This window comes from Patagioenas fasciata, unplaced genomic scaffold (assembly GCF_037038585.1).
Source record: "Patagioenas fasciata isolate bPatFas1 unplaced genomic scaffold, bPatFas1.hap1 Unplaced_5, whole genome shotgun sequence".
Taxonomy (NCBI): domain Eukaryota; kingdom Metazoa; phylum Chordata; class Aves; order Columbiformes; family Columbidae; genus Patagioenas; species Patagioenas fasciata.
Window position 1 is genome coordinate 419,779 of NW_027288767.1, and position 143,694 is coordinate 563,472.

The 143,694-nt window shown below is 53.4% G+C and overlaps 2 protein-coding genes and 1 pseudogene across 4 annotated transcripts; all 3 read right to left on the bottom strand.

Annotated features, from left to right (window-relative positions):
• Nucleotides 1–21,562: 21,562 nt before the first annotated feature.
• On the bottom strand, nucleotides 21,563–52,738 carry LOC139826866 (dynein axonemal heavy chain 9-like). Of its 3 annotated transcripts, none has more exons than XM_071803260.1 (5): nucleotides 52,496–52,738; nucleotides 49,367–49,540; nucleotides 47,776–47,983; nucleotides 42,988–43,153; nucleotides 21,563–21,964 (listed from the first exon to the last, which is right to left on the bottom strand). In XM_071803260.1, coding segments are annotated over exons 1-5 (690 nt in total). In that variant the 5' UTR covers nucleotides 52,637–52,738; the 3' UTR covers nucleotides 21,563–21,963. The 3 variants fall into 3 exon arrangements, with proteins under 3 accessions (XP_071659361.1, XP_071659360.1, XP_071659359.1); XM_071803259.1 differs by lacking the exon at nucleotides 21,563–21,964 and adding an exon at nucleotides 35,352–36,747; XM_071803258.1 differs by lacking the exon at nucleotides 21,563–21,964 and adding an exon at nucleotides 36,798–39,087.
• A 2,594-nt stretch (nucleotides 52,739–55,332) lies between these two features.
• LOC139826869 (dynein axonemal heavy chain 9-like) lies at nucleotides 55,333–102,252 on the bottom strand (annotated as a pseudogene).
• A 3,192-nt stretch (nucleotides 102,253–105,444) lies between these two features.
• On the bottom strand, nucleotides 105,445–111,002 carry LOC139826884 (dynein beta chain, ciliary-like). Its single transcript, XM_071803275.1, has 3 exons — nucleotides 110,771–111,002; nucleotides 106,320–106,516; nucleotides 105,445–105,666 (listed from the first exon to the last, which is right to left on the bottom strand). Exons 1-3 carry the CDS (start codon nucleotides 110,921–110,923, stop codon nucleotides 105,453–105,455), a joined length of 564 nt encoding a protein of 187 aa, XP_071659376.1. The 5' UTR covers nucleotides 110,924–111,002; the 3' UTR covers nucleotides 105,445–105,452.
• Nucleotides 111,003–143,694: the final 32,692 nt, after the last annotated feature.

Consider the following 143,694-nt stretch of genomic DNA (forward strand, 5'->3'; position numbering starts at 1 on the left):
GGAAGAAGCACAGAGGGGAGAGAGCTGGAAAAGTTCAAGATGTTTTACTGATGCTACTGATGAGAACAGAGAAAATGATACAAATATACAAAACCCATCTTGTAAGTCTCAGCAACTGCAGAGCCAGCACCCAAAGTCCTGGATCAGACTCTGCAGCCAACCGGAGCTGGATTCAGTCTCTCACTGGCCTCCGTTCACAGGGACGACCAGCAAGGTCCTCTCCTGATGTCGGCCATGAGGAAAAAAGGGAGAAAGGGAAAAGGGGCGAGATCCTCGTGATCTCCCACTTTTATATGAAGTATTCACGTGAATGGAATGTTATTCACCGTTGGTCAGTCTCTCGATCACCAGTTTCTCGTTGCCCCTCTCGCGAGATGTCCATCTGTGCTTGTCAATAAGTTTGCATTCCCTTGCTGGGTTTAACCAAAACATGTGTCGGGTTCTCCAGGAAAATGCAGCTGACATGAAGGCTTTGGCTGACAGGCAAATTCACTAAAAGAGAAACTTGTTTTTAACAAAACCAGGACATTCCACCCCTTATCATATGACATTCACTGAATACTTAAACCTTATCAATACAATCTATCAATACAATCTAATTAATCACTACTACTATATATATATACATATGTACATATATACACAGGAGTAATTAATCAGTGGACCATCCTTTGAAAAGTTCATTAAGTTCATTTTGTCACCACAGTCTCCCAGGGCAGGGAAAATGGTCCAAGTGCATCTCATGACCCCTGTTGGTGGGTTAAGGACACCAACTTCCAAGAAGGTGTCGGGCGCCACTCGAAGAAGCCAGCGCTGGTTTCATCACCATTGTCTTGATCTGAAAGACACTTATTAAACATTGTTAGTGCGGCAATTCACATCGTACAGTTCAGCATTGCACATTTTCACCTGAAATCAAATCCCCTTGAGGTGCACACCGAACTTCTCCATCCTTAAGCATCACCCACCAGGTGCTGCCAGGTCCCTGGGCAAAAACAATCCCACGAATAGGTTTGCCTGTGCCTGAGGCAGGAGGAACCCAGACTGCCTTCCCTAACATATTTTTCATGTGTACTACAGGGACTTTATCTCCTTCCACAGTCCATAGAATTTCTGATTGGGCAGGCCCGGCTCGATTGGTTGATCCCCTGGTGTTGCCCAACCAAGTGGCTTTTGCTAAATGTGAATCCCAGTTTTTAAAGGCTCCACCACCCAGTGCCTTTAGTGTAGTTTTTAACAAACCATTGTACCTTTCAATTTTCCCAGAGGCTGGTGCATGATATGGAATATGATATACCCACTCAATACCATGTTCTTTGGCCCAATTGTCTATAATACTGGTTTTGAAATGAGTACCATAGTCTGATTCAATTCTTTCTGGTGTACCGTGCCTCCAAAGGACTTGCTTCTCAAGGCCCAAGATGGTATTTCGGGCTGTAGCAGGAGGTACGGCAGATGTTTCCAACCATCCAGTGGTTGCTTCCACCATTGTAAGTACATAACGCTTACCTTGACGTGTTTGTGGAAGTGTAATATAATCAATCTGCCAAGCTTCTCCATACTTACACTTTAACCATCGCCCCCCATACCATACAGGCTTTAACCGTTTTGCTTGTTTGATTTCGGCGCAAGTTTCACATTCATGAATAACCTGTGAAACAGTGTCCATAGTTAAATCCACCCCTCGATCACGAGCCCATTTTCATGTTGCATCTCTACCTTGATGCCCTGAAGCACCATGGGCCCACCGAGCTAGGAAAAGTTCACCTTTATGTTGCCAGTCCAAGTCCACCTCAGCTACTTTAATCTTAGCAGCTTGATCTGCTTGTTGGTTGTTTCGATGTTCCTTGGTGGCTCGACTTTTAGGCACATGAGCATCTACATGACCAACTTCCCCAGGCAGGCTCTCCAGCCGAGCAGCAATGTCTTCCCACAGCGTGGTTCCCAATGGTTTCACCTCTGCGCTGCCAGTTGCTTTTCTTCCATTGCCGTAGCCACCCCCACAAGGCATTTGCTCCCATCCATGAGTCAGTATAGAGACAAAGCATTGGCCACTTCTCTCGTTCGGCAATGTCCAAAGCCAGCTGGATGGCTTTCACTGCTGCAAACTGACTGGATTCACCTTGTCCTTCAGTGGCTTCTGTAACTTGTCGTGTGGGACTCCACACAGCAGCTTTCACCGTCGATGTTTTCCTACAGACGACAGGATCCACCTGTGAACAGTGCACACTGCTTATCAGTCTCTGAAAGCGGATTATATGGTGGTGCTTCTTCAGCACGTTTTACTTCCTCCTCATCTGCAGACATCCCAAAGTCTTTGCTTTCTGGCCAGTCTGTAATCACTTCTAATATCCCTGGACGGTTGGGACTTCCAATCCGAGCTCATTGCGTGATCAGTGCAATCCATTTACTCCATGTAACTTCGGCTGCATGATGTGGAGAGGGAACCGTCCCTTTGCACACCCAGCTCAGCACCGGCAGTCGAGGTGCAGGAGGAGCTGTGCTTCAGTGCCCATCACTTCTGAAGCAGCTCCAACTCCTTCATATGCTGCCAGTCTCTCCTTTTCAGTTGCAGTACAGTTGGCCTCAGATCCTTTGTATCCTCGACTCCAAAAACCTAAGGTTCGACCTCGGGTTTCTCCTGGTGCTTTGTGCCAGAGGCTCCAGGTAAGTCCATTATCTCCGGCTGCGGTGTAGAGCACATTTTTAACACCTAGTCCAGTTCGGACTGGTCCCAGGGCCACCGCATGAGTTATCTCACGCTTCATTTGTTCAAAGGCTTGGCGTTGTTCAGGGCCCCACTCAAATTGGTTCTTTTTACGAGTCACTCGATAGAGAGGGCTCACAATGTGGCTGTGGTCAGGAATGTGCATTCTCCAAAAACCTACAACGCCCAAGAAAGTCTGTGTCTCCTTTTTATTAGTAGGTGGAGACATTGCTGCAGTTTTGTTGATCACATCCACTGGGATCTGACGACGGCCATCTTGCCATTTTATTCCTAAAAACTGGATCTCCCGTGCATGTCCCTTGACCTTGCTTCGTTTTATGGCAAAACCAGCATCCAAAAGAATAGGAATTATTCTCTCACCTTTTTTGAAGACTTCTTTCGCTGTGTCGCCCCATACGATGATGTCATCAATGTATTGCAAGTGTTCTGGAGCTTCACCTTGCTCCAGCGTGGTCTGGATCAGCCCATGGCAGATGGTAGCACTGTGGTCCCTGGGGTCATTGGTTGGGTCATGGAGTCACTGGTTGGGTGATGGGGTCATTAGTTGAATAATGGGGTCATTGGTTGAATGATGGGGTCATTGGTTGGGTCATGGGGTCACTGATTGGGTGATGGGGTCATTGGTTGAATGATGGGGTCATTGGTTGGGTTGTGGAGTCACTGATTGGGTGATGGGGTCATTGGTTGGGTTCAGGATTGGTTGGTTGGATGATGATGATGATGGTTGGATGATGATGGTGGTTGGATGATGATGGTGGTGGTTGGATGATGATGGTGGTGGTTGGATGATGATGATGGTGGTTGGATGATGATGGTGGTTGGATGATGATGGTGGTGGTTGGATGATGATGGTGGTGGTTGGATGATGATGGTGGTGGTTGGATGATGATGGTGCTCTATGCCAAGGATGCACGGAGCATCTGGGCCAGTCACAAGAGGATGCTTTTGGATATTGGGGTGCAGGGCTTTGGTGTGAAGGTTCGGGAGACAGACTTTTGGGTGCAGGGATTTGGGCACCAAGAGTTCTGGGTGCAGCATTTGGGTCTGCAGGGTTCAGGTGTTCAGGACCTGGGGGTGCAGGACTTGTGGGCTGGAGGATTTGAGGGTGCAGGGATTTGGGGTGAGGGATTTCAGGGTGCCAGTTATGGGGGGGAAGGATCTGGGGTACAGGTTTTGGGGGTGCAGGGTTAAGGGGTTTAGGATTTTGGGGTGCACAGTTTAGGGTGCACGTTCTGGGCATGTATGATTTGAGAGTGCAGGGCTTTGGGGTACAGGATTTGGGATGCAGGGTTTTGGGGTCAGGATCTGGGGGTGCAGGATGTTGGGGAGAAGGATTTGGGGGTGCAGCATTTTGAAGTGCAGGGTTTGGAGGAGGGAGGTTTTGGGGGTGAAGGATTTGGTGGTGCTGGTTTTGGGGGTGCAGTGTTAAGGGCGTGGAAGATTAGTGGTGCAGGATTTGTGGGGGTTCAGGATTTGGGGGTGCAGGGTATGGGAGGGAAGGATCTGGGGTTGCAGGATTTGGGGGTGCACTGTTGGGGGTGCAGGGTTTAGAAGTCAGGTCTCAGAGTGCAGCGTTTGGGGTGCAGGGGCTTGGGGGGAAATTTAAGGTTGCAGAGTGTGGGGTGCACAGGACTGGGGCACAGGATTTGGGGGTGCGGGGTTTCAGGGTTCAGGATTTGGAGGTGTGGAGTTTTGGGGTGCAGGGGATGGGGTGAAGGATTTGAGGCTGCAGGGTGGTGGGGGAAGGATTTGGGGGTGAGAGATTTGGGGTGCAGGATTTGGGGGTGCAGAGTTTTGGGAGGCAAGGATCTGGGGCTGCAGGACTTGGGGGTTCAGTGTTTAGGGCAGCACAATCTTGGGGTGCAGGGGTCTGCACTGAAGGGTTTGGTAGAGCAGGATACGCAGGTGCAGGACTTTTGGGTGAGGTTTGGGGGTGCAGGGTTCATGTGTTCAGGAACTGGGGGTGCAGGATTTGAGGGTGCAGGGCTCTGGGTGCAGAGTTTGGGAGTTCAGGGTTTGGGGTGCAGGGTTTTTGGCAGGAGGATCTGAGGGTGCAGGATCTGGGGGGCAGGATTTGGGGTTCAGCATTTTCAGTGCAGGTTTTGGGGGGACTTGATTTTAGGGTGCTCGCTTTGGGCTGCAGGATCTGGGTGCAGGATTTGGGGTTTCAGGGTTTAGGGTAACCGGAATTTGGGGTGCAGGGGCTTGGGGTGAAGAGGATGGTAGAGCAGGATTGGTGGGGGCAGGATCTAGGGTTCGGGGTTCAGGGATGCAGTGTTTTGAAGTGCGGGATCTGGGGTGCTTGATTTTGGGGTGCAGAGTCTTGCAGGAAGGATCTGGGGGTGCAGGGTTTAGGGTGCAGAATTTGGGTTTGTAGGGTTTTAGGGAGAAAGGCTTGGGGGTGCAGGTCTAGGGGGGTAAAATTTGGGGGCAAAGGGTTTGAAGGAGCAGGATTTGGGGTGCAGGATTTGGGGGTGCAGGGTTTGGGCGTGCAGTGTTAAGGTGGTGGAGGGTGCAGGGTTTGTGGTGAAGGTTTTGGGGTGCAGGATCTGGGGGTGCAGGATTTGGGAATGCGGCATCTGGGGTACCTGATTTGGGGTGCAGGATTTAGGGTGCAGGTTTTTGGGTTTCATGGTTTTGGGGCACAGGGCTGGGTGAGGCCAGATTTGGGGTGCAGGTCTGGGTGAGGGATCTGGGGGTGCAGGGTTTGGTAGTGCAGGAATTGAGGGTGCAGAGTTTGGGGGGCAGGGCTTGGGGGAGCAGGAGTTTGGGGTTCAGAACCTGTGGGTGCAGAGTTTGGGGTGCAGAACCCGTGGGTACCGGGTTTGGGGAGGCAGAATTGGGGGTGCAGGGTTTTGGGGTTCAGGACATGGGGTTGAGGATTTGGGGGTGCAAGGTTTGGAAGTGCATTGATTAGGGGGAAGGATTTAGGGTGGTGGGATTTGGGGGCACGGGGTTTGGGGGTCAGCATTTGGGGGTGCAAAGCTTAGGGGGCAGTGTTTTGAGTGCAAGTTGGGGGAGGACTTGATTTTGGGGTGCAGGGTTTGGGGTGCAAGTTTGGGGATGGCAGCATTTCGGGTATACAGTTTGGGGGTGCAGGGTTTTGGGGAGCAGTATCTGGGGGTACAGGATTATGGGATGTGCAGGGTTTGGGGGCGCAGGGTTCAGGGTTGCAGGGTTTGGTATCACAGGTTTGAGGGGTTCATGGCTTGGGAGGAAGGATTTGGGGGTGCAGAATTTAGGGGTGCACGTTTTAAGGGTGCAGAGCTTAGGGGGAAGAATCGGAGATGTAGGGGTTTTGGGGACATTATCTGGGGGTCAGGATTTGGGGTGCAGGGTTTTGAGGTGCAGGGTTCAGGTGTTCAGGGTTTGAGGGAAGGATCTGGAGGTGCAGGGCTTTGGAGTGGAGGATTTTGGGGTGCAGGGTTAGTTGGGATTTGGGGTTGCAGGGATTTGGGGTGCAGGGTTTGGTGGTGCATTGGTTTTGGGGGTGGAGGACTGGGGGACACAGGGTTTCAGGGTGCAGGATGTGGGGGTGCAGGATTTGGGAGTGCAGAGTTGGGGGGCAGAATTTTTGGTGCAGGGCTTTGGGGTACAGGACTTGGGGGTGCAGGGGTTTGGGTGGGGAATTTGGGGTGCAGGGTGTTGAGGAAGGATCTGGGGGTGCATTGTTTGGGGGGCTGGATGAGGAGGTGCACGATTTAGGGCTGCAGAGCCTGGGGGGCAGGGGTTTGTTGGCAGAATGTGGGGGTGCGGGGTTCTGGGGTGCAGAGTTTGGGAGATCAGGGGTTTGGGGTGCAGGGGTTTGGGGGGAAATTTAACGTTGCGCAGTGTGGGTTGCATTGGTTTTGGGGTGAAGGGTTTGGGGGTGCGGGGTTTGGGGGTCAGGATCTGGGGGTGAAAGGCAGTGGGGAAGGATCTGGGGGTGAGATATTTGGGGTGCAGGGTTTGGGATGCCAGGTTTGGGGGTGAAGGGTTTGGGGGCAAGGATCTGGGGTGCAGGATTAGGGCAATCAGGGCTGGGGGGATAAGTTTGTGTGGGGCAGAATTTCGGGGTGCAGGGTCTGGGTGGGCAGGATTTCGGGGGATCCGGGCTTGCGAGTGCAGGATTTTGGAGTACAGGGTTTGGGGGTGCAGGCTTGGGGAGGCAGAATTTGGGGGTGCAGGTTTGGAAGGGTCAGGACCTCGGGGGGCACAGTTTGGACAGCACAATGGGGGGTGCAGGATTTGGGAGAGAAGGATCTGGGGGGGCAGGGTTTGGGCTGAAGGGTTTGGTAGGGCAGGGGTTGGGGGGGCAGGATTTGCGGGTTCAGAACCTGAGGGTGCAGGGTATTGGGGAGCAGGATCTAGAAGGGCAGGGTTTGGGGGTGCAGGATTTTGGGGAGCAGAGTTTGGGGGTTCATGACGTGGGGATGGAGGAATTCGGGGCGCAGGGTTTGTGGGTGCAGGGTTCACATGTTTAGGACCTGGGGGTGCAGAATTTAGGTGTGCAGGGGTCTGGGGTGCTGGGTTTTGGGGTGCAGGATCAGGGGGTGCAAGGTTTGGAAGTGCAGGGTTTTGGGGTGCAGGGTTTGGGAAATCAAGGTTTGGGGTTCCAGGATTTGGGGGTGCAGTGTTAGGGGGTGAATGCTTTCGAGGGGCAGGGTTTGGGGGTGTATGATCTGGGGGTGAAGGGTTTCAGGGTGCAGGGTCAGGGGGAAGGATTTGGGGGGCAGGGTTAGGTGGGATGTGGGGCTGCAGGGTTTAAGCGTGCAGGATTTTGGGGTGTAGGGGTTTGTAGTGCAAGGTTCGGTAGGGCAGGATTTGGGGGTGCAGGGCTTTGGGGTGAGGGATTTCAGGGTGCCGGGTTTGGGAGGGAAGGATCTGGGGGTACAGGTTTTGGGGCTTCGGGCTTTTAGGGTGCAACTTGTGGAGCACGGGGTTTCAGGGTGCAAGGTTCCGTGGTGTGGGGTTTGAGGGTGAAGGGTTTGGGGAGACAGAATTGGGGGTGCAGGGTTTGGGATTGCAGGGTGTGGGGGAAGGATCTAGGGGTACAAGGTTTGGGGTAGCAGGGTTTTGGGGAGCAGGGTTTCGGGGTCAGGCTTTAGGGGACAGGGTTTGGGGGGCAGGGCTGGGAGGGATGATGTGGGGGTGCAGGGTTTAGGGCAGCAGGATCTTGGGGTGAAGGGGTTTGGGCTGAAGGGTTGGGTAGGACAGGATTTGGGGTGCAGGATTTTAGGGTGCAACTTGTGGGGGCAGGATTTGGGGTACAGGAGGTTGGGGGTGCAGGGTTTGGGGTGTAGGATTTGTGGAGCAGGGACTGGGGGTGAAGGTCTTGTGGAGGCAGAATTGGGGGTGCAGATTTTGGGTGTTCAGGACCTGGGCCTTCAGGATTTGGGGGTGCACTGTTTGGGGGTGCAGGGTTTAGAAGTCAGGTCTAAGAGTGCAGCGTTTGGGGTGCAGAGTGTGGGGTGCACAGGACTGGGGCACAGGATTTGGGGGTGCAGGGTTTCAGGGTTCAGGATTTGGAGGTGTGGAGTTTTGGGGTGCAGGGGATGGGGGTGAAGGATCTGAGGGTGTAGGGTGGTGGGGGAAGGATTTGGGGGTGAGAGATTTGGGGTGCAGGATTTGGGGGTGCAGAGTTTTGGGAGGCAAGGATCTGGGGCTGCAGGATTTGGGGGTTCAGTGTTTAGGGCAGCACAACCTCGGGGTGCAGGGGTTTGCAGTGAAAGGTTTGGTAGGCAGGATTTGGGGTGCAGGATTCTGGGGTGCTGGGTTTGGGGTACAGGATTTGGTGTTGCAGGGATGGGGTTGAAGGGCTTGGGTTTCCAGGCCTTTGAGGTGCAGGATTTGGAGGTGCAGGGTTTGGGAGGGAATTCTTTGGGGTGCAGGGTTTGGGGGCAGGGTTTGGGGCTGTAGGCAACGAGAAGAGAGGAGATGGAGAGAACAGTGGGGAGGTGGAGGAGCAGGAGTGGAGGTGAATACCAGAGAGAGCGAGTGTGTGCGGATCAGCAGTGATCACCCCAAACCTGCCCCGCAGACACGGCACCCAAAATCCTGCACCCCAAAATACTCTTCCCAAACCTGCACCCCAGATCCTGACCCCAAGCCCTGCACCAAAACCCTGCCCCTCAGTCCTGCACCCCCAAATCCTCCACCCCCGATCCTGACTTCCCAAACGCTGCACCCCAAATCCTGCACCCCCAAATTCGGCCCTACCAAACTCTGCACCCCTAAACCCTACAACTGAAACCTTGCACCCCCTAATCCTGCCCTCCCTACCTTCCTGAACCCCGAAACCTGCACCCCAAACCCTGCATTCCCAAATCTTTCCGTCCTATACCCTCCACCCCTAAACCTGCCCCCAAACCCTGCACCCCAAAGAATTCCCTCCCAAACCTTGCACCTCCAAATCCTGCACCTCAAAGGCCTGGCAACCCAAGCCCTTCAACCCCATCCCTGCAACACCAAATCCTGTACCCCAAACCCAGCACCCCAGAATCCTGCACCCCAAATCCTGCCTGCCAAACCTTTCACTGCAAACCCCTGCACCCCAAGATTGTGCTGCCCTAAACACTGAACCCCCAAATCCTGAAGACCCGGATCCTTGCCTCCCAAGACTCTGCACCCCCAAATCCTGCACCCAAATCTCTCACCCCCACCACCCTGCACTCCCAACCCCTGCACCCCAAAACTCCACACCTCCAAATCCTGAACCCTGAAACCCCGCACCCCCAAATCCTGTGCCCCAGTCCTGTGCACCCCACACTCTGCAACATTAAATTTCCCCCCAAGCCCCTGCACCCCAAACGCTGCACTCTGAGACCTGACTTCTAAACCCTGCACCCCCAAACAGTGCACCCCCAAATCCTGAAGCCCCAGATCCTTCCCTCCCATACCCTGCAGCCCCAAATCCTGAACCCCCAGATCCTGAATTCCAGGATCTTGCACCCCCAGACCCTGCACCCCCAAATCAGACACACGAACACCCTGCACCCCCAAATCTTGCACCTCTAAGCCTCCACCCCTTAACACTGCATCCCCAAATCTTTCACCCCAAAACCTCAACCCAGAACCCTTTACCCCAAAACCCTACACCTCCAAATCCTGAACCCTTAAACCCTGCACCCCCAGATCCTCCCCCCAAATGAATGAACCCCCAAAACCTACACCCCCAGATCCTGCTGCCCCATACCCAGCACCCCAAACTCTGCACCCAGAAATCCTGCACTCTCATAACCCTGCACCTCAAATAATTCCCTCGACCCTGCACCCCCAGAAACTGTAACCCCAATCGCTGCACCCCCAGGTCCTGTCCCCAAACTCTGCACTGCCAGATCCTGCCCCCCTAAACCCTTAAAGCCCAAATATTGTACCCTCAGATCCTTCCTCAACACCCTGCACCCCCAAATTCCCCACCGAAAACCTGCACCCCCAGATCCTGCACCACCAAGTTCTGTGCCCTGAAACCCTGCACTGAAAATCCTGCCCCCTAACTCTGCACCCCCGAATCCTGCACCCCCAAATCCTGCATCCCTAAACCCTGCACCCCCAAATCCTTCAACCCCCAAAGCCAATGCACTGCCAAACCCTGGACCCCCAGATACTGCACCCCAGAACCCTGCACGTTGAAATCCTGCACCCCCAAACCCTGCAGCCCAGAACCCTGTACCCGATATCCTGCCGCCCCACAACTTGCACCCCCCAAACCTGCAACCCCAAATACTGCACCCCAAATCCTACATCTTGAAACCCTGCACCCCTAAATCCTTCCTCCCAAGCCATGATTCCCCAAAACCTGTAATACCAAATCCTGCACCCCTAAATTCAGCCCTACCATACTTTGCACCCCTGTAATTCAGCCCTACCATACTTTGCACCCCTAAACCCTGAAATCTTACACCCCCTGATCCTGCCCTCCCAAATCCTGAGCCCTGCACCCCCAAAGCCTGCATTCCCAAACGCAGCAACCCCAGGTCCTGAACACCCAAACACTGCACCCCCAAATTAGGCAGCCCCAAACCCAGCACCCCAAAATCCTCCATTCACAAACTCTGCATCCCCCAAACCTGGACCCCCACATGTGCACCCCCAAAACCATGCCCCCCTGAAACGCTGCACTTCAAAACCCTGCACCCCTAAATCCTTCCCCCAAAACCCTGCCCCCCCAAACCCTACACCCCAAGGTCCTTCCCCCACCTCCTGGAACCCCAAACCCTGCACCCCAAAGAATTCCCTCCCAAACCTTGCACCTCCAAATCCTGCACCTCAAAGGCCTGGAAACCCAAGCCCTTCAACCCCATCCCTGCAACACCAAATCCTGTACCCCAAACCCAGCACCCCAGAATCCTGCACCCCAAATCCTGCCTACCAAACCTTTCACTGCAAACCCCTGCACCCCGAGGTTGTGCTGCCCTAAACACTGAACCCCCAAATCCTGCAGCCCCAGTCCTGTGCACCCCACACTCTGCAACCTTAAATTTCCCCCCAAGCCCCTGCACCCCAAACGCTGCACTCTGAGACCTGACTTCTAAACCCTGCACCCCCAAACAGTGCACCCCCAAATCCTGCACCCCTAATCCTCCACCCTTTTAACACTGCACCCCCAAAACCTGAACCACCAAATCTTTCACCCCCAAAACCTCCCTCCTCCAAACCCTGCACTTCAAAATGCTGCACCCCCAAATCCTTCTCCCCAACACCCTGCACCCCCAGATCCTGACCCCAAAACCCTGCACCCCAAATCCTGTACCCCAAAGCCCTGCACTCTCAAATCATACATGCCCAGAACGTGCACCCTAAACTGTGCACCCCAAAATCCTAAACCCCTTAACCCTGCACCCCCAAATCCTCCAGACCCATGTGCCGAACCCAGCACCCCAAAATCTACCCCCCAAAACCTACATCCCCAAATCCTGCACCCCCAGGTCCTGAACAGCCAAAATCTGCACCCCCAATTCTGCCTCCCCAAGATCTGCACCCCCAATTCTGCCTCCACAAGACCTTCACCCCCAGTCCCTGCTCCACTAAATCCTACACCCCAAACCCTGCACCCCCAACCTCCTGTACCCCAAATCCTGCCCCCACAAGTTGCACCCCAAAACCCTGCTAGCCCAAATCTTGTACCCCCAGATCCTTCCCCCAACACCCTGCAATCCCAAACCCTGCACCCCCAATTCTGGCGCTAAACCCTGCACCCCCAGAACCCTGCACCACTGAACCTTGCACCCTGAAACCCTGCTCCCCCAATCCCCCCCCCCAAAACTCTGCACCCCAAAATCCTATACCCAAAACTCTGCACCCCACAAGTTGCACCCCATATCCCTGCACCCCCAAATCCCTGCACCCCCAAATCCTCCAACCCTCAGGTCCTGCACCCCCAGGTGCTGAACACCTGAACCCCTCACCCCAGACCCCTCACCCCAAAGCCCTGCACCCCCAAATCCTGCCTCTAAACGCTGACCTACAAGGTTCTGTACCCCAACAGCCTGCTCACCCAGATCCTGCACCCCAGAACCCTGCACCCCCATATTCTGATCCCTACAGCCTGCACCCCCAGCTCCTGCACCCCCAAAACCTGTACCCCTAAATCCTGCACCCTTCAACCCTGCAGCCCACAACGCTGCACCCCCAACCTCTGCAGCCCCAGTTCCTTAACGTGTGAAACCTGCGCCCCCAAGTCCTGCACCCCAAAACCTTACACCCGGAATCCTGCCCCCCAAACCATGCACCCCAAAATCAAGGCCCCTCAAACTTGCACTCAAAAGTCCGCACCAAGAAACCCTCCCCGCCCAGTTCCTAAAGACATGGAACCTGCACCCCCAAATCCCGCACCCCAAAACCCTGCACCCCAGTACCCCAGACCACCAAATCTTGCACCTCCAAATCCTGCCCCCTTTAGCCCTGCACTTCAAACCCTGCACCCCAAATCCTGCAACCAAACCCTGCACCCCAAATCCTGCAGCCAGCCCTTGTACCCCTAAATCCTTGACCTCCGCATCCCGAATCTCCAAACGCAGCAACCCCAAAACCCTACACCCCCAATCCCTGCACCCCCAAATCATTGTCCTTCAAATCCCACACCCAACGCTCGTACACCCCAAGATCTTGCACCCCCACACACTGCACCCCAAATCCTGCACCCCCAAATCCTCCAGCCCCATGTCCCAAACCCCCAAACCCTGCACCCTCAAGTCTTGCACCCCTAAACCATTCTCCCCGAAATCCTGCAACCCCAAACCCCACACCTCCTGCACCCCAAAATTCGACACCTCCAATTCTAAACCTTAAACCCTGCATCTCGCAAATCCTTCCCCCCAAAACAGTGCCCCCCAAACCCTGCACCCCAGATCCTGCAGCCCCTACCTCTGCACCACTAAACCCTGCACCCCAAACCCTGTACCCCAAATCCTGACCCCCAGAAGTTGCACCCTAAAAACCTGCACCCCAAATCCTGTCCTACCCAACCCTTCACCCCAAACCCCTTCACCCCAAGATCCTGAACACCCAAAATCTGCACCCCCAAATCCCTTAACTCCAAAAACTTGAACCCTCAATTCTGCCTCCCCAAGACCTGCACCCCCAAACCCTGCACCACTAAACCCTGCACCCCAAACCCTGTACCCCAAATCCTGACCCCCACAAGTTGCACCCTAAAAACCTGCACCCCAAATCCTGTCCTACCCAACCCTTCACCCCAAACCCCTTCACCCCAAGATCCTGCTGACCTAAACCCTGCACCCCCACATCATCCCTCCCAGCCCTGCCCCCCAAACCCTGTCCCCCTAAAGCCTGACCCCTAAACCCTGCTCCCCAAAACCCTGCTACCCCCAATCTTGCACCCCCCAACTCTGCACCCTCAGATCCTGCTGCTCCAAACCCTGCACCCCCAAATCCTCCAGCCCCACGTCCCGATCTCCCAAACCCTGCACCCCACAACCCTGCACCCCACAACCCCTTCACCCCCAAATCCTGCACCCCCAGCCCTACCCAATAAAATTTCCACCCCCAAATCCTGCCCTACCAAGCCCTCCACCCCAAACCCCTGCACCCCAAGATCCTGCTCTCCTATACCCTGCACCCCCATATCCTCCTTCCCCAAACCCTGCACCCCAAAACACTTCACTCCAAACCACTGCACCCCTAAATCCTGCAACCCCAAATCCTGGCCCCCAAACCCGGCAACCCAAACTCCTGCACCCAAATATCCTACTGCCCTAAACCCTGAACCCCCAAATCCTGCACCCCTGGAACCTGCAACCCCAGACTCTGCAGCCACAAATCAGGCCCCGCAAAATCCTTGCACCCCCAAATCCTGCACCACCTAATCCTCCAACCCCCTAACACAAACACCTAACCCCTTCTCCCCAGGGTCCATTGTGACACCCTGGGGATCCCCCTTGTCCCCAGGGCCCATTGTGACACCATGGGGGACCCCCTTCTCACTGAGGACCGATTGTGACATCGCAGGACCCACCCTGGTCCCCAGGGCCCATTGTGACATCCTGGGCACCCCTTTTGTCCCCAGGGCCCATTGTGGCACCATGGGGACCCCCTTTGTCCCCAGGGCCCATTGTGACATCCCAGGACCCCCCTTTGACCCAGGGCCCATTGTGACAGGGTGGAGATCCCCCTTGTCCCCAGGCCTGTTGTGATGTCCCAGGACTCCCCATTGTCCCCAGGGCCCATTGTGACACCTTGGGGACCCCCCTTGTCCTAAGGGCCCATTGTGACATCCTGGGGACCCCCTTGTCCCCAGGGCCCATAGTGAAGTCCCAGGACCCCCTTTGTCCCAAGGGCCCATTGTGACGTCCCCGGATCCCCCATAGTCCCCAGAGCCCATTGTGACATCCTGGGGACCCCCATTGTCCACAGGGCCCATTGTGACATTCAGGGGACAGCCTTGGTCCCTAGGGCCCATTGTGACACCGTCGGGACCCCCGTTGTCCCCAGGGCCCATTGTGACATCCCAGGACCCCCCATTGTCTCCAGGGCCCATTGTGACATACTGGGGACTCCCCTTTGTCCCCAGAGCCCATTGTGACACCGTGGGGACCCCCTTTGTCCACAGGGCCCATTGTGGCATCTAAGGACCCCCCAATTGTGCCCAGGGTTCATTGTAACATATCAGGACGTCCCATTGTCCCCAGGGCTCATTGTGACGTCCCAGGACCCCCCGTCATCCCCAGGGCCCATTGTGTCATCCTGGGGACCTCCTTTGTCCCCAGAGCCCATTGTGACATCCTGGGGAACCCTTTGTCCCCAGGGCCCATTGTGACGTCCCAGGACCCCCCTTTGTCCCCAGGGTCCATTGTAAAATCCTGGGGACCCCTCTTTGTTCCCAGGGCCCATTTTGAAACCGTGGGTATCCCCCTTGTCCCCAGGACCCATTGTGACATCCTGAGGACCCCCTTTGTCCCCAGGGCCATTGTGACACCGTGGGGTCCTTTTGTCCCCAGGGCCCATTGTGACAACCTGGGGACCCCCTTTGTCCCCAGGGCGCATTGTGACATCCCAGGACACCCTTTGTCCCCAGCCCCATTGTGACATCCAAGGGACCCCCCTTTGTCCCTAGGGCCCATTGTGACATTCCAGGACCCCCCATTGTCCCCAGAGCCCATTGTGATATCCAGGGCACCATCCTTGATCCGCAGGGCCCATTGTGACGTCCCAGGACCCCCCTTTGTCCCCAGGGCCCATTGTGACATCCCAGGACCCCACTTTATACTGAAGGCCCATTGTGACATCCTGGGGACCCCCTTTGCCCCAGGGCCCATTGTGACATTCAGGGGACAGCCTTTGTCCCAAGGGCCCATTGTGACACCGTTGGGACCCCTGTTGTCCCCAGAGCCCATTGTGACATCCTGGAAACCCCCTTTGTGCCCAGGGCACATTGTGACCTCCCAGGACCCCACTTTGTCCCCAGGGCCCATTGTGACATCCTCGGGACGCCCCTGGTCCCCAGAGCCCGTTGTGACATCCTGGGGACTCCCCTCTGTCCCCTGGGCCCATTGTGACACCGTGGGGACCCCCTTTGTCCCCAGGGCCCATTGTGACATTTAGGGACCTCCCAGTTGTGCCCAGGGCTCATTGTGACATCCCAAGACCCCCCATTGTCCCCAGGGCCCATTGTGACGTCCCAGGACCCCCCGTCATCCCCAGGGCCCATTGTGACAGGGTGGGGACTCCCTTTGTCCTCAGGGGCCATTGTGATGTCCCAGGATCCCCCTTTGTCCCCAGGGCCCATTGTGACATCTCAGGACACCCGAATTGTTTCCAGGGCCCATTGTGACATCCTGGGGACCGCCCAGTTGTCCCCAGGGCCCATTGTGGCATCCTGGGTACCCCTTTTATCCCCAGGGCCCATTGTGACATCCTGGGGACTCCCCTTGTCACTGGGGACCCATTGTGACACCATGGGGACCACCCCTTTCTCCCCAGTGCCCATTGTGACATCCTGGGGACCCCTTTGTCCCCAGGGCCCATTGTGACATCCCAGGACCCCCCTTTGTCACCAGGGCCCATTGTGACGTCCCAGGACCCCTCTTTGTCCCCAGGGCCCATTGTGACATCCCCGGACCCCTCATTGTCCCCAGAACCCATTGTGACATCCTGGGGACCCCCCTTGTCACTGGGGACCCATTGTATACACCATGGGGACCCCCATTGTCCCCAGGGCCCATTGTGACATCCTGGGGACCCCCCCTTGTCACTGGTGACCCATTGTGACACCATGGGGACCCCCGTTTGTCCCCAGGGCTCATTGTGACATCCCAGGACCCCCCATTGTCCCAAGGACCCATTGTGACATATCAGGACCCCACTTGTCACTGGGGACCCATTGTGACACCATAGGGACCCCCGTTTGTCCCCAGGGCTCATTGTGACATCCCAGGACCTCCCATTGTCCCCAGGGCCCATTGTGACATCATGGGGACCGCCTTGTCCCTCTGGCCCGTTGTGGCAACGTGGGGACCTCCTTTGTCCCCAGGGCCCATTGTGACACCATGGGGACCCCTTTTGTCACTGTGGTCCAATGTGACATCCCAGGACCCCACTTTGTACCCAAGGCCCATTGTGACACCGTGGGGACCCCCCTTGTCTCCAGGGCCCATTGTGACATCCTGGGGACCCCCTTGTTCCCCAGGGCCCACTGTGATGTCCCAGGACCCCCCCTTGTCCCCAGAGCCCATTGTGACATCCTGGGGACCCCCTTGTTCCCCAGGGCCCACTGTGATGTCCCAGGACCCCCCCTTGTCGCCAGAGCCCATTGTGACATCCTGGGGACGCCCTTTTTCCCCAGGACCCATTGTGGCACCATTGGGACCCCCTTTGTCACTGGGGCCCATTGTGACTTCCCAGGACCTCACTTTGTCCCCAGGGCCCATTGTGACTTCCGGGGGACCCCCTTTGTCACCAGGGCCCATTGTGACGTCCCCGGACCCCCCATTGTCCCCAGACCCATTGTGACATCCTGGGGACCCCCTTTGTCCCCAGGGCCCATTGTGAAATTCAGGGGACAGCCTTTGTCCCAAGGGCCCATTGTGACATCACAGGACCCCCTTTGTCCCCACGACCCATTGTGACATCCTGGGCACCCCCTTTGTCCCCAGGGCCTATTGTGACAGTGTGGGGACTCCCTTTGTCCCCAGGGTCCATTGTGAAATTCTGGGGACCCCCTTTGTCCCCAGGGCCCATTGTGACATCTCAGGACCCCCCAATTGTTTCCAGGGCTTATTGTGACATCCTGGGGACCCCCCTTTGTCCCCAAGGCCCATTGTGATAGGGTGGGGAACCCCTTTGTCTCCAGGGCCCATTGTGCCATCCTGGGGACCCCACTTTGTTCCCAGGACCCATTGTGATGTCCACAATGGCCCCGTTGTCCCAAGGGGTCATTGTGACATCCTGGGGACCTCCTTTGTCCCCAGGGCCCATTGTGACGTCCCAGGACCCTCCATTTTTCCAAGAGCCCATTGTGACATCCTGGCGACCCCGCTTTTTCCTCAGGGCCCATTGTGGCACCATGGGGAGCCCCGCTGTCTCCAGGGCCCATTGTGACATTTAGGGGACTCCTCTTTGTCCCCAGGGCCCATTGTGACATCCCAGGATCCCCCAATTGTCCCCAGGGCCCATTGTGACATCCTCGGGACCCCCCTTTGTCCCCAGGGCCCATTGTGACACCGTGGGTACCCTGCTTGTCCCCAGGGCTCATTGTGACATCCTGGGGACCCCCCGTTGTCCCAGGTCCCATTGTGACATCCCAGGACCCCCCTTTTTCCCCAGGGCCTATTGTGACTTCCTGGGGACCCCCTTTGTCCCCAGGGCCCATTTTGGCACCATAGGGACGCCCTTTGTCACTGGGGCCCATTGTGACATCCCAGGACACCCCTTGTCTCCAGGGCCCATTGTGATATTCACGGAACTGCTATTTGTCCCCAGGGTCCATTGTGACATCCCAGGACACCCCCTTGTCCCCAGGGCCCTTTGTGACATTCAGGGGACCCCTCTTTGTCCCCAGGGCCCGTTGTTGCATCCTCGGGTCCCCCCTTGTCCCCAGGGCCCATTTTGACATTCAGGAGAGCCCTCTTTGTCCCCAGGGCCTGTTGTGACATCCTGGGGACCCCCTTTGTCACTGGGGCCCATTGTTACATCCCAGGACCCCCCTTTGTCTGCAGGTCCCATTGTGACATTCAGGGGACCCCACTTTGTCCCCAGGGCCCACTGTGACGTCCTAGGACCTCCCTTTGTCCCCAGGGCCCATTGTGACACCGTGGGGACCCCCTGTTTTCCCCAGGACCCATTGTGACATCTGGTGGACCCCCTTGTCCCCAGGGCCCATTGTGGAACCGTGGGGACCCTCCTTGTCACTAGGGCCCATTGTGACACCATGGGGACCACCCCTTTCTCCCCAGTGCCCATTGTGACATCCTGGGGACCCCACTTATCCCCAGAGCCCATTATCACATCCTTGGGACCCCTGTGTCCCCAGAGCCCATTGTGACATCCTGGGGAGCCCCCTTTGTCCCCAGAACCCATTATCACATCCTGGGGACCCCTGTGTCCCCAGGGCCCATTGTGACGTCCCAGGAACCCCCATTGTCCTCAGGGTGCATTGTGACATTTAGGGGACCCCCATTTGTCCCCAGGGCCTATTGTGACATCCTGGGGAGCCCCCTTTGTCCCCAGCGCCCATTGTGACATCCTGGGTACCCCTATGTCCCCAGGGCCCATTGTGACATCCCAGGACCCCCCCTTGTCCTCAGGACCCATTGTGACATCCTGGGGAGCCCCCTTTGTCCCCCGGGCCCATTGTGACACCATGGGGAACCCCCTTGTCACTGGGGACGCATTGTGACACAATGGGGACCCCCCCTTTGTCTCAGGTGCCCATTGTGACATCCTGGGGACCCCCTTTATCCCCAGGACCCATTGTGACGTCCCAGGACCCTCCATAGTCCCCAGAGCCCATTGTGACATCCTGGGGTCCCCCCTTTCCCCCAGGGCCCATTGTGACATCCTGGGGACTCCTCTGTGTCCCCTGGGCCCATTATGACATCCTGGGCACCCCGTTTGTCCCCAGGGCCCATTGTGACATCCCAGGGCCCCACTTTGTCCCCAGGGCCCATTGTTACAGGGTGGGACCCCCCTTGTCCCCAGGGCCCATTGTGACATCCTGGTGACTCCCTTTGTCCCCAGGGCCCATTGTGGCACCATGGGGACCCTCTTTTTCACTGGGGCCCATTGTGACATCCCAGGACCCCACTTTGTCTTAGAAGGTCACTGATCGGACTACTGGTACATCCTGACTCTGCTTTCTCAATAAACATTGAAGAACACCTGGGGTTTGTTTGCTCCAAGGGAAAACTTCCCTGCCACGGTTCCTGGTTCCCGGTCCTGTTTCCCGGTCCGGTTTGGCTTCGCTATCAGAACAGCTGCTGCCTCCACAGCCGCGCTCAAAGTCCCCGTTGTGACACCGGGATGGCGGGAGAAGGGGGGTGGCGGGGGCGGCAGCGGCGGCGATGGGGGGGGGGCAGTCGGGGCTGGGCGGACAAGCGGCGGCTGCTGCGGCTCCTCAGGCAGCGACAGCAGCAGCGATCGGGGGGACGTGGGGGGCGGACAAGCGGCGGCTGCTGCGGCTCCTCAGGCAGCGACAGCAGCAGCGATCGGGGGGACGTGGGGGGCGGACAAGCGGCGGCTCCTCCGGCCGCGGCCAGGACGTGGCTTCGCCGGCACCGGGGCCCGAGACCGCGCGCTGTGGGGCTGCGGGGCGGCTGTGGGGCCGGGGGGCTCCGGGGGTCCCGCAGCGGCCGCTGTGGGGCGGGATGGGGCGGCTGTGGAATTACCTGTGGGGCACTCATGGGGCTGCTGTAGGGGTCTTAAGAGGCATGTCTGGAGCACTTATGGGGCGACTATGGGGCAGGTGCTGGGCTGCTACAGCGGGACCTGTGGGGCAGCCATAGGGCTGCTATGGGGTTGGTTATGGGTCACAGATGGGAGGGGGCAGCTGGGTGTGGCCCCGCCTACATGGGGTGGGGTCAGTGCCGAGGGGCGGGTACTGAGAGGGCACGCCCACGGGGAGCCCCTCGGGGGGGGCGGAGCCTCTGTGTCACGCCCCATGGGAGGTGGTCTGGGGGCGGGCATTCTCTGGGGCACGCCCCCATGGGAGGAGCCTCTTGGGGTAGGGAGAGGGTGCGGTCAACATGGCACGGCCCCAAGGGGGCGTGGCTTAGCTCGGGAAGAGGTGGAGCCGAGAAGGGGCTGCCCGACCCGGCTCTCCAGGCGGCTCTGAGGCGGAGCGGAGCGGGCCGGGCGGGGCCGGGCCGGGCACTCCCCGGGGCCTCGCAGAAACAGCGGCGCAGCGAGTCCGCTCCGGGCTCCAACGGTGCGCGCACGTGGCCGCCGAGAGCGCCCCGTGCACCTCGCAGCGCCCATTTCTGCGCATGCGCATTGGGAAGCCCTCGAGACAACCCTTCCCCCGCGGCCCGCCCCTTCTCTTCCCTCTCCGCAATCTGATTGGCCAGCTAAGCACGTCAATTTCCATTCTCTCCGCCTATCATCACCCGTCCCCGTTTGCCCTGCGCTGCGCTCTGATCCAGTGTCTATTTACACTTAAATACATTTAAACTTCCATTTTAACACTCAGGTATCTTTTCAAATTTACAGATTTTGACATATTTACAATTATATATATTTAGACTGGGATATCGATTTACATTTATTAATAAATTAAAGGTATGTATACGGGTGTGAGTGGATATATATAGATGATATTTATTACCTATTTAGACTATGTAACACGTAGTAATTATACATAGCTCTGCCTACTCACACTTTTTTCTATTTTAAGTTCCTATCTAGATATTTTCTTCTTTTTCAAGTCCTTCACTTTTTAATCTACAAATAGATAAGATGTTTGTATTCTTAAAACCATCAACAGAAATTTTTTACATTCTAAAATCCTTTATATAACAGAGTAGAAAAGGGGTTTTATTTTAAAATCATTTTATATCTACATGAATACCATTCTGCAATATATAAATACAAACGACAGACTTCTCTCTGTTTGAAATTCTCACGCTCATATTTACAGGGTTTAATAAGTTTTATCCTCCCCCAGGAATTTTCAGGCATTTTTGGACTGTGACCCCCTCTTTTCAGGGGGACTCCCTTTTGAGCCCCACATTGTGGGGGATTTGAGGGATTTTCTTGCAGTCAGTGAACATTGTATGGAACTGAACTGAACTGAACAGGGCTCTGAGGCCTCTGTGTCCTGCAAGAGAGCAGGAGAGCAGGAGCGGAGCAGCCCCCGTGTCTACGTGACTGTACAGCCTTCTTCAGTGTCGGAACCGAGCTGCTTCGCCTTCTGTTTGTCCACGTGCACACACACCATTCCTCACTGGAAAACAGGCAGAAACCTTTCCACACGCACCCAGGTCTGTGCACCCAGGCCTTGTCTGTTCCTGTCGGGTTTGCTGGGCTCTGTCAGGCTCCTCTGGCTCTGTCGTGCTGTGACAGCCTCTGTCAGGCCCTGCCAGACTCCACTGTTCGCTGTCAGGCGCTGTCGGGATTTGTCGGCCCCTGTTGAGTTCTATCAGGCTCTGTCAAGCCCTGTTGGGCTCTGTCGCGCTTTGTCAGGCTCTGCCTGGCTTTATCATGTTCCGTAAGTGCTCCAAAAACTGGATGCTCTTGCGATGCTTGTATTCACACAATTATCGCATATTCATTACAATTTGGGGGAATTTTTAGCATCAAACGCATCTATAGTAAGAAAAAACGTCATAAACCTAGGGTTAGACTGAGGTTAATAATTTCATGGTCTTTGCTGCCATCTAGCGTCCCTTAAGAGAATGCACAGAACACACGTTCGGAGGGTGCCTGCAGGTATGTGCCTGTTCTTGGACGAACCTGTGCGCGAAAGCCTTAGTGCCTATAAACGTTGGTCTGTCCACATGTGAGTGCCTTGATGTCAGCTCCATTTATGCTAAAGCTGGAGCATCATCGTTCAGACGTGTGCGTGTGTGCAGTGTGCCAAACATCCACGCACGTGTTTACCCTCAAGCATGTCAGTGCATTTCACGTACGTCTTTCTGTCAATAGATGGGACTGGGCACGCTTGTGGAAGTGTGCGTGTGTGTGGCCACGTGTTTGCTTACACATCAGTGTGTAGCTGCGTGTGCGTGCACGCGGTGCTGGGTGCACATACCTGGGTGCCCCACAGGTCCCGCTGTAGCAGCCCAGCACCTGCCCCATAGTCGCCCCATAAGTGCTCCAGACATGCCTCTTAAGACCCCTACAGCAGCCCCATGAGTGCCCCACAGGTAATTCCACAGCCGCCCCATCCCGCCCCACAGCGGCCGCTGCGGGACCCCCGGAGACCCCCGGCCCCACACCCGCCCCGCAGCCCCACAGCGCGCGGTCTCGGGCCCCGGTGCCGGCGAAGCCACGTCCTGGCCGCGGCCGGAGGAGCCGCCGCTTGTCCGCCCCCCACGTCCCCCCGATCGCTGCTGCTGTCGCTGCCTGAGGAGCCGCAGCAGCCGCCGCTTGTCCGCCCCCCACGTCCCCCCGATCGCTGCTGCTGTCGCTGCCTGAGGAGCCGCAGCAGCCGCCGCTTGTCCGCCCCCCACGTCCCCCCGATCGCTGCTGCTGTCGCTGCCTGAGGAGCCGCAGCAGCCGCCGCTTGTCCGCCCCCCACGTCCCCCCGATCGCTGCTGCTGTCGCTGCCTGAGGAGCCGCAGCAGCCGCCGCTTGTCCGCCCCCCACGTCCCCCCGATCGCTGCTGCTGTCGCTGCCTGAGGAGCCGCAGCAGCCGCCGCTTGTCCGCCCCCCACGTCCCCCCGATCGCTGCTGCTGTCGCTGCCTGAGGAGCCGCAGCAGCCGCCGCTTGTCCGCCCCCCACGTCCCCCCGATCGCTGCTGCTGTCGCTGCCTGAGGAGCCGCAGCAGCCGCCGCTTGTCCGCCCCCCACGTCCCCCCGATCGCTGCTGCTGTCGCTGCCTGAGGAGCCGCAGCAGCCGCCGCTTGTCCGCCCCCCACGTCCCCCCGATCGCTGCTGCTGTCGCTGCCTGAGGAGCCGCAGCAGCCGCCGCTTGTCCGCCCCCCACGTCCCCCCGATCGCTGCTGCTGTCGCTGCCTGAGGAGCCGCAGCAGCCGCCGCTTGTCCGCCCCCCACGTCCCCCCGATCGCTGCTGCTGTCGCTGCCTGAGGAGCCGCAGCAGCCGCCGCTTGTCCGCCCCCCACGTCCCCCCGATCGCTGCTGCTGTCGCTGCCTGAGGAGCCGCAGCAGCCGCCGCTTGTCCGCCCCCCACGTCCCCCCGATCGCTGCTGCTGTCGCTGCCTGAGGAGCCGCAGCAGCCGCCGCTTGTCCGCCCCCCCACGTCCCCCCGATCGCTGCTGCTGTCGCTGCCTGAGGAGCCGCAGCAGCCGCCGCTTGTCCGCCCCCCACGTCCCCCCGATCGCTGCTGCTGTCGCTGCCTGAGGAGCCGCAGCAGCCGCCGCTTGTCCGCCCAGCCCCGACTGCCCCCCTCCAATCGCCGCCGCTGCCGCCCCCGCCACCCCCCTTCTCCCGCCATCCCGGTGTCACAACGGGGACTTTGAGCGCGGCTGTGGAGGCAGCAGCTGTTCTGATAGCGAAGCCAAACCGGACCGGGAAACAGGACCGGGAACCAGGAACCGTGGCAGGGAAGTTTTCCCTTGGAGCAAACAAACCCCAGGTGTTCTTCAATGTTTATTGAGAAAGCAGAGTCAGGATGCACCAGTAGTCCGATCAGTGACCTTCTAAGGCAAAGTGGGGTCCTGGGATGTCACAATGGGCCCCAGTGACAAAGAGGGTCCCCATGGTGCCACAATGGGCCCTGGGGACAAAGGGAGTCACCAGGATGTCACAATGGGCCCTGGGGACAAGGGGGGTCCCACCCTGTAACAATGGGCCCTGGGGACAAAGTGGGGCCCTGGGATGTCACAATGGGCCCTGGGGACAAATGGGGTCCTGGGACGTCACAATGGGTCCTGGGGATAAAGGGGGTCCCCAGGATGTCACAATGGGCACTTGAGACAAAGGTGGGGTCCCCATTGTGTCACAATGCATCCCCAGTGACAAGAGGGTTCCCCATGGTGTCACAATGGGCCCTGGGGACAATTGGGGGTCCTGGGATGTCACAATGGGCCCTGAGGACAACAGGGGGTGCCCACGGTGTCAAAATGGGCCCTGGTGACATACGGGGCAGCCCAGGATGTCACAATGGGCCCTGGGGACAAAGAGGGGTCCCCAGGATGTTCACAATGGGCCCTGGAGACAGTGGGGGGTCCAGAAATGTCACAATGGGCCCTGGGGACACAGGGGGTCCCCACGGTGTCACAATGCACCCTGGGGACAATGGGGGGTCCTGGGATGTCACAATGGGCCCTGGGGACAAAGGGGGTCCCCCGGAAGTCACAATGAGCCCTGGGGACAAAGTGAGGTCCTGGGAAGTCACAATGGGCCCCAGTGACAAAGGGGGTCCCAATGGTGCCACAATGGGTCCTGGGGAAAAAGGGCGTCCCCAGGATGTCACAATGGGCTCTGGGGACAAGGGGGGGTCCTGGGACATCACAGTGGGCCCTGGGGAACAAGGGGGTCCCCAGGATGTCACAATGGGCTCTGGGGACAAGGGGGGATCCCCATAGTGTTACAATGGGTCCCAGTGACAAGGGTGGTCCCCACGGTGCCACGGTGGGCCCTGGAGACAAGGGGGGTCCCCACGGTGTCACAATGGGCCTTGGGTACAAAGTGGGGTCCTGGGATGTCACATTGGACCACAGTGACAAAAGGGGTCCCCATGGTGTCACAATGGGCCCTGGGGACAAAGGAGGTCCCCACGGTGCCACAACGGGCCAGAGGGACAAGGCGGTCCCCATGATGTCACAATGGGCCCTGGGGACAATGGGAGGTCCTGGGATGTCACAATGAGCACTGGGGACAAACGGGGGTCCCCATGGTGTCACAATGGGTCACCAGTGACAAGGGGGGGTCCCCAGGATGTCACAATGGGCCCTGGGGACAATGGGGGTCCCCATGGTGTATACAATGGGTCCCCAGTGACAAGGGGGGTCCCCAGGATGTCACAATGGGCCCTGGGGACAAAGGGGGTCCTGGGACTTCACAATGGGCCCTGCGGACAAGAGCGGGTCCCCAGGATGTCACAATGGGCCCTGGGGACAATTGTGAGGTCCTGGGATGTGACAATGGGCCCTGGAGTCAAAGGGGTGTCCCCATGGTGTCACAATGGGCCCTGGGGACATAGGGGGGTCCTGGGATGTCACAATGGGCACTGGGAATAAAGAGGGGGTCCCCAGGGTGCAACTATGGGCCCTGGGGACAAGAGGGTCCCCAGGATGTCACAATGGGCCCTGAGGACAAGGGCAGGTCCCCATGGTGTCACAATGGGTCCGCAGTGACGAGGAGGGTCCCCATGGTGTCACAATTGGCCCTGGGGACAACGGGGGTCCTGATGGTGTCACAATGGGCCCTTGGGAAAAAGGCTGTCCCCTGAATGTCACAATGGGCCCTGGGGACAATGGGGGTCCCAAGGATGTCACAATGGGCTCTGGGGACAATGGGGGGTCCGGGGATGTCACAATGGGCCCTGGGGACAATGGGGGTCCCAAGGATGTCACAATGGGCTCTGGGGACAATGGGGGGTCCGGGGATGTCACAATGGGCCCTGGGGACAAAGGGGGGTCCTGGGATGTCACAATGGGCCCCTGGGACAAAGGGGGCTCACCAGGATGTCACAATGGGCTCTGGGGACAAAGGGGTCCCCAGGATGTCACAATGGCAACTGGGGAGAAAGGGGTGGTCCCCATGGTGTCACAATGGGTCCCCAGTGACAAGGGGAGTCCCCAGGATGTCACAATGGGCCCCGGGGATAAAAGGGGTACCCAGGATGCCACAATGGGTCCTGGGGACAACTGGGCGGTCCCCAGGATGTCACAATGGGCCCTGGAAACAATTGAGGTGTCCTGAGATGTCACAATGGGCCCTGGGGACAAAGGGGGATCCTGGGACATCACAATGGCCCCTGGGGACAAAGGGAGTCCCCACCCTGTCACAATGGGCCCTGGGGACAAAGGGGGGTCCTGGAACGTCACAATGGGCCCTGGGGACAAAGGAGGTCCCCAGGATTTCACAATGGGCCATGGGGACAAGGGGTGTCCTGGAATGTCACAATGGGCCCTGGGGACAAAGGGGGTGCCCAGGATTTCACAATAGGCACTGGGGACAAGGGGGTCCCCAGGATGTCACAATGGGCCCTGGGGATGACGGGGGGTCCTGGGACGTCACAATGGGCCCTGGGGACAATGGGGGGTCTTGGGATGTCACAATGAGCCCTGGGCACAACTGGGAGGTCCCTAAATGTCACAATGGGCCCTGGGGACAAAGGGGGTCCCCACGGTGTCACAATGGGCCCAGGGGACAGAGGGGAGTCCCCAGGATGTCACAACGGGCTCTGGGGACCAGGGGCGTCCCGAGGATGTCACAATGGGCCCTGGGGACAAAGTGGGGTCCTGGGAGGTCACAATGTGCCCTGGGCACAAAGGGGGTTTCCAGGATGTCACAATGGGCTCTGGGGACAACAGGGGTCCCGACGGTGTCACAATGGGCCCTTGGGACAAAGGCTGTCCCCTGAATGTCACAATGGGCCCTGGGGACAATGGGGGGTCCGGGGACGTCAAAATGGGCCCTGGGGACAAAGGGGGTCCCCAGGATGTCACAATGGGCCTTCAGTATAAAGTGGGGTCCTGGGATGTCACAATGGGCCCTGGGGACAAAGGGGGGTCCTGGGACGTCACAATGGGCCCTGCGGATCAAGGATGGTGCCCTGGATATCACAATGGGCTCTGGGGACAATGGGGGGTCCTGGAATGTCACAATGGTCCCTAGGGACAAAAGGGGGTCCCTTGGATGTCACAATGGGGCTGGGGACAAAGGGGTTCCTGGGATGTCACTATGGGCCCTGGGGACAAAGGGGGTCCCCAGGTTGTCACAATGGGCCCTGGGGACAAAGGGGGTCCCCACGGTGTCACAATGGGCCCTGAGGACAAAGGGGGTCCCCAGGTTGTTACAATGGGCCCTGGGGACAAAGGGGGTCCCGACGGTGTCACAATGGGCCCTGGGGACAAGGGGGTCCTCAGGATGTCACATTGGGCCGTGGGGACAAAGAGGGGTCCCCAGGATTTCACAATGGACACTGGGGACAAAGGGGGGTCCTGGGACGTCACAATGGGCCCTGGGGACAAAGGGTTCCCCAGGATGTCACAATGGGCTCTGGGGACAAAGGAGGTCCCCAGGATGACACAATGGGCCCTGGGGATGACGGGGTGTCCTGGGACGTCACAATGGGCCCTGGGGACAATGGGACGTCCTGATATGTTACAATGAACCCTGGGCACAATTGGGGGGTCCTTAGATACCACAATGGGCCCTGTGGACAAAGGGGGTCCCCATGGTGTCACAATGGGCTCTGGGGACAAAGGGGAGTCCCCAGTATGTCACAATGGGCCCTGGAGACAATGGGGGGTCCTGGGATGTCACAATGGGCCCTGGGGACAACGGGGGTCCCGACGGTGTCACAATGGGCCCTAGGGACAAAGGCTGTCCCCTGAATGTCACAATGGGCCCTGTGGACAATGGGGGTCCCCAGGATGTCACAATGGGCTCTGGTGACAATGGGGGATCCGGGGACGTCACAATGGGCCCTGGGGACAAAGGGGGTCCCCAGGATGTCACAATGGGCTCTGGGGACAAGGGGGGGTCCCCAGGATGTCACAATGGGCTCTGGGGACAAGGGGGGGTCCCCATAGTGTTACAATGGGTCCCCAGTGACAAGGGTGGTCCCCAGGATGTCACAATGGGCCCTGGGGACAAAGGGGGTCCTGGGACTTCACTATGGGCCCTGGGGACAAGGGGGTCCCCAGGATGTCACAATGGGCCCTTAGGACAAGGGGGGTCCCCAAGGTGTCACAATGGGCCCTGGGGACAATGGGGAGTCCTGGGACATCACAACAGGCCTGGGTACAAGGGGGATCTCCACCCTGTCACAATGGGCCCTGGGGACAAAGGGGGGTCCTGGGATGTCACAATTGGCCCTGGGGACAAAGGGGGTCCCCATGGTGCCACAATGGGCCCTGGGGACAAAGGGGAGTCCCCAGGATGTCACAATGGGCCCTGAGGACAAGGGGAGGTCCCCATGGTGTCACAATGGTCCTCAGTGAGAAGGGGGTCCCCCATGGTGTCACAATGGGCCCTGGGGACAAGGGGGATCCCCAGGGTGTCACAATGGACCCTGGGGAGAAGGGTTTAGGGGGTTGTGTTAGGGGGTTGGAGGATTAGGTGGTGCAGGATTTGGGGGTGCAAGGATTTTGCGGGGCCTGATTTGTGGCTGCAGAGTCTGGGGTTGCAGGTTCCAGGGGTGCAGGATTTGGGGGTTCAGGGTTTAGGGCAGTAGGATCTTTGGGTGCAGGAGTTTGGGGTGCCGGGTTTGGGGGCCACGATTTGGGGTTGCAGGATTTAGGGGTGCAGTGGTTTGGAGTGCAGTGTTTTGGGGTGCAGGGTTTGGGGAAGGAGGATATGGAGGTGCAGGGTTTAGGGTGCAGGATCTTGGGGTGCAGGGGTTTGGGGTGGGGGGCTTGGTAGGGCAGGATTTGGGGGTGGAAAGTTTATTGGGTAGGGCTGGGGGTGCAGGATTTGGGGGTGAAGGGGTTGTGGGGTGCAGGGTTGTGGGGTGCAGGGTTTGGGAGATCGGGACGTGGGGATGGAGGATTTGGGGGTGCAGGGTTTGGAGCAGCAGGATCTGGGGGTGCAGAGTTGGGGGGTGCAAGATTGGGGGTAGCAGGGTTTTGGGGAGCAGGGTTTCAGGGTCAGGCTTTAGGGGGACAGGGTTTGGGGGGCAGGGTTGGGAGGGATGATTTTGGGGTGCAGGGTTTAGGGCAGCAGGATCTTGGGGTGAAGGGGTTTGGGGTGAAGGGTTGGGTAGGACAGGATTTGGGGTGCAGGTTTTTAGGGTGCAACTTGTGGGGGTCAGGATTTGGGGTACAGGGTTTGGGGGTGCAGGGTTTAGTGGTGCAGGGTTTGGGGGTTCAGGTCTTGGGGAGGCAGAATTAGGGTGCAAGACTTGAGGGTGCAGGGTTTGGGGGTTTGGGACATGGGGCTGGAGGATTTGGGGGTGCAGGATTTGGGGTGCAGTGTGTGGGGGTGTGTCCTGGTTTTGGTAAAAACAAGTTTCTTTTTTAGTGAATTTGCCTGTCAGCCAAAGCCTTCATGTCAGCTGCATTTTCCTGGAGAACCAGACACATGTTTTGGTTAAACCCAGCAAGGGAATGGAAACTTATTGATAAGCACGGATGGACATCTCGCGAGAGGGGCAACGAGAAACTGGTGATCGAGAGACTGACCAACGGTGAATAACATTCCATTCACGTGAATACTTCATATAAAAGTGGGAGATCACGAGGATCTCGTCCCCTTTGCCTTTTCCCTTTTCTCCTCATGGCCGACATCAGGAGAGGACCTTGCTGGTCGTCCCTGCGAACGGAGGCCAGTGACAGACTGAATCCAGCTCCGGTTGGCTACAGAGTCCAGTCCAGGACTTTGGGTGCTGGCTCTGCAGTTGCTCAGACTTACAAGATGGGTTTTGTATATTTGTATTATTTTCTCTGTTCTCATCAGTAGCATCAGTAAAACATCTTGAACTTTTCCAGCTCTCTCCCCTCTGTGCTTCTTCCCCTCCCGATCGCCTGTGCTGAGTGGGAAGGGGGGAGAGGGAGGGGCAAAAGGGGGAAGTGGGGGGGAGAGGAGGTTGACAACACATCTGCCAGGGTTTGATTGTCACCCCGCAATCCTAACCCTCGACAGATAATTGGCGCCCAACGTGGGGCCAGAGAACGGGGTAAATTTGGAGATTTTTGGCTTTTCTACTGCTCTGACGTACCTTTCAATTTTCTTGGCACGGTGCTAGCTCATAGAGTTGTGATACTCGCGCGTCTGTTTGATTCGGATATTATTTAGTCGTGATGATGATCCTGTGTGGTATGGCACTGGTTTATTTCATTATACTGCAGCCGCTAATGAATTTCTACTCGCTTCTGCTTTACCTTGAAAAACCTCCAGGAGAGATGAAAGAGCAGAATGGCTCTATATTTGCTAATTGGTCAAGCGAATCTTTAGAAAGGCTGACTAACAATACTTTTGTGATTTCGCTGGGACAGTTTGCAAATGTTTTAGAGAACTTTGAATACCCTTGGAGCTTTGATAGAACTGTGATGGTGTTATCTGGTTTGCTGAATGTGTGTCAGTTTGCGTTACTGTTAAGAGAAATGAGGTTCAATAGGAGGTTTGCGTCTCTTTTTAGTCCTGAGATTTGCGGTGCGCCTTCGGAAGCTTTAGCAAAAAGCACTCCTGGCCGCTCGAGAAAAGGCAAAACAGCCAAAGCTGCTGCTGCAGCCACTGCCCCCCAACCGCGGCTTCGCAGGCTGAAGCTCCAGCTCCTCCGCATTGCTCCTCTGCCAAGGGCGCTGCAGATAACGTTACCTCTCCAGCCTCAAAGGCTGACAAGGCAGCCCCCCCGCCTTCACACACTGGGCACTGTTGCTGCTGTAACCACAGCAATCACTGTGACAGTCATTCAGACTCTGGAAATGAATCAGATGATGGTGAACCCATATCAGCATCAGTTGCTGGTTGTAAGAAAGTCACTAGAAAGACCACTCGTGCAGCAGGTGATGGCACAGGGCCAACATCAACCCAAGAGGCATCATCACTAGGACAGGGTGGAGATGAAGTGACCACCACTCGGTCCTTTTCTCCAGGTGAGCTGAGAGACCTGCGAAAAGACTTCAGTCGTCGTGAAGGCGAGAATATTTTAACCTGGCTGCTGCGATGCTGGGACAATGGGGCAGAAACAATTGAATTAGAAGGTGGTGAAGCCAGGCAGCTGGGATCTCTGTCAAAAGATTCCACCATTGATAGGGCAATTTCAAGAGAGTCTAATGCCGCTACTCTCTGGACCCGACTCCTGCAGCTATGAAAGTCAGATTTCCCTACAAGGAAGATTGTATATCCAAGTTAGGGAAATGGAATACTATGGAGAGAGGTATCCAGTTCCTGAGAGAATGAGCTGTGCGAGAGATCATCTATCTAGGACCAAACAGCCAAGAGGGGACAGACCCAGATAGAATCAATTGTACAAAATCTATGTGGCGCAGATTTGTACAAAGTGCACCACCTGCATATGCTAAGTCATTGGCAGGAATGGTCTGGTCAGCTAGAGGTATACAAGAAATTAATGAAGTGATTGAGCAGCTCCGGAACTTTGAGGACAGCCTTGCTGGTTCTCTACGGGCTTGTGTCTCCGCTGTGGAGAAACTGTGTGAAAAATCTGATGACCGGTTTGAAAAGCTGTTGCAAGAAATCCAAGAGCTCAGAGCAGACTCGTACCGTTCACGACCTGCACAAACCTATGTTTCAGCTGTTAGGAGAAGGCGTTTCCAATCTCGAGAGAGAGGGCAGAGACAGCCCACAAAAAGAGGTTCACTGTGGTTCTTCCTACATGAGCAGGGAGAAAACATGAACAAGTGGCATGGAAGGCCGACCTCAGAACTTCAGGAACGAGTACGTGAGATAAAAGGAAAAACTCCTAGGAAGGTGGCTGCTCCAGTTTACAAAAGGAGCAGAAGAGATTCTGATGCTCTTGAAGGAACCTCTAATTCACACCCAGAGACTGTGCAAAACAGGAATTAGAGGTGCCCTGCCTCCAACCAGGTGGAGGAAAGGGATAACAGAGTTTATTGGACTGTACAAATACTATGGCCTGGTACAACACAACCCCAGGAGTACAAAGCTTTAGTGGACACTGGTGCTCAGTGCACAATAATTCCTTCTGATTATAAAGGAACGCAATCCATCAATATTGTTGGAGTGACTGGGGGATCCCAGGAGCTGACTGTTGTAGAGGCTGAAATGAGCCTAACTGGAAAAAACTGGCAAAAGCATCCCATTGTGACTGGTCCAGATGCTCCGTGCATCCTTGGCATAGACTACCTCAGGAGAGGGTATTTTAAGGACCCAAAAGGGTATAGGTGGGCATTTGGTATAGCAGCTGTGGACACTGAGAAAATTGAACAACTGTCTCATTTACCGGGTCTTTCAGATGACCCCTCTGTTGTAGGACTGCTGATGGTTGACGATCAGCAGGTGCCAATTGCTACCACGACGGTGCATCGCCGGCAATATCGCACCAGTCGAGACTCTTTGATTCCTATCCAGAAGCCGATCCGTCAATTGGAAAGCCAGGGTGTGATCAGTAAGACCCGCTCACCTTTTAACAGCCCAATCTGGCCAGTGCGTTAGTCTGGTGATGAGTGGAGGCCAACTGTAGGCTATCGTGGCCTGAATGAAGTTACAGCACACTGAATGCTGCTGTGCCTGACATGCTAGAACTGCAATTTGAACTGGAGTCAAAGGCAGTGAAGTGCGATGCTACAATTGACATTGCTCATGCATTTTTCTCTATTCCTGCAGCAGCAGAGTGCAGGCCGCAGTTTGCTTTCACCTGGAGGGGCATCCAGTATACATGGAATCGCTTGCCCCAGGGGTGGAAACACAGTCCTACCATCTGCCATGGGCTGATCCAGACCACGCTGGAGCAAGGTGAAGCTCCAGAACACTTGCAATATATTGATGACATCATCGTATGGGGCGACACAGCGAAAGAAGTCTTCAAAAAAGGTGAGAGAATAATTCCTATTCTTTTCGATGCTGGTTTTGCCATAAAACGGAGCAAGGTCAAGGCACCTGCACGAGAGATCCATTTTTTAGGAGTAAAATGGCAAGATGGCCGTCGTCAGATCCCAATGGAGGTGATCAACAAAACTGCAGCAATGTCTCCACCTACTAATAAAAAGGAGACACAGACTTTCTTGGGCATTGTAGGTTTTTGGAGAATGCACATTCCTGACCACAGCCACATTGTGAGCCCTCTCTATCGAGTGACTCGTAAAAAGAACCAATTTGAGTGGGGCCCTGAACGCCAAGCCTTTGAACAAATGAAGCGTGAGATAACTCATGCGGTGGCCCTTGGACCAGTCCGAACTGGACTAGGTGTTAAAAATGTGCTCTACACCGCAGCCGGAGATAATGGACTTACCTGGAGCCTCTGGCAGAAAGCACCAGGAGAAACCCGAGGTCGACCCTTAGGTTTTTGGAGTCGAGGATACAAAGGATATGAGGCCAACTGTACTGCAACTGAAAAGGAGATACTGGCAGCATATGAAGGAGTTGGAGCTGCTTCAGAAGTGATGGGCACTGAAGCACAGCTCCTCCTGCACCTCGACTGCCGGTGCTGAGCTGGGTGTGCAAAGGGACGGTTCCCTCTCCACATCATGCAGCCGAAGTTACATGGAGTAAATGGATTGCACTGATCATGCAATGAGCTCGGATTGGAAGTCCCAACCGTCCAGGGATATTAGAAGTGATTACAGACTGGCCAGAAAGCAAAGACTTTGGGATGTCTGCAGATGAGGAGGAAGTAAAACGTGCTGAAGAAGCACCACCATATAATCCGCTTTCAGAGACTGATAAGCAGTGTGCACTGTTCACAGATGGATCCTGTCGTCTGTAGGAAAACATCGAAGGTGAAAGCTGCTGTGTGGAGTCCCACACGACAAGTTACAGAAGCCACTGAAGGACAAGGTGAATCCAGTCAGTTTGCAGCAGTGAAAGCCATCCAGCTGGCTTTGGACATTGCCGAACGAGAGAAGTGGCCAATGCTTTGTCTCTATACTGACTCATGGATGGGAGCAAATGCCTTGTGGGGGTGGCTACGGCAATGGAAGAAAAGCAACTGGCAGCGCAGAGGTGAAACCATTGGGAACCACGCTGTGGGAAGACATTGCTGCTCGGCTGGAGAGCCTGCCTGGGGAAGTTGGTCATGTAGATGCTCATGTGCCTAAAAGTCAAGCCACCGAGGAACATCGAAACAACCAACAAGCAGATCAAGCTGCTAAGATTAAAGTAGCTGAGGTGGACTTGGACTGGCAACATAAAGGTGAACTTTTCCTAGCTCGGTGGGCCCATGATGCTTCAGGGCATCAAGGTAGAGATGCAACATGAAAATGGGCTCGTGATCGAGGGGTGCATTTAACTATGGACACTGTTTCACAGGTTATTCATGAATGTGAAACTTGCGCCGAAATCAAACAAGCAAAACAGTTAAAACCTGTATGGTATGGGGGGCGATGGTTAAAGTGTAAGTATGGAGAAGCTTGGCAGATTGATTATATTACACTTCCACAAACACGTCAAGGTAGGCGTTATGTACTTACAGTGGTGGAAGCAACCACTGGATGGTTGGAAACATCTGCCGTACCTCCTGCTACAGCCCGAAATACCATCTTGGGCCTTGAGAAGCAAGTCCTTTGGTGGCCGGGTACGCCAGAAAGAATTGAATCAGACAATGGTACTCATTTCAAAACCAGTATTATAGACAATTGGGCCAAAGAACATGGTATTGAGTGGGTGTATCATATTCCATATCATGCACCAGCCTCTGGGAAAACTGAAAGGTGCAATGGTTTGTTAAAAACTACACTAAAGGCACTGGGTGGTGGAGCCTTTAAAAACTGGGATTCACATTTAGCAAAAGCCACTTGGTTGGGCAACACTAGGGGATCAACCAATCGAGCCGGGCCTGCCCAATCAGAAATTCTATGGACTGTAGAAGGAGATAAAGTCCCTGTAGTACACATGGAAAATATGTTAGGAAAGGCAGTCTGGGTTCCTCCTGCATCGGGCACAGGCAAACCTATTCGTGGGATTGTTTTTGCCCAGGGACCTGGCAGCACCTGGTGGGTGATGCTTAAGGATGGAGAAGTTCGGTGTGCACCTCAAGGGGATTGGATTTTAGGTGAAAATATGCAATGCTGAACTGTACGATGTGAATTGCCGCACTAACAATGTTTAATAAGTGTCTTTCAGATCAAGACAATGGTGATGAAACCAGCGCTGGCTTCTTCGAGTGGCGCCCGACACCTTCTTGGAAGTTGGTGTCCTTAACCCACCAACAGGGGTCATGAGATGCACTTGGACCATTTTCCCTGCCCTGGGAGACTGTGGTGACAAAATGAACTTAATGAACTTTTCAAAGGATGGTCCACTGATTAATTACTCCTGTGTATATATGTACATATGTATATATATATATATATATATATATATAGTAGTAGTGATTAATTAGATTGTATTGATAGATTGTATTGATAAGGTTTAAGTATTCAGTGAATGTCATATGATAAGGGGTGGAATGTCCTGGTTTTGTTAAAAACAAGTTTCTCTTTTAGTGAATTTGCCTGTCAGCCAAAGCCTTCATGTCAGCTGCATTTTCCTGGAGAACCCAACACACGTTTTGGTTAAACCCAGCAAGGGAATGCAAACTTATTGATAAGCACGGATGGACATCTCGCGAGGGGGGCAATGAGAAAACTGATGACTGAGAGACTGACCAACGGTGAATAACATTCCGTTCACGTGAATACTTCATATAAAAGTGGGAGATCACGAGGATCTCGCCCCTTTTCCCTTTTTTTCCTCATGGCCGACATTAGGAGAGGACCTTGCTGGTCGTCCCTGCGAACGGAGGCCAGTGAGAGACTGAATCCAGCTCCGGTTGGCTACAGAGTCTAATCCAGGACTTTGGGTGCCGGCTCTGCAGTTGCTGAGACTTAGAAGATTGGTTTTGTATATTTTGTATTATTTTCTCTATTCTTATTACTAGCATTAGTAAAACATCTTTAACTTTTCCAACTCTCTTCTCTCTGTCCTTCTTTCCCTCTTGATCGCCTGTCCTGAGTGGGAAGGGGGGAGAGGGAGGGGCAAAAGGGGGAAGTGGGGGGGAGAGGAGGTTGACAACACATCTGCCAGGGTTTGATTGTCACCCCGCAATCCTAACCCTCGACAGGCTGGGACATAGAAAAGGATGAGAAGGAAATAAGGCAACGCAAGGCAAGGCTAGGCCAAAGGACATTTCCTTGGTTACATATTTTGTACCAGATTCATCTGGAGACGAGGAGGAAAGCCATCTGACCTGATGGATTAGGCCCAATCAAAAACCCCGGCTACTTGAGACACTTAGACTAAGCCTAAAATGCAAAGATCTCTCCATAAGGATGGGTTTTATACTCTACTTCCACAATCTGCTGGCAGTACAAAAGAATAAGCGGCAGATCTCCTTAGGCTGAGTCACGGTGCTTTGCTCCTAAGACCATGCATACCATGGGAATATTTCAGCATTTCTGCTCTGGTTTTCAGTGTATTACACCAAAACACCCACCTGATGACATCATTTCAAGAGCAACAGCAGCAATTTGCAGAATTCAGCTTCTTTGGGGAACTGAGAAATTGCTGAGCTGACACCAAGTCCGGCTGTGTCCCTGTCACCCGCAGAGTGAGAAAAGGAGAGCTGGGTGTGGCAGCCGAGCACCCCATGCAGCCAGACGAGGGGTCAGTGAGAGAGGCTGGGACAGAGAACAGGATGAGAAAGAAATAAGGCAAGGCTGGGCCAAAGGACGTTTCCTTGCTTTATATTTTCTACCACATACATCTGGAGACGAGCAGGGAAGCCATCAGACCTGATGGATTAGGCCCAGTCAAAAACCCCGGCTACTTGAGACACTTAGACTAAGCCTAAAATGCAAAGATCTCTCCATAAGGATGGGTTTTATACTCTACTTCCACAATCTGCTGGCACTACAAAAGAATAAGCGGCAGATCTACTTAGGCTGAGTCACGGTGGTTTTGTGCAGAAGGATATGGAACAAAGGGAGAAAGCAAAGGGAGCAGGACAAAGGGAGGGAAGAGGAAAAACCAGTGCTGAGCTGCAGGACTGAAATGGAGGAGGTTTTGCATTTTCTTATGATACAGTTGTATAGGTGGCTTCAAGCCTAGACAACACGATTTCACGTTTTTCTTCTGGAGTTATGCATTTGCTGTTCTTTCTTTCTTCTTGTTCTTCTAGCAGGATCATTTTATCTGAGCATGGCAGTGGCCCTAAAGGCACTTGCTTTGATAGAGCTGTCCAATAAGGTGTTGAACAAGTCCTCGCAGACACGCAATGATGTAGCATGCTATAGAAATCAGTGCTTCTGTTACTTCGATTAAAGAAGTAATTTCTCTCAATATTCCAAACCAAGATTCTAACAATCCCATGAGTGGACTATCTACACCTGAATTCTCAGCCAATTCTTCTGCTGAAGCTGTGGTTAGACATATATCACCTTTTTCTGCCAACATCGTATCTGGGACCATGGTATTTTCCCATGCCATTCTACTAGTAGCATCTAATTGTTTGGTGATTCATTTAACTGCTTGTCTAGTATAACTTATAAATAAATGTTATTTATCCCGTCTACATTCTTGTTTGTAGTTACCTACCAAAACAAAAAGGACTCAGAACCCGCAGCTAACTTGACTTCTTGCTTTGTGTTCCTTGGGGACTCCTCTGGGGACCCCAATCTAATTGAAATAAACCCTGTCATCAGAGGAAAGCCCTCAACTCCTTTTTCTGTTGCCCTGATGGATCACAGTGTTCAAATGCCAGGGTAAAAGGAATTTCCAATTGTACGACGTCACAGGTACCTTCCCAGTGGGGGATAAAATGGAATGAAGTGTCATCTTCCCACAGTACCACCAAAGATCCACTCAAGAAGCATCTGAGGACATATGAGGACCAACTTCCCGTGTCTCTGCACACCTACTCATGTTCCTAGGAACTTGGTATCATTCCTGCCGCGTCGTGAGAGACAGGCAGTATGATTTTCAATTATTCCTGAAAATGCCAGGGGAATTTTGATATTTTTCCCTGCAAAGCTGGAAACAGTAGGGAGAGAGTATGACACGACTTATTTCTCCATGCCGTAGAGTCTTGGCATAAGGCTAAGACGCACTCCATCCCCTGTCAATCTTCGCTCCACCCCAGAGGGAAGGGTACCACTTGGGCCACAGGCCTTCCTGCTGCACAGGCACAGCAATTGCTCGTTTAGGCTTTGCACCATATATTTGATCCATTCTACCCAGGCATTTGTACCTCCATATATTTTGAACCTTCCCAGGGCATCTTTTCTACTAATGTCTATTTGTGATCCATAAACCCCACTTACTGAATCATCTGCTCTCTGTCTTGCAATTAGCAAAGGGTTGCACTGCAGAGACTCACATCCTGGGAGAGACTGTCCTGTAGATAGGGTCATTTTTCTTTTCAACTCTATAACCGTTCATTGCTCACGGTCCATCCCCTAAACTCTGTGCTCCAAATAACACTGTACCAGGAGGGGCAATGAGAGACAGTAACAAAAACTGTGCACTTCTTTAAATCATCCTTAGACTCAGGCCCCTTGGACACGTTTCTTTTCATAACTCCATTCTCTTTAGCTCTGTACATCCCCACAGTTAAGGATGTGGCAATCATCTACTCAAATTGTTAGGGAACCTTCAGTTTCAGTGACGTTTGTTAAGTAACCCATTTGTAAATTCTACATACACAGGATGAACAATCCCCAAAGGTTTCATTTCATTTTCATCTCTGTATCTTTAGTCGAAGGGGGTCATCAGTTGTCAATACTTGCCACTCGTCATTGTCCTTTGGAGGTTCGATTGGCTCTTTAACCCGTGTCTAATGAGTCCACCCTTTCTCAGCTGGTCGTACCACTGTCTCGGTGAGCAGCAGAACTTGAAATGCTCCTTCCCAATCTGGCTGAAGCTTCCGTTTTTTTCCAGGATTTGACCAGGACCCAGTTTTCAGGCTGAAACTTGTGAGCTGAAAACTCTAAAGGCAGAGTTTGTGCCAGACGGCCTTGTGCCTGAGAGAAGATAGGCAAGACAACCCGAGTATACAGTTTTTGAGAAATCAATCCTTAGTTTCAAACTGTGGAGGTCCACCTGTTATTAAACTTTTGCTACCACTGCTGCTGCGGCAGTGCTCAGGAGGAAAGCTTCTCCCCAGCTGGCAAGGTGATCAACCAACACTAGTATGTATTTAATTCCACCAGCTACAGGCAAATCACCTTGAATATTTTGAGAGAGTTGTAAACTTGGACCCTGCCCTCCTGCAGGCTGCTTTTTAAGTGCCTTTTTATTTCTTCTTTTACAAACCACCCATCTTTCACAAATTTGCTTGGCTATAGCATAAATTCCCGTATTACGTCACACATTGCTGGTGTTCCCCAATAACTCTCCTGATGTAGAATCGCTAATACCTCCCTCATGATTTGCTTATTTAACATTTCTCTACCATCTGGGAGTACCCATTTCCCACTCTGTTCCCTGGCTCCTAATTCTTGGAGGACTTCTTCTTATTTTTCATCAAAAACTGGAATTTCCTGTGAGGCCAGGACCTCAAGCGTGAGATAACTTACAGTTATCACTTCAGGTTTTAAGGCTGCTTCTCAGGCCATTTCATCTGATAACCAATCTCCCCTGACACAAAAGGAGTTTCCCCTCTGATGTCCCAATGGACATCATGTACTACAGCCACTTCTATTGGTGACATCAGATTATGTAACACTTGTCCAACTGGTTCTTCACAAACCAATTCTTTCCCTTTGCTATTAATTAGACCCCATTCTTCCCAGATTTTCCCAAAGGTGTGCACTACTCCAAATGCATATCTAGAACCGTTACAGATGGTACCTTCTTTTCCATCTAACATCTGCAGTGCCTGATTGACAGCGTATAGCTGGCATGTTTGAGCTGACCAGTTATTAGGTAACCTGCCCGTTTCTTATTTCACCACTCACACCTTCAACGATGGCACACCCATTGTGTCTTTTCCCCTGAATTATCCCTGAAGTCCCATCTATGAGGAGGTGCAGCCCATTGTCATCTCTCCTCAGGAAAGCAGCAGGGTTTAATTTCCTGCTTTCTTTCACCAGAAGAGCGGTGACTGCTGCAGTTTGCACACACTCAAGACACTGGCTCTAAGAGCTTAGATAAGTGTGCCACTGGCTGTCGCTTCCCCCCAGCCCACTTGCTGGTGGAGCAGTGTGGGAGGCAGAACAGGCCACCCTGTGCAAGCATTGCTCAACAGTACCAAAAACATCTCTGTATTATCAACACTGGTTTTAGCACGAATCAAAAAACATAGTCCCATACTAGGTACCACAAAGAACATTAACTCCACCCTGGCCAAAACCAACACAAACTTCCAGGTAATAGAATAGCTCTCAAATTTTCTCCTTATCACCCCCCCAGGCAGTAACTGTGCTTCCACACCCAGAGCCTGTAAAACGTTTGTCTCTAATAAATAAGCTGGGGAATCTTCCACTCATATATTCCTTCCCCATACACTTTTAATTCTTATTATCACAGATAGGGCTGGAGCGCCGCTCCCCGCGGCCGCCGTCCTGTCCGCGCCAGAGACCGCCCCGCCGCCATCTCTAGTGAGGGCACAGCGGCCGCGCTCTCCCCGCCCCGCCACAGACACCTCATCAGCCACCGCCCGAACGGCGCCGGTACCCGAGGAGGAGGACTCGAAGGACGTTAACTCCCCCTCCTCGGCGGGGTGCGCCGCCCGCTTCCCAAGAGCGGCTCCCAGAGCGACCAGCTCCCCTCCTCCCCGGCGGCACGAGGCACGGCCTCAGTGCGGCGGCTTCACTGCCCGCGCCGAAGATGGCGGCGCGACGGGAGCGGGAAAGCGTGAGGCGCTGCAGGCGTCAGGCCCGGCCCGGGAGCCCCCAGCCGCTCCTGCTCCCACGCACCCCCCCCGTTTGCTTTACATTTGTGTATCGTATATAAATGCGGGGACAAGGAGCAGCGGCACGGAGCAGGCTGCTGGGTACGAGGTGTTCCCTCAGCACACACACCCACACCCCCCGTCCCGGGCCGGGCCGGGCCGCTCCGCACGAAAGGGAAGGTGAGGGAAAAACAAAAACTAAAGGCACAGAGGCGTCCCGGCTGAAGCCGAGCTGTGCTCATGTACCCTTTGAATGACAATTCCAAAGGCACATCCCCACTCACGAAAGCTGGCGGCTCTGCAGGGTCCCCAGCAGACACAACCACCGGCCGGCGGGGCGGGGGGGGCTCTGCCCGGGCAGCTCCCGCAGGGTCCGCAGTCTGAGGACAACGCTCCGCCCGCAGCCCCGCACCGAAACCGCCGGAAGGCCCCACAGCCTCCTTGTCAAGCCCAAGGGAATCCGAGCTGGGCCCGTATACGGTCAGTGCTCCAGAAGCTTCTCCGCTCCCAGGCGTTTCACTAAACGAGGGCCCCATCTGCCAGCCGAGGGCTGTGGGCGTGACCAGAGCGCCCATCAACCGGAAGTGCCGGGCGCTTTCCTGCGGCTGCAAAGTGCTGCGAGATGGGGCTGTGGGTCCCCCGGGGCGGGGCGCGGAGCTGCTGCGTCCCCCCAGTTCTGGGTCCCCCGACCCAGAGCAAAGCGCTCCCCTCCTCCGGCTGCCGACAGTCAGCCCGGCTTCTTGCACAGCCCCCTGGTTACCCCCTCACCCCGTCCCCCCAGTTAGTCCCAGGGGGTGTTTCCCTGTACGTTGCTGCATCCGCCCGCACCTCGCTGCATCCCCTGTACGTTGCTGCATCCCCCCGCACCTCGCTGCATCCCCTGTACGTTGCTGCATCCGCCCGCACCTCGCTGCATCCCCTGTACGTTGCTGCATCCCCTGTACGTTGCTGCATCCGCCCGCACCTCGCTGCATCCCCTGTACGTTGCTGCATCCCACCACACCTCGCTGCATCCCCTGTACGTTGCTGCATCCCACCGCACCTCGCTGCATCCCCTGTACGTTGCTGCATCCCACCGCACCTCGCTGCATCCCCCTATGCCTCACTCCATCCCCCACACCTCGTTGCATCCCTCTGCGCCTCACTGCATCCCCCTACTCCTCGCTGCAGCCCCTTGTGCCTCCAACGCTCCCTCGCAGCTCCCTCACCCTCTATCTGCCTGACTTCCCTGACACCCACAGCCCAAGATTTCTGCCTCCGCTCCACTGTCTCTGTTCCTCGGAAGCTTTTGGCAGAGCTCAGGCATGCACACAGCTGAGGAGAGTGGAAATTGCAATGCGTCCCTGCCCTGTATTCCCTGTGGAGAGATGCAAATATTCATGTCCCACACAGAGCTGCTGGCTAAAGTGTAAAACACACCAATCTCCTTCCAAAACAGTCACTGCTTTTCCTTCAAATCACCTCTGCCTAGATAATGGTTGTTTGCTGCTGCCTGACAGAAGACAATGTTAGGTGCTCACAGCAGGGGGGTTCACCCCAGCTGAGGCCAAATCCACAGCCGCCTCTGCTCTCAGCGTCGCGGGGCAGCAAGGCCGAGCATCGCGCTCCCCTCGCAGGCTTTGCACTGGGACCACAGTCACAAGCCACAGCAAGAGCAGAGCAAAGCTCCTCTCAACCCAGCTATGAGTAAGCAATCAAGCGGTATTAAAGAAGCGATGGACAACGTCCTCGGACACACGGTGTGAACTGTGGGGTTGTCCTGTGCAGGGACAGGAGCTGGACTCGATGATCCTTGCGGGTCCCTTCCAGCTCAGGACGTTTTGTGATTCTAAGTGAATTTGTTTGCTGGGGACAGGGGAAGCCCTGAGGGTGCTCAACTCTCAGTTCACCCAGAGCCTCCCAACCAGCTCTAGCCCAGCAGTATGCAATGGGAAGAGGGACCCACGCTTTGAGATTCTCTCAAACCCACTCCCCAGCACTGGAGCTGAACAAAAAGGTCTCCGACAACCAAGCCCAAGCAGGCTCCTACCAGTGGCCGTAGTCCAGGTGCTGCCGGATCAGCGTATGGGGCTGCACTGTCCCGTAAGCGTCCACCTCGGGCATGTTGAGATCATCAATGAAGTACACGAGCTTCTTGGTACCTGGAGGGCCATAATTCCTACCAGCCTTTTTCTCCAGAGGTTTCTCAAGCATACCTGTAGGGAGGCAGAGGTGCAAAGCTCATCTACTGGGAGAGCAACTGCTGCAAAATAAAAATGATTTCTCAGCCCAGCTCAATGCTGTGCTGTGTGTAGCTACAGCGGCCCCTCAAGGAGCTGAGATGTCCCCCAGCTGCAGCTGTATGAGGAGCAGCTGAGGGGCCTGGGGGTTCAGCTGGAGAACAGGAGCTGAGGGGAGACCTTCTGATCTCTGAACTGCCTGAAAGGAGCTTGGAGCCAGGGGGGTCGGGCTCTGCTCCCCAGGAACAAGCGCCAGGAGCAGAGGAAATGGTCTCAAGTTGCACCAGGGGAGGCTGAGGCTGGATCTGGGGAACAATTTCTTCCCCAAAGGGCTGTGGGGCATTGGAACAGGCTGCCCAGGGCAGTGCTGGAGTCACCAGCCCTGGAGGGTTGGACAGACGTGGAGATGAGGTTCTCAGGGACTAGAGTGCTAGAGCTGGGTTACGGTTGGACTCGATGATCCTGAAGGTCTCTTCCAACCAAACTGATTCTATGATTCTACAGTGCAGCTGGGAGCCCTGCAGGGACCCTTGGTCAGCACTTTGGTTTGACTTAAATCAGAAAGCTCTCAACTCTTCCTTCCAAACAAAAATACAACAAACTTCGTCTGCTACAAAACATGTCTACCTCAGAGCAAACAAGAGCTTTTCATGCAAGATAAAGCCTTTTGAATCTCTTCTGCATAATTTTTTAAACGCAATCTTGCTTGCAGAGGTGGCTGTGCCAGAGCAGTGAGCATCCCCTGCTGCCTGCCCCGGCGATGCGGCAACTGCAGCGTGGCCAGGGCAGCAGGCACTGGGCGCTGCGATGGAGAAAGGGAGATGGATGCTGTGGGCACAGAAGCCCACGAGCAAAGCTGCTGGTTTTGTGAATATATGCATCTTTTACCCTGTTAGACAAAAATAGGCGATCTCAGGGCCAAATTCCTGGACATCTTCAGAACAACCAACATGACACTTTTATTTAAATGCATCAAATAATCATAAGTTCCCTGATCTTCTCACCAGCGTTACCCAACCCTCCAGATAATGTGACAAGACTTAATTCCAACACGAGCTGTCAAATTACCACCTAGTTTCAAGTAGGGTCACGCACACGCAAAGGAAAGCACGGAGAGAACAGTTTCGCATTTCAAAGCCTTGGAAGACTTTAATTTGTTTTAGCAGAAGGCTGGGGTCATATGTTGCTCTAGCTCATAAAACGTGGGGAATATTTATAATCCTGGGCTGATATTTAATAAAAATCACCCCACGTCGCTGCACATCATGTTCTATAGGTTATTGATTCCTCTGATTGCAGCCCAGGCAACCTTTACTGTCTCAGTAAGTGGAAAAGCAAACGGAAGCAACGCTCCTCTGCCCAGACCCCGGGTGGGTTTTCTGCCCTGTGCTTACTCGAAGAATTTGTTTCATTAGCAGTTTTGGGTTGGCAACAGACCTATAAGGTGCTATAAAGCAGCACACGGTAAGTAGCAATTCTTTGTAATTAGGGAAGACTGGCAAATGTAAACGGGACTGGGAGTTTTTTTAAGCCATTTATTATCACGTGCAAAAGTTGTTAAGGAAGATTTATATTCCGTTGGTTTGTTTCAGATCACAGACCTTTCAAAACGCTGGGTTCTTCCTGCTTGGGTGCACTGCAGACAGCTCGCCTTGCTCACCACTCAAAACGCAGCTGATTTCTTGTCACAGACAGTTGCTGCACAAAGGAACGGATTGTGCTACGAAAAATGATGAATCTTTCCTCAGCGGAGCCTCTCTCCCCGTTCAATAAAACCACAATATTTGAAATTTCTGGTAGCAAGTTAAATTAAGTGTTTCAAATAAGCATTTAATTTAAATTTAATTAGTCCCTAATTAACATATAAAATCAGCCCTTTTTGAGGTTAAACAAGTATGCAAGAGATTCATCACACTGAAATGCAATTACTGGGGATCAAGTGACATGTTCGTGGAAGTGGTATTTTAATTCAAAGCCGTATCTCACAATAATAATAAGGGGCGGTGTGTCTGTGTGAGATCCTGACACATACTCAAACCAGCACCTCAAAGAAACAGTCTGGACACCTCGTACCTTCTGGTTGGTGAGCAAGGGAGAGGGAAAAAAAGAACCCAAACAAAAAAAACCACAAGATTTATTGCAATTTCTCTGAATGACAGAAGTCAGGGCTACATCTGATGGAGGGGCAGAGGCCCAAGAGGGCACGAAGCAGAGCGAGGCCCAGGGCAAATGCCACAGAATGTGGTATTTAGTCACAATAAACTACAGAAAATCCCCAAACTGGCCCCAGGTTCAGGCAGAGAGAGTGTTGGGCTCCTTTTAACCCCTGTGCACACGGCGCTTCTGGAAGCCACAGGATGCAGGGATGGGTTGAACAACAACTCTGCTTCCCCTAAGGGCTGCATCTTATACATCTCTGCAGCAACAGGCACCTTGTCTAAGGAACTACTGGAACTCAGGTTAGGATCTTTTTTAAGTAAGAAAAAATCCAAAATTACTTTGTGCCCATGTTTTACAAATTTAAAGATGTGCCTGCTGGGGAAAAGAATAAAGCAGCCAAGTGACAAACTACACAAAAAGGGACAAATTAACTCTAAAAAATGAGCAGCAGGGATCCAGGCCAAGCAGTATAAATCATGCTTCTCAATGCAAATCTCACCACCACATCTTCATCCACACACAAGACAACTTGCTCCTCTGTGCAGGGGAAGAAAATCACTGACTCAGCCCACAGCTCATGACCAGGGACACGGTGCCAGGTCTGCCTGTACAAACAACACCTGCACACACTCGCCCATCCAGCTGGAGACAAACGGCTGCACATTCACAGAATCACAGGATCCCAGGCTGGTTGGGCTGAAGGGACCTCTGCAGATCCCCCAGTCCAAGCCCTGCTCACGCAGGGTCACAGAGCAGATCACACAGGTGGGTCCAGGCGGGTTTCAATGTCTCACAGAAGGAGACTCCACACCCGCTCTGGGCAGCCTGGGCCAGGCTCTGGCACCTCCCAGCAGAAAAGTTTCTGCTCATGTTCAGATGGAGCCTCCTGTGTTTCAGTCTGTGCCCGCTGCCCCTCACCCTGGCGTTGGGCACCACTGAACAGACTCTGGTCCATCCTCCGACAGCCACCCTGAGATATTGATCCCATTGATCAGATCCCTCTCAGCTTCTCTTCTCCAGCTCAACAGCCCCAGAGCTCTCAGTCTCTCCCCATAAGAAAGAATCTCTAGGTCCCTCAGCATCTTTGTCCCCCACCCAGGCAGCTGGACAGAGAGACAGACAGACAGACAGACAGACAGCCAGACAGCTCAGCCCATTTAGCAGCTCAAGGGCATTTTGCAGAGACCCCAACACAGGGAAAAAAGCAAAGGGGCACCTGGGAGGGAGGAGGGAGACTGCAGCCATCACACACTAGCAAGACCCAAAACCCTTCAGACCTGCCCCAGAAAGCTGCCGTGACTCCACGACACAGCCCCAGGTGACACAGCGTGGGCTGAGCCTGTGCTGTCACCTCTGCGAGTGGATCAGTCCCACAGGGCAACTTTAAACTCTGACACCTTCCTTAAAACATCTGCAGTGTCGGGAGCCCAGCAGAGCACAGACAGGGGCTGTGATGCTCATGGCCGTGAGCGTGTTCGCCCCAGGGCCACCTGGCCAGGAAAAACCCACATGGTGAAGGTTAAAACCTTGGTCTCACTGGTGCTGGTCCTGTAGAGGGAGTAAAGGGATTTCAGGACACTTGGGTCAGACCAAACTCCATAAAGGAAGTTATTTTGGTTTACAGTGACCCACAGCTGTTGTTCAACTCAAAACAAGCAAGGTTGTTTCATTCCTGATTAATAAATACATGTAGAAAATTATCCTCTCTCTTTAGGTCAACTGAAAGTGAAAATACCATTCCAAAATGAGTCACTTTTCAACAATTCCCTCTTTCTCTTCATCTGTGAAAAGACTACACAGCAGAACTGACCTTATCCTGGTCTCAAACTTCATCTTTCACTGATGTGCCAAAATCCTCATCAAAGATATTCTCATGGGCTTCCCCAGGTCAGAGCCTCCCAGGGTCAGCAGCCGTGTCCCCTGGGGCGGTGGGATGTGGCACCCGCTCCGTGGGAGCACACGGGGCTGCATCAGGATGCGGGGGACAGCCCAGGAACCAGCAGCACCTGCACATCCCCATTAGCACTGTCCTCACTGACAACTGGGATGCAATTCCCATCATTGCACTCTGAGGACAGCTTAGATCCCAGCCAAGCAACCCATTCTATTCAGCACGGGCTTAAATTCAAGCGTATTAAAGACACACCTCAAGTCAAGTACGAGCTGTGTGCTGTAGAGAACAGCAGCAGATTTAAGTGTGTGCTTTGCACAGCCCTGAACCAGAGTCGTGGTGTTCAGAATTCAATCCCTCATGTTGGGAAATGCCATTTTCCATAAAACCAGGAGTCTGCGGACCAGTGAGTTTCACAGTGGGATTTAAGAGTCAGTGGGTGCCAGTGCAGTGCCCACAGTGCACACCCAGCTCCAAACCCCGACGGACACCCCAGGAATTTGGTGACCTGCCAGGCAGAAGTCCCACATCTCAGCCATTGTCTTACCTTGCAGCATGGCAGAGGTGGCGTAGTAGTTAAACGGGACCTTCTTCACCACATAGGCGTCTGTATCCAGTGAGCAGAGCTTGTCCCCCACCAGCACAGACTTCCCCGTGCCGGCGTTGCCCACCAGCATCACGGGGCGCCGGCGCTCCAGGAGCCTGTCCATGAAGTACCGCACACGGACCGTCTCGGTGGTGGGCACCAGGCAAGCCTGAGAGGGGCAAAACGAGCAGGTGAGTGTACCCATCTGTGGCACCACCCCACTGCCATGTTCTGAGGAGACATCAAACTGGGAGAGCCAGGAATGAGTGCGGTGACCTGAGTTTCTAGATGGCGCTAGGAAGGGAACAATACACTGCTACCAACCATTCAAGTCAAACTATCTGTACAGACGAAACAATGACAGCGGGATGCTGAGAGCAACATCTGGATCTCGCCGCAAACACACATTTTGCTAAAATGGTAACAATTTTTACAAGTCATCTGCTCACTGTGGCACCTCTAAAAGGAAAGAAAGGCATAGCTGGCAAACGCAATTCACTACCTGCAGCAACTCTCATTTTTCGTCCAAATCATATAAACAACCCTATTTTCAGCCACGCAGAATGACGAGATGGTGTCTCAGGGACTTTGTCACTACGTTGTCCCACATCCTGCTTCTCTCTGCAGGCCAAACGCACCTCCATCCTGCACCCTGGGCACACCAGCCCTGGCTCATAGGTGTCTCTGAGCCTGCGCCTCATGTACATCACTCAGCTCTGGAAGATGGATGGAGGATGAGTCTTCACAGTCAAAGTACAGTAAAGAAAGATGGGTAATTGAGTTGTACTTCATAAAGAATGTGTCAAGGGTTTTGATTGTGGGGTGACAATACAACCATGGCAGATGTGTTGTTAGCCCCCTCTCCCCCACCTTCAGCCCCTCTCTCTCCCCCATTCCCACTCAGGACAGGTGATTGGGAGGGAAAGAAGGATAGATAGAAGAGAATTGGAAAAATTAAAGATGTTTTACTAATGCTACTAATAAGAATAGAGAAAATAATACAAAATATACAAAACCAATCTTGAAAGCCCCAGCAACTGCAGAGCTGGCACCTGAAGTCCTGGACTGGACTGTGCAGCCAACCGGAGCTGGATTCAGTCTGTCATGAGGCCTCAGTTCGCAGGGACGACCAGCAAGGTCCTCTCCTAATCTCGGCCATAAGCAAAATGGACGAGATCCTCGTGATCTCCCACTTTTATATGAAGTATTCACGTGAATGGGATGTTATACTCTGTTTGTCAGTTTCTTGGTCACCTGTTTCTCATTGCCCCTCTCGCGAGATGCGAATCTGTCCTTATCAATAACCTCACATTCCATTGCTATGTTTACCAAAACATGGATCTGGTTCTCCAGGAAAACGCAGCTGATATGAAGGTTTTACCTGACAGGCAAATTCACTAAAAGAGAAACTTGTTTTTAACAAAACCAGGACGGAATGCCATTCTTATTATGAAGTGCTTGACCTCGAATGAGACTTCAATTGAAATGCCTGCATACAGTCACTAAAATGCATGTGCTCTTCCCAGACAAAACACGTGCAAGGTTCACATACCTGTAAGGGCATTTCTGGATCAAATTCAAACTGAGGAATAAGTTTAGACCAAGGTTCAAACTTCTTCGTTTCTGGATCAATGTAGAAGTCAAAGACTGTGCCCTGAGAGGGAAACTTGATAGTCTTGAATTCTGCCACCCACCACTTGCTGAACTCCACTCTGTAGTCCACAAGCTATAAGACAAAAAGTGGAGAAAATACACTAATCTGGATCAATTAATTAGTAATGGAGAATGTTATCTATCCCAGTCCACCAGAGCGGGATTAGTCCTTAAAATATATTCCACAGCATAAAGTTCTTATCATTTTTCCTGCTATTAAGCCTAATTTTTCATTTTCTTCATTTCTGCTCATCAGTCCTATTTATTCATCTAAATAATTCATCCTCTGTGTTGATCACTCTTGGTATGTCTGAGACTAGATAGATGGATCAATTTGAAAAAGAGAAATACGTGCCTATGACTAAACAGACCACTTGATTGATTCTTGGTGCCTACTTCTTCCAACAGACAAGGACACAACATCCGTCTACATCTGTGCTCATGGTCAGTCACAGCATGCATACCAAAGCCTTTCCTCATCAATCACACCACTCTATTCAGAGTGAGTTGTTGTCTTCTGGCTTCTTTTCAAGCCACAACGTTTCAGACAAGCAGGACTGCAGACACCAGCGTACCAAAGCAGCAGCGAGGGTCTGCCCCTTTGACCCCGCCGTGATTCTGCGCTGCCACATTCCCCTCAAAGCACCCGTTTCCTTGCTTTTCCCCATTGTATCTTTCTACACATGGAGATTTTGGAGCATCTGAATTTTTTCAACTGGGGTGACAGTTTTGCTTTAGATGCTGGGTCAGGACTCACCAAATGTGCTTAGTCCCCTCCTCTGCCCTAGGTCTCCTGTATGACATTGGGCCAGCCATTCTGCCCAAACACCTTCCCATGTGGACAATGGGAACTGGAGAGAGGTGGAGGGGAGGAGGAGAGGAAAATTGCTGTGAGAAAGATGTTTGTGAAATACCGGACGCATCATTTAGCCCGTTTTAACAGCACAGTTTGTTCCTGGGGTGTCTGCGGGTCTCTCCTCCCCATAGCCATACAATGTGGGGTCACCAACACATTGTCCATAGGCTGCTCGGCCTCCATAAGGAAACCTGGGTTTGTTGCTGAACTGAACCAAGTGTCCTCCATAAAGCCTCCTGAGCCACAGTCCCTCAAAAGACCAGTGGATTTGAAAAACACATTAATAGTATCCACGATTTTGCAGACTCGTGCTATTCAGAGAGGCAGAATCCCTGTAATTCTCCATTCTCCTGTTGTTATAACTCCTCAGCAGCGGCAGCAGAGTCGCCCGCAGTGGAGCGGGACGTGCGTGCTGCTAAAAGCTTTCCCACAAGGGTGCCCTTACCCGCACAGCCAAACCGCCTGCAAGCGCGCTGTGCCGCGCTGCCCGCCCTCCCTGACCCCGCGGTTAAATGGAGCCACTCCAGCCCCAGCTCTATCGCCAGAACGGTGTGGAATTCAAACCACTTCCTTAATAAAAACCCCATATGGATTACCGCTAATTTCAGAGCCAGGAAATGGCAAATCTATCATCTGTTTTTATACAGGGGCCCCGCTACCCACCAACAAGCACCGAGTAGTGGGAAGCCTCCCAGACTGTTTCTCCTGACATTTCGGCCGCGAAAGGTCAGCGCGAAGGGCACCTTCGGTGGAAAGCAATAAACAGATTTTATATTGGATCATTTTTCATCAGGCTCCCCATTGCTCGGACTGCTGTATCCTCGCACTCTCAGCTCTGACATTTACAGAGCATCGCGGGCAGTAACGCACAGCCAGGCTCCCGGCGGAGCCTCCCGGAGGGTCGCTGTGCCTGCAGCTGCTCCTGCAGCCCACCCAGAGCCACTACCGCAGGCAGGAGCCCGGCCTGATGCACCCGAGACTGACTGTGCGGCATGGGGAACACAGCGGCCAGCTGCCACAGCACCGCACACCAGCATACTTGCGCTTGTACTGCTGAAGCAAAGACAAGTAGTGCTTCCCAGGCTTTATTGTGTTTTGTTTTGTTTCTTTAAGTCATCCTAGACTGGCAACACTAAGGCTGAGTATTTCCCAGCTGGCACATGGGAAATGGAGGCTCCACAAGGACCAAGGAAGCTGGTCTCGCACAGCTCATTCAATGGTCACAAGGTGTGATGGCACCAAGTGAGCACCCAGCTGAGCTTGAGCTGTGTTGTTCAGCACTTCCTGAAGCATCTGATCCTTGGCATGGAGCAAATCTGAAGAGACCAGCAGACACTCTAGGTCTGGCGTTAAGGTACATGAAAACACACAAAGAGACCCCTGGGAGCGCTTGAGCAGCCATCAAGAACGGCAGTGCCTCCACCCGAGCTGGGGAGGGGTGTCTGGTGTTACATTCGTGGAGAGACCTCCCGCATAGTCCAGACAACACAGAGTTTGACACAAGCCCAGCGGAGATCAGACGTGGATCTCCAAGCCCTTGACAGCAGTGCAGTGTGGGCAGACCCAGACATCAGGACTACACACTTTAGACCTGAGGATAAGGCGTCCTCTGACTAGGGGATGCAACCACCCAAGAGTAGGTGTGCCCCTGTGGCCACGAAAGTCAATGGCACCTGGGGTGCCTTAGGAAAAGTATGACCAGCAGGTCAAGGGAGGTTGTTCCTCCGGCTCTGCTCTGCCCTGGTGACAAAACACCGGCTGGTTTGTGTTATGTAGCACGTCTACCTGTGCAGTCAGAAGGCTGAAAGACTGCTCCACTGATACATCCATCTGATAAATCAGTCTTAATTTGATCACATTATGCACATCCACAGGCTTCCATAAGTTAACCTTATGTTTCTCCCCAGTGAAATGCATCTGCATAAGCAAACATCCCTCCACCTTTACCACTGACCCCTCAGCTGTTCTCCGGTGGTGTTACACCCTGGATAACGAGGCCTTTCGTAAAAGGAATTGTTGTGTTTCTAGTTTATTATCACCTATATGAGAGCCCCAGGAAAACAGCATTACTGGCATAGCACTATGTTTCAGAAAGTATGAAGAAATCAAAACAACACAAAACCACACAAACAAACTGTGTGAAAGATGCTGAAGAGGCATCTTCCGTCTTACCTGATCTCGAAACATTGATCCACCAAAGGCCCAGACGGCAGCAAAGACAAAGTAAAGTTCATAAAGCTCCTTGGGACAGTCAGGAGGTGTGTTCTCCTCTGCCAGGAGACATTCAAGGAGGTAGCACAACATCTGAACCATACTCTGTTCAGGAATGGGAATAATCTTCTTAAATCTAAGGGATGGAAATTAGAAAGCAATACGTCCATCACAACCCAGGAAGACTAGAAATGCTCTTTCAGAACACTGCCATTCTGCTTGTCAGCGGTACGTGTCCTATTCCCAGGTACAAGAAAGAGAACACCCATTCTCACACTCAGACCCGCTGGCACCGGCACATACACAAGTAATAACAATAATCAGAAGTTTCAAGCATTTTAAAACTTTGATCTTCTTGAAAGAAGCAGAATGGAAGACTTGCTAAAGGCAATGATTTCCTGCGAGCACGATGAGTTCAAAAGCGGTCAAATAGAGGAGTAATAAAATAAACCCTTTCATCTTGCCATTTTACATTCATTTAAGCTACACTTACAGAATTCCAAACTAATATTGTAGCTGCACTGAAGTCCTCCATAAAGTAATTATAGCTATTTGAAAGGTTGGTTCTACGATTTCTGAATTAAGCAAGCTACCAAAACACTCAGCTCAGGGTTGCCTGCAGCTAATCCCGTGGATTTCACGCTCTGAGACAATGTTCAGCAAACAGAATGGGAAACGTCCGATTGACTTTGCTACCAACAGTCAAAACCAACTCGGTCCCACAGAGAGAAGTTCCCTAGCACAATGTTTAAGTCCTGATTCCAGACCCTTCTGACACATCCCCCTTTTGGCTGACATCTCCCATGCTCACTGATTTTTCTTTTGTTTTTAAAGGAAAGTGCAACTATAGGAAGCAAGTAGAGGATGGGAGATGCTCCCTTAAGTTTTCTGGGACTCTACTTTGGCCAGTCCTCACCACAGTATGAGAAAGAGAATGGTTTCACATGATGATAAGCAAGAACCACATGACTTCCCTGTGGACACTGCTTTAAAGCCAAATCAAGCCAAGAAGCACTAGGACCCTTCCAAATACCCAAGTTCTTAATGAAAAATAACTTGTGGAGTGGGCTCAGGTCTAGCCTGACACATCAGGAGGCTGAAAAGCTTTCTCTTTGGGATCTGCCGGAATTATTTTCCAAGAGATAGAGAGTTGATACAGGAAATACAATAAAAATCAAATCAAAATCAGATGAAAACCAGATCTGACCAACACGATACAGGCAGGAGCGTCACTTTGCCCACCTCGCCCTGCTGGTTCTCTGAGCTTAAGCCAATGATGCTCAGGGCTTCCAGGGGCAAGGAGGATCATGTGCAGCACAACCCAGCGCAGCACAGCTGGGCTGGACAGTGGCAGGTGTCCCCATGCCCTCACCACGGGTGACACAATCACTCATCAGATGGTACCTTGTTCTGAGGGTGTCCAGGCAAATGGGCAGGTACTTATCAAACAAAATGGTCAGGTTGGCTCTTTCGGACTGGATCTCTCGCCTGTCGATCCAGCTGCTCACTGGAGGATTCCAGCCCAGATCCGACGGGTTGATGTACAGGATCCCTTTAGGCCCAGGGTAAGAGAGAACATATAGTAAAGACATAGCAGAAACTGTTCCTTTCTTCCAGCAGAGTTTACCAGGTACTTTCATACAACTAAAACCCTATCAAATATGACGGGACGTCCCATTACCTGCCCCCTTTTCCTGCCCCACTGCAGAGTAGAAACATGAACAGTGAAGAAACTTCACCCTTGAAACCACGGCGCTTTTCATGACCTTGCCCTAAATTCAGAACATTGTCTTGTCTGAGCAGTTTCATTGCTCTGGGCCCCATTTCCCCATGTGTAAAACTAGGGGACACCTCCATTCCCTTCTCCCATACTTCATGCACTTCTTCAGAAGATCAAGAACTCTTTGAGACAGATACTGTCCTTCTCCTCATAAAGTCCATCCAAAGGGCTTTGCACAACAGGAGCACTCAGCAACACTGAAGCCATGATCACCCACCAACAGTCAGAATGCTCTGGGTAAATCTCCAGGATGATGACAGCTCCACATGTGCATTTGGGGTCAGGATCCTCAGTTTGTCTGTCAGAAACCTGCCCTGTCCACCCACGGCCGCTGCGATCTCAGGTTGGGTACTTGCAACAGGAGTCAAGTTGGCCAACAGAAGACTGGTTAATGGCACTAGATCCTCCTGGGTTCACGGCAAATCCCAGTGCGGAGCTCAGGCCAGGACTCACCCGCTCGGGACACGGTTGCTGGGGTGGCTGTGCGCAGGTGGCTGATCTCAAACACCAACCGCATCGTTGGGTTCAGAGGGATTCTCTCATTGCTCGCCAGGGTCAGCACCTGCATTGGGCAGACAGACAGACAGAATGACATCTTCCCCAGGAACAGGAATGAAAAGCATTCAGCACTTTGCACTAAAAAGCTTGGTTGCTGCCAGCACAGTTCCTTGAGGGAATGCAGCTGATTTCCAGCAGGTAGTAGAACTGTCTTCCATGACTCAAAGGAACCGCACTCCCTTCGAGCGGCGGAAAAAGGTGTGGAATTATGACCCCACCCTATTTTTGAAGGGCCTGGAGTTACAATCAGGACATCTGTGATTATCCATGAGCCCAGTTCCAGGAAGGGAAATTACAATGAAACCATGATTTGAGCTATTTCCCCTCATGCACCATTTTCTATATGTGATATTGTTTGGTGTATCTGAAGAAACACAACCGCATTATTCTAGGAGGTGTTATTTCAGCATCTGCATTTTTAGGCTGAACCATGCCATGCAGTCAAAGAATATCTCCTTCTTTAACTTATATTCATTACCTTATTATCATCCATCACAGTATTAAGAGACTCAATCCACACTGGATCAATATCTCCATCTAGTACCATCCACTTGGGACCGTCATGCGTGATGTTGGCCAGCTCTCGCATGATTGATGAAAACAGGCCTGGGAGGGTGACAGGAAGATGGTGATGAACACTGAACTTGACACCTGCTCTAACGGTTTTCTCCAGCAACACAGTAAAAATTACTCTAATTAATGCTTTCCTCTCAAACATGCAAAACTCTATGTGCCTATACGTAAATATTACTATATCACAATACGGTTCTAGTTTGCTTTAAAGTGAAAAAAGGGTTATCAGTTATCACTACTGAAAATGATTGCAGACCTACGCACGAGCTTCATTCCCACCGAGAATCATAAGGGATAAGAAAAATGTAGAGTAGCTACTCAAAGGCAAAAGGCGGCATGAGTTATACAATGCAGAGAAAACCACCTGAATATGCCTAGGAAATCCTTATAAATATTTTTTTGTGGCTCAAAGTATACCAGGGCAATCAAGATGCATTAAACGCTGGGTCATGGCTTTAGTGAGACTGAGGGGAGAACAAGCACAGAATGACATTGAATGACAGAACAAAATGTTGGTAAAATCAAGGAGAGAGAGGATACAGAGTCTCAAGGGGAGTAAATAATGAATGTTAAGAAGACCACGAAGGCTGGGAATAGAGCAGCAGCACTGCAGAGCAAATGAAAACTCCACAAAACTATTGCTCTCCTCTACATGTGAAAATACCTCGGGAGATGCTGGTCTTCATGAGAAAACATCAGGCAAACATTAAAAAAAAGCCTCTCTTCCAGTGAATTGTGACAAGGACTCTTTTTTTTTTTCTTTTTTTCTCCAGGACAAGCTATTTCTTTGTGATCCAGATCAGGAACAGCTGGTGGCACCATCTGACTGAAGACAAAGCTTGTGCTCAGCAAATGCAGAACGGCTCACCTGGAACAGGTGTGTGATCCCGAGACCGGGTCAACAAAAATAACGCTTCAGCGCCTCTGCCTCCAGCCAGTTCCTTACGTGTTGGACACACGCCTTGGGAACCACTCCGGCATTATTAGCATCAGAAACAGTTGCTGTCTCAGGGCACCAGGGCTTCCCTCGGATACACCGCGGCAGCGGGGAGAGGAAAGCGCCTCTGTCCTGACCTTGTGCATCCACAGCACACGGCTCTCTTGGGGTTTAAAAGAAGAGTTTTGTTCTGCAAAGAACACTTTTGGGATTCCCATATGGGACCTTTTACCACCTAACATGTAGGACCTTTTCAACTTCTGATAATGTGACAGGATAAAACTGGGGAGCGGAAAAGCAGGGGCTGATCTGTAAGGGAACAGGTCACCTCTTGCTAGGCTGTGGTGAAGATTGCCTTGCTGGTCTTTGACAACATGAAACAACATTTTCAGGAATGGTTACTGCAGAAAATATCTGCCTTGAAAGCTCAGGGAGGAGTGCCACTATTTCATTTAAACCATCGCAGGCCAGAAACCACCGGACAGTCACCTGTAAAATGTCCCTCCTGCTGTTCGGTGTCACCGCTGCCCTCGATCTGCAGCCACTGCTGCAGCCAGTCTGCACAGTTCAGGCTGTACCCTGCACGTCCCTCTGCCACTTTGATTTAGGCTCCCTAATTACAATTAGAAAGAAATTAACCTGGCATTGGAGCAAAGCAGGGGGTCGGGAAGGGTCCATGGCGGGGCCAGGGGAGGTGGGTGGCAGCTCATCTGCTGCTGTGGATGATTCATGGTAATGTCTTCCCTCACCTCCCCCGCACCTCCCAAACCCGCCGCACACGTAAATCGAAGCTGCCTTTATGTATCAGTCACAACCCAACATTTCCACTCCAGATTTTCTGTAATCTTCCAGCAAGTTTGAAATGTTCCTCAGGAGTAAGCAGGATCAACAGCTTGGCAAACGCTGGTGTGCTACAGAGATCGGGCAGCCATACTGAGTGGAAAAACTGACGTTAAGGCTGCTGTGCGTGCTATCAGCAATGAAAACCTGGGGATGGGACATTTTTTGGGGTCCCAGTGCACACCACAGTGCAGGAGGGACATCTCTTCCATCACTGGTCCAGCCAACTCCCAAAAACTGCCTGCCCCACTTAGGAACTGGTAAGTGTTGGTATTAATGGGCATTAAAATTATTCTTAGGGCAATAGGATCAAGTAGGCTTATGCTATATTTCCCATTTGAAGATCAAAGAGCTAAAACATCCTGTGTATCCTTTCAACAACAAACTGTCATGTGGCTGTAGGCAGCAGACAAGCACCTGGGCTCTCAGACCTGCACATGAAGAACCAGTCACCCTGCTGCTGCTCGGGAAATTCATTAAAAACACCCGTCTTTATCTACATATTTCAGACATGAAATGACATTTACCGTCTTTCCATTCTCTTGTTGCTGGGTTAATGATGCCAAAGAGCTCATCATTGGTGACTGCCTTGGGGTTGAGGTCTGTCCAGACAGGACGTCGCTTCATTATCTGGTAAGTCCTGTTCAGGGATCTCATCACCTGAGACTTGCCCGTGCCCGCGTTACCCACCACGCAGACAGAGTGCCGGACCGTCAGCAACTCCTCCAGCTGCACCACCTGAGAAAAACACTCCCAAATTTTAGACAAAGATGCCAAACTGAAGTTCAGGTCTATAAAATAGGTCCCACTGGGCCACCTCTTTAGAAAGACGTGACCCTAAGACACAAGCAGATTTGACAATTGAGTTTGGTCCAGCCACTCTAATCACAATGGGTGAAATCCTCAGCCTGCAGATAAACTTTCAGCGCTGTTTATACTTGACAACCACCACCTGATGAGGCCCTGCTCTCCAGGGGCTACACTTCCATGAGCCTACAAAAGTTGGCCCCTTTGGAAGCCCAGAGACTGATCCAGTGCTGACTTCAGGAGCAGGTGCCACTGCCTCAGACCCAGCACAGCTGACTGCCCTCCAGCGAGATCTGCCTGCAAGGACAATGCTGTGCAGAGCTCTCTTTGTAGAAGCAAAGCTGTTTGAGAAAACCCAAATGATTTGATGGCGATGTGGGTGTAGCAGAAGATCTCTTGGTCTTACTTTGAGCACAAAGTTGTCCTCAGCCTGCAGCCGGAGGTCCAGCACAGCCTGCCTCACAAACGACTCAAAATTCAGGTCACGCTTCCGAGGCACATCCAGTGCAGGGAATAGATCCCCAATCAGCCCCATAAACACCGGCACATCATCCGTCACAATCTTGGGGATGTTGAAGTCACGAAGAGAGCGCATCAGAACCTGGTCTTCGGGTCGCTCTGGGTCATCTCGCTTGAGGGAGCCAGCAACAACTAGCACTGACTTAATGGCACGCAAGCCCCAGTCGTAGTGATCCTACACCAGAGGAAGAAAAAAAAAGAGGCATGAGTTTATGCTTAGTACCATGTAGGGTGAAGAACCACCATTCCCAAACTGCCAGACTAGTAAGCAATGAAAATACATCTAAATCTGTTATTTGCATTGTGGCCAGAGACCTTCTCCAGCCTGAGTGACCTGGTTTCCATCTCAGTAGGTGAGATTCCCGTCAGGGACAGTATTAAAGAGTCAAATAATTCAGCTGTTCAGACCATCACATGGGCTCACAGTTGGCAGTAAGACAGCAGCAGGATTTGCACTCCAGAGACCAAAGCAATTTGTTTCACCCAAATCATAAAGCACCTATAGCAAGGCCAGCCAGCCCCCTGCATCTGCAGGAGCCACCAAGGTGAAAGGCTTGTGAGTCCATTATGAGGCCCCAAAGACCCAAGTTTCTCCACCCTGCCCATCACAAGATGACAAGCCTGTTTGGTCTCAGAGGAGGTCCAGGAATAAGGGGTCAGTAAAGACATTGCTGAAAAAGTACCACAAAACGGCATGAGAAGAACTCTCAAGCCAACAAACAACTGTTCATATTTCTGTCCTGTTAACACCCTCCAGAGCACAGCTCGACAGCTGACTGCTCTGTGTGGGAGGCCATGGCTTCCACCAGGCCCCTCAAGGCACAGCACCAAGTTTCTGCGACAGAGCATATCCCACCCAGCCTCATGCTGGCACAGCCAAGATCAGGTTTGTATCATCAGGAATCCTGATTCAGGTCTCCTCTGGACCCAGCTTCGATCTACACAAATAATGACAAGGAAAAATCTGATTTGCTTTGCACTGACAGTAACTCTAACAAGACCTGGAACCAGCCTAAGGCTGAACTCAGAGAGGGACACCATAAACCCTTTGCAGGCAGGAGAATCAATAGGAAGAGACTGGAAAGCAAAAGGTCACTGAATACTACCCCAAACATGGTGTCATTTAAACTCACTGAAAGGTCTCCCATTAATGCAGCTGGTCAAATGCTTTTGTCCCTGCAGATGCTCCAGTAAAGCAGTCTGAAAATTTTATTGCTCCGATGATCACCAACCCTCTCCTCCCCCAGCAGCCAGTGCAAATGCAGCCATTAAATAAAAGCTGTGAAACGTTAGCCATGGAGCTGAGCAGCACAGTGCCATGTTTCTGCTGATTTTGGAGATTCATCATACCACTCAGCCACAGAATCAGGCTCACCTGCTCGGACAGGAGCTCTTTGCAGAGTTGGTAGAGAGTAATGAACTTCCTGGCTAACACCCGGGCCTCGATGAATCCCTCAGCCACCAACATAATTTCACAGATCAGCTCAAAGTCTGGCACAACCATCGCACACGGCCTAAAATGACAGGTGAGGAGGCATTGCAGAACAAGTATTTCTTGACTACAGGTCTTACAGGCAGCGCATTTGCAGCTTCATCTTCTAGGCCTTCTTTTATGAGCCAGGTCACCCTCTGCCTTCCCCACGACAAGGGACAGAGCTCCTTTGCCCTGCCTGTGCGTGCCCAGACCCAGGCCTGTTGTGCAAGGCTTAAACTACCTGCGAATGCCCTGTGCAAGTGAATTCCCCAAGGACGTGAGGTCGAGCCTGGATGTTCCAAAAGACAGTTTCTGCCAGGTCACAAACCCTGACCTGGACTCACCTGGAGAGAGCTTTTAAATTCTCAGGTAGCTCTGTTCGCCCTGCGTAACCAGGGTTCATGGTGATGAAAATGCCTACTGATGGTACTAAGTTGATGTCTTCTCCAAGAAAATTGAAGGATTTCTTCTTCTCCCGTATTGCATCCTGCACGCTCTTCACCTAGAAATCAAGACAGTACTATAGTATCAGCGTTCACTTATGAAAAACACATCAGACAACGGTGCTTCCTTCGTTACTCTTGGCCTCGTGACAAATGGGGCTAATCACTGTTTTATTTTTTACCGGCAGCACAAAGCTTTATACACTGTTTGGAGTACATCAGCATGGCAATATCAATTTCCCATCTCAGTCAAACTCTGGCAAAGCAGAAAAAAGAGCTGAAGAGAGTGGAAAGTCAAAATGCAAAGGAGTTGCAAGACTTCACACCTTTGCTCCATGAGACAATGATGAACGTGGGTCAGGAAGAGCAACTCAGGAGCGGGAAATGTCCCCAGCACTGCCTGCATTCACCTTGGCTTTTGACATCACCTGTGGGACACTGCTCAGCACATCTCACAGCAAAAACACCACCAAAGGCTCCACCATCTCTGAACCAGCCAGCCCAGCAGAGGTCTGATGTGTGAGAGAGACACAGGGCAGTACAGGTATCCACAACACAGCCAACACCCAAACGCACTCCCCAAAGTCTATCACAATATGGGCCCATTATTCCCTTTACCCATCTCACCTCTCCCCACACAGCGTTGCTCTTCAGGACATCCCAAAACCCTCCTGTGCCTGCTCCGTTCCCTGACCAGGCCCAGAGAAGGGGTAGCACCTCCCAATAAGCTTGGCCTCAGCTCAGTTGTAAACTGACCACTTGATATCACTTTTAAAGATTTTGGGACATCAGACGTTTGATTTAAAACCAAAACCAGAAGGCAGAAGCTGTAAAACCTCTCCTAACACCTTCACTCACTAATATTATATTGTTTTTTATATTTGCCTGATTGCAGCTTTGTTCTGCTCATTCCTCTCCTTCCGAGGAGTTCACCTCTCTGCAAACAGCACCTCAGCGAGGGGCAAATCTCTCTCTATTCACCGCTCTAACCTCACTACTGTTTGCCATCTCAAAGTAAAGCAATTAATCGAATTTTTCCCTGTAAGGAACCATATCGACATCAGCTGCATGAGTAAGACAGCCAATTAAACATCGCCATGGTAACACTCCTAATAGCAGCCAGGAGACACCATGATGGAATGACGGCCGTGCCGCTTTCTTCAGCTGCCACGCTCCAGCCAGGAGCGAGGGAACCATCAGCAGTTGAGTCATTCCTGGGCTTCTTTTGTTCAGCTTCCCTTTTTATTTCAAGATCCTCAAAGACTTTTTTTCAATGACAACTTTAAACTAGGACCTGACGGAAGAGAAATTGAGAGGGAATGATACATAAACTCTTGTACCTGCCTGGGGCTTCTCTGGGATGCCACATAAGGTACCAATTATGAGTGAAACAGATGAGAAGAACGAGGAGTTCATGGAGGGGTTAAGAACAATGTCTTTGACCGAAACATTTACAGAAGTGTAGAAACTTCTGAGCTTTATATCTTTCTATAACACTGAGCCCAAAAGGGAGTCCAGGAACAATTCAGCACCTCAATCAGATATTAGGATCCTAAAACACGCACTCAGCTGACAGTTGGATCCTGAAGAACTTGGGCACTTTGGCACCTCAGTTTTCTGCACTGAAGCCCCCCAAGGCTTCCCCTGTATAAAATAATGCCAGGTTTCCTCATGGGCTGGTAAGAGGAGGGGAAGGAGGACGCGAAGTGACAGATTATATATATAAGCACGAGAGCACAGGACTTTCTGGCACGACGGGGAGGCCAGTCTCCCTTCCAGCCCTTCTCCAGGGATGCTGCTGCGCTTCACACGAGACTCACCAACACAATGCACTGAGCAGCTAAACTACAGAGGAGATGAGAAACCATTCGCCAGGGGAAACACCCATGCCCAGCTGGGCACCGCTCCAATAGCTCTGTCCCAGGTTTAATCCCACGGTGTCAGGGTACCCTGGGCAAGCGCGTCAGCAAGGGCCGCAGATCTGCCCCAGACTCCAGCTCCCGAGTGTCACCAGCTGACACTGGCTTTTGGGAGCACCACGGGGCTGCACACATTCCTCCAAGGAATGGTGCCAGTTGGCTAGGAATACCTTCCAAAGCCACTTGGCAGAGCTGTCGTTACAGACACCAGAACTAAATCCACAGCCATACAGTTTTGGAGACAGGTTAAGAAAATTAATCCTGAATGTATTCCCATTTCCTGAGTATGACACACAACCTGTGCCTGACCAGGGGTGATAAGGAACCCCCAGAAGTCCAGCGGATCTGCCCCAAACACCCCTCTTCCCCTCCGTGAAAATTATTCCCTACATTGCAGACTGAGCAGCCGCAAGTCAAGGCAGCTTCTCTGTCTTGAAACGATGTGCTGCAATTATCTCACAGCAGATTAATGACACGAGTGCTTTCCTGAGGAGGAACAGGTACAGAGCCATGGTGCGTAGTGGTCTGGGAAAAGATGCTACAAAGAATTGTCTTGGCACAAATGCTGTAACTGGGGCAAGAAAAGTGACAAATATCTTTGCAGCACGTAACTGCGACATCTTGGCAGTGCTGTGATATTCATGTGATTAATCTTGAGATCTAATCCCACACCTGCCTATACACAGAACTGAAACCGGCAATATGCAATTGCCATTTTTACCCTTGCTCCAAAGACTGCAGAATGGCTCTGCTCTGTTTGTATTTATTTATGAGTGTTTCTCCACTCACCTGTACAGCAACCACAGAAAGGACCTCAACTGAGATCCTGTTAAATTCATCAAAACAGCCCCAGGCTCCCGTCTGGGAAAGGCCTTTGTAAATATTCCCACAAGACTGGAAAAACAAAACAAAAACAAAGATTACAAGAGTGAAATCATAAATGGAATCAACTCCAGCAAAAAATTGATTTGATTTCCCAGCCTGTTTATTTATAGCAATTTACAGTCTATTGTGGGTATTTAGAAAAGTGCATGGAAACAGCAGGCACAACTCAATTATAATATTTATAGCTCTGCGCAGCTTGCCACTTTATCTGCTAATTGCACTTTCTCGATATATCTGTGCACCAGCTTCATTTAAAGGTCACTTGTGCTGAATTACTGATGGTCCCGTTTCCTGGGAGAGCCCATAAGCTAAATGACATATGATCCGAGGCTACCAAAATCACTGTACCGTGCCAGACTGGCAGAGAGCAAGACTCAGCCTAATGATTCAGTGCTCTGTAGCGGCTGAAGGTTCACTATGTTTTGGGTTTATTCTGGGAGAGGATCCTGAGAAAACCAGGACAGGTCCCTCCCCGTGCCAGGGGCTGCCAGGTCGCGAGCACGCCGAGAAGAAACGACCAGGGTCCAACTATCAGCACAGCCTTGGTCTCAACTGAACAGACCAACATTTTTGAAGAATTACACATGAAATCTAACTCCAGAAAGGAAGGGAAATGCATAATGAGGCAGAGAAGATAGTTCGGGTCTCTGCCTCCTGAAGAACCTTGTGCAAATCTTAGAGAAGGAACGGGAGGAGAAGGAAAAGGCATTCAGCTTAAAGGAGTGTAGCAGGGATTTGGAGAGAGGTGATCACAGAATCCCAGCCTGGTGGGGCTGAAGGGACCTCTGCAGATCCCCCAGTCCAAGCCCTGCTCACGCAGGGTCACAGAGCAGATCACACAGGTGGGTCCAGGCGGGTTTCAATGTCTCAGAGAAGGAGACTCCACACCCGCTCTGGGCAGCCTGGGCCAGGCTCTGGCACCTCCCAGCAAACAAGTTTCTGCTTATGTTCAGATGGAGCCTCCTGTGTTTCAGTCTGTGCCCGTTGCCCCTCACCCTGGCGTTGGGCACCACTGAACAGAGTCTGGTCCATCCTCTGACACCCACCCTGAGATATTGATCCCATTGATCAGATCCCTCTCAGCTTCTCTTCTCCAGCTCAACAGCTCCAGCTCTCTCAGTCTCTCCTCACAAGAAAGAAGCTCCAGACCCCTCAGCATCTTTGTAGCCCACTGCTGGACTCTGTGCAGTTATTCCTTCTTAAACTGGGGAGCCCAGAACTGGACACAACTCCAGATGTGGCATCACCAGGGCAGAGCAGAGCGGAAGGAACAACCTCCCTTGACCTGCTGGTCATACCTCTCCTAATGCACCCCAGGTACCATTGGATTACTCTCATCCTTCAGGTTTGCTCGGGCCCTGAGCATCCCCAGCCCCATGTGACCGCACTACAGCCGAGGTGGGAGCCATACCTTGTAGTCCATCTGCTCGGAGCAGTTAAACACGTACACCATGATGCCCAGGGCTCGCCCCAAATCTTTCGTAGTCTCCGTCTTGCCAGTGCCCGCAGGGCCTGCAGGTGCTCCGCTCATGGTCAGGTGCAGTGACTGGGTCAGGGTGATGTAACATCTGTCACAGTGAATGATGAATGAAAAAAGGAAATATGTCCAATAGGTCAACTGTGGGCTGCAGGGCAATAGCACTAGAGCATTGCACTCAGCAGAGCCTCTCCTCTGAAAAGCTGTACGTGAGCAGGGGTCATGTCTGAGCTGAAAGCCTTCTTGGCATTAATTACCACCTCTGCTCAGCTCTGTTTTCTCCAAGAGATACTCATCTTCCACCAAGGTCTGCCCAAACCTCTTCATGTCCAGCTTGTGTTCTCTCTGGATCCTCATACAACTCATGGATATTGGGCACATCTCAGGCAGTATGAGAAAAGGACAGCTTTTCTGGAAGACCTGTCACTGACAGAAACCTGCTCAGGTGGCCTATGAGTGAACCCAACTCAAAGCTGCAGCAAGTCCCAAAGTTTCTCCATCATGTTGATGATGGACACTGGGGTGGTGTCCACATGTGAGTATCTATACTACCTGTATAAGCCACAGAGGTGTAGTCAATATAGCCAACAAAACCTGATGATACCTGGGGGCTTGACGCAGCTGACTAACACAGGTGACTAGAGCCACCTGAGATGCTCTTGGTTGCTGAAATGTCACATAGGGTGGAGAGATATGACAAGGGGTCCATAGGAGACTTTTACACTTCTGGATTGGCAGCTGGAAGCCAGGTGGGACAACACAGAGTATCTCAAGTAACCCTAGGTGTCCCCACTGAGGCAACCAGGTAGATGTCTGCTTCAAGATGGGATGAAAGCTCTCTAGACTCACCAGCTTTATGGACTGTGGACATCTTGTGCACAGGAAGACACCCACAAGTGTTTTAATGTGTGAGCTGAATCCCACCCAGGGATCTGATGTACAAATTCCCCAGAGGGTACCACCAAAAACCAGATAAGAGTTAGAGCTCGACCACTGGAGTGCTGGGACATGGAGACAGAACAAGAGGGATACAGGTGTCTGAACTAAATCCATCTTTGGTTGGCATCTCTCTCTCTACCTGTGTGGCAAAGCCCAGCTATGACATTGTGTCCCAGGGACTTACCTGTCGGTCAGCGGAGTGATCACAAGCCGAGGGGTATTGCCAAGGTATTCATAGGAGTACAGGAACTGGGCGTCACAGATGTTGGCAAAGCAGTGCCGTTCCTCATCTGACCATCTGTGCCGGAGCTGTGACAGCCAAATGAAGGCCTGGGCATTGTCCACCTGCAACACACCCACAAACACCATCACAGGAAGGCCGGGGATGCCAGACACATGCAGCTCGGGGGCCAAAATAGCGACTGCTATAAAATTTTCATGGGGGATGACTGGTCCTCACTGCAAGGCAGGTGTGGTGAGGAAGGCCGCCTCCTTGCAATGCGGTGAGAAATGTCACCTCCCCATCTCCCATCAGTAAAGGGGAGGAACCAAATTAGTGACCACATTGGTGGGAGAGGAAAAAATTAATGGCCAAGAGAAAGAGCCTTACAAAAAGACTCCTGAATAGATTTAAGAAGCAGCAAGTCATGAAGAAGGTCTCATAACGCAACCAGAGTGAGAGAAGGAGCAGAGGCCATCTAGACAAGGAAGAGGTTGCAGACAGCACCAAGGAAACAGACTGGGGACAGGTGGACAAAGACAGGCATGGCCAGCGCTCTCTGCACAACCAGCAGGCAGGTCCAGATGCATCACTTCACCCCAGGCTGGACCGAGGCACCACTGAGCCCAGCTGAGCCTTGAAGACAGAAACCCTGTGAGCAGCCTGGCTGCCTCTGAGATGACACAGATGAGGGAAGAGCCACAACCCAATACATTCAGGGCATCTTCCCACCCACCTGCAAGGCTAAACACTTGGCATGGTGTCAGGGACAGGGGAGTAGTGTGGGAGAGGTGTTGCAGGAGAAGGGAGTCCCACATAAGTCCCTGTGGCCCCACACCAGACAAAGGACGCTACAAAGAACAAAGCTTGAATGCTTTTTCTTACTTTCTAAAGTCAAAACTGAGACTGAGTCCAGCAGCCTCCCAACACACCACCATCATCCACCAGCACATGTCTTGGCACCAGGACGCAGTGCCGCGCTCTCACTCCTGGTGTGAATCTGCAGCAACTACAAGTTGGTGTTGCAGGGCCATGACACAGCACAGCTCTGCAGGCTTACAGGGGCTTTCTGCACACTTACTACAAACATTGTAGAAATAAATTTAGTCATACGTCTCCCACTGAGACCGGCAGTGATCTGAATGGCCAGTGGTTGGGCCCCCTGAAGCCCCCTCTCCAGCACCCACAGAACTGTGCTGAACTGCCAACACCAACCTTCTGTGCTATCATCTTTGCCACCACATCCCGAGCATGCACGTCGATGGTGCAAATGGTCATGATTTTCTGTCTGTCGCCCTTGGAGAGCTGCCCGATCAGCATGGTAACGAGGGTGTTCAGCTGGGTCACTTGCTTCTTGTGCTATTCCTTCATCGCATTCTCGTAGCCTTCCTCCACCCTGGCAAAGGCAATCCCAACCTCGGTTGTCCACCAGATCGGGGTGCAGCAAAGCGCCACCTAGGGAAATAGGCTGGTTCAGTATCAGGGAAAATACCAAAGCTTCCTTATGTTCAAGAGTGTCGGATCCACAGGGAGATCAAGGATGAAACATCCGTGACATGAAATTAAGTATTTTTTCATACAGTAGTCACAGCAGACAGTACAACAAGGATCTGCTCCATGACATTCATTTAAAACACCATATCAGTGATAGACACATTTAGCAGCTAGTTATAAGTAAATCAGCACCTTTCACATGCCTGACACAGCAGAGGAGGAAGAGTTGGAGACCACGAGGTTGTCAGAGGTGCATCTGAGGGGCTCTTCACTCTTATCAGGCCTCACCACTTTGCCTTCCTGCTGCACCTCTCACTGCTCTGGCTGTACAGACTGCACTGCCCAAGCCCCTGGGCTCTGTCACCCAACCAAGAGCCCCAACCAGAGCATGGAGCTCAGCCTGAAAACTCCATCAGGAGACCGCCAGGATAAAGGACAACTCATCCTCCCTCTCTCCTGGATAGCAAGGTGGAGGCCAGAAACATGCCTGTCCACAGCTGCTGAAAGAAGGGAAGGGCAGGACTGATGGGGAACCCAAGAGCTACCTTTCCACGAGCCAGCCTGAGTGGTGATAAGAAGCAGTGGCAGATACCTGGGCAGGATAGTCAAAGAGCCATTGTTCCCTTGGTTTTTCCTCATAAGCCATGACGGCTTCTGTCATCTCATCTCTCACAGTAGCCCTCATGCTGTCTAGTACATGACTGAGCCAGACTTCAACCTGGAAAAGAGATTAAATCCCAGTAACACATTTGCTCTTCTTAAGTGCCTTTGGTAATTAGTGAAGATAGGAAATGAGGCAAGCATCTCAGTTCTCTTTAGACTGGACATGAGGGAAAGGTTCTTCACCCAGAGGTGCTGGACACTGAACAGGCTCCCAGGGAGGTGTCACAGCCCCAACCTGACAGTGTTCAAGGAGAGACTGGACAACGTCCTCAGACACACGGGGTGACCTGTGGGGTTGTCACTGCAGGGACAGGACTTGGACTCCATGATCCTGGTGGGTCCCTTCCAGCTCAGGACATTCTATGAGTTAACCAAACCTCACAGCCTCCTTCAGACTGGGTAGATTTGGCTAATTCTGGTACTGTAGGATTAGCATCTACTTCCAGACACCAAGAACAGAAGACAGATTTTTTTCTTGAACTCTAGCTACAGGAGGAACCAAAATGAACTCCGTCAATGAATAATTTGGTCAGGTGTGTTCCACCTCCAGGCCATGACAGAATCCCTGGTGGGATGTGGGCAGTCTGCCAGCAGCAGAAGAAAGATGCTGCCAAACTTGGGAACACAATTCCTGCTGAATTTCATATTTCACAGGCAAAGCCCTCAACAAGAAGACAGACTGAACGCAGCAAGCTCCATTGCTGGGGAGCTCAGTAGCCGGTATTACGTACTTTAGCTTCCTGTAATAGACCATGCAGAAAGGTGAAACTACCAGGATAGATAAGCTGAGCAGTAGCTTGATTCTTACATTTCATACTTTCACTCGTGGTATGAAATAATGAAGACTTGAGAAACAGGTAAAAGGCCTTCTCCTGCCAAACACACCCGTGCAGAGGTACTATGGAATAGCTTAGTCTCTTTTCAGTCTGCATCCCCTCCCTCACCGAGGATATTTGTAGCAAGCTTTAAGACTAACCTTCAAAAGGTCTTAGAAAAAATCAAATTAAAAACCTAGTCAGAAAAATGGCACAGCTCTTTCTCTCACAGTGGACTGCGACATCCACGACCCCCCTTAGTGAGGACCTATCCAGAGTGACACGAAAGGTTGTGGTGTAAGGAGGTACTAAATCACCACCTCTTCCAGCTTTTCTCATGCACCAGGGGAGAGCAGTGAAGCTCTATGACGTCTTGGCAAGGGATCTCACACGAGGGGCAGGGGAGCAGACTCCACCGGACAGTTTTGATAGACAAGGACTTCCCTCTCACCTGCCCACTGCAGTCACAGGGCTCGCTGAAGCTGACGTACTCCTCCTCTCTACTGTACATTCCCAGGCCAACCTTGGTTGGCTTTTGCTCAGAGTCCAGCTGGAATTTCATCCTGGCCAAGCTGTCAAAGAGTTTGGAAAGATGACGTTGCACCTGCAAAACGGGTTGTATAAATAAAGCAACCGAGATAGGACGAGCGGAATGAAGATCACTATACATGTCACAAGCAAAATCATGTTAACAAAATATCTTGGATATTTAGGTAGCACCACATCTTCTCAAATGTGGCCAACATACTGCCAACAAAAGCCTCTTGCTGTCTCTTGTAATACTTCCACCTATTTCTACGTAATTTAGAAAACAGACATGCCTTAATAAATCATGTTTCTCCATTGGGAAATCTTCCATACAGAGCAAAAGCATAGAAAACATTGAAACACCTCATGACTCCTACCCCAAATTTCCCTACATGTAGTGATGAGAAGTCTGTAGCCATTTCTCCACCTCATCCTATTCTCAGCACAACGTGGAGTTTTCTTCACTATGAACTTTCCTGTTTTTCCACTACTAGAAACTGATTTTGTGCTAGTGAAATATCCTCAATTCTCTTTCATGGAGAAGAAAGATCTTTATTTCTGCCTAAGACCTATGATAAACAGCCCAGACCTCCTATAGAACAACCATGTTCACCAAAAGCACTCTTCCAGAAGGAAAAGAATAATTCAGTTCTTTCCTGTTCACCTCCATCTGAGTCTGCAAAGCCAACAGGGAGATGCTGTGGGCTCTCAACATCAGCATCTGCCTGCTGGGAGCTGAGCAGGTCACCAGCACTTCTTCCAGACCACTGCGTAACACACAACTGCATCACTGCGCGCCCCACGCCAATGAAGGTGAGATTCTCCTAGGACTGACGTCCCCACAGAAAGGGGAAGCTCCCAAAGCAGTCCCAGACAGGAGCTGCCTCTCTCAATTACAGCAGAGAGGTAGAAAAACTCCCATAGGGGAGATGAGAAATGAGGGAAAGGGACCTGGGGGTCCTGGGGACAGCAGGGTGACCATGAGCCAGCACTGGGCCCTTGTGGCCAGGAAGGCCAATGGTACCTGGGGTGGGTTAGAAGGGGGTGGTCAGTGGGTCAGAGAGGCTCTCCTGCCCCTCTGCTCTGCCCTGGGGAAACCACATCTGGAATATTGTGACCAGTTGTGGCCCCTCCGTTCCAGAAGGACAGGGAACTGCTGGAGAGAGTCCAGCGCAGCCACCAAGATGCTGGAGGGAGTGGAGCATCTCCCGTGTGAGGAAAGGCTGAGGGAGCTGGGGCTCTGGAGCTGGAGAAGAGGAGACAGAGGGGGGACTCATTCATGTTTACAGATATATAAAGGGGGAGTGTCAGGAGAATGGAGCCAGGCTCTCCTCGGTGACAACCAGTGATAGGACAAGGGGGAATGGGTTCAAACTGGAACACAGGAGGTTTCACTTAAATTTGAGAAGAAACTTCTTCTCAGTGAGGGTGTCAGAGCCTGGCCCAGGCTGCCCAGGGAGGCTGTGGAGTCTCCTTCTCTGCAGACATTCAAACCCCCTGGACCCCTTCCTGTGGAACCTCAGCTGGGTGTTCCTGCTCCATGGGGGATTGCACTGGATGAGCTTTCCAGGTCCCTTCCAACCCTGACATTCTGGGATTCTGCGTGAGATGCCCAATGCTCTGATGCTTTCAGAGAAGGAAGGGTGGAGGTGGATTTGTCCATCTAATTCTGACTCACTGACTCACAAAGAACTACAACCCTCCCTCTCATGAGCTGTGCTGCAAGTGGACGCAGCTTCTCACACACATACAAGCAGGGCCAAACCCTGGGAGGTGCTAAGTGACTCTGAGAAGCACAGGGCACTCAGCATCCCCCCAGATCACAGAATCATTTTGGGTGGAAGAAACCCTCAGGATCAAGTCCAGCCATACCCTAGCTCTGGCACTAATCCATGTCCCTAAGAACCTCGTCTAAATGTCTTTTAAACCCCTCCAGGGATGGTGACTCCAGCACTGCCCTGGGCAGCCTGTTCCCATGCCCCACAGCCCTTTCTGGGAAGAATTTTTTTACAATATCCAATCTGAACCTCCCCTGGCACAACTTGAGGCCATTAAGCGTATCTTGAGGCCATAAGCTTATCTCTTTTCAAACCGTAAGTAAACCGTAGAAACTTTTTCTTACATGTAGAAGCTTCTGGTCACAAATCCCCAGCTGCCCCTTCCCAGACCCTGTCCAGTCTGGAGGGTTCGGACACAACCCCAGCACTTGCTGCGATCCTGCTGCCAGAGCCCGAGCGCACCTGAATCTGCACAAGTTCAGCACCCAGTTCACGAGGATAATGTCATTGTGTATTTAATCCTCCTTTAGGAATCATCAGACTTTGAAACTACATTGGGAAGGCTGAGAGTGTATCTATGTATGATACTGCTTGACATTTCCTTTGATTTTACTGCAAATACTTTTGAATAACAGAAAACACCAGGAATTTCTTCTTACTCAATAGAGCATTTCAACACAGTATCTTTGTTTCCTGTGTTTTTTTTTTCCTCTTCATTTTAAATATCAATCAACTATGTATTTATGATACTCTGTGGGCTGAAATCACCCAGCAGCAGACACAGATAGAAGCAGCGTTAAAGGTTAGAGGTAAACAACAGCATTTCCAAATACACATGCAAACCTGCTCCATTCCTGTGCTCACATCAATACTGAAAATGGTGGAAAGCCTGAAGAAAGTGAAAATACTCGCTACCAAAAGACAGAATTAGGACTTTGTTCATCATCCAACACTCGCCTTTTGCTGTGAACGTTTTGACTGGTTTTATGCACCAACCTCTGAATAAAAGATGCGTCCCAAACAAGGCCAAGCAGAGCTGTGCAGGGGTGGGTGGCAACCCAAGGAAGTCCTGCCTTGGCCACAGCCACTGTCTGACCACCAGCTGTCTTACCTCTTCCAGGCTGTGTTCTGCTCTTCCCCTGTAAACAGGCCATCCCAAAGACCTTTGCATGGGGGAAGGAAGAAGTGGCTGACTAGCAGATGTCTCCTCTGCCTAAAAACAGAGACGTCTCCAAGCCCTCGGTTGTCAACACTGTCACATTTGAATGATCGGTCTGTGGCTCTTTCAACAACAGATGCTGTTTGCTGGCATCCCAGCTTGGGGAACCAAGCTCAGCAACAAGTTTTGGCTGAGATCCTCAAGAAATGGTTTCCCCCAACCTCACTGTATCCCAGCAGAAACAAACCCACTGTTTTTATGGTATCAAGAACATAGCTCTGCTCTGTGCAGTGCTTTCAGAACCATCTGCAAGCATCACCAGGGACAGATGGGACAACATACAGTGTGCGCATTGCCTTTCAGAGACGACAGATGAAGGCCAGCAGTGAAAGAGTTATTGTTAATCCAAGTGAGGGTGGGAGAAAAGGCACTCAAGAAAGGATAAGCTACAGCTCAGTCCCTAGACAGCATCTTCCACCCTGACATTACTGACAGCTGGAAAATGTGAAGGTGACATAGTGCAAGGCTTACCAGCTGTGGGTTGGTGCCATTGGAAAGAATATCCAATAAATCTGCTGAAGAAACAAAGTAAAATCTGGGAAAGGCCAATCTTTTCATGTCCAAATATTCAGCCAAAGCCTTCTCACACAGGGACAACCTGGGGAGAAGAGCAGAAAAATAGAGCCCAGGACAGGCGGGTGAATATCCTTTAATGTGTCGTGCTACAGTTTGGGTTATCGAGCAGATTCTCCCCTCCCATGGGGAAATGCCAGACATGAGCTGAGCCTGCAGGCTGGTCCTTTACAGCATTTTCCAAATAGATAACAAAGCACATAGTAACTCATAGATCTCTCTCCACTCCCAAGGGTCAAACAGACAAAGAGTCAGAGAATCCTCACCAAAAAGCAGAAACACAGGTGGAAGAAGAGGCTAGAAAGGCTTTGCAGTCTGACTTACTGTTTTAGACAAGCTCTCAACTGCCACAGGTGATTTCACACTAGGATGAAAGTTTCCAAAACTGCTTTTATTCTAATGAGCACATTTTAAAGTCTGATTCAAACCTACTCAGCTTTTTGTGCTTGTGAAGCCTGAAAAGAAACTTGTTTGCTCCGTTCTAAAATGAATCTCTCAGTGTTTACATGTTAAACTGCTGCTGAGCTTTCAAAGTTCATAAATAACATGCAGTTAGTCCTCTGTGGGGAACACGGGCCTTATCTGTTTAGGAAGTAAAATTAGATCTCTATTTTAAATGGATAGTTATTACTGACACAACAGCTATCACGTTAACTTGTTAGGTGTGTTCCAGGTAGAGTAGCTCATATGTTAGGTGAGAACTGTATCCATCTCTGGACATTAAGGTCTTTCTCAGGGAGTTTAGTTATACCATCTGTGAAGGGTACACACACAAAGATAATTTTGTTAATTAAAGCACATGGGATCAGCTCTGCTGCAGATATCCCTGCTTGGACTGCTAAATAGATATTTAAGACACCAAATTTGGGGTGGCAGTGAGGCCACATGTTATTAAAACCAACTGAGTGCCTAGCTTTGTATGTGTGCAAATCAATATTCAAGATAAGAGTTTGCACATACGCAAAGCCAGAATCCACCTTGGGGGCTTCAGGGTGATGGATCATGAATAAAAAGACTCAATGTGTGAATGCAAAGAACGCACAGTCCAGAAGGAAAGCCTTGGAGCACAGGTTAAACCAACTTATTAGAGCTGATCCCAGTCTCTGACAAAATCCTGGGACTGAAGTTGTACCTACCTACTCTGAATGTCCTCCAGTTGTTGGGACAGACCTGGTTTATTGGTGGCCTCAACCACATTTGGGGTTTTCTGAGTTTCATAGGCCAGTTCTTTAAAGTCCGCATCAATCCCTTCAAAGCGTTTGGAGTCCTAAAAAGCAACACAAACATGTTCATGGTAAAACATGGATTTTGTGCTAAAGGTCTCCATCCTCTGGGTGCTGTCTTTGGGTTGAGGGGAAAACCTTCTGTCCAGTGCAGACAGGGACCCCTCCACCATTCCAGAATGGCTCTTCCACTGACTTGCCTGAAACTAGTCTGCAAACAGGCACTTGCCTTCTTGTCACTGTATCCCAAAGGGGTTGTGGATAAAGTGCTCCATGCAGGAGGCAATGTCTAGGACCAACCATTTTCATGGGATTTAATTCCCCTTGGAAAACCTCATAAATCTCTCTCTCCCATGTCCAGGTGAAGTACCAAGTTTCCCTGGCTGCAGCAGCAGGAGATGCTCCCACACCGTGGAAAGGCTCCCAGCCTCATGTGAGTGCACTCCTCCCCTCCTGCTACAGCACAGGAATCCCAACACCCATCCACAAAACGGGTATGATGACTCTTGTAGAGGAGAGCCCTTCCTTGCCTTCAATGAGGGTATGGAAACCCCACGTCAGCACCGGAGGCCCACATCAACAATTATGCTCCATATCTAACAGGGACTCTGAATTTCTGGAGCTAAACACTGAAGAATAAAGCAAGCTATGTTCAAAACATCTCTGCTCCTCCCTTCTTCCCAGGTCAGGCCTCCTAAGTGAGGCGGGACACTGAACAAGTGTTCCAAGCAGTCCAGGTAACACTTCCACGCTACCCTGTGTTCAGCCCCAGGAGCAAGGCTCCATCTGGAAGGTTGAGCCCTCCCTACACTCACGCCACAGATCCAGCTCCAGGTGAGCATCCCACAGCCTGTCAGCACATCCCCCCAGCCCTGGATGCATCCTGAGGGTGCTCAGCTACAGAGACTTTGAGCTTCAGTCTTTCTTTTACGGAAGAGAAGCTGCTGACTGAGCCACCTGTGTCCCTGGAGCCAAGAGGGCCCCGTGTCCTGGTGCATCCAGCACAGCACGGCCAGCCGGGCAGGGAGGGGATTGTCCCGCTCTGCTCTGTGCTGGGGCGGCCTCACCTGCAGCATTCACTGTGTGCAGGGCTGGGGACACAGGAGAAAAGGAGATAAAGCTACTGGAGGGTGTCCAGAGGAGGGACATGAACTTGGTGAAGGGTTCGGAGGGGAAACCGTATGAGGAGCGGCTGAAGTCCCTGGGTTTGCTCAGCTGGAGCAGAGGAGACTGAGGGCAGAGCTCATGGGGCTGCAGGTTCCTCAGCAGGAGCAGGAGGGGCAGGGCTGAGCTCTTCTCTGTGACAGTGACAGAACCCAGGGAATGGCAGAAGATGTGCCAGGGAGGGCAGTGGGACATGAGGAAAAGGTTCTTCACCCAGAGGTGCTGGACACTGAACAGGCTCCCAGGGAGGGGTCACAGCCCCAACCTGACAGTGTTCAAGGAGAGACTGGACAACGTCCTCAGACACATGGGGTGAATTGTGGGGTGTCCTGTGCAGGGACAGGAGTTGGACTTGACAATCCTGATGGGTCCTTCCAAGTCAGGACATCCTATGGTTCTATGGTTCATACCACTGCCAGACAGCTACTGAGATGCAGACAGCTGCCCAGCAGGATGCAAATGTAAATCATGATGCAATTTCATACATGACATTAGATAGCTCCTGGATATTAAGAGCTTGCTGGCACATGGTACAGCCTCAGGGCACTGGTTATCAGCACCTGTATATATTGCCCAGTGAGCGAGGTGTGCCCAGAATCATAGAATCATTTAGCTGGAGGAGACCATTGAGATCACTGAGTCCAACCATAACCTAAATCTAGTACTAAACCATGTTCCTCATCTATACATCTTCCAGGGATGGTGACTCCAGCACTGCCCTGGGCAGCCTGTTCCAATGCCCCACAGCCCTTTGGGGAAGAAATTGTTCCCAGATCCAACCTCAGCCTCCCCTGGCGCAACTTGAGGCCATTTCCTCTGCTCCTGGCGCTTGTTCCTGGGGAGCAGAGCCCGACCCCCCCTGGCTCCAAGCTCCCTTCAGGCAGTTCAGAGATCAGAAGGTCTCCCCTCACCTCCTGTTCTCCAGCTGAATCCCCCAGGTCCCTCAGCCGCTCCCATCACACTTGTGCTCCAGCCCCTCACCAGCTCCATTCCCTTCTCTCAACTTGCTCCAGCACCACAAGGGCTTTCTTGGTGTGAGGGGCCAAAAACTGCCCCCAGGACACTCAGCACAGCGCGCTCTCTGAAGCAGATGGAGGAACAGTCCAAGCAGAGCAGAGTGCAGGGTTGGAGACAGAACAGTGTGTTGTCCAGGGGTCAATGGGCTGCGCACATCCCCTCGTGGGTGTTCGTCCCACAGTGGTGCTGTCAGCGATGCTGCTCGTGAACAGGGACGGGGGTCACACAGCCAACTGTGGGTCACTCGTGAGTGAAAGGCAGGTTCCTCCACAGGGCTGCGAGTGGTCCAGCGGGGCCAGGAACAAGCTTGGAAGATTTTCTAAATAATCAAGAGAATAGGGAATAAGACTGGAAGCTGGACTCAAAGACAGCCCTGAGGAGGTCACAACCCTGAGGAGGGCATCAGTGACAACTCTGCTCAATTTTCTGAAGCTGAAGTGGGAGAAGAGCTGCTCTCCTGCTGCACCAGCACTGGAGGCAGGGAAGCGGATACTGCAAAGCTGCCTGGTCCAGCTCTGATTTGACAATTTGCACCATCTGAGTAATTATCTCCGTCTTCTCCCCTCCAAGGAAAGAGGGAACATGCCTGTATCACTGAAGGAAGCCAGCAGCCTCCTGCTCAGCCTCCAGGAACTCTGCATCTGCTGTGCAATGGTGGAGGGGAGGAAAAACAGTTTCTCAGCAGGGTTCAGGCACAACCAACAGTACAAAAACATCCTGGGGCAACACTGGGGAAACTGCTGTAGCATTAAGGGAGCCTCCAAGAAAGCAATGCAGCAAGAGAACAGTCCTGCTTGGGGGAACACGGCAATATAGACAACCTTCTTCTGTGTAATGGAGGCTCTTCTTCAACGCTTTCCACACAGGAAAAATAGGATTTGGGATTTCATACCTTAGGAAGCTGTGCCCGTATATCTTCTGAGCCTATGAATATGCTCTCCAAGTGAGACCACGTACGCTGCACTTCGAACCAGAGAGAAATGACGGAATCTGTTGTGGACAGCTTCCTCTGCCATATGGACACTTCCTCCAAGAAGAAAGCAATACATTTGGATGTCATTAAATTCTGCAGCTGCACCTGGTTGTCTTCTAAAGTTTCTATGAGTTCCTCGTCTGACTTCAGCAACGGGATGTTCGTCCGGGGGTGAGGCTCATACTGAAACTCCATGGTGCTCCAAGTCATTTTTAGCTCCTTCAGGACTTTCTCCATACTCATTTCTCGTACCGCTTTGTCCACAATGCCACGAACCTCATCCTCAAAGTTATGGAGGTTGAGCTTCAGGAGGTCAGCCAGCGCGGTGTCCGAGTCCATCACAAACCTCACACCCGTCACCTGCATCAGCTGATTCCAGTGCCTTTCCCTAATGGCGGGATTTTGAAGTTCTGCCACAGCTTTCAGGGCCGTCAGCATGTTCTTCACCTTGCTGTCCAGCCCAGTGAAAGCATCCCACGCCCTCACCTCCTTATCCAAATTCCGAATCTCTCTTGCAAACTTTTTACACTCCAGATCCATGTTTTCCACGTTAATATCCGCCCATTTGGTGGTCTGCCAGTCATCAAGGCAAGTGCCCACAAGGGAGATCATAGCCCAGAGCTCTTTGAGAAGACACAGCTCCTTTCGGCACTGCTTCAGTTGTTTATAGTCTGGCACTATGACTTCAAACAGACCAGCTGATTCATAAATCGAGGTCATGGCTGACTCCATTTGTTTAATCTCAATGTGCTTTGTATCCAGCAGTTGATAAGGCTTTTTGGTGTCAAACCTAGAAAGAAACGTTTATTCTTCATAAGTGATATTGTAACAACTTCTAAAGAAAACATAAAACAAATGGTGCCTCTGAGACACAAAGCAGACATGATACATCTATAGTACCCATTGATGGTGCAGCCACATGGCACTGCTGACAACCCCTTTAAGCAATATTGTGCACTCAGCATCCAGATTGAATCTCTTGCTAACACCTTACAGTGTTTGCAGGGACAAAACACCCAGGGCATAACAGATACAACACCGTGAGCAGGTAGGAAATGTATGCAAGGGTTCAAGAACACATCCTCAGGACACTCCGAGATGATCCCATGAAGCTTTTCTTCCTCAGGGCTTCTCTGATGTTATAATTTCACTGTACCTGAACGGTGCTTCTTTCCGAAATCGCTCTCTGAATCTGTGTTGCTCAACATCAAACGCCGCACAGCTCTTGCGCACAACTGTCATTTCGTCCGCCTGCAGAGGAGCCACATGCTGCTTCACAGCTATCGCCAGCTTCTTTATATTGTTCCATTTTTCTGGCAGCTCCTGCAAGCAAAATTTAAATGACGGTAGGCAGTATTTGCTGTTTGATATAAGATGTGACTGATCTGTTTATGGACAATCACAGAACAGGAAAAGCAACAGATTCCATGCCTAAAACTGCAAGGAAGTTTTGTTGTGATGCAAAAGCTAAACACAATTTGGGATAAAACTTATCAGTTATCCACAATTTTGAAGACGAATGAAGACTGAGACTTTAAAACTGACTGCTCTGATTGCAAAAACATGTTAAATAACTTCAGAAGAAGGGTCCCAGACCAGATCCTGGGCTCCCAGGATGGCTCGGTGGTTGAGAGAGCACAGTTCTCCTGACACCGAGCCCAGCGGGACCCAGAGCTGGCTGGAGGCAGGAGGGTGGGCTGAGGATGCAAGTTCATCAGATCGTCCGGCTTCCCAGAGCTAATTAAGAAACAGAGCCTGGGAAATTTCCAGCCAGCTCTTAGAGCAGAAGATATTATGCCAGAAGGACTTCTACAGAGCTTTCTGGGGCAAATCCCTCCAGCCTGCCTGTATAATATTAGTACTAAATAAGACAGTTTCTTTCTCAGGACTGCATCCAAGCTGCTGGTGCACAGCACTGCTAACAATCCACCCTTTGCACCTGGGATTTTATTTAGAAAGAGATTTGATTTCTTCTCTTCTCACTAGACTTCTCGAGCCAAATCCTCACCCCAGACAGTGACACCAGCCAGGGCTCTGCTGTCCTCAAGTCCCACAGCTTTGCTCTCCCACTTCCCCAGGTACTGTGCCAGCCTACAGGAAAGACTTTGGGCTTCTTTTCATCCCAGTGCACAGAGTTGAGAAGACTAATGGAGATGCACCAACACTATGCAAAGAAGCGAAATAACCTGGAGGCAGCAGAGGCGGCCAGAGCAGGGCCAGTCCCTCCTGAGGGGTCTCTTTCTGGCACTTCATGTTCCAGTCTCTGTAGAAATCACTATCCATGACCATAGCAGGGCACACATGGAGCTGCTTCCTTGTCCTTCTCATACAAACTATCAGCTCCAGCCCATCCATCTTCATGGCCATGGAGGGAGCGGTACCTGGAGGAACTTACTTTGGTTTTCCTACTGTGTACAGCAGTGAATGAATTATTCAACTATGTGTTGCTGTCACTTGCCAGAAAGAACGAAACTGTTTTGTTATCTCCTACATCTGAATGGCTGCCCTGCATACCTCATTTCTTCTGTCAGAAAAATAAATCAGTTGTTCAAATCTACACGCACAAACAGGCACCAAGCAAGCAGCTCTTGGGCAGAGGAATCAGCAGAGCTGGGTTCCCCATAGCACCATTTTTTATGCTGAACTGAAGCTGCTGTAGCAGCCAAAACATTCATTTAATGCGGCTCTTCTGTTTTTCAGGGTGTCTGTAGGAATCCAGTTATCTTTAGGACCCTTACCCGTGTCAGATTTGGTGATACAACCATCCGTGGATCACGGCTGCACCAGCAGAAAACTGGGGGATTGCTAAACCCCGCTCAGGTCCCATCCAAGCCTGCAGCAGAGGGAGGAACTTCTCCCCAAAAAGCTCTGCCTTAAACCTGGTGTCCTACACAGAGCCCTCTGCACACAACGCCCCGTGACTAAGGGGTATCCATCAGTGTGCAGCCACACGCTCCTCCACCGTAACATGGTGACTGCTGCCAGTTCCCCAAGGCTGGCTGGGCATTCCACAGGCTTTTCCAACCTTCACCTCATGGTCCCCTGTCCAGAAATGAGAAGAATTCCCCAAAGAAAAATTGATTCATCAGGGCCAGATGTGGAAAGGTGCTGAAATACTTTCATAACGTGCTCCCAGTGATGTCCTTTGGGTCAAGCAGATTGGGTGTTATAGACCTAGTGGAGGACTGAAGTCCTATGAGAAGGCGACTCCTCTGCCAACATTATCCTTCCCATCTCCACAGTTGCCAAGAACTGGCTTATTTAAAAATAATTATAATTCAAACTAATTAACAGATGTATTTGAAAATGCATTCATTTTTTTCAAGAGTAATCGCTGAGAGTTGGAGCAGGCAATTCTATGTTTTTCATACATAACAAAAGGCTTAATCTCTGCTTTAAAAGAAAAACCTCAATATAACTCCAAAATTTAGAGCTATTAAGGCACATCCCACAATAGTAAAATACTATCCACTGAGGCCCTCTAATGACAGGGAGTGGGGCTTTAAATATTCCTGCAATGCTCTTAAGCTCATACTCTTTGACGCTGGCTACTTGGCAAACCGCCGTGTCCACCGCAGCTTTTCACCCACCTCCAGTTGCTTATAGACTTCCTCCGGCAGCTCTTGCTCATACGTCTTCAGCAGTTCGACGGTTTGCTTCAGGGGCTCGAACATGGCATCGGTGACACTGTGCCTTTCCTTAACGGCCAGGAGATGCCCCATGATCTCCACCAAACCATCATAATCGCCTTTTTCAACCTTTTTGCTCAAACCTTTGTCAGCAGTTTTTATGAACTCGTCCAGGTCAGACAAGCTGTAGAACACAAAACAGGAAAGCACCAAATGAGAGCAGTTCCTACCGGAATCATCCAGGCAGCTGGACTGGCACGGAGAGGGAAAGGCCTGGCTAACTCTGCCCATCACATGGCAACATGCTGAGGGCATCAGAACCACAGTTCATGCTCACAGGGATCCATAGATGTGGTACAGCTTCCTGTGAGGAACGGATAAATGGGTTGGGACTTCACAGGTTGGAGAAAAGGCATTTGAGGAGCACAAGTCTTACGAGGAGCAGCTGAGGGAGCTGGGGCTGTTCAGCCTGGAGAACAGGAGATGAGGGGAGACCTGATCTCTGCAACTGTCTGAAAGGAGGTTGGAGCATGGAGGGGGTTGGTCTCTTCTCTCAGGTAGCAAGTGATAAGATAAAATGGCCTCAAATTTCTCCAGGGGAGGTTCAGATTGGGTATTAGGAAAAAAATTATCCACAGAAATGGCTGTCGGGCCTTGGAACAGGCTGCCCTGGGCAGTGGTGGAGTCACCATCCCTGGAGGGGTTGGATAGACATATAGATGAGGTTCTCAGGGACATGGGGTAGTGCCAGAGTTAGGTTATGGTTGGACTCTGTGATCTTGATGGTCTCTTCCAACCAAACAGATTCTATGACTCTATCCTATGATTCTATAAGGGAGACCTGTGAGCTCGGGTCTGTGGTCTGAAGAGAGTGAATTTGAAAGGACAGTTTTCATGTCATCTCTTCCAATACAAGAATTCAACAAATGAACCTGGTAGGTTGTAAAGCTACAACAAACAGGGATTCTTCTTCGCACGCTGCCTTATTTCAGAGGGTAAGTCTGTGCTGCAGAAGGATGCAGATGTTAAAAATTCACAGCGGTTCAGAAAAGCAACCGAACATTTGTGGGAGAAAAAAAAATCCATCCAGGTCTTTAGATACAAAGGTACAACCCATGACTCTCAAAGTCCTCAGGTATGAATGGTTAGAGACAAGGAGACTATTTGGGGGAAGTTTCCCTACCTGCTTCTTGATCTCACCAGCTGCTGGACACTGTTAGCAGAGCTTGATGGGCTCCTGGATCTTTGGTCCTTTCCATTCTTCCCTTCTCAAAACGCTTACTTTTGAAGTGCCCGCTTAAATTCTGTGGATGCTGCTGGACCAAAACAGAGCCCTAAACACTTCACCTATTAAAGACTAAACTGCTGAGTCAGGAGCTCTTACTAAGAACTCCTAAATGCCTGTTCTAACCTATGCAAAAACCTCTTTGCACAGGAATTATCGTGCTGAAAAGAACACAAGAGATCACAGCAGCCACCACACGCAGCAGCCTTCACTAGTACATATGTCTGTAAATATTTCTTCGTAAGCATCCAAGCCCTGTGGCATCCTTCAGCTGCTACTACTCAAATAAATCACCTAACACATCATCCTGCAGAGACCAGGCGGCTGAGCAGCTATTCAGAGCAGGGAACACATGTTAATTCAAAACTTACATCCAAAGCTCCTCCTTTTTGTAACCTTGAAACTGCCTCCCCATGACTGCTCATGCCAGGCAACCCAAATTACTTTTTTTACAAAGAGTGCACTCAAAAGAGCACTGCATTTAGAAACGGAGCAAGTATCTCATGGCATTAATGCAGCTTTACTGATGGCAAATTCAACAAAATAAGCATAGAGCCCTAGAAGAGATTAGATTAGTTGGACCAGGATGAACAGACAAACAGACATCCTGTCCAACACCACACAGTAGGTCGTAGGAGCATCAGCTCGCAGGATGTCGATGGTACCGAGTTCGTGGAACTGTTTGCACTTTACACACTCAGCTGGACCAGCTGCTCCCAGCAGAGACGAGGGGATGAAAGTTAGCAGAGATGCGATGGAGCTGGCAGGGGGTGTGTGCCCCCTCCTCTTGCTCCTGTATTAGCCTTTTGCTTATCAGTGTGAAATGATAAAGCCCAGCCAACACAAGAGAAACCCACTTTGGTTCTGGGAAGAAGAGGTAGAACGGTTCCTACCTGTGCATGACGTGGTCCATGAGATGCTGCTTGAACACCAAGCTCCACCGTTTAATCACATTCAGCAGAGACGCTTTGAAAGGCCGAGCATCAACTTTCATCCAACTCTGGAAAATGCTGATGGGCTCGATGCGATTCACCTCCTCATAGATCTTCTCGTAGGAGTCAATCTGCTCTCGGAACTGCTGCAGCGTGGGAGGTGACTCAGGGACCCCGTTCTCTGCATGGGCCTCGATTTCTGCCGCAGTGAGAATGTGCCCGTAGAGGAGGAACTGGCGGAAGAACTCCTTTCTGTCCTCCCCGTACAGGTAGGAGTAGTGGTCGAAGGCACTGCGGTAATCACAGCAGGCCGCCATCACGGCCTGCACACGCCCCATCAGCTCATGGCGCATGTCGGCCAGGTCAGCCATGTCCTCCATGTCAGCCTGGAGAGAAGAGGAGAGGAGCTCGCAGTGATGCGGGGGCAGCGTGGCACCTCCTCACTGCCACACAGCGTGAGGGAGCTCCACAGCCACGGACCTGGTAGTGGAGGAAGCCGCTGTGCTCAGCCAGCCTGGGCACCAGCGATGAGATCCGGCAGATGTCGTTGAGAAGACCTTCCACCACGTCGTAGAAGCCATCGTTTGTGCCAGGGTCCAAGGAGGGTTGAAATATCAAATCTGGGATCACCAAATCCAGCTGCACCTCAAACAGGGGAGGAAGCCCTGCCTTGGGATCTGGTAGGGAAGAACAGAGGTGCCAGGTTATTTTTGAAGGGGAGAAAAGTGATCTAGAGCCACCACTAACATCCCACCACAAGACACACACATGCCCCACAGGGACACCAGGCAGGTGGGACACCCACTCGCTGGGTCCAGTGACATTGTGTCTGCATACAACGCAGAGGGGAGGCTGCCAAACCAGCTGGTGTTCTGGTACCCACAGGAGATACTGGAGAACAGATGAGACACAAGTGATTTAAGGACCGGAAAAATGCTGTGGAGGGAAGCCTTAAAGAGACCAGGCTCTTCAGCTAATCAAAAGGGAGTCTGAGAGCTGAACAATTACAGCGCATAAGTACTTAAAGAGGAGAAAAACAACAGGAACCAAGAGGCTCTTTAATTTAGTGGAGAAAGGCATGAAAAAATAAAACACCAACTGGTTTCACAAATGTGAAATTCTGTGCTTGTTTTTAACAAGATGGTGAGGAACTGGATGCAATTCTCCAGCTCAGTGTGCCTCCACATCCAGGAGGGAAGCGTTCTGAAGATGTGCTTTAGCTGGACACAGCTGCTCTCAGCAGAGTGACCCTCCGTGGCAGCCTTAGGCAGGAGCTCTGCTTTGGTGACCCCTCTCCTCACTCCTCAGTGATGGAGGTTTTTCTTTCATGTCTTTCATCCACAGAACCAACTCTTGAGACTCTCCACAAACGAAAGGTTGTGTCACCTTGATGCTTTGTGCATGGGAGGTCAGGAGATGGCTGATGCCCAAGAACAGACTTGGAATGATGCCTCAATTTTGTCTGTTCACAAATCCCAGCAAATGGTGCACAGTCATCTCTGTCCCTTCCCTTGAGCAAGGCTTTGCTCCAGTGACCAGGGGACAGAGTTACCCTCTGAGTCTGGAGGCTCCTCCAGCACTTGCTGTAGACAATGCAAGAGGCAGAGTAGAAAGACCACCACAAGTCAAAGCACAAAACAGAAACTTCCTTTTGGTGAGACTGAAGATGGTATCACGGCCAGAGCTGAGGAACCAGCAGTTACCTGTGTTTTCGAGGAGGTACTTGAGTGAGCACTCAATGGCAGTGAAGAATCCATCCAGAACTATCTCATCCACGTAATCCACATAGGCCTTCCAGATGTCAGATGCTGGGTCTGCAAGTAAGAGGCTCTGGTTTTCCTGGAAGAAAAAGACGACACTTTGAAATACAGCGGGGCTGAGTCTGTCCTACAAGAGCTGCCCACAGCTGAGGACTCATGGCAATGAGCACACAGGTACCAGCCCTGCGGGGGGTGAGAAACCAGACAGACGGATGTTGCTGCTGGTAGCATGGCCACAATTTTCTCCTTCTGTCAAGGGCTGCTTTGTCATCTGAAGCAACTCAAAATAATCACAAGGTAAAAATGGAGTGCGTGAGAGACTTAGCAGCCCTGCAACCTTCTCCTCCCTCTTCTCTGAGGCCAAAGGGCTCAAGGGTGCTTTGCAGACCTGGGCCAAAGGCTCATCCCAATGCATGAAGCCTCAGTCCTTGTGGCCTGTATAATGTTACCTTGGGTGGATGAGTCCTTCCAAGTGGACTGCTTACACCTCTGCCCTACAAATGGTCATCTCAAAACAAGAGAACTTTAAAATTCAGAAAAGGGTTTTTAAATAAACCAAGTGAAAATAGTTAAAGATTGGGATCAGAAGACAAAGGGTTGGCTTACAGCCTCCCTTCTCAGCTTATTGCGTTCCTTACCTCCAGGCAAGTTCACAGTCATGAAATTCACGGTTTTCTAGGCCACAGAATGGCCCCATCCTTCTTGCGTCTCCTCTTCCACACCCACAAGACCAGCCTGGGTATCCATCCCCTGCACCTCCCAGGCTCTGCCGTGATCCTGTTCCGGCCTTGCTATGCCCTCTGAGGGCTCTTTCTCCTAAGCCTGCCAGGGGCTCTCAACACAGGCACGGGCTCAAAAAAAACGTAAGGTCCAGCTTGCAGTCTGCTGCCAGGGGTTCAAAGCTGGCTGTATTTCATCTCTGGGGACACAGGAGAGGGTGCCATTCCCAGTGGCATGGCAGCTTGGCACACATGAGATCATAGAATCATTCTGGTTGGAAGAGACCCTCAAGATCATCAAATCCAACCATAACCTAACTCCACCACTAACCCATGTCCCTGAGAACCCCATCTGTACATTTGTTAACACCTCCAGGGATGTGACTCCACCACTGCTCTGGGCAGCCTATTCCAAAGCTTCACAATCCTCTCTGTGAATTATTTTTTCCTAATATCCAATCTGAACTTTCCTTGGTGCAACTTGAGGCCACTTCCTCTCATCCTATCTCTTACTACTTGGGAGAAGAGACCAACCCCCTCCATGCTCCAACCTCCTTTCAGACAGTTGCAGAGAGCAAGAAGGTCTGGCCTCAGCCTCCTCAAGATAGAGTGGCATTGCCAACTGGGCTTGAGTCAACCCAGAGTTGCTGCTCCCCAACTTTACACATCAACGCTGAGTGATTAAACTGTTAACAGAGCAAGCCAGGGCTCTGGTGCCTTGCAGACTCACCTCCACATTTTGCTGACACAAGAGAAAGGGGAACTTCACAGGACTGAACACTATGGGAATGCCCATTTGAAAGCACCACCCCCTCTTCACCGTCCCATGCCCTTGTATTTGACAATGCCCCCTTGTCACTGGTGTTCTACTGAACCTTTACTCCAGAGGCCTCATCCTGGTGCAAAAGGGCAATGCAAGCCAGCATCTCACTGTCCTGCCTGTGCTTGTGGGTGCACGTACCCAAACTCTCTGTGCTCTTCTCTCAGCAGCCTCAAGACTCACCTGCTCAAAAGAAGACCTGAACACCCAAGGGAAACACAGCAGACCAGCTCTTGGCCCCTTTGCTGCTGTTCCTCCAGGTTTGACCAGCACAGCAGGACAGAGGCATGGGGACATCCTATTTTGGGCCACGGTGCCTTTCCCTCCCCAGGACCTTCATGCTGCTTTGCAGTTGGTCCTGCCCTGTGAGCCACCAGAGCAGCGGTGCCAGCCCTTCTGCCTTGGCCACAGCCCCATGTTCTCTCCGGTCAATTTAGGAAGTGTTCCCATCTTTTGGGTGTAGCTGGAGGTGGTTGAGCCTGTCACAGCTGTAGCAGCAGGACAACGTGGGCATAGTAAAATCCTCGCCGTGGGTTCAGAGGGTACAGAAGTGGGTCAGAAGCCCAAGGCTGAGTGCAGACAGTGAAGTAAGGTGAGCAACAAGGGCTCAGTGTCCCAGAGAGGGTCAGCCCAGTCTCTCCAGAGTCCAAGGCCAGATGGTGACCCTCAGGAGTGGGCTGGACCTAAAATCCATCTGCCTTCCAGCCAAGGTGCTGTCCCTGACACGCTAAAACCTCTGGGCAGGTGAGGCGCAGAGATTTGGGCTTTCTCCTGCTCTGCAAAGAGGACTCTCAGCTCTGGCAAAGCCACTGGAAAAAACCCAGGGTTCAGACAGCAGCTTTTTTCTTGTTACTCAGCTTCTCCCTGGACTGACAGCGTCACCTCCTGCTCCCACAGAGGAACAACAAGCCTAAAGCAGAAAGGTCAGCCACAGCCAGCTGCCTCTCCATTTTAAGGTGAATATTTCGGAGGAGTTTTTCCTCTGAGCAGGATCCCAAAGCCTGATGCACGACTCCCCTCTAGTGGCTTCACAAGAACCAGGACTGGGAGCCAGACTGGGCTGCATCGGCTCCCACTCCTGCTCCAAACTCGGTGCCTGGTCAGCAGCCCCGCACACTCAGCTGTACCAGCTCACCCATCAAAGTATTCCTTAATCAACAACAGGTAAGTTTTTCAAATGAGTTAAGGGAGTTAATTTTAAGGTGAAGCAGCTCTGGACATTTTCACCAGAGCGGAGAGACACCCAGAGCCTATGAAGAGTCAACAAACCCCTGGAGAAGGTCCCCCCTCACCTTCACCAGCAGATGAATCCTCTGCCCCGACTCTCGGACAAGGCTGTAACGCCGTTCCAGGCGGTCCTGACAGTCCTCCAGGCTCAGCAGCGATTCTCTTTTACAATCTCTTCTCACAAATATGGGCGACGCCCACGATCCCACGATGGTCTGGATCTCCTCAACATTGTTTTTGGCTTTCTGTATCCTCTGCTCGAGGTCATGGACATCATCCATCACCATGGAGATGTGATCCCAGACACCTGGTAAAAAATGAGATGACTGACTACTTTTTTTCAGAGCTGCATGGCCAAGCTCTTGTGCACTCTCCATAAGACTTTTCCCCCACGGTTTCATGTATTTCTCACCCATCATTAACACAAGAGACTTACCACCTCAACCAAAAGAGTCACTTCTAGCTCCCTCCTACCCCAACAATCCATGGTACAGCTGCAGCCTCTGTTTTCTGCCAGGAGCACCAGCACCGTGGGGACGTCTGACACTTCCCCCTTTCCCGTACCCAGATTTAATCTGCTACCAGAGAGAGAACAAGGACAACAGGCTGAGTGTCCCTGCCACTGTCACTAGAGCAGGGACCCACAGCCCCACAAACACAGGCTGTGACAGCCCAAGGTACCAGCGAGGGCTGCATTTAGATTCAGGGAACTTCATCTGCAGGAAAGTCCCTTCATCTTTGTTGTGCAATGGAGAAAGAGTTTTTCAGCATGAGGAATTCTGCTTTGCAAGTTCCCAAGGGAGGACACTTGTTCCTGTTCATACCACAAGCCTGATGACAGAAATATATATTCCAACAGCGAGCAGTTTGCTTTCACCAAGAGGAAACAAATTGTCTTCCTCCATTCTGCTTTGCAGTTAAAACTGATCAAGCAAGAACACTGGTTAAATCATCCCAAAGTCACGGTGCACAAACCTCACCACTAACCACAGTATTTCATCTGGCTGGAAAGGATAACGAGGTGGCCCTGGCCCCCACCGGGAGAAGTCTGTCCCAAGCCAGATGGCTGGGCCAAGGGGTCCCAGTCCCTGCACAACTCAGGGAGAAAGCAGTGCCTTGGGGACACAGGGACATGACCACACAGTGGGTCACTTGGGCTGGCACGGGCAGGGAGCAGACTCTTCAACCCCAGCCTTGCCAGCTCTCACAAACCCCAATCTTGCCGTTTCCTCAGCATCACTGCTTACAGGGCAGCCTCTCTTCCCCAAAAGCCCAGAGGGAAGCTGAAGGGATCAGGATCCTGTCCCCAGCCCAAGCAGATCAAGGTAAGATGGGAAGGAGCAGGCAGGCTGGGGGCTGCCCTTTGTCTCCCCAGTGCTGGCTCTGCTGGAGAGTCCCCTGCCCTGCTGTGAACTGTCACTGGGAACCAGGCGATGGAGGCTGGGGACATGGGAGGAATCTGATGAGACCCAAGTGAGCAGGTTAACCATGAGCAATGTGCCCTGTGGCCAAGAAGGTTGATGGTACCTGGGCTGCGTGAGTAGGAGTGTGGCCAGCAGGTCGAGGGAGGTGAATCCTCCCCCTCTGCTCTGCACTCGTGAGGCCCCATCTGAGTGGTGTGTCCAGTTCTGGGCACCCCAGTTTAAGAAGGACAAGGAATTACTGGGGAGAGCCCAGCGGTGGCTACCAAGATGCTGAGGGGTCTAGAGCATTTTTCTTCTGAGGAAAGGCTGAGAGAGCTGGGGCTGTTGAGCTGGAGAAGAGAAGCTGAGAGGGATCTGATCAATGGATCAATATCTCAGGGTGGCTGTCAGAGGATGGACCAGACTCTGTTCAGTGGTGCCCAGCACCAGGGTGAGGGGCAACGGGTACAGACTGAAACACAGGAGGCTCCATCTGAACATGAGCAGAAACTTGTTTGCTGGGAGGTGCCAGAGCCCGGCCCAGGCTGCCCAGAGCGGGTGTGGAGTCTCCTTCTCTGAGACATTGAAACCCGCCTGGACCCACCTGTGTGATCTGCTCTGTGACCCTGCGTGAGCAGGGCTTGGACTGGGAGATCTCCAGAGGTCTCTTCAGCCCTCACCAGTCTGGGATTCTGTGAAATCCTGTACGGCCTCTTTTGCCCTAACACAGAGCTAGCTCACCCTCCATCTTCCAGTTGAGTGTTTCTTCTGCCTTCTTCAGCTTCAAGTTAATATCCCACAGCTGCTCCTGTATGAGAGGGTATTCGACCTCCAGGACTGTCTTCAGGACCTTGTTGTATCTGTTCACCATCAGCTCCAAGTTGGCCGCCAGCTGCCGGTATGACTCCTTGGAGGAATAGATTTCTGCTGCCGTGGGTGGGATGGCTCCCAGGCGGCTGCCAGACAGGTAGCTCAGCTCCCTCAGCACCGACACCAGCTGCAGAAACAAGGCAGAGAGCTGAATGTGAGACAATCCTCCCCATTCACCTGGTAGACACCCTCCCGTCAATTCTGGGGATCTTAGGGGGTTCCTGCTGTTTTATTCACAAAGCAGTACGCTCTGAGAAGGGCCTGGACACCTCCTAGTCCAGACCATCTCCCTCCCATTGATCTTTGCCTCTGATTTGCTTCCCAATCAAAGACATATAGCTCTGTTAACTACCCAGCCAGCAAACCCTGTGCAGCCTCTAAAAGCCATGATGATCTCTGGTCTTCTCAGCTATCCTCATCAATACAGTCTTTCAGCAATACTGTGCCTGCAGGAGGAGGCACAACCAAAAGCATCTTTGAGTTGTGATGGAACGGGATTGAGTGGGTTATTAAACTATAAACCCAAGTAGAAGTGAGTCCCTGCAACAAACGGAGCAGCAAGGTCTTCCAACGCAATATATCACTTCTAAGACAAAAAAAAAAAAATCTTTGCTAGGTTTAGTGGCTTGTGAGAGGGAAAATGCTCCTGAAACTGCACATTTTGGCTGGGTGACAGAAATTCAGTATATTGTATGGGCAATGGCAGGGGTGAGGAGTATCTACAATACTAAAGTGACTATGTCCACAATGACAAGAAGAGGAAAGAAAGACGGAGCGCAGAAGGGTGAAGGGAGCAGTTTGAGGAGGTGGATGGAAGAGGATGGGATGGGAGGAAGGGAAAAGCAGGGGATTGAGGGAGCAGGAGGCCAAGTGAGATAGAACCAAACTCCCCTCCCTTTTATGCACTGGAATGTCTGAGACATCCCCACCATGGTGTCAAGGATGTCTTACCCTCTTTCCCTCTCCTCCATGGAAGGTGAGCTCTGGAAGATTCTTTAATGTTGAAGGGTTGCAAATACATCCTCCCTTTAGGCAAAATGAGGTGCTCCTATCTTCTCTGAAGGGCATGAAGGGGCTGCTAAGCAGGTACCTGAGGACATGAGGCAGTCCTCAGTATGGAAAGCTGAGAGCAGCGCAGAAGCACTCAGAGACTGGAGCTGAGAACATGCTCAGCACGTCACAGGCTCCAAACCCTGGCACCAGGGTGAAGGGTGGAAAACATCCCCTGGGGCCATTTGCTTCCCACCTTAGCAAGGAGATTCCAAGGAGCTGGACAAATCCTTTGTCTGAGAGCCAAGCTGGAATGAGCTCTGGAACCTCAACACTTTTCTCTAACAGCAGCAAGTCCCAGGGAAAGGGGGAAGTGTTTGATGTTTTCCCAGGCCCCTGAGATTCAGCACCTCCGCAGCAAATGGCATTTCACATTTGAGAGGCCCCAGCTCTCATCAGGCCCCAGAACCTTTGAATCCACCTCTGCACTCTGCTGGCTTGGACCCTGCCTCTGCTTTGGGCAGGGGGATGGTCAGGCCTCCCTGTGCTGGAGAGGGCAGCCCTAGGGAACAGAGACCTACTGGAAGCCTCCTGCACCACAATTAAGGAAATCCAACAGCCACAACACTGAAGTAACAAAACAAACCTTTCCTGGGATTTTTATACCCTTTCAGGAAGCTCAGATTTCAGGTAAACATAACACGAACCCACGTCTGTAGGATGATGCTCCTACGCTCCCCACACCAGCGTCAAACCAACCTGCTCTGGAGATGTTGACACCAGTTAACATCTGGCTACTCACAGACTTTCTGGCTTTAATTACAATCTGCGCTGCTTAAACTGTAATCCTGATATTTTACCAGGAGACAGAGCCCACAAAGGGGATGGTTAATTCATGTCACCCATAACAGATGCTCCAGGGACCTCAGCAGAACAGATCTAGTAGCGATCCCACCAGACTTGCCATGCACGGTGGGGCACAGCTTGGAGACGTGCCCTCCAGCAGACAGGAAAGCTAGTTCTTACCTGGGGATCAAAATTAACTGTGATCAGTTTGGTTTCTGGATCTCGCCGGATAAGCGGTTGAGTAAGGTTGTACTGTGATTTTTCAGAGACTGTCTGGGACCAGTCTGCATAGAGCTTCTCCTGATACCTGCCGAAAAACAAACAAACAAATTAAAACATCCACCACGTAGCTGCCAAGCCCGCACACCAAGACATAGAACCAAATAAAAGCCAAGTCCACTTCTGAGGGCTGAAGAACATCAAGGAATATTTAAAACCCACCCACACCACCTCCATAAAGATCTTGGCTTCAAAGACAAACACCTGAAAACCAGTGACAGCATCAAGTCAGGAAAACAAAGATCCCCCAAGTACCATTCTTAGCAGAGGATTCAAATTTGGGGACAAACATTCAAAAGCTCAGAGCAATCAGTTCAGTTTTAGCATCAAACATTAAGATATTAAGTGAGGTGCAACGAATCCCACTCCCACTTGTGGAATACACACATTACAGCCACGGTAAGTACACTGTGAATGGGCACAAGTGGATTGAGACTTCTGGTCAGCTCAGGTTTTCTACCACAGCATCTCCTACATCCAAAAGAATCTCGTTCCAACATTTCTGCTGGGCTGCACAGCCCCTGTCCCTCCCATGCAAACTTCTCATTTCAAGATATCACAGAAAGACTGTGGTGTGTAGCAAAGGATTCCTCCTCCTCTCTCATCACAAAATTCCTTCTGGCTTAGAAAGAGACATTCTCAGGCCCTGGGCTTGCAAATGTGCTGAAAGGTGGTTTAGAGAAGGAGAAGGAAATGGCCTCAAGTTGCACCAGGGGAGGTTCAGACTGGATATTAGGAAACATTTCTTCCCCAAAGGGCTGTCGGGCATTGGAACAGGCTGCGAGGGCAGTGGTGGAGTCATCATCCCCGGAGGGGTGGACAGACGTGGAGACGAGGTTCTCAGGGACACGGGGCAGTGCCAGGGTTGTGTTAATGGATGGACATGAGGGTCTCTTCCAACCAAAACAATTCTATGATTCTATAAGGTTTGGCTTTTTTTCATATAGTTACAGTCATGCCTGAGCCACCACTTACCTGTCGAGCAGCTGGATCATTTCTTCATACTTCTCTATCACCCTTCTTCCTTCAGCAGAGTCCAAGCAGCTGGTGGCACAACAGACAAGCTCAGCGTTACATTTAGCCCTGTGAGGCTGCAGTCTCTATTTACCCCTTCCCAAAACCACCCACCACCTTGCAGGCAGAGCCTGGCTGGGGATCTTACATTCCAACCCCACCAGATCGCCCAAAACCATTTCACTGCACAAAAGCTCTCCAAGCCCCAGTGCGCCCTTTTGCGGGTGTTTGCATGGCAACTGGCAAATGAGAACCACGTCCTGGGGGAAGAACAAGGGCCCAGAGCTGCTGGAGGAACACTGGTCTCCGTAACATACTCAATGCTCCGGTGTTTGCACAGAGCAGGGCAACCTCTGCTCACCAGCCACCACTTTCTGAGGTCAAAGAGGCACAGAAAGAAGCAGAGTGTGGCTCCCGGCAGATGAAGCTCTTGGCGGTGCCCAATTCATGCCCCTCAAACCGAAGAGCAAAGGTGTCCCAGAGTGCGGGAGGCAGAGCCCTGGCCACGCTGCCAGGGCTGTACAGCCCAGGGAACAGCAGGCCAGAGGAATTCTTATCATGCTGTCTTTTCCCCACTGTTTCATCTACAATATCCAAGTTTTCCTCAAGATGGTTGTTGATTTTGGAGGACATATTGACAAAACTTGAATTAACTTCACCAAAAGCTGGAAAAAAGGAGCGCCTGAGCAGTCACCGCTGGGCAAGTGCTGAGAAACCTGCTGGAAGTAAACAAGTCCTCTGAGCAAATCCAAGTAAATCCCAGCAAAACCACTTTTGTTTCTCCTTTTTAATCCTTTTTCCCTTTCAACAGCATCATGTCACCACCGTTGCAGAGCATGTTATTAACTACTCTAAACAGAGGACAGAAAATCAGTGTGAAATGCAGATCTGGGTCCTTCATGGTGGACAAAAATTTGCCATTTAGGTTCAAATCAGACATGATAACTTGGGCTCTGTGCTGGGAACAGCCCAAGAGTTTGTTTCATTGCACCAATGTCTTTGCTGCTGCAGAATAACTGTGCACTTAAAGACACTTAATGGCAAGATACAGTGAGAGAAGGTTACAAACATGGTACAGTGACGGTCAAGTTATTTTGGTCAAGTACATTAAAAAAGTGGATCCATTTACACAGAATCCTGACCAGCACACGTGAAGCCATTCCTGTGAGCTACCAGGTGCAGTCCCTAGAACACCCTCAGTTGTCATAAGTCCAACACTGCCTTGCTTACAGAGCTCTTAAATGTTGTCTCACGTGGTGCCAGCTGTGAGTATGAGGCCATACTTCCCTGACACCATCCGTTATAACAAGCATTTGGGTGATAAATATACCAGCATTGGTTTCTTTCCTTGATCTTGGGAGATGGCTCCTTTGTTTAACGCTGAGAAAGTTTTCTTCTGCCCAACAAAATGCTCGTCTGCTCCCCAACATGCAAACCCAGCTCCATCGATCCATCTCAGCTGAGTCCAGCCCAGCACTTCTCTGCTATTCACAGTTTGGATGATGCCAGAACCAGGACTTGCAGCTGAGGAGGTCCTGGAGAACATGCTGAGTGGGATTGCAGCAGGAAAGGTTCTGATACCTCTTTCAATTGCAACCCGGGAACTATGTCTGAAAGCTGAATAGCCCACTGTGCCTCTTAATCGCTTCAAAACAAATCCAGTTAATGAGTTTCTTAAAAAAAATAATGATCACAAGGAAGCTGAAAAGCACCAGTGCAACCACTTCACACCTCTTTGACTAAGAATTATTTCAGCTATAACCATGGGATAATGTTCACCACAGAAAGAAAATCAGATTGATTACAGAGAAGATAGCAAGGTGGTCATAAAGCAACTTAGCTGGAACAGACACGCACAGATGTGGGATGTGCCTGAAGTGATCAAACGGCACCTGGATTCGCGCTCGCAGCTCCTGCGCCCAGCGCAGCGCTCCAGCCACCGGCGGCATGTTCTTGTGCACAGGGGGGGATCCTGGGGAGGGCACATTGGAACAGCGTTTGACTGAACACTGCACTTGTAACCCCAAAGATGCAACAACAGAACCTCATTTGCAGAAAACTGCTCTGATTTCCCAGCTTCCTTCCTTAAATCCAACATCTGCCACACTGATGTAGGTCTGTGACCAAGGCAAGTGCCTCTGGATCTTGAATAAGGAACTGAGATCGAACGAGAAGCCCAGACTATGTCCAAACCTGAGCTGATGTGAGGTGTCCCTTGCCTGGGACACATTCCCCGCCCCTCACAAACACTGACATAGGGATTTCTGACCAGGAGTTACTTCTGTCCGTCTTATCTAACAGCCACAGAACAATAACCACAAATTCACAGCAAATGATTCTCTCCATGATTCTCTCCAGTCCAGGACTTGTCTCGTTCCAGTATGATCTTTCTGAGGCAAGTAAATAGGTTATTGTTCAAAATGACACACTTGAATCCTCATAATCTGATAGAAATCCACCCATTCCCCCCTGTGCCAACAGTCACGGGGAATAATAAACTTGGAAAAGGCTGATTAGACCCTTGGTTACAAAGTCCCACTCGCATACTTTGCATTTTAAGCATTGTAAGGGAAACAAAATAAATTCGTTCTGAGGAGCACATGAGTGGGTTTGCAGGTCCCATGGGGTGTTGGAGGCAGCACACAAATGTGGAGAGAAACCTCCTGTCACAGCCTCGCTGGGAGAAAAGCTCAGCATGTGTCTCCATTCCCAGTCACATATCATGCATACACATTTGAAAAAGGGTATTTTTACTCCTAACCAATTATTTGCTTTAATACTAAGAACAGAGCTTTCCCAGGCATTTCCATTGCCACTAGGAGCTACAGAGGCTGAAAACATCTGCAATTTGTAAAGTTTTGGGTTCCTTAGAAAAATAAATCATTTCCCCCCCAAATTAATCTCAATCAAACTCCCTGTAAAACCCATGTTACTCAGCACGTTCTACCTACCGAGCTTCAGCTCTGCCTGGATGTGCCGGGAGTAGATCAGCCTGGCGTGGTCCAGGGCCCTGCTGAACATGCTGATGAGGACGGAGTATTTGCCAGCAGCATCTGCAGCGACTACCGGTCGCTCCAAAAGGCTCCCGAACATGTCCAGCAGCTGTTGGGGTGAACACGCAGGAAAAGAAGAGGGGAAAAATTTACAACCCCGACTCCTGCAGAGAGATCAGCTGGGACCTTCCTCCCCAGCCCAGAGGCTTCAATACTGTCCGCACCGATGGGCACTTTGGAAAAAGGAAATTTGCTCCCTTTGTTACGGGGCCTCTCAGACTTTCTCTGGGGTTGGACCACATTCCAACTGTTGTTCTTCAAATGCTTCAAGATTTTCTGTTTTTTTCAAAAAACTTACAAAGATAAACACTGTCACTTGCTAAAGGCTTTTCTACAAATGCTTATATTGATTTTTTTAAAAAAATACCATTTATTATTTCTGCAAGATAGATTAATTGATAAATAAACCAGCTTTGTTTCTAGAAAACCTGTTTCCAAAACTGAAACAGATCCATGTATTAATAATATTAACAAATTGATACTAACAATATCAATTCTCACCAGGAAATCCTAGAAAAAGCATGATTTCCCCCGACTTGCAGAGAGAGACACAAATATATCTCCTGGCATCCAAAAGCTTTGTGAGGGACCCACCAGCCTGAGCATCCCAAACCAAGAGCAGCCCAAAAGCTACAAGTCCCACTGTCCCACCAGCAAACACCAGCCCCATGTGCCTGTGGCTCCAGCACTGCCTGGTCTCCTCAGCGTGATTCTCACCGAGCCGGGTGCCCTGATTTCCCTTTTAGGGAAGAGCAAGGGAGCGATAAACAAACCTTGAAGGCGTGGTCCAAGTTGGAGGCGTCATCAAAAGCCTGGATGAAAATGGTGCCCAGCCGACGGTCCATGTCTTCTACTTTCTGCTGGAAACCAAAGGCATCCTGCTCAAAGTCCTGCACAAAGGCAAAACACAAGCTGTGAGGCTGCAAGATGGCACTAGGAAGGTACCTGTAACTCCTCGATCCAGAGATGCCCTCTCTTATTCACCGTGAACTAAGCCACTCCTCTGGCCAATCTTCAGCCATCACAACGTGGCAAAGTCCTCACGAAGCTTGAGAACATTTCTGTGCTGTCCCATGGCTGAGATGTTGGCCCTTTCTCTGGGAGGGACCCTTTGGTCCTGAGGGCTTTCCACAGCCCACATGGCACTATCTTCAGCCTACAGGCAAGATGGACTATTTCCACACCCTCTCCCCCACCACTTGGCCTGAAGACCACACCATCATCCAGAAAACCCACGGATGCACCTGCTGAGTCCCAAATCCAACCTACTTTCAAGTCAAAACAAGCCTGTGGTTCCATGGTGAGCTGGTTGTGAGTGAGGCAGTTTCAAAACACTCGCACAGGTTGCCCAGAGAGGCTGTGGAGTCTCCACACTTGGACATAGGTAATCTTGGAGATATTTCACCTGACCAGTCACAGTCCTGCTCTAGCTGAGCCTGCTTTGAGCAGGGAAGGTGGACTGGGTGATCTCCAGAGGTCCTTTTCAAACTCAACAGTACTGGGTTTCTGTAATTTCCATCATCTTCTTGCACTGCTTTTCTTGCTTCAATTGTAATAAATCCTTTCAACTTCAAGAGTAACATCTATATTTGTTTTCCTACACGTAAAAGTCCAAATCAAAGACTGAACTTGACAGTCCGTGACAGTCCTTCTGTTCTAGCTTGGACAAAACCACTAAAAATGAGGTCATGTGTCTCTTTTCCAAAGGACAAAGTGCAAGGAAATAGCTTTTACTATTGCTACTGCTGAGCTCCAGCAGATCCAGATGCCATGTTTTAGCTAAAAAAAACGGCTCCAGCAGTGGCAGAGGGTGCAAAACTAGAGCACTGAAAGAACAAACATGACTCAGAGTCACACAAATGGCCATGGGGTCACCAAACCCAAGCCACCTCCTGCAGAGCCACTGTCACCTCTCCTCTGTGCCTGCCCTGCTGAAGGAGGGGTGCTATGGAGCAAGCAGCTTTCCAGCAAGAAACACTGGGGACGTGCCACCCCCTGCAGAGATGTACTGGGAGCTGCAGGAAGCAAAGCACGAGCCACCCATCCCCACACCAGGCAGGTCCCAGAGGGCTGGGAATATTCCTTTAATTAAAGCACTACTGATAATAAAATAGAGCATCCTTGAATTCTGAGAGCCCCAGATGCCATGTGTTCATCTAGGCAGGAGCGAACACATCCCAGAGATGATCTGAGTTGGCCCTCATCAGGCAAACTACCTTGTTTTTCCAAAACTAAGACAGCGTCTTATATTAATTTTTGCTGCAAAAGATGCTTACTTTTTTACATGTATAGCTGCCTGGAGCCTATTTAAATTGACTTTTTTATGAACTGTAACTAGGGCTAATTTTTTGAATAGGGTTCATATTTCAAGCATCCTGAAAAATCATGCTATAGCTTGTTTTTGGGGTAGGTCTTATTTTTGGGGAAACATGGTAAATACCAAGAGCAGGAAAGCAAAGAGATGTGGGTGTTGGTATAGCTCTTATACCTCAGCAAGCACCATGTGCAGCAAAAGCTTGTGCATAACTCATGGAAATCCCAGTTTCCCAGCTGCACTGATCTAAGGTGCTGATCTAGCAAGATATGTTAGATATAGACGTGCAAGAAGTCCCAAATCTCTGCAGGAAAGGCCAGCGGCTCCCTGTTCCCTCCAGTACCAGATCAGATCATAATGAAAGGAGGAAAGAGCTGGGAAGAAGATAGCAGGAAACTGCTGCTTTGGAAACATGCACATGTTCCTGATGTTCCCGCAAACTGGTCCCACCTACCGTGTTGGTCAGGTCAAGACAGTCATAGGTTCGCTCTGAAAACACCTTGTATGCCTCCTGGAATTCCTCATACATGTCCAGGACCTGCTGGCCCAGGGTCTTCCCTTTAATCCCACTGAATTCAATTTTCTCCAGCTTCATCAAGTCCAAGGAAGTTGCCAGGAGATCCTTCAAAGTCAACGGAGGGAGACACAGGTCATGATGTTGACAAAAGAAGATGACAACAGTTGTCACGACAGAGTTGCACTTGCTGAGGGACCTTCCCAAGCACAGCGCTGGTGCTCAGGCTGGGTGGCAGGGATGGGAAGGGGGGAGCCTGATCTGCCTGTCCTGAGCATCAGTGGCTGCTCATAACACGTCCCTGCCCAGTGAGACCTGCTGCAGCCACTAGAAATACCATGACAACTGTAAAATCGCTTTTAAGTGTATTTAAAGGACAGATCCAAAGCAGGATATGAGACTCTTATATGTCATCCAGCATAGCTAAGAATCCCAATTTTATAGGTATTAACCAAGGACAGATTTCTAATGTTTACAGGTACCCAAACTGTCCAAAGCTCCTGCGCAGTCAAACCTCCACGTGTCCAAGTGGGTGTTGCAGCACCTGCCCCGCTGGCCCTCTCTGCTGAGGTGGCACACGGGTCCTTCCCTTCCCTTCCCATCCTCTGCAGCCTGGCAGTGTCACCTCTTGGGAAAATGTCCCGCTCCCCCAGTGGTGGTGGCAGCACTGGGCAGCTCTGCTGCCATCCCACCTCATCTGTCTCCCTAGGTAGGGCCAAGTAAGGGCTGGTTGAACATCCATTGTCTCAGAGGACCAGGAGAAATGTGCACAGGAATGTACTGGTGGCCACTCTCTGCTTGCACTTGTCCTGGGGCCACCCGAGCAGGGCAGCAGGTTTTACCACAGACACGTAATATGAAACAGTGCAACGAACCAAAGGAAAGGGATCCTTCCCTCTTCACGTGCTCATGGGCTACCCATGCACCAGTGTAACTGCAGCTTTTATGAAAATTCGAAAACAAATGCACATATGCATTCATATTCACTTCGACACACCAGCACATCCGCTTGAACAAATACCTAGTAAGGCAAAAAAATAATGTGGAAATACCAGTTGTCCCTTGCTTTGTCTTGCAAGGTTGCTTGAAATGAAGTGATGAGGGGAAATTGAGACGGAGAGAGATGCAGCAGTTTTCCTCATTAACAGGCTGGTGTGCACTATGCTTTTAATTCTTGTTTTACAGCTCACTCCGCAGGCTCTCCCTCTGACTCCAGATACTGCAGCTTCTACTGTCCCTGGAGTGTGGGACAGCCACGGAAGGAGGAAACAGACACTGGTCAAAACGCACAGTGCCCCAGCTCAAAACCTCCCCACTGGCTTTTGTCTGCAGCCCATATCCACAGTGTGCCCATGGCATCCATGGAATCCCAGCAGTCAGTGCCCCAGAGCCTTTACAGGGTCCCAGTAAACCTGTCACCAACACTGTCCTCATGATAACCTGCAGTTATTCCTGTGTCTATTTATATTCCTCTCTACACTGACCAGCATAATTTGGTTTATTTCACATCAAACCCTACTGGAAACCATCATTATGAATACTTTTAAAATAGGCACCAGTCATGACAGTTTTCAACATAGTTAATTAAGGAACACATAAAAGTATATGGCACATTTAAAGCAGTAAAACTGCAAACACCAGCAACCTGTACACTGGCCATCCAACCCTACACACTGAGAACGCAGCAACAATCAACAAAGAAATTCATTTGGGATGTGTGTGGAGAGCAGATGAATGTGTGTGGTTAGCCACGTGAGAGATAACAGGTACATGCAAGGTCTGTACAAGAGGTACATACAGTATCTGTATAAGAGGTATATACAGTGTCTGTATAACAGGTACATATGGTGTCTGTATGTCTGTGGTCTCCAGACACAGCCATGTGGTAAGGAGAGCATAGGGAGCTCCCACATTCACACTCGGACCTGCTCTCTGCAGAACATCTCCTGTGGCTCAAGGAGCCCTTGGCCACACTGGGAGCTCAGGGATGACACCCCAATGTCCCTGCCTCAGGTGACAGATCTGGCAAACAGGGACACCCCTGAGCCACAGCACCCCAGTTTGATGGACTATGAGGATGCGAAGGGACAACCTGGTGAGGAACGTGTCCCTGCTCCTCCCCAGGCCCACGTGGCACAGCCAAGGGGATCCTGCCATCTGGCCTCTCCAAGACAGGCAGGACCCAGCTCTAGGGTGTCATAGAATCATAGAACCATTTCAGTTGGAGGAGACCCTTAAGATCATTGAGTCCAACCATAACCTAAATCTGTCTCTGATGGCACCAGGAGACCTGGGAGATTACATTGCTTTATTTACAGCTGTGCAAACCACACCTCCAGTAATCCTCCTTTTCTTGCCCCAACAGGAGCAAGGAGTCCAACGGGACTCCTGAGAGCAAAAAACACACCTATCAACCTGACCAGCTTACATATGCACTGAGCAGGACATAGTAAAACACAGTCTTAGACTCGCTGTAACAGGAGACCTAACAGCAAAAGAGTGGCCCCATTCCCTGGTATCAGGTGAAGCTATAGAAAGGAAAGATGCCAGCAAGTGATCTCCTGGCTACAGAGTTCTCCTGACGGTTTGCAATGTTTTTCAAGACCAGAGTCTCACCTCCACCATCTCCAGTCTCTTCAGGAAGGTGTCCAGCCTCGCAAACACCATCGTGGAGCTGACGTCCCACTCCCTCACTTCTTGGCCTGGTTCATAATACATGTGCAGTTTTTCCCTTCTCTCCTCAAATGCCTCTTTGAACATGTTCAGGATACCGAGCACCATTCGCACCTTGCCCAGGCTCTCCTCCATGTCCCCTTTCAGAAGGTCTTCTGGAGACAGGTACACCAGGGCCTGGAAGAGCAAAATCACACCTGAGAGGTCACTAATGCCATCATGGAAAACAAGGACTTCTTGTGTTGAACACATTTGAACCTGTTTATTAAGTTAAATGTTGCCTAAAGAATCACTTTTCCAGGGAAGGACAATAGGAAGAAGGGGAGAGGGGACACAGGGGACTGCAAACACAGGCATCACAGCCACAGACCTGCTCAATGAGAAGGTTGCAGATCTCCTGGAGCAGCACCACTATCCGCACGGGCATGTTGTAGTGCTTGGAGGTGACCCAGATCAAACACACCACGTGGAGCAGGGGGAGCAGGAAAGGCTTCACCTCGCTGAACTCAACCCTCTCTACGTCTTCCAAGCGGCGCTTGAGGGGTGTCAGGTGCAGGTGAACGTCCTGAGCTTCAGTCAAAGCTGTGTTGAGAGACGTGAGAAGCGGTAAGAACCACCCAGCTGCGGTGTGCTGGGTTCCCAGCTAGGTGCTGGCCTCACCACATGGAAAAGTGCCTGGGAAAAGAAACTGTCCTGACAAGCACTGAGCACCCTCAGCCACCTGTGTGCTGCAGGTCACTCACTCGTGAACATCACTCACCTGCGGCAGTAACCAGAACAGAAATAAGCTGATGTGATGGCAGGGGACAGGGAGCTGGGACAGGGCTTCGTGGAGAGCCTGAGTCCACAACTGCTAAAAAGTCACACGGAATTTGCCCAACAGCACCAAAAATACAGTGCTGCCATGGCTGTGAGCCATGGCCTTGCTGTACAGCACGACAGGCTGTACAGCCTTGGCCTGAGCCCTTTTTAGCTCAGTTTTGGCTCAAGCAACTCCTTGTCCAGTGGGCAGATGACGACGGCCCCACTAGTCCTGACTGTAATAGAAAACCTGTCAACAGTAAAGCAACTGATGTCTGACTCGTCGAAAGCTTTAGCTTAGCTCTGTACAGCTGTGTGGTTTTACCCTGAAGAATTACCCCAGAGCGCAAGCATTAATAAAACCAGATCGTTGTGCAATTAAACCTGTGGACCAACAAGAAGTGACAGAAGTGCTTGAATGCATGCAAAAATAACCCCTAAGGCCCAAGACCAAGGAAGAAGAGACTCCCACTATCAGCATCACCCTCCCAGCAAATCCACCAACAGCAGCCACACCAGTACAATGCCAGGGAAAGGGGCAGAGACTTAAAAGCAGGTGCACACAAATCTGAACTGCGCTGTAATGGAAATTAACAATTATAGTCCAAATTATCCAATTAGGGTTAGTATCGCTGTAGCCGGATTAAAACCAAATATTTGTTGTATTTTGATTAAACCCTTAAAGTATTAATTAGTTTAACAATGAACCCTTGGCTCCTTATATAAGGGGTGTTTCTCCAGCCCATTTAAACTGCACAATGCAGAGTGTGACACAGATCCTTAAGAGATTCAATGTTTGCACGTGAAGTGGTGAAGAACAGTGTTTTCTGCCAGCACGTGCACAGCTAACACAGTCTAGATGGTTTCATTGTGCCAGAGAGCAGCTGGGTTGGACATGGATGTCCAGCTGTGTTGGTCTGCAGGGACAGACCAGCAGGACTACACTGTTTTTCACTACAGACAGGGATTTGCAATATTTCCTTGGGCTGCGCTCAACTCCCCTAAGCAAAGCAAAGCAAGGAAATTCGGGCTGCAGTGGCCAAAGCCTGAGAAGCAGCGCTCTAACAAAGCAGTCTTAGGTACAAGATCTGTCCTCTTAGTCTGAACTCCCGTTCCTGCATAATAACACCAGAGGAGCTGGTGGAAGTTGAGGTGAGTCCTGTTAGAGTAATGCAAACACTTTATTACAGCAGAATAAATTCCCAAACCCATTCACCCTGAACTTTGGCAAGAGTCTGGCTCAACAGACCAGCGATGGAGCTTGTCCCAGCCTGGAAACAAAAGCCTAGACTCAAGCACAAGCAGCCCAGTCTCAATTCACAAACTAGAAAGATTTGGCTTGAAATCAGTCACACCAGGCCATGAAGAAAGGCCAGAAGCCAGCACTGTGGTAAAGTTGCCCCAGCATCTCACCTGCCTCAACATCCATTAGCATGGTTTTGAAGGCTGGGATGTAGCTGCTCTCAACTCTCTCCAGCAGCTCCATCATGTTCCTGACCTTCCTCGTTGTCAGCTGGTTGTAAATGCATTCCAGGTCATCACACCTACAGCAACCGAGACACAGAATCACAGAATCAGTTGGTTGGAAGAGACCCTCAAGATCATCGAGTCCAACCATAACCTAACCCCTGGCACTGCCCCGTGTCCCTGAGAATGTCATCTCTGTGACTGTTCAACCCCTCCAGGAATGGTGACTCCACCACTGCCCTGGGCAGCCTGTTCCAATGCTTCACAACCCCTTCTGGGAAGAAATGTTTCCTAATATCCAACCTCAGCCTCCCCTGGCGCAACTTGAGGCCGTTTCCTCTCATCCTGGCGCTTGTTCCTGGGGAGCAGAGCCCGACCCCCCCTGGCTCCAAGCTCCTTTCAGGCAGTTCAGAGATCAGAAGGTCTCCCCTCAGCTCCTGTTCTCCAGCTGAACCCCCCAGGTCCCTCAGCCACTCCCATCACACTTGTGCTCCAGCCCCTCACCAGCTCTATTCCCTTCTCTCAACTCACTCCACTACCTCAAGGTCTTTCTTGGCCTGAGGGGCCCAAAACTGATTTGAGGTTTGGCTTCCCCAGCGCTGAGTACAGTGGGACAGTCATTGCCCTGGGCCTGCTGGCCACACTGTTCTTGATGCACACCAGGATGCTGGTGGCCATGTTACCCACCTACACTGGGCCATCAGCTGTCCCCCAACATCATCTGTTTCCCCTGGGCCTGATTCAGGGCTTCCTCCAGCTACACATGGACTGTGGAAATGGGAGAAAGCTGCATGAGGCACAGACAAACCCTACAGGACAGAAAGTGCTGAGTTCAGCATGACAGCAGCTCTGCTACTGACAGAACATCGCTGAAAAAAAGCCATCGTGTTTCTGCAGGCATTAGCAACAGCTCTCCAGCCAGCAGGGCTTTGCCCCGAGTCAGCCTGAACCAGTACAGCACAAAGGTTTTCAAAGGGCAGGAGGAAATACCACTCCCAGGCTCCTGAGCATCTAAAGCCCCTCTGGCCCTGACAGATGAACAGCAGCCAGCTGAGATGCACCATTTCCAGACAGCCCCCAGCAGGTGTCCATCAGCAATTACTCCTGTGGATGGCTCCTAGTGAACAGTGACGAAAGAGTGCCCAGAGCGGGTGTGGAGTCTCCTTCTCTGAGACATTCGAACCCGCCTGGACCCACCTGTGTGATCTGCTCTGTGACCCTGCGTGAGCAGGGCTTGGACTGGGGGATCTGCAGAGGTCCCTTCAGCCCAACCAGCCTGGGATCCTGTAAAGGGCATTTCTGAAAAAAGTCCCTTGAGGTGTAGCCCCTGTGGTGGGGCTAAGTTAAAACACAGCCAGCTGCCCAGTGACCTCCCAGGCACTTTGCAGATCATGATGATTTTCTGTGCGGGAGCAATTTTCCTTAGTTGAAGCCTACATGAACCCCAAGTGGCCTGTTCTTCTCAACTCACGGAATTAGCAGCTCCACCACCAGCACTCTCCCTCTACACAAAACCAGCACCACAGGGCACCGTGCACTGGCCAGGCTGCTCTGGGTACCTGTTCTTCCAGAACTCCAGCTCCACCTTCGGGTTCGGATTGCTGCCTTGCAGGAGAGGCTCTGAAGACTCTTTCTTCAGTGCCTCCTGGATCTGGTGGCTCCAGTCTATGATGGCCGACTCCATGGCATACACCAGAGATTTATCTATCCGTTCCATGCTGTAGTAAACAGAGTACGTGATTAACTTTGTTGATGTGCATTGCTCAGTTGGATCTACTTCCAATGGCCGTGTGGGCAGCTGGATTTTACAGGGTTTCACATTTCAAAACCACAAAACAATCAAACCCCATAAGATTTTGTCACTGGTTTAATATAGGAATTACACTCTGGAGAAAATGGCTGAATGTCTGCAGCAGTGTGGGCAACAACACTGTTCATAAAGTGAATGGTGGAAATGAAGAGCCAGTCGCCACCTCTCTGCACAGCCAGTCATTGTCACATCAGATCCATTCAGGTTCAGGATCTGACCTGGAGACTCACACATCCAGCAAGATTCTCTCTCCCCATACCATTCTCCCTCAAAATATTCTACATCCCTGCAGTCATTAACTCACTTAATTCAGCAAGAAACACCACCAAGTGGGCTGGGAAGCTGAGGACAGGTCACCCCACTGCCTTGGAAGCAGTAACTTCTCACAAAATCCCACCCGCACCACGTCCTGTCTGAGGAGTGATTCATTCCACTGCACCCACACATCTCCTGGGGTTCCACAGGGGCACGCACGCAGCCCAGACACGATGACAACTTGATGTACAAACGCATCTGCTTCTCTGGACCTTCCAGAACCTGTTATTTTGGGGTGGTACTCACGATTTCTCATTTTCCAGATCAATGTCCTCAATTCCCTCTGAGCCAGATGGGAGAGGCAGCAAGGTCTTGCCGTCTACTTGGCCAACAACTGTGAAAATGGTACTTTTGAGGTTGTGGACATGACGCACGATGTCTTGTGACACCACTTGTGGCCAGCCCTGATGGTTCTTCTTGTTCGTTAGGATGGGCACGATCACCTACAGCGGGAGTCACGGAAGACCAATGGAGAAAAAAGTGCAGCAGGAGACGGACGGGCCACCAGGCTCTGAGGTCTGTGCTTGGCCAAGCCTGGAGACCCATATTCATTGCTGTCTCAAGCAGTTCCCATGTGAAATAGAGGCAGCTGATGATGAATGGGCATCTCTACAGGCCCACTTTATACAGCAGAACACCCTTTTCCCCAAATCCAAGCAGCCAAGGAGGGTGGAAGCCAGTAGGCAAAGTGAGCAGCCCCATCCCCAGGCTCTCCCAGCCTTTCAAGCCCGCAACTGCAGATGGCCCCATGGGCTGCTGTCCCTTGCCCTCACAACTGTCCCCGGTGCTTGGTCCCCATGTCCCTGCCCATGGGCACAGCCGTCAGGCTGCCCTTTGAGCCTGCCAGGGCTGGGCTGAGCTCAGTGTGCTGCAAGGGAAGGTCTGCTGGTACCCCCTGGGATACACTGGTGGTGAGGGTCCCCCAGGTCCCAGCTGCAGCCCACCAAACAGGAGCTTTGCCTTTATCAGCACTTTTACTGACCCGGCAGCATGGGGTTGTGGGGCTGGTCGGGGTTTGCCCAGATTTGAGCTGCTTTTGGCTTGTTTGAGCTGTGACAGCAACACCGTGTCTGTCACCTATCCTGGCTGGCTCTGCACTGGGACCAGCCTGTGGCAACAGCCTAACAAAGCCAGGTTGTCCCTAGTGACAAACAACAGCCCTTTGTGTTACTGGACTCAGGGTGGGGGTAGGGGAGGGGGGGGAGGTGACTAAAGGCATAAAAATAGCTGCAAATGGACATAAAATTGAAACGGAATAAAGCAGCTCAGCACCTCCATGGTGCTGTCCCAGGATGCTGAAGACTCTTTGGAACTGTGGCTGGCTCTGTAGACCCGAAGAAGACCCGACCAGCCACCTTCGTGCCCAGGGAGCCGTGGGAAGGGGGAGCACAACCCCAGGGAACACACGGGCAGGTGCTGACGAGTTCACCTTCAGCAGTTTTAGCTGCATTATTAGCAAGATGTGTCTCTATTACTTAAAGCATGTGGACTGCTAATGCCAGTGATGTTGTAACCAGGCAAATGATAGCCGTTCATTTTCTTTCTGACTGTTAAAATGATAACTGGACTCAGGATGAAGCCCCAGCCCACAGAGCAGGTGTGTTCCCTTCGGCACCGCAGGAGTGAAGCAACAAGTGGACAAGGTCACCAGCTGTGACCCCTCACTGAATAAAGACAAAGTGTGGGCAGAGGAACACACGACCCCAACCCCAGGAAATTCAAGACCTTTTTCACCTTCACGCAGACCCACCCCATCTGCCTGACCCAGCACCACCGCTGCTTTTGCCTTCAAGTGAAGCTTGAGAGGAAAATAGGATGAAAACCAGGCACAATCTGCTCCCTGCAGAAATACTGCATGTCTGCACAGGGGAGAGCAAAGCCTGCAAACACGCAGCTGGGACGCACAATCCCGGCTCCCAAAGGCATTCAGAAAACAGGATTTAACAGGATCTGCCAAAGTGTTCCTACCCCACCATCTACCCATAGCAGACGGTGCTTGCAATGCTATTGGCCAGCCGTGATGCAAAACCACTGTTTGTGCAGACTTCGCAAGACCACGGGGCTCATCAAAACAAAAGCTCCCCGTATAAATAATGTGTTTTCTCACAAAACCAGGATAACCAGTCTGGCAGCCTGCTCTTGGGAATCCAATCTATCAGTCACCATCTTAATATACCAAACATCATGATCAGAGCTTCTCAAATCCAGCAGCTCCTCTGCTTTCCCATTACAGCCTCATTCCTGAGACTTCTCCAGGTGAGGAGCCATCAGGAATAAACCGAAACAACATTGTCTAGTTCAGGCTAATAACACAGCAAAGCAAAAGCACTCGAACCTCTTGACGATCTCTTTAAGAAAACATCAGCCCACCTGAGATAACCCGACACTGAGCTACAGGAGGCTCCTGAACATCACAAAACACTTTTTCACTATGAGAGTAATCGAGCACTGGCCCAGGTTGCTCAAAGAGGTTGTGAAGTCTCCATCCTTAGAGATAATGAAGAGCTACCTGGACATGGCCCTGCTTGAGCAGGGGTTTGGAGTAGGTGACCTGCAGATGTCCCCTCCAGCACCTGTGGGTACATCAGTCCCACAAGGACCCCACTGATAGACAGAGCTGATGTGGATCAGCATTCAGGTGGTTTATATGAGTTCTAAAGCCGTCCATGGTACTGCAAAGGGCAGAGTTAAGGGTACAAGTGCATCAGCAGAGAAGGGAGGGAGGCCAAGGAGCCTGTCTGTAGGAGGGGACACCTTCCCCGCTGCCATGTGCGAGGGGCACCCGGTACTCATGGGTGCCAGGGCTCCCTCTGCACCTCCGGGGCTGCCCAGGCCTCACAGGATCCCAGCCTGGTTAGGTTGAAGGGATCTCTGCAGATCCCCCAGTCCAAGCCCTGCTCATGCAGGGTCACAGAGCAGATCACACAGGTGGGTCCAGGCGAGTTTCAATGTCTCAGAGAAGGAGACTCCACACCCGCCCTGGGCAGCCTGGGCCAGGCTCTGGCACCTCCCAGCAAACAAATTTCTCCTCATGTTGAGCCTGCCCCCGTGGCCCCTCATCCTCACCTCCTCCACGAGGGCGGCAAAGTGCCGCAGGGCATCGGCGGGCAGGTCCCCGCAGAGCAGCTCCCCGGGGCCGGCGCCGGGGGCCCGCAGGAAGAACAGCCCCTTGCGGCGGGCGGCGGGGGGCGGCGGGGGCGGCCCCAGCTCCAGCTCCCCGGCCGGGCCCCGCCAGAGCAGCAGCGCCGGCCCCGCCGGGAAGCTCTGCAGCAGCGGCCCCGCCGCCTCCCCGCCTGCCCAGCGCTCCCAGCGCTCCGCCGGCACCCCCAGCCCCCGCGCCGCGCACCGGCACAGCCGCTCGGCGCCGGGCACCGGCTCCACCGCCTGCTCCATCCGGCCGGCACCGGCGGGTGTTTGCGGGGAAGAGCCGCGTTGCCCGGGGGAAGGGACACTGCGAGGAGCCGGGGGCGGGCCGGGGCGGGACCCAGCTCGCCTGGGAGACGCAGCTGCCCCGGGCAACCACGGGTATCAACACAAGCTGGGGATGGAGGGCCTGAGAGCAGCCCTGCGAAGGACTTGGGGGTGCTGGGGGATGCTCCCTCTGGGGGGGGTCTGGATACCACTGGATCCACCTGGGCACCCCCAAAGTGGCTTTTTAGCACTTATTTTTCTCCTGAAAAAGCAAACACAGTGGGGCTTTCTCCCATCCTGCCCCATGGAACCCCACTCAGACCACACCAGTGCTTGGTTGCCCATCACCATTTATTGCAGCTGCTGCCTGCTCAGCGCCCAGGGCAGTGGGACCGGGCCCGAGACCCCCATCCTGCCCGGCTGTCAGGGAGTGATTCACTGCGGGGGGTGGAAACTGGGGATCCCGTACCCCTATATATATGCTAAACCAAATTATTCGGTTGCAAGCAGTGGTTGAAATAATAAGCAACCAGACGGCTGAGGCACCGAATCTCATAGCGAGACAATTGTCTCAGACCAGAGCTGCAGTGTACCAAAATCAGGGAGCGTGAGATTGGCTTTTAGCTGAAGAGAGGGGGGCGTCTGTGGGAAACTGAATACTTCGGAGTGTTGTTTGGAAAGAGATAACGATGGGGAAGCCATAATGAAAATAGCAGAGGAGATAAAACGCGTTGCACATGTACCAGTACAGAAGTGGAATTCTATACTTACTAGCCATTGGTGGGGTAACTTATTTGGGGGAGCCTGGTGGAAGAAAATAGGCTTCACGATAGTATGTGCATTTCTGGGTTTACTGTTTGTGCCACGTACGACCCCGCGCTTTGTTCAGTTAATACATTCAGTAGTCCAAGTCCTCCCCACCCCCCGCCAGCGAGTTCGCCTCCCCCCCGGGAAGCCGGGGCGTCCCTGCCGGCTCCGTGCCCGGGGTGGACGGGGGTGGACGGCGGGGGGGGGTGGACGGGGGGGGGGGGGGGGGCACGCGGGCGTCCCGCGGTTTCTCAGCCCCGCTGTCGGAGGCCTAACCCCCTCACCTGCCCGTGCTGCCGCCTCCCGCGCTTCTTCCTCGGTGGCTCGCTCGCTCGGTCCCTCGGCCCGCTGCCCGCCCCGGCCGCGGGCTGAAGAAGAAACCGACCCCGCCAGCGGCTTTGCCTCCCCCCGGGGAGGCATAGAGACACCGCGTCCCCGTCCCCGTCTCCCCGTCCCGGCCCGCCTGCCTCCCTGCCTACCCGCGCGCGGGGTTCCTCGGCCGATCGGCAAGACGCTCCCGCGCTGGCCTCCCCGCGACCGCCCGCCCGACGGGCTTGACTCCGAGCGACTGACCGTTGGGCACCTGGCGGGGGGCAGGGGGCCGGTTGCCGGGCGGCGGGGAGAGCGCGCATGCGCGGCGCGCGCAGTTGCCGACCCCCTCCGGCCCTTCCCGCGGGTGGGCCGGAGGGGGCGGGGGGCAAGGCGAGGGCGGGAGAGACCGCGCTTTGGGGTGCGGGCGGGGGGGGGGGTGTTTGTGCTCGCCGTGCAGTCTGAGCCGGAACACGAAGTGAAATTATACGGCGGCGGCGGCGGCAGGTGCCGGTGGGGGGCACGACGACACCACCACGACCCCGCCGCCCCTGCCGAAATAAACCCCCACCAAAAAAAAAAAAAACACCGCCACGAAACCCGCATCCCCACGCCACGCGCGAGCCCCGAAACTCCAGACACGGACTCGCCGAGCGTGTGCACGGATCGCGAGGGTCGAAAAGCTCGACTCGTAGAGTCGCGTACACTGTCCCGCAGCCACCCGCGAGAGGCTCGCTCGGTCGCGTCCAGATCCTGTCCCTGCGTAGGACCAACCGCCCCGCCGTTCCGGTTCAGTCCTTGCCCGCCGGTCCCACTTACTTAGACTAAGCCTAAAATGCACAGATCTCTCCATAAGGATGGGTTTTATACTCTACTTCCACAATCTGCTGGCAGTACAAAAGAATAAGCGGCAGATCTACTTAGGCTGAGTCACGGTGCTTTGCTCCTAAGACCATGCATACCATGGGAATATTTCAGCTGCATGTCCCACCCCAACCCCAGAGAGCAAGAGCTCCAGGAACAGGTGGAGAAACAGGGAAGGACACTGCAGTGCTTCTGAGAAATAAAGCAAGGACAGAAAGGCAGACGGGCATGCTGTGGAACCTTCTCCTTACCCGGCTGTGCTGCTGCCACTCATGAAATGACACTGTAGAGCAAGTACTTTTAGCACCTTTTTTGTGTTTCACGTTCCAGGAACCCTGCCCCTGGAGGTCCAGCTGCTGAGGTGGAGACTCAGGACCTGGACCCCATGGCTTCGGGGCAGAGGCTCTGATGGAGAGGAGAGGAGACCAGGGGTTGCACTGGGAAATGTGTCTGCACTGCAGGGGATGTGAGAGAGGTTCCTAAATCCCATCCCCAGCATTTCTGGTAGCAGTTAACTCTTCCTGCCCATGTCTGTGCTCCTGCAGCTGTGTCTCTGTCCCTGGGTCTGCTCCCTGTCCGTGTCACAGACCCCGTCCCACCCGCTGTGTGCTCAGCTCTGTCCTGCTCACACCGCCTGGCACTGCCCAGGTGTTGCTTTATCCATGCGAGCCACGGAACCTGACACACCAATATGATGTTCACAGAGTTCGCTTTATTGTCGGACCGGGCTGGCTTTATAGCAAAGCTGCCCTGTCCACGCGCCTTACAACAACGTGATTGGTTGTAACTCGTGCTATACAATAACATGCTAGGCTGCATGTACTGTCCACGCGCTCTGCACGCGTGTGTCCGGCGATTGCTCACTCATTATTACATTCTAATGGTGCTCCTTTAGTCTCTTTTGTCTCTGGCTTCACCTCTCAGCCAGGCTGGGGACAACCCCATCCCCCTGGGGCGGGGGGGGGCTCTGCCACTACATCTCCCCCTCTTTTATTTAATATTAACAATACGCCATATCATGCTTTAAATACAGTGTGAAATACAGGGTAAGAACATTAAGGCTAATACAATTACAATTAACAAGAACAAACCTGTTTTCAATATTCCTTTTAACCAAACAAGGCATTCACCCCAAAAAACCCAGTATCTTCTGTTATTTTCTTGTTCTGCAAATCTTCTATCTTTTTAACTTTTAAGTTCAAACACCACATACAATCAAACTCTTCATAACTGTGAACATGTCCAATAACAAAAAATTAATTGCTGCTCTGTTTTACAAAGTGGTATTCTCAACATTGGCTACATTCATTGCTTAAAGCGATAACATGTCTGAGGTTAAGGGTTGTCATCACTGCAACCGGTTTCTTCTCTGTTAGCTAGCCAAGGTCTCACCCACTTTGCTGGGATCCATGAATTTTTGTGGTTACCTGTAGAAACACAAGCATATCCCCTTCCCCAGGTTATTAGTGACATAGGACCTTCCCATTGTTGTGTTGTCGGATTAAACACACTAACCTTAGGCACATTTTCGGAAAAATCTTTGACATTTTTGATTTGGTGCATAACAACCGGTTCCATTTCAGTTTCACTTTTAGGATTAAGCCAGTTCAGCACATACAATGCCTTCATCAATACCTCTTCTGGGCTCACACCAATTCCCCCTTGTTTTTTCAAAACAGACAAGAGATTTTTAATGCACGGTGTGCACGCTCAATAATTGCTTGGCCAGTAGAATTATAAGGGATTCCAAACAGGTGCTGTACCTTCCACTGGGTGAGGAAGGCTGCAAGTCTGTCAGAGTGGTATGCAGGACCATTATCTGTTTTGATTTGTGTAGGGACACCCATGACAGCAAAAGCTTGTAGTAAATGACGTTTTACTGCCTTTGCATTTGCTGAGGTCAAGGCTGTAGCCCACAGCAGTCCTGAACAGGTATCTATGGAGACATGAATGTACTTTTGTCTGCCAAATGGTGCAAATTCAGTAATATCAGTTTGCCATAACTGACCTGGCTGCAAGCCCCGAGGATTTACTCCCTTTTGTTGGAGAGGGACTATGCGGGCACAATCAGGACAAGCTGCGATAATGGCTCGAGCTTGTTCCTTTGTAATTGTAAACTGCTTTCGGAGTGCTGCTGAGGATTGATGAAAGAATTCGTGAGCTTGTCTGGCTTGTTCAAAAGGGGATATATCTGCTACTGCCACAAGTTTGTCTATGGTGCTGTTTCCCTCTACTAGACCACCTGGGATGTTAGTATGGCTTTTTATATGCATGATAAATACTGGTGCTGTCCTATAATCTAATACGTTCCACAAATCTAACAATGCTTCAAACAATAAGGAATTGGAAACTCGCTGCAAAAGTGCTCTATGTATTCTTTGTACAATTCCCACAACATAAAGAGAATCTGTTACCAGATTAACTGGAGAGTTATGCCATTTTTGCAATGCTGCTGTCACCGCTCGCAATTCTAAAATTTGAACCGATCCTTCAGCTATGACAATCTGTGAATGCCACTGACCATTCTCAAACCATACAAAGCCTCCTTTGCATGAGCGACTACTCGCATCTGTGAAAATGGTTATAGCATCTAGTGGATGCTCACTAAAAATTGACATAGGCTCTAAGGGGAGGTTGGTCTTAAATATAGGATGTGGTGGATAATGATTGTCCACCTGCACCGGAATCCGGGCAAGAGCTGAGGCAAGATCGTCATGTTTGAGAAGGATCTGTTCAAACAAATTGAGGGAAATAGGGATCACAATTTTAGCAACATATAGTCCAGACAATGTCAGAAATCTGCTTAGTCCTTTCACTATCACTTGGGCAATGGCTTCCCACCTCTGAATGATGGTTTTTTGTTTTTGGCTGTTTAAAAATATCCATTCTAATATTACCAATGGATCCTTTTCTTCCGTGCTCCACTGGGCCAAAAGTCCTGCCACTTCCTTATTGGTATTATAGACATAGAGAGTAACAGGCAATTCTGATCTTACCCGCTGAGCAGTATTCTGTGAAACTTTTCTTGCAATCTGCTCAAGCGCTTTCTGTGCTTCTGGTGTGAGGCACCGTGGTTCTTGGGGGTCTCGTCCCCCACGGAGGAGACTAAACAGCGGTTGCAAATCTGTATTTGTAATACCCACAACATTTCTTATCCACTGTAAGTCCCCTACTAACTTCATTGCATCGTGAAGGGTTGCTATCTTTGCTTTCACAGTAAGCTTCTGAGGTCTAATCATGGCCTGAGTTAGTTCATATCCTAAATATTTCCATGGTGCGGTTTGCTGTACCTTTTCTGGTGCCACAACCAGACCCCATTGACCTAATTGCTTTGTCAACTGAGTTATTATGTCCTTACTAATTTTCTCTTTATTGCACAAAAGGATATCATCCATATAATGATAGATGATCATCTGAGGGTGTTGTTGCCTGAATGATTTTAAAGCCAAATCTACATACCATTGGCAAATAGTAGGAGAATTTTTCATTCCCTGAGGTAGCACTACCCAATGATATCTTTTTGTGGGAGCTTGATGATTAAGCACTGGAACAGTAAAGGCAAATTTTTCACAATCCTCTGGGTGTAAAGGAATCGTGAAAAAACAATCCTTCAGATCAATGACAGTTATATCCCAATCTTTTGGAAGCATGGTTGGGGTAGGAAGACCTGGTTGTAGTGCCCCCATATCTTTCATTACTGCATTAATTGCCCTGAGGTCCTGTAACAAACGCCACTTCCCTGATTTCTTCTGGATAGTAAAAACAGGTGTATTCCACGGGCTGGTGGAAGGGACCAAATGTCCGAGACTGAGTTGCTCTTCAACCAGCTCCTCTAAATGTGCGAGCTTTTCTTTTGGTAATGGCCATTGATCCACCCAGACAGGATCATTTGTTTCCCAACTCAGCTTCATACATGGCCGGGTGTCGCTCGCTGCAATGGCCATTATTAAAAAGGTGACTGCATAACTATTCCCCACTGAGACATCACATCCCTTCCCAATAATGCAATTGTTGTGTTTAGAACATAAGGTCGTACCCATGCCTCTAAGCCCTCGCCCTCCTCCCTTATCTTAACCATATGTGTGCTGATGTGGGTGGGAGTGGCCCCCCCTATCCCCACTACCATGGTATTTACTGCTTCTAAAGGCCAACACAAAGGCCAGTCAGTGCGAGGGATAATCGTCACATCTGCGCCTGAATCTAAAAGCATTCTTTTCCTCTTAATCTCACTGCCAGGCCCAATAATGGAAACTACCCTAGATGGTTTGTCCAAAGTCAGTTTTTCCGTGAAAGCAACCACAGGGGCTCCAGTAGAACCAAAACCTTTCTGACCTCTTTCTGTATTTAAAGCCTTTGGAACACATGCTTTAAAAGGTACCAATTGTGCTATACGGGTCCCCTGTTTAATAGTCACAGGGGGTGTTAAGACTTGCAACATAATACCTATGGGTCCAACATAATCAGAGTCTATTAATCCTGGCAAAACAAACAACCCCTGTCTTGAAGCAGAAGAACGACCTATTAAAAGTGCACTCAATCCATACCCTAGGGGCCCTGTTGCTGTAGATGGAACTACATGTACAGACCGGTCTGTTATTGTGACATCTGTTCCCACGGCCAGATCGACGCCTGCGCTTCCTGAGGTTGCTGCCCTGAGCTCGGACAAGCAACCATGGCTGTTCCCCCTCTCGGCTGGTATTGTGGTGTCATCGCGCCCCAGCCCCTGGCGCTGGTCCTCCCGTTTCCCGGCAGCGGTGTCCCATCTTTTTTAAATCTTGATCGACACTCCACTACTCGGTGTCCATACTTATCACACCGACTGCACGTGCCATCAAAGCGCAAATTATTGAGAGGGGCTGGTGACTGACTAGTGCCATTACTAGGTCCCCCTCTCCGAGTATACTGAGGGCAATTTCTTCTAATATGTCCTGTTTGTCCACAAGTAAAACATGCTAGGCCGCGAGAAGAAGGGCTTCGACCTTTCATTGCAGGCTTAAGTGCTGCAGCCAAGGCCGCAGCGTGGGCTTGAGCATGTATTTTTGCTTTTTCTACCTCCTGTTGCATAATTGGTACCCGTGTGCAAGCTTCCACCATCTCTGCTAAAGAAGCACTTTTTCCCAAACCGGCTAGTATCTGTTGGCATTGGGTGTTTGCATTCATCATAGCCAAATCTTTCCCCACAGCAGCTTTTGCCTCTGGAGTCAAGTTAGGACAGGCATCTATAGCTTCTTTCAAACGATCTACAAACTTCATATATGGTTCCCCAGGATCCTGCTTTATTGTAGAATAGGGTGGCACAGGGTTACCTATATTTGGCAATTCTTTCACTGCCGCCAAGGCAAGCCCTTGCGTTTGCTGCAAAATCCTTGGATGAAGTGCTGCCTGAGTAGCACCATCCGCATATTGCCCACGACCCAGTAACTGGTCCATGCTCGCTAACCGCAACGGATCATCAGCTGGTAAACGAACATTTTCTAATACTGCCAATTCCACTTTCCCCTGCCACGTGTCCAAGAACAGCAAATACCCCGTTGGAGGAAGCAATAACTCCATCAATGCCCTAATATCTGTTTGAGTTAGTACTTGCCCCTTGAAAAATGAATTGATTAGCTGCATCACATGCTTATTATCCATACCATATTGCATAACTGCACTTTGCAATTGCTTAACCGTTTTCCAATCAAAAGGCGACCACTGCCTTTGTCCTCTATTATCTATGTGCACTGGCATTGCTGTAATACTACCAGGTAACATGATCCCTTCAATAGCTGCATCTCTGATTACCCCTTGCCAACGTTGCCCTGCATTATAAGAATGATCTCGAGGAATATCTCTACCCTGATGCACAGGGGCAGCACCCAAATTATCATTATTATCACTGCTATACAATTCCCTTGTGTTTCCCTGTGGATCAGTAAGTCGACGCATATTTGCAAACCGATCTGCTAACCCAGTCTCCAGCCCTTTTCCATATCGCGCTCTCAAATATTCATCTGCTTCTCTTACAGACCACATCCCATCTTCAACACATTGTCTAGCCCATTTTTGTATTCGCTCCCTTTTGATACGGAGCTCCTCCGGAGTGAGGTCTAATTCCACCCCCTCCCTTTCCTGTTTTCCCCGTTTTTCACATTCCCTGCCAATTGCCTCCAGCCCGTCCTTAATTGCATCTGACGCCTTTTTATATGCTATTAACCGCGAAGTTTTACTGTTACCGCCATCTAGTCGTTTCATAGCTTCTAGAACTTCTTGCATCTGGCTCTCCTGCCGTCTCAGTAAGTCCTTCAGGCTCTGCACGTCGCTCTCCTCCTGGCAGTCAGGGCGATTCTGCGCGCTCCGTCCTGGTGTTCCATCGGCTCCTCCGGCAAGGGCACGTCGGCTGGATTAACTTGTCCTGGCTTGTTGAAACTTGCCGGTTGCTGCCATTCGTTGTCGGAGCCAGGCAATGGCTCAATGGGCGCAGAGGGTATAATTTGCTCTCCGCCCCAGAACTCCAGATCTGATACCAGCGGTGTTGATTCTTCGGAGTCCTCGGAGGGTGGGCAGCTCGCGGTGGGCGGCTCCGAGGGGACGGCACACAGCTCCGGCTCCTCTGAGACTTCCCGCATTAGCTGCCTGACCTCCCGCCAGGGTCCGGCGAGATCGCAAGCCTCGCGGCTCCCCCTTGTAACCGCTTCCCATAGTTCGGTCCCTATGTCCTCCCATGTACCGGGAGAAAAAAATTCGTCCGTCGAACGAACACAGCCCTTACGCTGGGCGAATAGTAAAAGGCGCTCCACCGCGTCTTTTTCCAAAATTCTTCCTGTTCTTGCAGCCAGCTGCAGAATACTTCTCACTATTATTTTTTCTTCCACGGATGCCGTGTTTCCCATGCCACCTGCTTCTTCGTAGGCCTACTTTCCGCTATGATTGAGCGCTGGGCTGGTGTCGCCCCCAGGTGGCGTCCTCGCGTCTTCACTTCCGGCGATCTTGCTTCGATACGAAGGATCACGTCGGGGTCACCAAAGTGTTGCTTTATCCATGCGAGCCACGGAACCTGACACACCAATATGATGTTCACAGAGTTCGCTTTATTGTCGGACCGGGCTGGCTTTATAGCAAAGCTGCCCTGTCCACGCGCCTTACAACAACGTGATTGGTTGTAACTCGTGTTATACAATAACATGATAGGCTGCATGTGCTGTCCACGCACTCTGCACGCATGTGTCCGGCGATTGCTCACTCATTATTACATTCTAATGGTGCTCCTTTAGTCTCTTTTGTCTCTGGCTTCACCTCTCAGCCAGGCTGGCGACAACCCCATCCCCCTGGGGCGGGGGGGGGCTCTGCCACTACACCCTTTGTCCCCAGGGCCCATTGTGACATCGCAGGACCACCCTGGTCCCCAGGGCCCATTGTGACATCCTGGGCACCCCTTTTGTCCCCACGGCCCATTGTGGCACTATGGGGACCCCCTTTGTCACTGGGGCCCATTGTGACATCCCAGGACCCCACTTTGTCCCCAGGGCTGATTGTGACGTCCCAGGGCCACTCTGTGTCCCCAGGGCCCATTGTGACTCTTTAGGGACCCCTCTTTGTCCCCAGGGCCCATTGTGACATCCTGGAGACCCCCCCTTGTCCCAAGGGCCCATTGTGATGTCCTGGGGAGCCCCCTCTGTTCCCAGGGCTCATTGTGACTTTCAGGGGACCCCCCCCTTGTCCCCAGGGCTGATTGTGACGTCCTAGGGCCCCTCTGTGTCCCCAAGGCCCATTGTGACATCCCATGACCCCCCTTTGTCCCCAGTGCTATTGCGAAATCCTGGGGACCCCTTTTATCCCCAGGGCCCATTGTGACACCATGGGGAACCCCTTTGTCACTGGGGGCCATTGTGACATCCCAGGATTCCACTTTGTCCCCAGGGCTCGTTCTGACACCTTGGGGACTCCCATTGTCCCCAGGGCCCATTGTGACGTCTTAGGACCCCCCATTTTCCCCAGGCCCCATTGTGACATTCAGGGCACCCCCTTGTCCCCAGGGCCCATTGTGACATTCCGGGGACGCCTCTTTGTACCCAGGGCACACTGTGACATCCTGGGGACCCCCCCTTGTCACTGGGGCCCATTGTGACGTCCCAGGACCCCCCATTGTCCCCGGGGCCCATTGTGACATCCTGGGGATCCCTCCTTATCCCCAGGGCCCATTGTGACGTCCCAGGACCCACCATTGTCCCCAGGACCCATTGTGACATTCAGGGGGCCCCTTTGTCCCCAGGGCCCATTGTGACATCCCAGGACCCCCCATTGTCCCCAGGGCCCATTGTGACGTCCCAGGACCCCCCATTGTCCCTAGGGCCCATTGTGACATCCTCAGCACCCCCTTGTCCCCAGGGCCCATTGTGACATTCAGGGGACCCCTCTTTTTCCCCAGGGCCCATTGTGACATCCTGGGGACCCCCCCTTGTCCCCAGGGCCCATTGTGACGTCCCAGGACCCGCCATTGTCCCCAGGGCCCATTGTGACATCCTGGGGATCCCTGCTTGTCCCCAGGGCCCATTGGGACGTCCCAGGACCCGCCATTGTCCCCAGGGCCCATTGTGACATTCTGGGGATCCCTCCTTGTCCCCAGGGCCAATTGGGACGTCCCAGGACCCCCATTGTCCCCAGGGCCCATTGTGACATTCAGGGGCCCCCGTTTGTCACTGGGGCCCATTGTGACATCCCAGGACCCCACATTGTCCCCAGGGCCCTTGTGACATCCTGGGGACACCCCCTTATCTCCAGGGCCCATTGTGACATCCTGGGAATCCCTCCTTGTCACTGGGGCCCATTTTGACATTCAGGGGACCCCCTTTGTCCCCAGGGCCCATTGTGGCACCATAGGGACCCTTTTTGTCACTAGGGCCCATTGTGACATCCCAGGACCCCCCCTAGTCCCCAGGGCCCGTTGTGACATTCAGGGGACCCCCCTTTGTCCCCAGGGCCCATTCTGATACCGTGGGGACCCCCTTTGTCCCCAGGGCCCATTGTGACATGCTGGGGACGCTCTTTGTCCACAGGGCCCATTGTGACATCCTGGGGACCCTCCTTGTCCCCAGAGCCCATTGTGACATCCAGGGGACCCCCTTTGTCCCCAGGGCCCATTGTGGCACCATAGGGACCCCCTTTGTCACTGGGGCCCATTGTGACATCCCAGGACCCGCCCTGGTCCCCAGGCCCCATTGTGACATCCTGGGGACCCCCCTTGTCCTCAGGGTCCATTGTGACAGCCCAGGACCTTACATTGTCCCCAGGGCCCATTGTGACATCCTGGGCACCCCCCATTTTCCCCAGGACCCATTGTGACATCCTGGGGCCACCCCCTTGCTCCCAGGGCCCGTTGTGGCACTGTGGGGACACCCCGTTTGTCCCCAGGGCCCATTGTGACATCCCAGGACCCCCCTTTGTACCCAGGGCCATTGTAGCACCATGGGGTCCCCTTTGACCCCATGGCCCATTGTGGCACCATGGCAACCCCTTTTGTCCCCAGGGCCCATTGTGACATTCTTGGACCCCACTTTGTCCCCAGGGCCTATTGTGACACCATGGGGACCCCTCCTTGTCACTGGGGACCCATTGTGACACCATGGGGACCCCCCCTTGTCCTCAGGACTCATTCTCACATCCTGGACACCCCCCATTGTCCCCAGGGCCCATTGTGACATCCACTGCACCCCCTTGTCCCCAGGGCCCATTGTGACATTCAGGGGACCCCTCTTTGTCCCCAGGGCCCATTGTGACATCCTGGGGACCCCCCTTGTCCCCAGGGCCCATTGTGACGTCCCAGGACCCCCCACTGTCCCCAGGGCCCATTGTGACATTCAGGGGACCCCCCTTTGTCCCCAGGGCCCATTCTGATACCGTGGGGACCCCCTTTGTCCCCAGGGCCCATTGTGACATGCTGGGGACGCTCTTTGTCCACAGGGCCCATTGTGACATCCTGGGGACCCTCCTTGTCCCCAGAGCCCATTGTGACATCCTGGGGACCCCCTTTGTCCCCAGGGCCCATTGTGACATCCCAGGACCACACTTTGTCCCCAGGGCTTATTGTGACACCATGGGGATCTCCCTTGTCCCCAGGGCCCATTGTGACATCCCATGACCCCCCTTTGTCCCCAGTGCTATTGTGAAATCCTGGGGACCCCTTTTGTCCCCAGGGCCCATTGTGACACCATGGGGAACCCCTTTGTCACTGGGGGCCATTGTGACATTCCAGGATTCCACTTTGTCCCCAGGGCTCGTTCTGACACCTTGGGGACTCCCATTGTCCCCAGGGCCCATTGTGACATCCTGGGCAACCCCATTGTCCCCAGGGCCCATTGTCACATCCTGGGGACCCCCATTGTCCCCAGGGCCCATTGTGACATTCCAGGACCCCCCATTGTCCCCAGGGCCCATTGTGACATCCACTGCACCCCCTTGTCCCCAGGGCCCATTGTGACATTCAGGGGACCCCTCTTTGTCCCCAGGGCCCATTGTGACATTCAGGGGACCCCCCCTTGTCACTGGGGCCCATTGTGACGTCCCAGGACCCCCCATTGTCCCCAGGGCCCATTGTGACATCCTGGGGATCCCTCCTTGTCCCCAGGGCCCGTTGTGACGTCCCAGGACCCCCCATTGTCCCTAGGACCCATTGTGACATTCAGGGGGCCCCTTTGTCACTGGGGCCCATTGTGACATCCCAGGACCCCACATTGTCCCCAGGACACATTGTCACATCCTGGGGTCCCCACTTGTCCCCAGGACCCATTGTGACACTATGGGGACCCCCCCTTGTTCCCAGGGCCCATTGTGACACCGTGGGTACCACCCTTGTCCGCAGGGCTCATTGTGACATCCCAGGACCCCCCGTTGTCCCCAGGGTCCATTCTGATACCGTGGGGATCCCCTTTGTCCCCAGAGTCCATTGTGACATCCAGGGGACTCCCTTTGTCCCCAGGGCCCATTGTGACATCGCAGGACCCCCCTGGGCCCCAGGGCGCATTTTGACATCCTGGGGATGCCCCCTTGTCAACGGGGCCCATTGTGATGTCCCAGGACCCCCCATTGTGTCCAGGGCCCATTGTGACATCCTGGGGATCCCTGCTTGGCCCCAGGGCCCATTGTGACGTCTTAGGACCCCCCGTTGTCCCCAGGGCCCATTGTGACATCCTGGGGATCCCTCCTTGTCCCCAGAGCCCATTGTGACGTCCCAGGACCCCCCACTGTCCTCAGGACCTATTGTAACATTCAGGGGATCCCCTTTGTCACTGGGGCCCATTGTGACATCCCAGGACCCCACATTGTCCCCAGGGCCCATTGTGACATCCTGGGGACCCCATTTTCCCCAGGACCCATTGTGACACTATGGGTACCCCACCTTGTCCCCAGGGCCAATTGTGACGTCCCAGGACCCCCCATTGTTCCCAGGGCCCATTGTGATGTCCTTGGGAGCCCCCTCTCTTCCCAGGGCTCATTGTGACTCTCAGGGGACCCCTCCTTGTCCCCAGGACTGATTGTGACGTCCTAGGGCCCCTCTGTGTCCCCAGGGCCCATTGTGACGTCCCAGGACCCCCATTGTCCCCAGGGCCCATTGTGACATCCTCGGCACCCCCTTGTCCCCAGGGCCCATTGTGACATTCAGGGGACCCCTCTTTGTCCCCAGGGCCCATTGTGACATTCTGGGGATCCCTCCTTGTCCCCAGGGCCAATTGGGACGTCCCAGGACCCCCATTGTCCCCAGGGCCCATTGTGACATTCAGGGGCCCCCGTTTGTCACGGGGGCCCATTGTGACATCCCAGGACCCCACATTGTCCCCAGGGCCCTTGTGACATCCTGGGGACACCCCCTTATCTCCAGGGCCCATTGTGACATCCTGGGAATCCCTCCTTGTCACTAGGGCCCATTTTGACATTCAGGGGACCCCCCATTGTCCCCAGGGCCCATTGTGACATCCTCTGCACCCCCTTGTCCCCAGGGCCCATTGTGACATTCAGGGGACCCCTCTTAGTCCCCAGGGCCCATTGTGACATCCTGGGGACCCCACTTGTCCCCAGGACCCATTGTGGCACCATAGGGACCCTTTTTGTCACTAGGGCCCATTGTGACATCCCAGGACCCCCCCTAGTCCCCAGGGCCCGTTGTGACATTCAGGGGACCCCCCTTTGTCCCCAGGGCCCATTCTGATACCGTGGGGACCCCCTTTGTCCCCAGGGCCCATTGTGACATGCTGGGGACGCTCTTTGTCCACAGGGCCCATTGTGACATCCTGGGGACCCTCCTTGTCCCCAGAGCCCATTGTGACATCCAGGGGACCCCCTTTGTCCCCAGGGCCCATTGTGGCACCATAGGGACCCCCTTTGTCACTGGGGCCCATTGTGACATCCCAGGACCCGCCCTGGTCCCCAGGCCCCATTGTGACATCCTGGGGACCCCCCTTGCTCCCAGGGCCCGTTGTGGCACCGTGGGGACACCCCATTTGTCCCCAGGGCCCATTGTGACATCCCAGGACCCCCCTTTGTACCCAGGGCCATTGTAGCACCATGGGGTCCCCTTTGACCCCATGGCCCATTGTGGCACCATGGCAACCCCTTTTGTCCCCAGGGCCCATTGTGACATTCTTGGACCCCACTTTGTCCCCAGGGCCTATTGTGACACCATGGGGACCCCTCCTTGTCACTGGGGACCCATTGTGACACCATGGGGACCCCCCCTTGTCCTCAGGACTCATTCTCACATCCTGGACACCCCCCATTGTCCCCAGGGCCCATTGTGACATCCACTGCACCCCCTTGTCCCCAGGGCCCATTGTGACATTCAGGGGACCCCTCTTTGTCCCCAGGGCCCATTGTGACATCCTGGGGACCCCCCTTTGTCCCCAGGGCCCATTGTGACGTCCCAGGACCCCCCACTGTCCCCAGGGCCCATTGTGACATTCAGGGGACCCCCCTTTGTCCCCAGGGCCCATTCTGATACCGTGGGGACCCCCTTTGTCCCCAGGGCCCATTGTGACATGCTGGGGACGCTCTTTGTCCACAGGGCCCATTGTGACATCCTGGGGACCCTCCTTGTCCCCAGAGCCCATTGTGACATCCTGGGGACCCCCTTTGTCCCCAGGGCCCATTGTGGCATCCCAGGACCACACTTTGTCCCCAGGGCTTATTGTGACACCATGGGGATCTCCCTTGTCCCCAGGGCCCATTGTGACATCCCATGACCCCCCTTTGTCCCCAGTGCTATTGTGAAATCCTGGGGACCCCTTTTGTCCCCAGGGCCCATTATGACACCATGGGGAACCCCTTTGTCACTGGGGGCCATTGTGACATTCCAGGATTCCACTTTGTCCCCAGGGCTCGTTCTGACACCTTGGGGACTCCCATTGTCCCCAGGGCCCATTGTGACATCCTGGGCAACCCCATTGTCCCCAGGGCCCATTGTCACATCCTGGGGACCCCCATTGTCCCCAGGGCCCATTGTGACATTCCAGGACCCCCCATTGTCCCCAGGACCCATTGTGACATTCAGGGGACCCCCTTTGTCACTGGGGCCCATTGTGAAATCCCAGGACCCCACATTGTCCCCAGGGCCCATTGTGACATCCTGGGGACCCCCCCTTTGTCCCCAGTGCCCATTGTGACATCCTGCGGACCCCCCTTTGTCCCCAGGGCCCATTTTGACATTCAGGGGACCCACCATTGTCCTCAGGGCCCATTGTGACATCCTCGGCACCCCCTTGTCCCCAGAGCCCATTGTGACATCCCAGGACCCCCCATTGTCCCCAGGGCCCATTGTGACATCCTCGGCACCCCCTTGTCCCCAGAGCCCATTGTGACATCCCAGGACCCCCCATTGTCCCCAGGGCCCATTGTGACATCCTGGGGACCCCACTTGTCCCGAGGACCCATTGTGACACTAAGGGGACCCCCCCTTGTGCCCAGGGCCCATTGTGAAACCGTGGGTACCACCCTTGTCTGCAGGGCTGATTGTGACATCCCAGGACCCCCCATTGTCCCCAGGGCCCATTGTGACATTCAGGGGACCCCCCTTTGTCCCCAGGGCCCATTCTGATACCGTGGGGACCCCCTTTGTCCCCAGGGCCCATTGTGACATGCTGGGGACGCTCTTTGTCCCCAGGGCCCATTGTGACATCCTGGGGACCCTCCTTGTCCCCAGAGCCCATTGTGACATCCAGGGGACCCCCTTTGTCACTGGGGCCCATTGTGACATCCTGGGGACCCTCCTTGTCCCCAGAGCACATTGTGACATCCAGGGGACCCCCTTTGTCCCCAGGGCCCATTGTGGCACCATAGGGACCCCCTTTGTCACTGGGGCCCATTGTGACATCCAAGGACCCCCCATTGTCCCCAGGGCCCATTGTGATATCTGGGGGACCCCCTTGTTCCCAAGGCCCATTGTGACATCCTGGGGCCCCCCCCTTGTCCCCAGGGCCCATTGTGACATCCTGGGGACCCTCCTTGTCCCCAGACCACATTGTGACATCCAGGGGACCCCCTTTGTCCCCAGGGCCCATTGTGGCACCATAGGGACCCCCTTTGTCACTGGGGCCCATTGTGACATCCAAGGACCCCCCATTGTCCCCAGGGCCCATTGTGATATCTGGGGGACCCCCTTGTTCCCAAGGCCCATTGTGACATCCTGGGGACCCCCCTTTGTCCCCAGGGCCCATTGTGACATCCCAGGACCCCCCATTGTCCCCAGGGCCCATTGTGATATCCTCGGCACCCCCTTGTCTCCAGGGCCCATTGTGACATTCAGGGGACCCCTCTTTGTCCCCAGGGCCCATTCTGACATCCTGGGGATCCCTCCTTGTCCCCAGGGCCCATTGTGACGTCCCAGGACCCCCCATTGTCCCCAGGACCTATTGTGACATTCAGGGGACCCCCTTTGTCACTGGGGCCCATTGTGACACCATGGAGACCCCCGCTTGTCCTCAGGGTCCATTGTGACATCCTGGGCATCCCCCATTTTCCCCAGGACCCATTGTGACATCCTGGCCATCCCCTTGCTCCCAGGGCCCGTTGTGGCACCATGGGGACACCCCCTTTGTCCCCAGGGCCCATTTTGACATCCCAGGACCCCCCTTTGTCCCCAGGGCCCATTGTAGCACCATGCGGACCCCCTTTTACCCCAGGGCCATTGTGACATTCAGGGGACCCCTCTTTGTCCCCAGGGCCCATTGTGACATCCTGGGGACCCCCCCTTTTCCCCAGGGCCCATTGTGACGTCCCAGGACCCGACATTGTCCCCAGGGCCCATTGTGACATCCTCTGCACCCCCTTGTCCCCAGGGCCCATTGTGACGTCCCAGGACCCCCCATTGTCCCCACGGCCCATTGTGACATTCAGGGGATCCCACTTTGTCCCCAGGGCCCATTGTGACATCCTGGGGACCCCCTTTGTCGCCAGGGCCCATTGTGGCACCATGGGGACCCTCTTTGTCACTGGAGCCCATTGTGACATCCCATGACCCCCCTTTGTCCCCAGTGCTATTGTGAAATCCTGGGGACCCCTTTTGTCCCCAGGGCCCATTGTGACACCATGGGGAACCCCTTTGTCACTGGGGGCCATTGTGACATTCCAGGATTCCACTTTGTCCCCAGGGCTCGTTCTGAACACCTTGGGGCCTCCCATTGTCCCCAGGGCCCATTGTGACATCCTGGGCAACCCCATTGTCCCCAGGGCCCATTGTGACATCTGGGGGACGCCCTTGTCCCCAGGACCCATCGTGGCACCGTGGGGACCCTCCTTGTCACTTGGGCCCATTGTGACACCATGGGGACCCCCCCTTTATCCCCAGTGCCCATTGTGACATCCTGCGGACCCCCCTTTGTCCCCAGGGCCCATTTTGACATTCAGGGGACCCACCATTGTCCTCAGGGCCCATTGTGAGGTCCCAGGACCCCCCATTGTCCCCAGGGCCCATCGTGACATCCTCGGCACCCCCTTGTCCCCAGGGTCCATTGTGATATCCAAGGACCCCCCATTGTCCCCAGGGCCCATTGTGACATTCAGGGGACCCCCCTTTGTCCCCAGGGCCCATTGTGACATCGTGGGGACCCCCTTTGTCCCAAGACTTCATTGTGACATCCTGGGGTCCCCCCTTGTCCTCAGGGTCCATTGTGACAGCCCAGGACCTTACATTGTCCCCAGGGCCCATTGTGATATCTTGGGGACCCCCTTGTTCCCAAGGCCCATTGTGACATCCAGGGGACCCCACCTTGTCCCCAGGGCCCATTGTGACATCCCAGGACCCCCCATTGTCCCCAGGGCCCATTGTGACATCCTCGGCACGCCCTTGTCCCCAGGGCCCATTGTGACATCCTGGGGACCCCCCCTTGTCCCCAGGGCCCATTGTGACGTCCCAGGACCCCCCATTGTCCCCAGGGCCCATTGTGACATCCTGGGGATCCCTCCTTGTCCCCAGGGCCCATTGTGATGTCCCAGGACCCCCCATTGTCCCCAGGGCCCATTGTGACATCCTCTGCACCCCCTTGTCCCCAGGGCCCATTGTGACATTCAGGGGACCCCCCTTTGTCCCCAGGGCCCATTGTGATATCCCATGACCCCCCTTTGTCCCCAGTGCTATTGTGAAATCCTGGGGACCCCTTTTGTCCCCAGGGCCCATTATGACACCATGGGGAACCCCTTTGTCACTGGGGGCCATTGTGACATTCCAGGATTCCACTTTGTCCCCAGGGCTCGTTCTGACACCTTGGGGACTCCCATTGTCCCCAGGGCCCATTGTGACATCCTGGGCAACCCCATTGTCCCCAGGGCCCATTGTCACATCCTGGGGACCCCCATTGTCCCCAGGGCCCATTGTGACATTCCAGGACCCCCCATTGTCCCCAGGACCCATTGTGACATTCAGGGGACCCCCTTTGTCACTGGGGGCCATTGTGAAATCCCAGGACCCCACATTGTCCCCAGGGCTCGTTCTGAACACCTTGGGGCCTCCCATTGTCCCCAGGGCCCATTGTGACATCCTGGGCAACCCCATTGTCCCCAGGGCCCATTGTGACATCTGGGGGACGCCCTTGTCCCCAGGACCCATCGTGGCACCGTGGGGACCCTCCTTGTCACTTGGGCCCATTGTGACACCATGGGGACCCCCCCTTTATCCCCAGTGCCCATTGTGACATCCTGCGGACCCCCCTTTGTCCCCAGGGCCCATTTTGACATTCAGGGGACCCACCATTGTCCTCAGGGCCCATTGTGAGGTCCCAGGACCCCCCATTGTCCCCAGGGCCCATTGTGACATCCTCGGCACCCCCTTGTCCCCAGGGTCCATTGTGATATCCAAGGACCCCCCATTGTCCCCAGGGCCCATTGTGACATTCAGGGGACCCCCCTTTGTCCCCAGGGCCCATTGTGACATCGTGGGGACCCCCTTTGTCCCAAGACTTCATTGTGACATCCTGGGGTCCCCCCTTGTCCTCAGGGTCCATTGTGACAGCCCAGGACCTTACATTGTCCCCAGGGCCCATTGTGATATCTTGGGGACCCCCTTGTTCCCAAGGCCCATTGTGACATCCAGGGGACCCCACCTTGTCCCCAGGGCCCATTGTGACATCCCAGGACCCCCCATTGTCCCCAGGGCCCATTGTGACATCCTCGGCACGCCCTTGTCCCCAGGGCCCATTGTGACATCCTGGGGACCCCCCCTTGTCCCCAGGGCCCATTGTGACGTCCCAGGACCCCCCATTGTCCCCAGGGCCCATTGTGACATCCTGGGGATCCCTCCTTGTCCCCAGGGCCCATTGTGATGTCCCAGGACCCCCCATTGTCCCCAGGGCCCATTGTGACATCCTCTGCACCCCCTTGTCCCCAGGGCCCATTGTGACATTCAGGGGACCCCCCTTTGTCCCCAGGGCCCATTGTGATATCCTGGGGACCCCCCCTTGTCCCCAGGGCCCATTGTGACGTCCCAGGTCCCCCCATTGTCCCCAGGGCCCATTGTGACATCCTGGGGATCCCTCCTTGTCCCCAGGGCCCATTGTGACATCCCAGGACCCCCCATTGTCCCCAGGACCTATTGTGACATTCAGGGGACCCCCTTTGTCACTGGGTCCCATTGTGACACCATGGAGACCCCCGCTTGTCCTCAGGCTCCATTGTGACATCCTGGGCACCCCCCATTTTCCCCAGGACCCATTGTGACATCCTGGCCACCCCCTTGCTTCCAGGGCCCGTTGTGGCACCATGGGGACACCCCCTTTGTCCCCAGGGCCCATTGTGACATCCCAGGACCCCCCTTTGTCCCCAGGGCCCATTGTAGCACCATGGGGAGCCCCTTTGACCCCAGGGCCCATTGTGGTACTATGGCAACCCCTTTTGTCCCCAGGGCCCATTGTGACATTCTTGGACCCCACTTTGTCCCCAGGGCCTATTGTGACACCATGGGGACCCCTCCTTGCCACTGGGGACCCATTGTGACACCATGGGGACCCCCCCTTGTCCTCAGGAGTCATTCTGACATCCTGGACACCCCCCATTGTCCCCAGGGCCCATTGTGACATCCACTGCACCCCCCTGTCCCCAGGGCCCATTGTGACATCCTGGGGACCCCCCCTTGTCCCCAGGGCCCATTGTGACGTCCCAGGACCCCCCATTGTCCCCAGGGCCAATTGTGACATCCTGGGGATCCCTCCTTGTCGCCAGGGCCCATTGTGACGTCCCAGGACACCCCATTGTCCCCAGGACCTATTGTGACATTCAGGGGACCCCCTTTGTCACTGGGGCCCATTGTGACACCATGGGGACCCCTCCTTGTCACTGGGGACCCATTATGACACCATGGGGACCCCCCTTGTCCTCAGGACTCATTCTCACATCCTGGACACCCTGCATTGTCCCCAGGGCCCATTGTGACATCCACTGCAACCCCTTGTCCCCAGGGCCCATTGTGACATTCAGGGGACCCCTCTTTGTCCCCAGGGCCCATTGTGACATCCTGGGGACCCCCCCTTGTCCCCAGAGCCCATTGTGACATCCCAGGACCCCCCATTGTCCCCAGGACACATTGTGACACTATGGGGACCCCCCCTTTTGCCCAGGGCCCATTGTGACCCCGTGGGTACCACCCTTGTCCTCAGGGCCCATTGTGACATCCTCTGCACCCCCTTGTCCCCAGGGCCCATTGTGACATTCAGGGGACCCCTCTTTGTCCCCAGGGCCCATTGTGACATCCTGGGGACCCTCTTTGTCACTGGGGCCTATTGTGACATCCCAGGACCCCCCTTTGTCCCCAGGGCCCATTGTAGCACCATGGGGACCCCCTTTGACCCCAGGGCCCATTGTGGCACCATGGCAACCGCTTTTGTCCCCAGGGCCCATTGTGACATTCTTGGACCCCACTTTGTCCCTAGGGCCTATTGTGACACCATGGGGACCCCTCCTTGTCACTGGGGACCCATTGTGATACCATGGGGACCCCGCCTTGTCCTCACGACTCATTCTCACATCCTGGACGCCCCCCATTGTCCCCAGGGCCCATTGTGACATCCACTGCACCCCCTTGTCCCCAGGGCCCATTGTGACATTCAGGGGACCCCTCTTTGTCCCCAGGGCCCATTGTGACATCCTGGGGACCCCCCTTTGTCCCCAGGGCCCATTGTGACGTCCCAGGACCCCCCACTGTCCCCAGGGCCCATTGTGACATTCAGGGGACCCCCCTTTGTCCCCAGGGCCCATTCTGATACCGTGGGGACCCCCTTTGTCCCCAGGGCCCATTGTGACATGCTGGGGACGCTCTTTGTCCCCAGGGCCCATTGTGACGTCCCAGGACCCCCCATTGTCCCCAGGGCCCATTGTGACATCCTGTGGATCCCTCCTTGTCCCCAGGGCCCATTGTGACGTCCCAGGACCCCCCATTGTCCCCAGGGCCCATTGTGATATGTTGGGGAGCCCTCTTTGTCCCCAGGGCCCATTGTGAAATTCAGGGGACCCCAACTTGTCCTCAGGGCCCATTCTGATATCCTGGGGACACTCTTTGTCCGCAGGGCCCATTGTGACATCCTGGGGACCCCATTGTCACCAAAGCCCATTGTGATATCCTGGCGACCACCTTTTGTCCCCAGGGCCCATTGTGATATCCTGAGGACCGCCCTTTGTCCCCAGGGCCCATTGTGACGTCCCAGGACCCCCCATTGTCCCCAGGGCCCATTGTGACGTCCCAGGACCCCCCATTGTCCCCAGGGCCCATTGTGACATCCTGGGGATCCCTCCTTGTCCCCAGGGCCCATTGTGATGTCCCAGGACCCCCCATTGTCCCCAGGGCCCATTGTGACATCCTCTGCACCCCCTTGTCCCCAGGGCCCATTGTGACATTCAGGGGACCCCCCCTTGTCCCCAGTGCCCATTGTGACATCCTGGGGACCCCCCCTTGTCCCCAGGGCCCATTGTGACGTCCCAGGTCCCCCCATTGTCCCCAGGGCCCATTGTGACATCCTGGGGATCCCTCCTTGTCCCCAGGGCCCATTGTGACATCCCAGGACCCCCCATTGTCCCCAGGACCTATTGTGACATTCAGGGGACCCCCTTTGTCACTGGGGCCCATTGTGACACCATGGAGACCCCCGCTTGTCCTCAGGCTCCATTGTGACATCCTGGGCACCCCCCATTTTCCCCAGGACCCATGGTGACATCCTGGCCACCCCCTTGCTTCCAGGGCCCGTTGTGGCACCATGGGGACACCCCCTTTGTCCCCAGGACCCATTGTGACATCCCAGGACCCCCCTTTGTCCCCAGGGCCCATTGTGACATCCCAGGACCCCCCTTTGTCCCCAGGGCCCATTGTAGCACCATGGGGAGCCCCTTTGACCCCAGGGCCCATTGTGGTACTATGGCAACCCCTTTTGTCCCCAGGGCCCATTGTGACATTCTTGGACCCCACTTTGTCCCCAGGGCCTATTGTGACACCATGGGGATCCCTCCTTGTCGCCAGGGCCCATTGTGACGTCCCAGGACACCCCATTGTCCCCAGGACCTATTGTGACATTCAGGGGACCCCCTTTGTCACTGGGGCCCATTGTGACACCATGGGGACCCCTCCTTGTCACTGGGGACCCATTATGACACCATGGGGACCCCCCTTGTCCTCAGGACTCATTCTCACATCCTGGACACCCCGCATTGTCCCCAGGGCCCATTGTGACATCCACTGCAACCCCTTGTCCCCAGGGCCCATTGTGACATTCAGGGGACCCCTCTTTGTCCCCAGGGCCCATTGTGACATCCTGGGGACCCCCCCTTGTCCCCAGAGCCCATTGTGACGTCCCAGGACCCCCCATTGTCCCCAGGACACATTGTGACACTATGGGGACCCCCCCTTTTGCCCAGGGCCCATTGTGACCCCGTGGGTACCACCCTTGTCCCCAGGGCCCATTGTGACATCCTCTGCACCCCCTTGTCCCCAGGGCCCATTGTGACATTCAGGGGACCCCTCTTTGTCCCCAGGGCCCATTGTGACATCCTGGGGACCCTCTTTGTCACTGGGGCCTATTGTGACATCCCAGGACCCCCCTTTGTCCCCAGGGCCCATTGTAGCACCATGGGGACCCCCTTTGACCCCAGGGCCCATTGTGGCACCATGGCAACCGCTTTTGTCCCCAGGGCCCATTGTGACATTCTTGGACCCCACTTTGTCCCTAGGGCCTATTGTGACACCATGGGGACCCCTCCTTGTCACTGGGGACCCATTGTGATACCATGGGGACCCCGCCTTGTCCTCAGGACTCATTCTCACATCCTGGACGCCCCCCATTGTCCCCAGAGCCCATTGTGACATCCACTGCACCCCCTTGTCCCCAGGGCCCATTGTGACATTCAGGGGACCCCTCTTTGTCCTCAGGGCCCATTGTGACATCCTGGTGACCCCCCCTTGTCCCCAGGGCCCATTGTGACGTCCCAGGACCCCCCATTGTCCCCAGGGCCCATTGTGACATCCTGTGGATCCCTCCTTGTCCCCAGGGCCCATTGTGACGTCCCAGGACCCCCCATTGTCCCCAGGGCCCATTGTGATATGTTGGGGAGCCCTCTTTGTCCCCAGGGCCCATTGTGAAATTCAGGGGACCCCAACTTGTCCTCAGGGCCCATTCTGATATCCTGGGGACACTCTTTGTCCCCAGGGCCCATTGTGACATCCTGGGGACCCCATTGTCACCAAAGCCCATTGTGATATCCTGACGACCACCTTTTGTCCCCAGGGCCCATTGTGATATCCTGAGGACCGCCCTTTGTCCCCAGGGCCCATTGTGACGTCCCAGGACCCCCCATTGTCCCCAGGGCCCATTGTGACATTCAGGGGCCCCCGTTTGTCATTGGGGCCCATTGTGAGATCCCAGGACCCCACATTGTCCCAAGGGCCCATTGTGACTTTTAGGGGACTCCACTTGTCCCCAGGACCCATTGTGACACTATAGGGACCCCCCCTTGTGCCGAGTGCCCATTGTGACACCGTGGGTACCACCCTTGTCCGCAGGGCCCAATGTGACATCCTGGGGACACCCCCTTGTCCCCAGGGCCCATTGTAACATTTTGGGAATCCCTCCTTGTCCCCAGGGCCCATTGTGACGTCCCAGGAGCCCCCATTGTCCCCAGGACCCATTGTGACATTCAGGGGACCCCCTTTGTCACTGGGGCCCATTGTGAAATCCCAGGACCCCACACTGTCCCCAGGGCCCATTGTGACATCCTGGGGACCCCCCCTTTGTCCCCAGTGCCCATTGTGACATCCTGCGGACCCCCCTTTGTCCCCAGGGCCCATTTTGACATTCAGGGGACCCACCATTGTCCTCAGGGCCCATTGTGACATTCTTGGACCCCACTTTGTCCCCAGGGCCTATTGTGACACCATGGGGACCCCTCCTTGCCACTGGGGACCCATTGTGACACCATGGGGACCCCCCCTTGTCCTCAGGAGTCATTCTGACATCCTGGACACCCCCCATTGTCCCCAGGGCCCATTGTGACATCCACTGCACCCCCCTGTCCCCAGGGCCCATTGTGACATCCTGGGGACCCCCCCTTGTCCCCAGGGCCCATTGTGACGTCCCAGGACCCCCCATTGTCCCCAGGGCCAATTGTGACATCCTGGGGATCCCTCCTTGTCGCCAGGGCCCATTGTGACGTCCCAGGACACCCCATTGTCCCCAGGACCTATTGTGACATTCAGGGGACCCCCTTTGTCACTGGGGCCCATTGTGACACCATGGGGACCCCTCCTTGTCACTGGGGACCCATTATGACACCATGGGGACCCCCCTTGTCCTCAGGACTCATTCTCACATCCTGGACACCCTGCATTGTCCCCAGGGCCCATTGTGACATCCACTGCAACCCCTTGTCCCCAGGGCCCATTGTGACATTCAGGGGACCCCTCTTTGTCCCCAGGGCCCATTGTGACATCCTGGGGACCCCCCCTTGTCCCCAGAGCCCATTGTGACATCCCAGGACCCCCCATTGTCCCCAGGACACATTGTGACACTATGGGGACCCCCCCTTTTGCCCAGGGCCCATTGTGACCCCGTGGGTACCACCCTTGTCCTCAGGGCCCATTGTGACATCCTCTGCACCCCCTTGTCCCCAGGGCCCATTGTGACATTCAGGGGACCCCTCTTTGTCCCCAGGGCCCATTGTGACATCCTGGGGACCCTCTTTGTCACTGGGGCCTATTGTGACATCCCAGGACCCCCCTTTGTCCCCAGGGCCCATTGTAGCACCATGGGGACCCCCTTTGACCCCAGGGCCCATTGTGGCACCATGGCAACCGCTTTTGTCCCCAGGGCCCATTGTGACATTCTTGGACCCCACTTTGTCCCTAGGGCCTATTGTGACACCATGGGGACCCCTCCTTGTCACTGGGGACCCATTGTGATACCATGGGGACCCCGCCTTGTCCTCACGACTCATTCTCACATCCTGGACGCCCCCCATTGTCCCCAGGGCCCATTGTGACATCCACTGCACCCCCTTGTCCCCAGGGCCCATTGTGACATTCAGGGGACCCCTCTTTGTCCCCAGGGCCCATTGTGACATCCTGGGGACCCCCCTTTGTCCCCAGGGCCCATTGTGACGTCCCAGGACCCCCCACTGTCCCCAGGGCCCATTGTGACATTCAGGGGACCCCCCTTTGTCCCCAGGGCCCATTCTGATACCGTGGGGACCCCCTTTGTCCCCAGGGCCCATTGTGACATGCTGGGGACGCTCTTTGTCCCCAGGGCCCATTGTGACGTCCCAGGACCCCCCATTGTCCCCAGGGCCCATTGTGACATCCTGTGGATCCCTCCTTGTCCCCAGGGCCCATTGTGACGTCCCAGGACCCCCCATTGTCCCCAGGGCCCATTGTGATATGTTGGGGAGCCCTCTTTGTCCCCAGGGCCCATTGTGAAATTCAGGGGACCCCAACTTGTCCTCAGGGCCCATTCTGATATCCTGGGGACACTCTTTGTCCGCAGGGCCCATTGTGACATCCTGGGGACCCCATTGTCACCAAAGCCCATTGTGATATCCTGGCGACCACCTTTTGTCCCCAGGGCCCATTGTGATATCCTGAGGACCGCCCTTTGTCCCCAGGGCCCATTGTGACGTCCCAGGACCCCCCATTGTCCCCAGGGCCCATTGTGACGTCCCAGGACCCCCCATTGTCCCCAGGGCCCATTGTGACATCCTGGGGATCCCTCCTTGTCCCCAGGGCCCATTGTGATGTCCCAGGACCCCCCATTGTCCCCAGGGCCCATTGTGACATCCTCTGCACCCCCTTGTCCCCAGGGCCCATTGTGACATTCAGGGGACCCCCCCTTGTCCCCAGTGCCCATTGTGACATCCTGGGGACCCCCCCTTGTCCCCAGGGCCCATTGTGACGTCCCAGGTCCCCCCATTGTCCCCAGGGCCCATTGTGACATCCTGGGGATCCCTCCTTGTCCCCAGGGCCCATTGTGACATCCCAGGACCCCCCATTGTCCCCAGGACCTATTGTGACATTCAGGGGACCCCCTTTGTCACTGGGGCCCATTGTGACACCATGGAGACCCCCGCTTGTCCTCAGGCTCCATTGTGACATCCTGGGCACCCCCCATTTTCCCCAGGACCCATGGTGACATCCTGGCCACCCCCTTGCTTCCAGGGCCCGTTGTGGCACCATGGGGACACCCCCTTTGTCCCCAGGACCCATTGTGACATCCCAGGACCCCCCTTTGTCCCCAGGGCCCATTGTGACATCCCAGGACCCCCCTTTGTCCCCAGGGCCCATTGTAGCACCATGGGGAGCCCCTTTGACCCCAGGGCCCATTGTGGTACTATGGCAACCCCTTTTGTCCCCAGGGCCCATTGTGACATTCTTGGACCCCACTTTGTCCCCAGGGCCTATTGTGACACCATGGGGATCCCTCCTTGTCGCCAGGGCCCATTGTGACGTCCCAGGACACCCCATTGTCCCCAGGACCTATTGTGACATTCAGGGGACCCCCTTTGTCACTGGGGCCCATTGTGACACCATGGGGACCCCTCCTTGTCACTGGGGACCCATTATGACACCATGGGGACCCCCCTTGTCCTCAGGACTCATTCTCACATCCTGGACACCCCGCATTGTCCCCAGGGCCCATTGTGACATCCACTGCAACCCCTTGTCCCCAGGGCCCATTGTGACATTCAGGGGACCCCTCTTTGTCCCCAGGGCCCATTGTGACATCCTGGGGACCCCCCCTTGTCCCCAGAGCCCATTGTGACGTCCCAGGACCCCCCATTGTCCCCAGGACACATTGTGACACTATGGGGACCCCCCCTTTTGCCCAGGGCCCATTGTGACCCCGTGGGTACCACCCTTGTCCCCAGGGCCCATTGTGACATCCTCTGCACCCCCTTGTCCCCAGGGCCCATTGTGACATTCAGGGGACCCCTCTTTGTCCCCAGGGCCCATTGTGACATCCTGGGGACCCTCTTTGTCACTGGGGCCTATTGTGACATCCCAGGACCCCCCTTTGTCCCCAGGGCCCATTGTAGCACCATGGGGACCCCCTTTGACCCCAGGGCCCATTGTGGCACCATGGCAACCGCTTTTGTCCCCAGGGCCCATTGTGACATTCTTGGACCCCACTTTGTCCCTAGGGCCTATTGTGACACCATGGGGACCCCTCCTTGTCACTGGGGACCCATTGTGATACCATGGGGACCCCGCCTTGTCCTCAGGACTCATTCTCACATCCTGGACGCCCCCCATTGTCCCCAGAGCCCATTGTGACATCCACTGCACCCCCTTGTCCCCAGGGCCCATTGTGACATTCAGGGGACCCCTCTTTGTCCTCAGGGCCCATTGTGACATCCTGGTGACCCCCCCTTGTCCCCAGGGCCCATTGTGACGTCCCAGGACCCCCCATTGTCCCCAGGGCCCATTGTGACATCCTGTGGATCCCTCCTTGTCCCCAGGGCCCATTGTGACGTCCCAGGACCCCCCATTGTCCCCAGGGCCCATTGTGATATGTTGGGGAGCCCTCTTTGTCCCCAGGGCCCATTGTGAAATTCAGGGGACCCCAACTTGTCCTCAGGGCCCATTCTGATATCCTGGGGACACTCTTTGTCCCCAGGGCCCATTGTGACATCCTGGGGACCCCATTGTCACCAAAGCCCATTGTGATATCCTGACGACCACCTTTTGTCCCCAGGGCCCATTGTGATATCCTGAGGACCGCCCTTTGTCCCCAGGGCCCATTGTGACGTCCCAGGACCCCCCATTGTCCCCAGGGCCCATTGTGACATTCAGGGGCCCCCGTTTGTCATTGGGGCCCATTGTGAGATCCCAGGACCCCACATTGTCCCAAGGGCCCATTGTGACTTTTAGGGGACTCCACTTGTCCCCAGGACCCATTGTGACACTATAGGGACCCCCCCTTGTGCCGAGTGCCCATTGTGACACCGTGGGTACCACCCTTGTCCGCAGGGCCCAATGTGACATCCTGGGGACACCCCCTTGTCCCCAGGGCCCATTGTAACATTTTGGGAATCCCTCCTTGTCCCCAGGGCCCATTGTGACGTCCCAGGAGCCCCCATTGTCCCCAGGACCCATTGTGACATTCAGGGGACCCCCTTTGTCACTGGGGCCCATTGTGAAATCCCAGGACCCCACACTGTCCCCAGGGCCCATTGTGACATCCTGGGGACCCCCCCTTTGTCCCCAGTGCCCATTGTGACATCCTGCGGACCCCCCTTTGTCCCCAGGGCCCATTTTGACATTCAGGGGACCCACCATTGTCCTCAGGGCCCATTGTGAGGTCCCAGGACCCCCCATTGTCCCCAGGGCCCATTGTGACATCCTCGGCACCCCCTTGTCCCCAGGGTCCATTGTGACACTATGGGGACCCCCCCTTGTGCCCAGGGCCCATTGTGACACTGTGGGTACCACCCTTGTCTGCAGGGCTCATTGTGACATCCCAGGACCCCCCATTGTCCCCATGCCTATTGTGACATTCAGGGGACCCCCCTTGTCCCCAGGGCCCATTGTGATATCTGGGGGACCCCTTTGTTCCCAAGGCCCATTGTGACATCCTGGGGACCCCCCCTTGTCCCCAGGGCCCATTGTGACATCCCAGGACCTTACTTTGTCCCCAGGGCCCATTGTGACATCCTGGCGACCCCCCCTTGTCCCCAGGGCCCATTGTGACATCCTGGGGATCCCTCCTTGTCCCCAGGGCCCATTGTGACGTCCCAGGACCCCCCATTGTCCCCAGGGCCCATTGTGACATTCAGGGGACCCCCTTTGTCACTGGGGCCCATTGTGACATCCCAGGACCCCACATTGTCCCCAGGGCCCATTGTGACATCCTGGGGACCCCCATGTCACTGGGACCCATTGTGACGTCCCAGGACCCCCCATTGTCCCCAGGGTCCATTGTTACATCCTGGGGACCCCCTTGTCCCCAGGACCCATCGTGACACCATGGGGACCCTCCTTGTCACTGGGGACCCATTGTGACACCATGGGGACCCCCCCTTGTCCTCAGGGCCCATTGTGACATCCTGGGCATCCCCCTTTGTCCCCCGGGACCATTGTAACACCGTGCGGACCCCCTTTGTCCCCAGGGCCCATTGTGACACTGTGGGGAACCCCCTTGTCCCCAGGGCCTATTGTTACGTCCCAGGACCCCCCATTGTCCCCAGGGCCCATTGTGACACCTTGGGGACCCCCTTGTCACTGGAGACCCATTGTGACAGCATGGGGACCACCCCTTGTCCTCAGGGCCTATTGTGAACATCCTGGGGAACCTCCATTGTCCCCAGAGCCCATTGTGAGTTCCTGGAGACCCCCTTGTCCCCAGGTCCCATTGTGACATCCTGGGGAGCCTCTTTGTCCCCACGGCCCATTGTGACATCCTGGGGACCTCCTTGTCCCCAGGACCCATCCTGGCACCGTGGAGACCTCCCTTGTCACTGGGGACCCATTGTGACACCATGGGGACCTCCCATTGTCCTCAGGGCCCATTGAGACAACCTGGGGACCCCCTTTGTCACTGGGGACCCATTGTGACATCCCAGGAACCCCATTGTCCCAAGGGCCCATTGTGACATCCTGGGGACCCCTCTTTGTCTCCAGGACATATTGTGACACCGTGGGGACCACATTTGTCCCCAGGGCCCATTGTGACATCCTAGGAATCCCCTCTTGTCCCCAGGGCCCATTGTGACATCCCAGGACCCCCCTTTATCCCCAGGGCTCATTGTGACATTCTAGGACCCCACTTTGTCCCCAGGGCCTATTGTGACACCATGGGGAACCCTCCTTGTCACTGGGGACCCATTGTGACACCATGGGGACCCCCCCTTTGTCCCCAGTGCCCATTGTGACATCCTGCCCACCCCCCTTTGTCCCCAGGGTCCATTGTGACATCCTGGGCAACCCCATTGTCCCCAGGGCCCATTGTGACATCTAGGGGGACGCCCTTGTCCCCAGGACCCATCGTGGCACCGTGGGGACCCCCATTGTCCCCAGGGCCCATTGTGACGTCCCAGGACCCACATTGTCCCCAGGGCCCATTGTGACATCCCAGGACCCCACTTTGTCCCCAGGGCTTATTGTGACACCATGGGGATCTCCCTTGTCCCCAGGGCCCATTGTGACATCCTCGGAACCCCTTGTCCCCAGGGCCCATTGTGACATCCTGGGGACACCCCCTTGTCCCCAGGGCCCATTGTGACGTCCTGGGAATCCCTCCTTGTCCCCAGGGCCCATTGTGACATCCTGGGGATCCCTCCTTGTCCCCAGGGCCCATTGTGACGTCCCGGGAACCCCCATTGTCCCCAGGTCCCATTGTTACATTCAGGGGCCCCCGTTTGTCACTGGCGCCCATTGTGACATCCCAGGACCCCACATTGTCCCCAGGGCCCATTGTGACTTTCAGGGGACCCCACTTGTCCCCAGGACCCATTGTGACACTATAGGGACCCCACCTTGTGCCCAGTGCCCATTGTGACACCGTGGGTACCACCCTTGTCCGCAGGGCCCATTGTGACATCCTGGGGACACCCCCTTGTCCCCAGGGCCCATTGTGACGTCCTGGGAATCCCTCCTTGTCCCCAGGGCCCATTGTGACATCCAGGGGACCCCCCCTTGTCCCCAGGGCCCATTGTGACGTCCCAGGACCCGCCATTGTCCCCAGGGCCCATTGTGACATCCTGGGGATCCCTCCTTGACCCCAAGGCCCATTGTGACGTCCCGGGACCCCCCATTGTCCCCAGGGCCCATTGTGACATTCAGGGGCCCCCCTTTGTCACTGGGGCCCATTGTGAAATCCCAGGACCCCACATTGTCCCCAGGGCCCATTGTGACATCCTGGGGACACCCCCTTTGTCCCCAGTGCCCATTGTGACATCCTGCGGACCCCCCTTTGTCCCCAGGGCCCATTTTGAAATTCAGGGGACCCACCATTGTCCTCAGGGCCCATTGTGAGGTCCCAGGACCCCCCATTGTCCCCAGGGCCCATTGTGACATCCTCGGCACCCCCTTGTCCCCAGGGCCCATTGTGACATTCAGGGGACCCCACATTGTCCCCAGGGCCCATTGTGACATCCTGGGGACCCCACTTGTCCCCAGGACCCATTGTGACACTATGGGGACCCCCCCTTGTGCCCAGGGCCCATTGTGACACCGTGGGTACCACACTTGTCTGCAGGGCTCATTGTGACATCCCAGGACCCCCCATTGTCCCCAGGGCCCATTGTGACATTCAGGGGACCCCCCTTTGTCCCCAGGGCCCATTCTGATACCGTGGGGACCCCCTTTGTCCCCAGGGCCCATTGTGACATGCTAGGGACGCTCTTTGTCCCCAGGGCCCATTGTGACATCCTGGGGACCCTCCTTATCCCCAGAGCCCATTGTGACATCCAGGGGACCCCCTTTGTCCCCAGGGCCCATTGTGGCACCATAGGGACCCCCTTTGTCACTAGGGCCCATTGTGACATCCCAGGACCCCCCCTAGTCCCCAGGGCCCATTGTGACATCCTGGGGACGCTCTTTGTCCCCAGGGCCCATTGTGACATCCTGGGGACCCTCCTTGTCCCCAGAGCCCATTGTGACATCCAGGGGACCCCCTTTGTCCCCAGGGCCCATTGTGGCACCATAGGGACCCCCTTTGTCACTGGGGCCCATTGTGACATCCTGGGGACCCCGCCTGGTCCCCAGGCCCCATTGTGACATCCTGGGGACCCCCTTTGTCCCAAGACTTCATTGTGACATCCTAGGGACCCCCCTTGTCCTCAGGGTCCATTGTGACAGCCCAGGACCTTACATTGTCCCCAGGGCCCATTGTGATATCTGGGGGACCCCCTTGTTCCCAAGGCCCATTGTGACATCCTGGGGACCCACCCTTGTCCCCAGGGCCCATTGTGACATCCCAGGACCCCCCATTGTCCCCAGGGCCCATTGTGACATCCTGGGGATCCCTCCTTGTCCCCAGGGCCCATTGTGACATCCTGGGGATCCCTCCTTGTCTCCAGGGCCCATTGTGATGTCCCAGGACCCCCCATTGTCCCCAGGGCCCATTGTGACATCCTCTGCACCCCCTTGTCCCCAGGGCCCATTGTGACATTCAGGGGACCCCTCTTTGTCCCCAGGGCCCATTCTGACATCCTGTGGATCCCTCCTTGTCCCCAGGGCCCATTGTGACGTCCCAGGACCCCCCTTTGTCCCCAGGGCCCATTGTAGCACCATGGGGACCCCCTTTGTCCCCAGGGCCCATTGTGACATCCCAGGACCCCCCTTTGTCCCCAGGGCCCATTGTAGCACCATGGGGACCCCCTTTGACCCCAGGGCCCATTGTGGCACCATGGCAACCCCTTTTGTCCCCAGGGCCCATTGTGACATTCTTGGACCCCACTTTGTCCCCAGGGCCTATTGTGACACCATGGGGACCCCTCCTTGTCACTGGGGACCCATTGTGACACCATGGGGACCCCCCCTTGTCCTCAGGACTCATTCTCACATCCTGGACACCCCCCATTGTCCCCAGGGCCCATTGTAACATCCACTGCACCCCCTTGTCCCCAGGGCCCATTGTGACATTCAGGGGACCCCTCTTTGTCCCCAGGGCCCATTGTGACATCCTGGGGACCCCCCCTTGTCCCCAGGGCCCATTGTGACGTCCCAGGACCCGACATTGTCCCCAGGGCCCATTGTGACATCCTCTGCACCCCCTTGTCCCCAGGGCCCATTGTGACGTCCCAGGACCCCCCCTTGTCCCCAGGGCCCATTGTGACGTCCCAGGACCCCCCTTTGTCCCCAGGGCCCATACTGATACCGTGGGGACCCCCTTTGTCCCCAGGGCCCATTGTGACATGCTGGGGACCCTCCTTGTCCCCAGGGCCCATTGTGACATCCAGGGGACCCCCTTTGTCCCCAGGGCCCATTGTGGTACCATGAGGACCCTCTTTGTCACTGGAGCCCATTGTGACATCCCATGACCCCCCTTTGTCCCCAGTGCTGTTGTGAAATCCTGGGGACCCCTTTTGTCCCCACGGCCCATTGTGACACCATGGGGAACCCCTTTGTCACTGGGGGCCATTGTGACATTCCAGGATTCCACTTTGTCCCCAGGGCTCGTTCTGACACCTTGGGGACTCCCATTGTCCCCAGGGCCCATTGTGACATCCTGCCCACCCCCCTTTGTCCCCAGGGCCCATTGTGACATCTGGGGGACGCCCTTGTCCCCAGGACCCATCGTGGCACCGT

Excerpts from the sequence above, each read along its gene's own strand:
- LOC139826866 (XM_071803258.1), bottom strand. The coding sequence starts at position 52,636 with ATGGTTCAGATGTTGTGCTACCTCCTTGAATGTCTCCTGGCAGAGGAG. Across the intron at positions 43,154-47,775 it reads CACCTCTGCCATGCTGCAAG|GTATGCTTGAGAAACCTCTG; the intron begins GTAAGACAATGG and ends GCCTCCCTACAG. Across the intron at positions 39,088-42,987 it reads CACCTGGACTACGGCCACTG|GCACAAGGCCGTCTGGCACA; the intron begins GTAGGAGCCTGC and ends ATCTTCTCTCAG.
- LOC139826884 (XM_071803275.1), bottom strand. The coding sequence starts at position 110,923 with ATGCGCGCTCTCCCCGCCGCCCGGCAACCGGCCCCCTGCCCCCCGCCA. Across the intron at positions 106,517-110,770 it reads CCGAGGAACCCCGCGCGCGG|GTGATCGTGCCCATCCTAAC; the intron begins GTAGGCAGGGAG and ends CTCCCGCTGTAG. Across the intron at positions 105,667-106,319 it reads GATCTGGAAAATGAGAAATC|CATGGAACGGATAGATAAAT; the intron begins GTGAGTACCACC and ends TGTTTACTACAG.